Source organism: Mus musculus, chromosome 13, assembly GCF_000001635.26.
Source record: "Mus musculus strain C57BL/6J chromosome 13, GRCm38.p6 C57BL/6J".
NCBI lineage: Eukaryota > Metazoa > Chordata > Mammalia > Rodentia > Muridae > Mus > Mus musculus.
The window spans coordinates 52823574-52952769 of NC_000079.6; the positions used below are offsets into that span (position 1 = coordinate 52823574).

At 48.1% G+C, this 129196-nt stretch overlaps 1 protein-coding gene and 1 long non-coding RNA gene across 10 annotated transcripts; one reads left to right on the plus strand and one right to left on the minus strand.

Moving 5' to 3' along the window:
- Positions 1-5504: 5504 nt before the first annotated feature.
- On the plus strand, positions 5505-21742 carry Gm33315. 5 transcript variants are annotated; one of them, XR_003950686.1, is made up of 5 exons: positions 5505-5646; positions 6128-7427; positions 9059-9288; positions 13998-14853; positions 18989-19641. It is a non-coding gene; the product is annotated as a predicted gene, 33315 (long non-coding RNA). The 5 variants fall into 5 exon arrangements; XR_003950687.1 differs by having other exon boundaries at positions 7357-7427; XR_003950688.1 differs by lacking the exon at positions 5505-5646 and adding an exon at positions 21219-21742 and having other exon boundaries at positions 5699-7427; positions 18989-19174.
- Auh (AU RNA binding protein/enoyl-coenzyme A hydratase) lies at positions 11534-106131 on the minus strand. Of its 5 annotated transcripts, XM_030247133.1 has the most exons (11): positions 105882-106098; positions 95626-95693; positions 95428-95515; positions 89335-89488; positions 75077-75163; positions 65530-65622; positions 63668-63724; positions 17304-17491; positions 15985-16035; positions 14513-14560; positions 11534-11978 (listed from the first exon to the last, which is right to left on the minus strand). In XM_030247133.1, exons 5-11 carry the CDS (start codon positions 75135-75137, stop codon positions 11901-11903), a joined length of 576 nt encoding a protein of 191 aa, XP_030102993.1. In that variant the 5' UTR covers positions 75138-75163; positions 89335-89488; positions 95428-95515; positions 95626-95693; positions 105882-106098; the 3' UTR covers positions 11534-11900. The 5 variants fall into 5 exon arrangements, 4 of the variants coding, with proteins under 4 accessions (XP_030102993.1, NP_057918.2, XP_017170862.1 ...); NM_016709.2 differs by lacking the exon at positions 89335-89488 and having other exon boundaries at positions 11537-11978; positions 105882-106104; XR_003950422.1 differs by lacking the exons at positions 11534-11978; positions 14513-14560; positions 15985-16035; ... (1 more) ...; positions 63668-63724; positions 65530-65622 and adding an exon at positions 70685-73559 and having other exon boundaries at positions 105882-106131.
- Positions 106132-129196: the final 23065 nt, after the last annotated feature.

The window sequence follows — 129196 nt, forward strand, 5'->3', positions numbered from 1 at the left end:
TTTTTTTCTAAAAGGGACCCTTGGATGCTATCGCATCTGCACAGGGAACTTTGCCCAAAGTCTGGTGAGTTCATATTCAGGACTGGTCCTATCATGACCAAGCATGGGATGTCAACTCAATAGCCCAGAGGAACTTTTTCCAGAAAGGCAGAGTGTAACACACACACACACACACACACACACACACACACACACACACATACACACACAGACTTTATAAAATATTTTTCAGTATGTGCAAAAAGCTGGAGAAAGTGTGAGACTGAGGTCTGACCAAACAAGGAATAATAACACAGAGACTCCAGGGAAGAGGAAGAAGCAAAGAAGGTCCTCAGATCAAAACTACAACTGGGTGTGGGCCGCTCCCTCAGAGCTCTCCTAAGCAGCACCCTGGCAGCAGAGGAAAGGGGAAGCCCGACGCCTTCAGGAGAAGCAATCAAATCCAAAGACAGAAGAAAGATCAACGGAAAGCAAAGACCTCGGGAGGCCTGGAGGTTCCCTGAGCACACCAACATGAAGGAGGGGAGTCCTAGGAGCGGGTGAGGAAGACGCTTGAGAAGATAGTGGCCAAGTGGATCCCAAGTTCAACACCACTCACACACCCAAGAAGTTTGGAAAACAGGCTCCAATCGGAGAGCCACACTGAATACGTTATCCAGCCGACACACTCGTAGCTCAGATGGGAAAAGCCAGACAAGGCAGACCTAGTTGATGTACACAGGCCTGTGTTCCTAGCTACCTGAGGGGTAGCTAAGGCAGGAGCATTGTGCCTGGACCACAGAGTGAGGTTGAGGCCATCATGGGCAAGTTACTGAGATTTCATTACCAAGTAAAAGAGGGCTGAAGACATAGCTCAAAGGTCAGGTATTGCCTGTATGTGTGAGGGTTTGGGTTACATCCTGTGTGTGTGTGTGTGTGTGTGTGTGTATGTGTGTGTGTGTGTATGAGAGAGAGAGAGAGAGACAGAGACAGAGACAGAGACAGAGACAGAGAGAGAGGAGACAGAGAGACAGAGAGAGAAACGTATACAAGAGAAAGAGACAGAAACAGACAGAGACAGAGACAGGGTAGAGGGAGACAAAGAGACAGAGACAAATCATCTATCAAGCACAATGACAACTCTGGGAAGCACACATACCACACAGACACCAGAAGAAAAGTTCACCTTGATACAAACACATGAGTGTAGCACATAGTAGGACACCATCAGAAAATCAGCCCCAACCCTGTTAAGAGGAGAGCAGCAAAGCAGTGCAGGCTCGGCCCCACGAGAGGCCAGAACACTGAAATCCACTGGTGAAGAGTGTGCCCATGCAACCCAGAGGACGAAAGCGCCCAGGACAGACACCGGGGGAGGGGCCATTCCATGCTGAGGCTGGGAGCCTCCTGAGGGCCGATTCCTGGGCAGAAATCTGCATTGACAAGACAGAGAGATGGCAGCTTGCACACAGCCCACTGGATCCTGCAGACGCAGGCTGTCCTCCCGTCAGAGGGGCTGGCTGTAAAGACACCTTGGGGGATGAGGACTTACACATATCCCAGCTCAAGGGATGAGTCGTGTGGTGTTTTTATTAGTAATTTTATTTGGCTTCACTTTCATTTTCACTTCGTTTTAAATCTTCACATCTGTATTTTGAATTGCCCAATTAGGTTTTATGACTAGTACTTGCGTTATCTCTCTTACCTTTAACCTATATTCTTGCTTTCTCATTCCTCATTTCCTCCTCTCCTCCTTTTCCAGGCCTTATTATGTTTTACTTCCTTAAAAGAATTCATCTATTCATTCATTTGATGTGTGCATGTGCTTGTTTGTATGTATGTCTGTGTGTGTGTGTGAGCATGTGTGTGCATGTGCCTGTGAGCACACATGCATGTGTGCATGTGTGCACATGTGTACATGAGTGTGTGTGCATATGTGTTTTGGTGTGTGTGAGCATGTGAGCATGTGTGTGCATGTATGCACATGTATGTATTCATGCATGTGTATGTTTGTGTTTGTGTGTATGTGTGTATGTGTGTGCATGTGTATATGTGTTTGTGTGTGTGAGTTTGTGTGTGCATGTGCCTGAGTGTGGGGTGTTGTGTGTGTGCATGTGTGCCTGAGCATATGTACATGTATCCTATTCATGCAGTGTCCTAGGAGGTCAGAAGAGGGCATCAGATCCCCCGGGACTCGAGTTACAGGTGTTTGCCAGCTGTTATGTGGATGCGGAGACCAGACTCAGATGTTCCTCAAGAGCACTAACCACTTTTCATCCCTGCCCTTCTTCTTACTTAACTATACCTATCTTTAGCTTTACTAATCCTTCAGCTCCATTTAACCTATGAGGACCCGAATTCCTTTGCTTCCTCATGCCCATGGGCATGCCATTCAAGTTCCCATTTGGCCCATTCTGCACTTTCATACCGGGATTACTGTCCAATCGTGTTCCTGTTACAGCTGACTATGCGGATGATGAACCCACGTGGAGACTACCTACTAAGAAGACCCATGCAAGAGTGGCCAACAAAAAGCATGGAGAAAAGAAAATGTAAGGGCTAGGATGTGTTCATCTCAACAGATGCACAGAGCATAACCCAGAGATCAAAAAGGAAAAAGCAAATCGGACCCAGGACACTTTCAAAGTCCGGCCATAGCTCCTTGTTAACTGAAATCACAGTCCAGGAAGTAACTGAGACACCAGAAAAAGAATTCAAAATCCTAGGAGGAGCCATGCTAACTGTACAAATACTGTATCTCATACCACCCTGTTACTTTTCAGAAGACAACTGTGGCATTCTGTGCACAGATTCTCTCTCTCTCTCTGTGTCTCTCTGTGTGTCTCTCTGTCTCTCTGTCTCTCTGTCTGTGTGTGTGTGTGTGTGTGTGTGTGTGTGTGTGTGTGTGATGCTCCCAACAAAACTCCTGGGCTCTCCACATCCAGCAAGTTGCTGGCAATGCTCCAGCAAGCTTTATACAAACCATTGCTAGAGCTAAACACATCCTACATGACCTCCCCCAGTAGAAAGACCCTTGGATGTAGCCTGTCTCCCCTAACTTTTGACCTGTGCCTTTTCCATTGCTGCTGGGCAACATGTTCTTCTGCAATGAATTACTACCATGAGTGTGAGCACACACTGCAGCTATGGAGGGTGACAGAGCTACAGGGAGTCTTGGAGATCTTCAACATTGGGTAGCCTTTGCTTTTATTCATTTCAAAGCATGTTTGTTATACTTTTTAAGAATCATGTTTACCCTATATTTGTGGATTTCCAAATTCCCTCTTCTTAAACTTTTCAAATTTCACCTCATTAAAGTTGGCAAGCATACTTTGAATGAACTCCAGTCCTTTCTAGGGATTCTTGTCTTCTGGCTGGATGTAGGCTCTGTCCTGGAGAACACACAGGCTGAGTGCCCTGCTCTGCTGTTACTGGGTGGGATGCTCAGAAGGCATCTACTGAGTTGAGTTGGTTTGGGGTCTTGTTTCATCTTTTCCTTTCCTTATGTAGCTGCCCAGTGCTGATAGCTTTTGAAAGTGAGGTGTTGAAGCCTGTAGCTCTTGTTGTTGGATTTACTACTCCACCATCAATAGTTGCCTAGGACTGGCTCCAGCAGCTGGGGGCCTTTTCATGAATTTTAGAGCTTTTCTTTTAGATGCGACACTCAGTTCGTTCTGCCTATGAAGTGGGAGCTTAATCACAGATAGTCCAAGCCCCTCTTGTTACTGTGGGACTCACTCCTGCCACTTGCTATTGTGTATCTGTCACAGCAGCATTTGCTATTATGTATCTAACTGTCACCACAGTTGCTGCCATTTTCTCCTCCCCACCCTCCTCTCCTCCCATTCTCTTCTTCCTCTTTCTCGATACTTTCTTCTCTCCCTCTCTTCTCCTCATTATTCCTTTCCCTCCTAACTTCTCTTCCCCATTTCTGTACATTTCTGTGTATAGCTTTCACTTCCCTTGGCATTTCTTTTACTATATATACACTTGATTTGTTAATGAGCTTTCTGGAAATTACCATCACTGTTTCAGCTTATAAATTCTATGTTTGAATTGATGTCAACTTAATTTCAACCATCTATAGAGGTTTGCTTGTAGGCAGCTTTGTAGCCCTCGCTTCCCTCTGCGTGTCACCGTTACAGGATTAAGTCCTCGTGTATTACGAGGCCATCGGCACAGCCGTGTAACGACTGCTTCATGACATCTTTTAATTCTGATCGGAGGAAGAGAAGTTCCAGATGAAAACATGCTTGACCTGCCTTGTATTCACTTTGCACCGTAACCAGTGCTCGTTTGTTTCGTGCTAATGTGAATCCGTCTCTAGCGTCTTCATTTCACCTGAAGAACTCACTTGATTCTTTACCAATAAAGCAATCCACTACTGACAAATGCCCAGCTATGGTTTCTCTTAGAATACCTTAACTTTTCCTTGATTTTTGACTTTTAGAAACTAGTGTAAGTGCTGAAGAGATGGCTCAGCAGTTAAGAGCACTGGCTGCTCGTCCAAAGGACCTGGGCTTCCCATGGTGACTCACAGCCCTCTGTAACTCCAGTTCCAGGAGATCCAATGCCCTCTTAGGCTGAGGTAGGACAGAGACTTGTCTCTTTTTCTTAGCACCTCAATTCTTATGCCTGGAGAACTTCAAACACAATCTAAAGTTCTAAACCTGCTCAGTTTTTGTTTTGTTTTGTTTTGTTTTGTTTTGTTTTTTCAGGAAACTCAAGAGACACATTTGTCTGTATACAGGATGCTCACACACACAGGCATACCAAAACCACAGGTCACAGGGGCATGATGTGAGCACAAAGAGTCTGTCCTCACAACATCACAGCTGTTCTTGGGAGCAGTGGCGTCACTGGTAGGCCTGATAAACTCCCTGCCCCCATCATTTCTCAAGAGCAGATTAACAGGTCATTTCCACATCAGACATTTCCACAAAGACTAGATAAAAAGCGAATTAGTTTCATGCACTGAGCATGCCAAACAGTCACTGTGGGGTGCTAAGAATAAATAAATAAGCTGGACTGGAGATGAGGCTTAGCCTTATCTTGTTTATATATACACCGCCCTGGATTTGAGCCCCAGTACTTCCTTAACCAATATGGTGGTGAAGCCTTGTAATCCCAGCCCTGGGCAGATGAAGGCAGAAGGGTCAGAAGTTCAGGTTACTCTGAAGCATAGTAAGTTCGAATCCAGCACAGGCTACCTGTGATCCTATCCCCCAAACTATATCGTAACTGTTCGCCATCTGAATTTCCTCCCATCCAGTTAAATGCCACCGTCCTTGCCTGTCTTTTGAAAGATGTCGCGTAAATCTTGCAGTTACGTTTTAATGCATTCAAACGATGGCCCTCTTAATAAGCAAGTTCTAGGCTTCATAAAAAGCCTTTTTAGTAGACAACTTAAAAAGAAATATTACTCAACGAGGGAGAGGCTGCCCAGCATTGGACTTATCTGGCTTGCCCAAACACTTGGCTTTCCGAACACTGCACAACTGATTCATTCAACCCGTTCTGAAGCCGAAAGTGACATGACTCATTATTTTTGAAAAGGTCAACAGGGCGCAGCTGCCAACTTTCAACTGTGTCTAGAACCTTCTTGTCGAACACCATCACCCAGAGGCCTTCAGTCCTCAGCTGTGGCCGGATGACACAGGGATCCTGGTTTGTGTGTGTGTTGGGGGGGGGGGGGCAGGGAGGGGGGGAGGGAGGTGCAGGTGTCTGCTCTGAAGCACCTCGCATTGCTGTGTGCTGAGCCCTGAAGGGTTCCACGTGCTCTAGACTTTAACGTTCAGAGGCTGGAGCCCTTGAAGGCAGCTTGATAGCAAGATTCAAGAGTGGGCAGAGCCCTGGGCAGGAGAGTTACGTGCTCTTAGCCCAGCCCAGCTCCTGCTCAGGTGGCCCACCAGACACAGGAAACAGCAGCACAGCGCTTGAAAGCCACTGGCTGATGAGAAAATACAGTTGTCTCTAAGGCAAGCCATATGTCCAGGCCCCCAACACTGTCTCTGTAAACATGCCCTTCAGGTATGTGTGTGCACAGGAACATGCATGCGTGTTCAGGTGTGTCTATGCACGTGGAGGCCAGAGGACTGGCTTGACCATAATGTTCCACAGACACTATCCATGTTGTTTTATGACACAGGGTTGCTCACTGACCTGGAGCTCACCATAAAGGCCAGGCTAGCTGACCGAGAGTCCTAAGGATCCTCTACTACTGACTTGTCAGCACTTGGATTGAAGCGTGCCACCACATGGAGGGTTTTTGTTTTTGTTTTTGTTTTTGTTTTGTTTTGCTTTGTTTTGTTTTTGTTTTGTTTTGTTTTGTTTTGTTTTGTTTTGTTTTGTTTTGTTTTGGTTTTGGTTTTGGTTTTGGTTTTGGTTTGGTTTTATTGTGGCCTCTAGGACCTGAACTCACATCGTCTTCATCCACTGGGCTACCCAGCCCACAATGGTGCCAATTCTCACGCTCAAACTCCTCCCAGTCTGGATTACCCCAAGGAGCACAGACCCATCCTGGGCCATACTTGTTTTCAATTCTAAGGCCCAACTGTCCCCTATTTCCGCCTCCGGACTCTCCCACCTCACTCCCCAACCCCCCACTGCCCCCACTACCTGAAGCCAGCATCTGCCACAAAGGCAGAGCCTCACATCTCAGTCCTCGTCCATGCTGAGGCAGCAGGCTGGTGCCCTCCACAAAAGCTGGCCCCCATTGCTGCCTAATACAGTGCTCACCCAGCAGCCCTGCCTGGGACCACCCACTTCCTGTTTAAGGGACTGTGCGGAGGGGTGTCTCAAGCTGCTTCTTCTGCGACCTTCAATTCTCACCTCCTGTGACTGGGCAGCTGCCATGCAGAGACTTATTCCCACCCCGCAGCATCTAAGGGCCCCAATCCATCCTGCAGGGCCCTGGGTTTTTTGAGACATCATTCTCCATGTAGCTCTGTCTATCCTGAATCTTATTCTGTAGACCAGGCTGGCCTCGAACTCAGAGATCTGCCTGCCTCTGCCTCCCAAGTGCTGGAATTAAAGGAGTGTGCCACCATCACTACTAGACCACTAGGCCAGGGCCTCTGTTCTTAGACATGGCCCCAAACTCTCTATGGTTGTGGGGCCTCCCTCCTTGCCCAGCTGTCCCCCTCTGAAACATGAAACATGAACAGTACCATCAACACCACTGTGAGGCAGAACCAATGATAAAGACAGGTGCAATGTGCCTGGACCTCTATAAACAGCAGCAAGTACTGACTCCGCTGACAAACAATGATGCTTGGCCTATGGCTTTGCTCTTGGTATCGGTGGAGCCAAAGTTTGCTCTAGAGTTCTTGGGTGCCCTCAGAAAACCAGTGACTCCATGATCATCCCCATGACTAGGGCATTAAGAACCGGATACAAGATTGGACATGGAGATGCACACCTTTCATCCCAGCATTTGAGAAGCGGAGGTGAGTTGATCTCTGTAATTTCAAAGCTAGCCAGAGCTACACAATAAAATCCTGTCCCAGGTTGGGTGGAGGGGGGAGGGGGGCTGGTCACGGCATCCAGCATGACCGGGGTGGAGAGATGAGGCATGTCAGCCATGATGAAAAGAGCCCAGATGGTGGTGAACACAGATGGGGTCCCTTCTTGAGCAGTGTGGTTCTCGGGCTTGACACTTGTCCCAGTGATGGATCGGTGAGGTGTAAGGCCAGGTTACTCTGGGCTTCACAGCAGAGGCCAACTAACCCTTGGTGTCCACACATCTCTCGGAGTACTCTGCTGTCTGTGAGCACCAAGGTCCTACACACAGACACCTAACTCAGCTTCCACTCCTGACCCAGTTTCTTTAACTAGAACTGGATAACATACTTTTCCTGAGGGATTTGTTTAACACTAGAGTGAGAAGAACATGGGCAGTATACGGGGCCGGGAGTATCAGCTCTGACGCCTGCCTGCCTGTCACCATCCGATAAGCACACCTCCTTTATCTCCCCAAGTCATGAGATCAGGGCAAAGGACATGCTTCCCTGTGTAGACAGCACACCCAGCAAAGCTTTGGTGCGGTTATGTCATCTGGCTGCCGGCAAGCACAAAAGTGCTGAGTCGCCAGTTCTGGGATCAATCCCTGACTTGTTGGGACAATGTGCTGGTCTCCCCTGGGTACCATAGGAGGCTAGAGTGAGCCCTTGACTGAATGTCACGGAGAGTCACACAGGGCCTGAAAATCACCAGGTAGGTTCCTAATTCAGTCCTCTGAACGACAATGTGCCACCCTAGCCTATCAACATACCCTTAAACACGTAAACATACTCTACAGGCATGTCAACATACCCTTATGGCACCACATCAACACTTGTATTTTGTGGTGCCGGGAGTTGATCCCAGGGCTGCACGTGTGCTCAGGCCTGCCTCCACCACTTGGCCACACTGTCAGCCCAATGCCATTTTTTTATGTTAGGGTTTTACAAAGAACAACCATGCTGGCTCCTATGAGCAGTTGTCCCCAGAGATCTGTCACTTGCCAAGGAAGGGCCACCTTCCTATCCACCTTCTCAAAATGTGAACAAGCGAGAGACAGGGTGGTGCATCCATAGTGTCTGTGTGCACTCTCTTTGGATTCCTCAATCTTCCCTACCAGGCCCTGGCTTTCCTGTTGCCCTGAACATTTAGAAAACGGTCACCAACCGCCAACTGTCTGAGGCTCAAGTGCTGTCCTCCGGCAGGGAGGGGAGGCGGGCTTTGAACGTTCCAGAAGGGAGAGCTGGGACAAGACGGAGCTGGGTGTCTGTAGGAATTTTAGGGCTTGAAACACAGATATTTTGAGTACAGGATTTACGTGACTCTCCTTGTTCCCTAATCGCAATCTGCACCCTGCTTCATTAGTATAAAATAGCTCTTATTTGTTTAGATTATCAACTAGCAACTTTCACGCATTTTCATTTTGTGACACGTGTACCATGGTTATTTTTAACATAGTATGAAAAAAAAATAATCTCAACTGGCTTTTCGATAAAGCCCAATAACCAGACATACTCGTCAGTTAATATTTAACTAGGTCAGGTAGACAAATAATGGACTTATTATTTTAAAATGTCAGCCTGTCAGGATCTTTGGACTCCAAATGAGAGTCAGTGGAGGTCATGCCATCCAAGTGGACATGAAGGTCAAGCAAAGGAGAGGGCCACAGCCAGCACAAACAAGCTATCTGAAAGGGTGTGTTTCCTCCAAGCCCTGGATCCAAGAACCGACACCCCCACCGCTGAAAAGCATCCTTCCCATTGCTGCTGGGGAAATGACCCTGCCGGACAAGCTGTATTTGATAAAGGGGTAAGTCTTGGTTGGTGGAGAAAACAGATCTTTCAGTGTAGAAAACAAAAATCTGAGATGATCCTTGAAATCAAAGAGATAACCACAAAAAAATCTATAACTTTTTTTTTTTTGGTATTTATTTTGTGCTGGAGATTTGGCTCAGGGGTGACAAGCATTTGCTGCTCTTGTGGAGTTCAATTCCCAGCACCCACATTGGGTCGGTCACAACTGCCTGTAAACCAGGCTCCAGGGAGCGCCAATGTCTCTACAGGCACTGACACCTGTACATAACCCTCACTCATCCACATATGCACAATCACACACACACACACACACACACACACACACACACACACACACAAAATGGGACTGACATGAAAATCCACGCCTTTAGCCCCATCACTAGGGAGGCAGAGGCAGGCAAATTCTGTAAAATTCGGGGCCAGTCTGATCTACACAGGGAACTTTAAGACAGCCAGAGCTACATTGTGAAACCCTGTCTAAATCATGTACTATTTATGTGTCTGCATGCATGGATGAGCATGTGTGCAGGTGCCCACAGTGGCCAGTAGGGGGCACCGAACCCACTGGAGCTGGAATCAGAGGCAGCTGTGAGCCACCTCATTCGAGGTGCTGGACACCAGGCTTGGGTCCTCTGCAGGAACTTTTAACTGGGAGGCAGAGCAAGGCTGGCCTTTAAAGCATGATTCTCCTGCCTGTGCTTCTCAAGTGCTAGAAGTATGAGTGTTCCAGCAGTCACTAGGGGCCTCTGTGGTCTGTAGGTTTCCTCCATCAGAACCAGCAGGTCTCCTGCTGAGATGAAGTGAAATGCTTTGTTTGCTTTTGCCTCTTGGAGGGTAACTGCCTTCTTTAGCCCACACATACAGACCTAGCCACCAGTTTCGGCTACTTCAAGTGCTAGGGCTGTAGTTGGATTGGTGGTATTCTTGCCTGGCATACATGAAGCCCTGGGACTCAGCCCCAATGCTACAGAAAACCAGGTATGGTGCATGCTTGCAATTCCAGCACCTAGAGGTGGGGACAGGAATATCACAAGTTTAAGGCCATCCTTGACTACACAGCCAACTTGGAAGCCAGCCTGGGCCACACGAGGCTGTTTCAAAACAGAAAAATACAACAAAAAGAACAGATGTGACCATGACTGTACACAGATACTCCATGCTGGGTGGCAAGGTCTATGAGTCCAAGCCAGCCCTCCACAATGGCTGGCCTCGGGGGTGGCAGCAAAAGAAAACCCAGGGAAGGCAAACCCACCAAGGACCAGCACCTGATCCTGCTGCCTCCCTGTCTTAAGTTGCTATAGGACTTTGCTCTCCGCTTCACAACTTGTTAGGAAACCAAGTGGTGACCAATCATCAACTGCTGACCTGGTCCCCAAATCCTCATCCTCTTCCATTACCAGTACCATTTCCAGCTCAGTTAGAATAACTGTGAGATGTTCAGCGTGTCGTGGACAGACAGGACATGACCCTGGGAAGTCTAAAGGACAGTCACCCCCCTGGCCAAGGTTTCAGGCTGAAGATCAAGGGTGTGGCAGTCTGACATCAGATGGTGGGGGTGGGGGGGGGTCAGCTGGTTAGCTGGGCTAGCAGATAGACGGATAGACATTCTGATCTGCAGCTCAGTGGCAGAGGTGGTGGCTGGTGCCATTGTTCTCTCTTGAGAAATTTAAGAATCACATCGGTGCACTCCCAAACAGCAGAGCAGGCTCAGGGTGAGGATGTGAGGGCAGGGCAGCAGGGAGGGGCATGCAGGATGCATGTGTGTGGTAGGAGGGAAGGGAATGCAGGATGCATGTGTGTGGCGGGACAGGAAGCCCACTGCAGTCTTCAGCAAGCATCAAGCTCTGTGAAAGCACAGCCAGGCCCAGCCCGGGACACCTCTGCCGAAGACACTGTGGCTTGAAGCCAAGCAGAACCACTGATGGGCTGACCCTTCACCCCTGTTCTGGGACCGTGTCACATGGTTCCTCGGCAGGGTCAGCAAAGAGACTTTACTCTGAAATCTGTTCTGAAATGTTGGGCAAGGGGCAAGACGCGGATTCTCAAATCACTCTCCATTGGCTTTATTGAAACTAGAGGGGTTTCCCTCAGACTGTCCACCCAGGTCCTCTGGTGGCGATGGGCATTTGTATGCTCGTAGCACATGTGTGTGTGTGTGTTTGTGCATGCACATGTGTGTGTTCCTATGTACACACATGTGTATGCTCGCATGTACATAATTACTCAGCAACTACATTTGGTATAACTTCACATTTTTGGGATACAGAAATAGTTTTATTTTCTTAATGCAGCATGGTAGACATACAATCAATTATTTCCTAGAGTGTGCAATATAAATTATTCACATTAAAAAATTAACGACAAAGCCTGATATGCGGGAAATATTAAAAACATATACCTAATTTTTACGTGTTTTGACCACGGACATTGCTAGCTTTATAAATCTGAATAAATATGACATGGCGCACAGTGGCTTGAGTACAGATGGGCCTGCTCCGGGTGTAGTGAGAACCCACTCTCCACTTTGGTCACTGCAATTTCCCATGGCAGCACGGGGTGGCTCTGAACCACTTCCAGCACTATGGGAGGCTGCGGCGGGCTCTCCTCCTATTCTCCCTTGTAGCGAGGAGGTCTTTTCTCCTTAAAAGCAAGAAGACCTTCCAGTCTGTCCTTTGTTGAGATGGTCTAAGAGACAAAACATGACACACACAAAAATATAAACCACAACAGTGGATCAAGCATTAACTACAAGAGCCACCAGCAGCTGCTGGGAAGGCCGAGAGTCCTTTGAACAAGTCTCCTAACAATGGGGCCAAACTATTTTTAACCCCCCCAAATTTTTTCCATTTCTACTATGCTTTAAACATGAGATATCTGATTTCCAGAAGCTAAACAAATGAAAAGCTCAGGAAGTGGAGACCCCCGTGCTCTCCCATGTCCAATGGCCTGGATCAGAGCACACAGCGGCTACCTTGTGAGGAGTCGGTGGTCTCACGCACTTGTACGCTCTGTGGGTTTTGAAAGAAGTGCAACATCACCTGTCACCACAGTGTACAGAAGGGCTCAGCTGCCCCAGGCATCCTTAGTTCGCTACGTACTCATCCCCAACCTGCCAAACACCTCTTCCAGAATGTCACTGGGCGTCGGGAGTCACTCAGTAGCCAGTACTTTCAGACTGAAACCTTCCCTGGAGCACTGTGAATTCAAGGTTCCTTTGTGCCATTTTGTTACTTGACAGCTCCCCCCTTCTTCTCGCTGTGCAATATTCTACCACACAGATGTACCAGGTGGTGTATCACCTATACAAGGACCTCTTTTTATTTATTCTTGAGACAGAGTCTCACTATGTAGTTGAAGCTATCTTCAAAGTCTTGTTACCACAGGCTAGCCTTGCCCTTTCTTGAATTTTAGTCTTGTGTCTCTAGACCTGACTCTGAAGCGCACGTTGACTGTTTCTAGATTAGCAATTGTGAACAAAGTTTAGCAGCAGGTTTTCACCTTGTCTCAGTAAACATCAAGGGGCACAGTTGCTGGGTGACGTGGTCAGTGGACACTCGGCCTTATCTCAAACTGACATCTATCTTGGGGTCACTGAACCACTAACCCTAGTAGCCACAGTGAGAGTCAGTGCCCACTGTTCTGACTTCTGGTCACTTAACACATACTTCATAGATTTCAGCTTCCAAATGACAGGCGTTTGCAGCACAGTCTCAGGGTACAGTTTGTCACCTGCTCGCCTACTGCGGTGAGGAGGCTACTCGGGGCTCTTGTCCGTTTCTACAGTGGGTTTTCACTACCTTACTGTGGTGTCTTGGATGTGAGGCCTTTACTGGGTCTACACTGTGGGAAGGCTGGCTCCCAGCTCACCCCTTTCCATCCTTCCAGCCGAGTTCTACTGAGCAGAAGTGAATTTTAACGGAGTCAGACCCTCCGCTCTTCTCTCTCGTCTTCTCTCTTCGGTGGCTTTACATCACCATAACCAAGGCCAAGCCTCCGACTATACTGTACAGTGGCGGCTTTCCCGGCCACTGGGACGGAACCACGTTTGGTGCAAAGGGTAAGGCCGTGTGCATCATATATGTGGATGCCCGGATGTTCCATGTTGCTCTCGCTCCTGTCTGCTCTCCACTGAGTGGTTGGTGTCCTTTTGTTAAAGTATCTTGACTGGTGCGGGCCGTGTGAGTCTCGGAACTCAGCCCCAGATGGACTTACGAGCTCTGTCACCAGCATCACAAAGCCTTGAACCTGGGCACTCTTGGTTTCCCAGCTTCATCTTCTGGCCACACCCAGCTATCTATTCTGCATCTTGTCCTTGGACTTGGAATCAACCTTTTACTCACTAAATAATGAGCTGAGATGCTTGCTGTTATAGAATGTCCAGCATTATTAAATGGTCAGACTTTTTTGTGTTTGCTTTGAGACAAGGTCTCACTTTACTGTGTGGCCCTGGTTGACCTGGCATTCACGCCTGTTTCTGCTCTGCCCCTGCCTCTGGACTGCTGAGATTAAAGGTGTGCACCACCACGCCCCACAGGACTGACTTCTGAATGGTGCTGGGTCCCCCTCCCCCAAACACGGACTTCCTACTGTACAGATCATGATGTCGGCCACCAGCGTTTACTAGTTCTGTGCTCTAGAGCTTGGGTAGACGTTGTTAAAGGTCTTGACTACGAAGAACACGCCCATGCATTTCTCTTGTTACAGGCGTGCGGGATCAGTGTGATCTTTGCTGAGACCTTGGACGAGGATTTCCCATTGTCGATTTTTTTGGAACTGTCTCAGACGGTTATGTCAGTAGCTTCACTGCTACCTTTTCACCGTGTGTCAGAAGCTCCACTTCTTGGTCTTGCCTTGGCGCATGAGCTCAGCTCCTGACCTGAAGCTGACGGGGACACTGAGGAGTCACCGCAGCCCCGACCCTGCCCGGTGAGCACCGTGTCAGCGCGGGGTCTGCTCAGCTCGCACTCTGGGGGAGAGCTTTGATCGAGAACATACACCTTGACAAAGACTTTCGCTTCTGGGGATGTGTGTCTATCGATATAACCATACACTTTGCTTTTCCTGTGGAGAGAGAAGGCTCAGAAGCCCAGGGACGGCCACTGAGCCGTAAATATCGCCGCTGTAAAATCTCAGCAGCAACTCCTGCCAACCCAGATGGCCCTGCCCCTGAGGATGGCAGTGCTGTACCTACTCTCTGGATCTGTCACCATGTTACATACCTGAGCATAGCAGGCTTCTTCTATGGCTAACCCTGTTACTAAGTCGACCTGAGGAGAAAACATAATTCATTTCAGCAGAATAAGGTAGATTCAATGCACACTCAAATTCAATAGCCCCATCCTAAACCGAGTCCTCCCACACAGCCCCCTTGCTCAGGAGGATGCGCAGCCTGAGACCCGTAAGCCCTCGGATTCACATCCTGATGCACCATCTGGGAACTGTGCAACCGGGGAAAGTTACTCGACCTCTCTGTGCTTCAGAGGCATGTCTGACAGGGGGCTAGCCTCACTTCAGAGGCATGTCTGACAGGGGGCTAGCCTCAGTATTCACCAAATGAGGGGTAAGTAAGTGTGGTCTGAAGATTTGCCTAGCACTGGGTAAGGCCTATCTGAGGTGTCTCTGCAAATATTGTTAAGATTATTAAGGCACTGAGGTAAGGCAATCGCTCGTAATTTTATGACACAGCATTCAGTGCGTGCAAGCCCACTCTCCGGACACTGCCTCGCAGCCAAGGAAGCTTGGGGGCCCTGTGTGCAGAGGAGGAGGAGTTTTTCAGACAACCACAATAACTGAATGCCAAAGCTGCAGGGAGAGATGGCTCACACAGCTAAGAGTACCTGCTCTGGAAGCATGAGGACCCGAGTTCGAATCCCCACACTCATGTAAGAAGCCGGGCGTGCGTGGGCCTACATGCCTGCCACTCTAGCACTGGAGGGTGAGGGTGCAGACAGGAGGGTCAATGGAGCTTGCTGGCTGCCAACTTAGCCAAAAAAACCCAAACAACAACAACACCCCAAAACAAACAAACAAAGAAACAAACAAACCACCACCACCACCAGCAACAGCGACAAGCTCCATGTTCAAGAAAAGACCCTCCCTTAAAGTAGTAACAGAACCTGAGAGAGGACACCTGACACTCTTCTTTGGTCTCAGTGTGCAAACAAATGCTTGTGCAAGCGAATTGCGCGCGCGCGCACACACACACACACACACACACACACACACCTCCCTCTCTCTGTCCCTCACCCCCACAGGGTATGAGACTCTGCACTCTCCGCTGCTCTCCTAGTCTAGGACCCTTCTCTTTTGAATTCATGTTACCAGTGTGACACCCAAACTCTTCAAGACTAGCCTGTGCTCACTGGCTCTCCCTGCACACATACTCTGCGATTCCAGGTAAAAAGCAATACTCAGCGTGGAGCCAAGCGGCACTTCATGAATTACTGATACAAGTGTGGTCTCGCTGAGGAGTCTGTTTCCCCAGGGCCTGGCTGATGACCTCACTAAAGCAATGTCAAAAGGAACAAGGCTCCATAGGCTGTAGGGGTCCCCTGAATTTTGCAACAATGGCCCTAGGAGGAACCCCAGCAACATCCATCACCATGGTAACAGCTGTACTCAGAGACTCGGAAATCACACTCACACGGAAGACTGGCTCTGCGGAGCAGCCACCTTCCCCATCAGCACTCACCTCCATCCCTTGGTTAATTGCTAGTTTGGCCACTCTCATTGCAACAGGCCCCTGAAATTCAAAGTAAAGAAGAAAGCTCTAATTACTACTTAATGCAAATTATGAGGAACTCCTCAGTGTAATTCACATATTCCCAGTGCTGGACCCATGGATCGGCTAACAGCAGCTGAGATGCTAAACTCATCATCTGAGCTTCAACTGCGGAGTGGCTGTCACTGATCAAACTGGGTCTCGAAGGCAGCAGGAGGTGGGCGTCCTCTGTGCCCAGCCTGCCTCAGTTACTGTCCTCACAAGCGAAACAAGGGGAGTACAGAGGTCGGCCTGGCTCACCACCGCACTAACCAGCGGCAATGCCAGAAGGTCAGGCTGGAGAGGAGCTGGAGCTGTCAAGGGGGCTCCAAGCCACACTTCTTTATTTGGGACCTCTCCTGTGTCAGCATGGACAGCTGACTGCAGTGACAGGAGGACACACGGACGTATGCCCTCAGGTACGTCTGGGTTATGGAAGGGAGAACCAGACACCCTCTCTGAGAAGAGCAGCAGCAACCTTCAGTACTGTGGAAGCTCAGCTGCCCTAGAGGCGGCCATCCTCTCCAGCCAGAGCGGAGTTCTTTGATCTTGATTTACATCGGTCTACAGGAGTTGAGCATCCACTTGCTGTATTTAGAAGTGAATGGCCTTTTATATTAAAATACAACATTGTGAGGCTCTGGAGAAGGCTTAGTGGGTAATAGGCTTACTGGGAGCTCACATCTCCAACACACATGAATAGCAGGTTAGCGTGGCAGCACTTAGGGAGGCAAAAGCAAGCAGACTGCGCTGAGTGGACAGGTTAAGTTGAACTATAAAGCTCAGGGCCCAAGGAAGAGATTCCTCTCCGATATATGAGGTGGAGGAAAATGGAGGAAGACACCAATGGCAAACCTTGGCCTCCGCGGGCGTGTGCACACAGTCTCCCAACTTGCTAGGATGCAGTGTCGTTCCACATGCCTGGATGTGAGACAGTGCTCCCCTCCCACCCCCCCAATTGCTCTCTCTCCATAGAGATGTCTTAGGTTAGAGTACTGAGTTGGTATACAAGCAAAGACAATTTACTAGGAAGTTACACTCTGTGTGTGTGTGTGTGTGTGTGTGTGTGTGTGTGTGTGTGTGTGTGTAGCACAAGTGATGTGTCTGTTGGTAATACAACACAACCCTCAGATTACTTTCAAATCTTAATTTTAACCGTTTTACTTGAGAGGCGGGACAGGGCCACCTCAGTGCATGAGGTGGGTGCTATGCTTGATCTCGAGTGACACACACAGGTGCTCTCACAGTACCTGAGGTAGAAACTCTCTCGCCAGGTCCAGCGCCTTCCTGTAGGCTGCATCCCCTTCCTGGTTCTGTTCTAACACATGGCTGATCAAGCCCACAGCTTTGGCTTCTTGACCGTCAAGAACTCGGGCAGAGAAGATGAGTTCCTTAGCCAGGGACATCCCGATGGCACGTGGTAATCTCTGTGTCCCTCCTGAAGGGGGAGAGGAGAAAGACAGCACGCAATGATTTGAAGTCAGTCCTAAAATTAAAACAGGGCCCGATGATAATATGCGCTTCAGGAAAGGCTGCGGTATCTGGAGTTACCACCTCAACAACACAGATAGCACTTCAGAACGTCATGTCATAGAGTGGTGTGGCCACCTGGACACCTGGTACGTTCTTCAGGCAAGGCAGGTCTGGCAAAGACAGGCCCTGCTCCCCAGCCCTGGCAACAGACAGTGCCATGCCAGCAACCAGCAGCCGACAATCAGGGCCACCAGGGAGCCACCTACCAGGAACAGTTCCCTGGAGCTTCTATTCCAGCCTGGGAAGAAGTTAGCAAGTTCTGACAAGTTCAATTCATAAACTCGTGAGAAACCTTGATGGTGTGTGCATTGTAAGCGCATTCTAATTCAGTGGAAATGAAAGCAACTAAGGCAAAAACCCTTCAATGTTCCTGAAGGAAGGTCTGCCCACTGCCGAAGACACTCGCTTGCTCACTAACACTCATTCACACTCTTACATGCCCTCATTCACTCACACACACTCCTACCCTCACTCACTCACTCTCACACTTATCCACTCCCATTCACATTCTCACTCACATGCACCACTCATTCTCACATTCACTCGCACACTCACTCATACTCTCACACTCATCCATTCTCATACTCATACTCTCACACTCTTACACTCTCATACTCTCACATTCACTCACTCTCACAGTCACCTACTCTCACACTCACTCATATTCAAACATTCACTCTCACTCTCATACTCACCCACTCTTATACATTCTTATACTCTCACTCACACACTCACATTCACTCACACACTCACTCACTCTCTCACTCTCATACTCACCTATTCTCACACTAACTCATATTCACACATTCACTCACTCACACTCACTCATGCTCACACTCACTCCCACTTTCATTCACTCACACTAACTCACTCACACGCTCTCACACACACTTTCATTCACTCATACTCACTCACACTCTCACTCATACACTCACACACACTCTCACACTCACCCACTCACACACTCTCACTTTCACTTACACACTCACACTCACTCACTCTCACACTCACTCTCCTCCTCATTCAGATGTGTTCTCCTCTCTCCCGGGGAAGCTGGCTCTGCAGTCAGCACTTCACACCTGGTCTTAGCTCTGTCCTCTAGGGCTCCAAGAGCTGAGCCAAGGAAAGACAAGACAACCGCCCAGTTGGGGGTAAGCACAGGTCAGGGGCTAACACATCAACCCATAGACCAACTCACTGCAGCATCTTCTGGGGGAAAGGCTAGGAAGACGGGCCAGGTCCCTTAAAGCTCAAGTTGCGGGTGGCTGTGAGCTGCCCAAATGCATGCTGGGAACCAAACTTAGGTCCTCCTCTAGAGCAGTAAGGGCTCTTAGCCACTGAGCCATCTCTCCGGCCCCAACTGAGAACATTTTAATCCTTAAAAATCATTCCTAATTTGCAGATTTTAACCTACTGGACACTTGACAACACTGCGAGTTTCCTACTGAGGCTGGAGCCATGGATGTTGGGAGCCAGTGGGCCCTGGTGAGGTCCTGACCCACGCTCACGCAGCACTTCCGCTCTGAGGTGCCTGAGAGAATGTGGGACAGTCACTCCTCTGTGCGGAGCCGAGGCTTATGTCTCCAGGGTGAGCCAAGGGAGGGGGGGTCCCTCACTCAGCGTTCCATGTGATCCCCGCAATCTTCAACCTTCCCACTGCCTGCTTCACTAAATGCGGCCTCTTCAGCAAGGCATATACATGGTTTACCATCCTGGCTTAACTGCTCTCTGAAGCCCATTCACACCACTCACACACTCACAATCCAAACATTTGGGGGACCAGTTTTCTCAAGGATGCATAAAGATGACAAAGAACTTCTACAAGCTTGTAAGCAGATTCCCAATGTGTTTCTCATTGCTGTCAGTCACACTATGTATCCTCTGGTCTCTAGGGCAGCTCGGGGGCCCAAAATGGCTGCTGAAACCTTGCCATAAAGTCTGCAGAAAGAAAGGGACGGGGCAAATAGAAGCCCTCGACTTGGGGAAGATGGGAATGAAACAATGGCCAGTCACCTCTGCTTGTGACTACTCACTGGCAGAGCTGGCTCACGGACAGCTGGGGGGTGGGGGGTGGGGGTGGGGGCATGAGGAATGAAACTGGGCCTCTGTTTCCGGTAGGGTGGAAGTGGGTAGACAATCAGCAGTCACAAGCTTGATGGGCAAGACAGATTTGGTCACATCACCGACACTTCACATTTACACGTTATTTGAGTGGGATGGAAGTACACTGGAAATGTCAGACCTGACTGATGATCTCCATTATTTAATGGAAGGCAAAAAAAAACCAAAAAAAAAAAAAAAAAAAAACTAAACCAAAAAACCCTAGATAGCCGCCTTCCGAGGGTCCACTACATAAAACAGAGGCTCAGGCGGAGCAAGCTTTTGCCAGGGGAGAAATACAATTTTTTAGCCCAGTAAGTTGCCACCCGCGTAACCTTGGCTGCCTTAGACAGGTCAAGAGCCCGGGGTCAGTGGTGAGCTGACAGTGGAGACTTCAGCTCTTCTCCCACACCGCAGCTCTCAAGGCTAAGTGCAGACAGCAGACAGACGCAACTTCCCTTAAGAAAGCTTTGACAGTTCACAATCAATTATAGCGTAATATACAAACAACTGAACATAATTTGGAGCCATCTGGTATGAAATGTAAACTGTAAAAGCGTCAAAGCTCGGCCTGGCTGGTTTGTCCTTCATCTCTCCCTCCTCTTGACTTCATAGAGAAAGAATCTATACTAACAAAAGGGGACACTTGGCACATGGACTTCAAGTTGAAAGCTACACGGGGCATAGCAAGGAATTTTACCAACAAAATTAACAGTGGCTTTTGACTCCGGAACTCCTTATAAATCCTCTCTCATAACAGAGCCCCACACTGCAGCAGATGCCCTTTCATGCAACAGACACACAGAGCTGTGTCAGAGGCTTCAGACAAAGCCTTCTCAGTAGACCAGGCCCCATGCTCACACACCTGACTTTCTCTATGTGTCACAATCACATAAAAATAACTGTCATATGTAGCCTTCGATCTGTGACCAGCTGAGTATCTGAATGATCTCTACCATCCATGCTTTGAGCATGTTGTAAGGCAATGGGTGCAGAGAGTCCAATGCCAGAACATATGAGGAGAAAAATCAACTGGCTGATGGACAGACGGACGGACAGATGGATGGACAGACAGATGGCAGAACATCCTGAACTACCCAGTGCCTGGCTCCTGCCGACACCTCACTTAGAAAAACTAGAATGTTTAAGGACTGGACCAAAAAACACAGCTTACACATCAGTTATTTTCACAAGGTCAGCTAGGCAACTGGCAGCAAATGAGGCGATGTAAGGCAGCTTTAACATTTCAGAATTCGTTACTACAAGCCTTTCTAATAGTGCCTATACACTGTTAGTGGAAGATACACTGGAGTTTCACATATTACAGACAAAACAACGCTTCTTAAATGTTTCTATGTACTTTTCTGTCTTTAACAAAAAGTATTTGCTGAGATATCGTTCTCAGGGTCTTAGCTTCTCGTTCTGTGATTTCTGGGGCTCTAACCCAGGACCTTGTTAATTGTGGTGAGAGCCCGGCCTCAGAGCTACACCCTAAGCCATAATCGGCCTCATGTCTTTTAATGTTCTAAAAGCACAATGCTGCCAGCCAGATGGATGGTCCTCATTCTGAAAGCTATGAGAAGACAGCCAAAGCGCACTCTGACCATTTCCAGCCACTACCCAGCAGCACAGAGTGCTCTGCACCACGAGCAGTCTGCAGGCTGAACTCCAGGAGGGTCCTCGGGACATCCAGAGAACAAATGGCTACCTCACGATAGCTGCTTCTTACCCAAGCCAAGTGGAGTCTGCAAGTCTCATGTAAGCGGAGACCTTGCAGGCAGCAGGCCTCTATCATCGACATATCATCCACGTGGCTTGAAGCTCTCGGGGGCAGCAGCCAGGAAGAGGGAGCCACTGAAGCCTGTATGGCACCAGCTAGCTCCCTCAAGCTGCCAGCATAAGGCGCCATGCCACTACATGCCTGTGACCATGTCTACTCTCCCATGTGGTGCTCCCCCACTTCAATTCCTATTTACATGAACTTGTTATAGATTATCTCAAGTATCAAGAGGCTGGGTCTCTTTCTGTGATGAATACCAAGTCTACCAAATAGAACAGGTGTTTTGTTATGTTTTGTTAACATGACACAGAGGAACCCGGCTTTAAGGAGCCCTGCCTGAGGTTCTCGGACACAGCGGCTTTGCTGGAAGCACAACTTTCACACTGACCATAGCTGACTGCTGGCATGAGCTGTCACAGGGCCAGGCCACTCTGAGAGCTCTGCTTATCACTGTGTTCTGTGTTTTCCTTACATTTAAAAAGGTGTGTGTGTGTGTGTGTGTGTGCCTCTGTGTATGTGCCTGTGTGTGTGTGTGTGTGTGTGTGTGTGTGCGCCTCTGTGTGTGTGTGCCTTTGTATGTATGTGTGTGTAAATGGACATACAGAGACCAGAGGATCCCCCCTTGTAGCTGGGTGCCACCATCTGGGTGCTGAAAACTGAACTTGGGTGTCTACAAGGTAGTACTCATAACTGCTGAACCATCTCTCCAGCTCCCCCACCCCTTACATCTTAAATGTTGAAAACCAATTATGCAATAATATTTCCAAACTCTTTACTAAGCTCTTTACCGAGAAGAGGTTTCTTCATTCCTATGGCCAGATGATAGGGCTGTGGTAGTCAGCTATGGTGCACTGCATAGGACTCTACCAAAGAAAACAACATCTCTCGTCTCCCAGGTTCTGTAGGTCAGGAACCCAGGAAGCTGTGCCTGTTGTCTGGCTCCAAGCCTCTCGGGGTCGCAGGCCTTTGCTGCAGGCTCCCTCTGCCTCCAGCCAACATTCTGGGTCCTGCCCTGATGTGCAAGGTGTGAGGGTTGCCTCCTGGCATAGTGTGACTCAGGAGAGGTAAGATACAAGGGAGAGAGAGGTCCCAGTCTAACAACCTCTCCAGGGGATGTCAGCCCACCGAGTAAGCCTCTGGGGCTGATCATCCCATCCAACAGGGCAGACCATGCAACACCAACAGGAGTCCCTTCCTCCATTTCTTTCTAGAAAACCTTCAGAGCTTTCAAAAGCCAACAATGATCCTCGTCCTTCCCAGGCTGAGGAGGAAGGGGAAACAACGTGCTAACGAGTCCTCTTTAAAACACAAGGAAATGGGGAGAGAGTAAGGTGAGGGCACAGTTTCTGGACCTGCCCATGACAATGAGGAGTAAATGACGTGTCATGCACACATGATGCAGTGCATACATGTTACATGGTGCACACATGTTACATGGTACGCACACATGATGTGGTGTACATACATGACATGGAGCGCACACATGACATGGTGAGCACACATGATGCGGTGCACATGCATGATGCAGTGTACACATGTTACATGGTGTACACATGTTACATGGTACAATGATGTGGTGCATATACATGACACGGAGCACACACATGAAGTGATGTGCACAGCACACATGCAAGCATGCATGACCAAGTGCACACACATGACACAGTATGCATACATGACATGACGCAGTGCACACATGAAGAGCTATTACTACATTTGCACTGGAGGTGGGTGGGGGAGCTTCCCTCAGTGAGGCCTAAGGGCTTAAGACACGGCCAGGCATCCTTAGGAGCAGACACATACTCTGCCTCAAACCTAACCACTACATACTTTCTTCTCACAAATGCCAGGCGTTACCATCCAGCCAGCAAAATATTATTGAAAAAAGGAACATGGAAAAAAATTAATGTTTCCAAAATACCACCAAACAATGACTCAGAGATGAAGACATGAAGAGTTTAATTTTTCCTAACAAAAGTAGGTCATACAGCGAAAACCGCAGGATTCTGGAATAGCAGAATTATCAAGAACACAAACTAGCATCTGATGAGAGCTGCCTACACACCACACAGCTACGTCCGTGACAATCCCAGAAGGCCGAGCTGTCACTGTGCTCACGTGTCACACTGAAAACCTAGGCTCGAAGAACTGCAGTGACCAAACCGTGTGTGCACACACGCGTATGCGTGTTCACGAGTGGATGGTGGGAGATCGGGGTCTCTTGCTTTACCTCACCATCAGGGGCCAGGGCCTCACAACTCCCCATCTAGTTCTCCTTGGATGGACAGAGGCTCAGCGAGCATAACGAAGGGAAAGTCTGAAACTGACTGCGGCAGCCCTGGAATGTCACGGACAGTGGCAGAAAGCTTTGAGTGAAGAGCTGAGCTCAGATCAGCCAGCAAGCGCTGCTGGAGGGGAGAGGGGCGTCATCTGCGCCTCTTGGGGGGCAGCCTGCTCCTCACACACTGCATGGAAACATACCCTCCCTACTATGCATTGCTTTAAGGCCTGGCCATTGTCACACTGTCACTGTGAACTCTCTGAGGTCATGTGCTTGGGAACAGTCCACGTGGAGTTGCCGGCCGAAAAACAGAGAGCAAAACGAGCAAATGTCCACAAGCACCAAGCTCCAGGGGTCACCGGGATGGACCGACCAGTCAGGGCTACTGGTCACCAGGGAAACCACTAGGCTCTCTGTGGATGCCTGCACAGGAAAGTCTTCCTACAGAGGCAGTCCGCAACTGCTTTGCATTAAGAAAGCTGGGTGAGCATTCTCTGGGGCATAGTCTGGCAAGATGAGGCAACTCGAACTTACTGGAAACATTATTTTTGTAAACCATATCCAACTACTGGTCAGGTTTTCAAAACTCTGAGTCATATCTCAAGAAAAACAGAAAAGCAAGGCAAACAACATTCTACAGTTTAATCAAACACAGGAACAAAATGGACCACCGAGCACCTTAATCCTCACCTAAACCACCACATGGGAAAACCCATGCCTAACACGAGTGCCAGCTCCCTGTGCCTACCCCAGGCCGCACCGCCAAAAGGGAAGCCCCCACCCTCCCCATCCACAGTTCCCTTTCCGAAGCTCGGCTCCCCAGATGAGCGCAGCATCGTGGGAAACTCAGAGGTAGTTCATGGGTTGGCAAGGCTGCAGTTTGGGCTCATGCTTTTGCGCTTTGATATTTTGAACTCCTTTGGAGCACACCTGGAGGTTAGCCTAAGGCTGGCGCGTTTCCATTCTGCCCACATCTCACGACCAGCCCCTTAGCTAGGCTGCTGAGTGTATGGGTGGCAGGCCGGAAGACAGGGCAGTACCATCCCTGCCACAGTGCCAGCCCATCCTCTGAGTTCTACACCGCTGGGGGTTGGGGGCTGTGCTTACCCAGGAGCACACCAAGGGGACTGTGCATCTCCCCTGTGACCCAGGCACTCCACTCATTATGGCGCCCACAGGAATACAGGAGCAGATGAGAGAGATGCCTTCACAGATGTGCTTCCTGTAGCAACAGTCACAACAGCCACGCCATGGCCTCAGCACTGGTGCCATCAGCAGAGAAACAGATAAAGAGGGCCTGTGATAGGCATACACTGGGGTGCTATTTGGCCATAAAGAGGAGCGAAATCATGGCATCTGCCACAAGGTGGATGGAGCTAGAGATGTCACCCTAAGGGAAATAAGCTCGACTCAGAAAGACAAACACTGCATGCTGGCCTGCTCACGTGCTCCTCTCATGTGGAAGGGGGGACATGCAGAAGGGACTACCCTACAAGAGGAAGTGGACTACCAGGAAAGAAAGGGGGACAAAAGAGGGAAACAACCAAAGTACACCATACACACACATCCCACACATACACATATACCACACCACACACACACACACTCATACACACACATACCATGCATACACATATACAATATATACACACACATACACATATACCACACACTGAAATACACCACATACACACCAGACACATACCACACACATGCACACACATACACACTCATACACATATATACCACACATACATACTTATATACCACATACATACATACGCACATATACACATACTTATACCACACACATATACACCACATATACATATACCACACACCACACATACACCCCACACATATACCCACACACACCACACATACACATACACTGCACACACACCACATATACACATATACCACACATAATACACACACAACATACACACACTTATACCACACACACAACACACACACACACACAGGCACATACACAGAATATCAACAGAACCCTAATCACGTAGAGTGAATACATGCCACCTGAAAACAGGAACCCGCTCCTCAGTCACTAATCTCCTGTGGGTGATTATGGTGACACAGATCACAGGCCCAGTCACGTGCTCAGTGGTCACGTGAGAGGTGTGCATGAGCTGAGAGGGGCAAAGCCTGGATCCTGGCAGCTCCTCCCTCCACACTGCACCCACCTCAGGCTGTGGAGACTGTCACTACCCTCCCTGACCAGGCTGCTCTTGCTCCTGCTTACAGCCACAGCAATGATGCTCCCGCCATGTGTGAAAGCACTCGTGTGCAGACCCAGCCAGGGTTGGGCTCTACCCGCAGGTGTTCTTCTTTCTGGCCCTGTGTCAGCACCAGCCTGCGGGAGGATGCCGGGCACAGGAACCGGGCCTCCCCACCCAGCTGTCCTACACAGTCTGGCTGACCAGACACGTGAGTGGGCCCAGACAATGGCACTTGCTCATAATAACTGGAACCAGTAACGCATGCTTGTGCGCTATCAAAACCAAACTGTGTAAAGCTTAAGAAGACAAAGGGGGAAACCAGCAAACAAGAGAAAAGCATTGCCAATGGAAACATTCAGACAAGGAACCGATTCCTCACAGTCAGAAATCCTGAAACAGAAACTAGCAGGTTAAAATGGAAAGAGGGCAAAGCCTCAAACAGACGTTAAAATGCCAATCTGGCTAGGGAAGAGAGGTGAGAGGTACATAGACGCCGAACGGCCTAGTCATGTGGCAGACCAGCATCTACCTAAGGTCGGGGAAGGAGGCTAGCAGGATCTCCACAACCCCTTGGAACTCCTACCCTTCAGAGTTCAGGCTAGTCCAGTCTTGGGGACGTGCTATGTGACACACTGTGACACAGTACGCAAAGCTTTCTCCCGTGACATTATTTGAACTGCAAAGAAAGGAAAACAAAGTCCATGTGTACCTACACAGGGTGGGGTACACGGATGCTGCAATGGAGGAGAAAGCAAGGGTGATGTTCCTGCAGCTGTGAAAATAATTGTGCGGGAGACTCACACAGACCACTGTCACAGACCAGATTCTGCCACACTGCTCAGGTGGAGGGACAAAACTCTGAAGTGTTCCCTAAATTGTGTCTACCATTTCACAGGCAGTGCATCAAAGTTCCAGATGCCCCACGCCAACAGCAGTGCCCAGCCCTGACTGCAGATGGCAGCACCTAAGTCTGCCCAGCCATCGCTCTGACCATGGCATCTGCATGCGAGTCTATACGCCCGTGACTGCAGAGACTCAGTACCTCCTCATGCCCTTATCTGCCGCCCTCCACTTAGGGAGATGTGCTCCAATCTCCTGGCTCTTTCTTCAACCAGTTGTATTTCCCTCCTAGTGAGTTTCAAGGGTCCTTTGCATATTGCAGGCACAAGGTCCGCCATCAGTCAGGCCCCTGTAGTGTACACATCCACCCCACCCTTGACCCAACTCCACCCTAACAGTATCTTCTGACAGCAGAGGTTTTTCCACTTAGATGGATCTGGCTGCTGCCCTGCGGGTCAGGGGAACGGTTCCAGGACCCCTGGTTTAGCTGCAGGTAAATTCTAATGTCCCTCATGTAAACAATACAGTATATCGGATGGATGCCAATTCTCCTGCACGTGCACAAGCTGTTGGGGGTGATTAGACAAATGCGACACTATGCAGGAGGTGCCGTACTGTAAGGTACGTGGAAGAATGACAAGGAGACAGACAATCCACAGGAGCTCAGAACGTAGTCTCTGATGTTTGTGGCCCCAACTCTGGGACGCAGAAGGCCACACATCTCTATGTTCTTCTCAAATGCATGACGCTTCTGGCGCCTGATAATTCCGAAATCTTACTTGTTGCCTCGGGAGCAGAAAGCTTGCGTTCCCCTGACCCTTGTTGTGAGTTTTTCACTTCGGGTTTCTACACTTGGATCTTTGATCCACACTTGTTATTTCTGACCCTGGAGACACAGAGGCTGAAGTTTACTCTTTGCATGGGGACAATGAGCAGACAAGGGCTTTTTCCCAACGGGCTGTCTCTGACCCAAGCCTTACTATAAAAGGTTTACATTCTAAAACGCCTATAGTAATTAGAAACGTGAGCACAAGAGTTGAGCCACGCTGTGAACAGCAGACAGGGCTAGGAAGAGGAGCCTGGTGCAGGTCAGCAAGTGGTCACTGAAACAGCTGGCAGGGGCCTCGTGCCTGGATGGGGTTCACACAAGCACATCCTTATCAGTGTGGTGACCCTTCTGCTCGTGGCCCTCGTGGTGACAAAGCTGGCTTGCCTACGGGATAGGAACAGCAGGTAAATGGTACAGAAGAAAATGAGGCAAAGGGCACACTGTTTCTGAACACTGACCCAGACAGGGCTCGGCAGGAGGCACAGCGTGGCCGGGACATGGGAAGCAGTCCTAAGGGAGTCTACGGAATCATCCTATCAGCTGGGCTGATTCTGTCGGCTGCCTGCACACAGCCGTAGGAGTTTTTTTGAAAATGTAAGGGTTCCTTAAAATTTATAGTCTTTATCATCCCTGTCCTTCAGGAATTAAGGAGGGAGGAGAAGTCTTTAAGCCAGTGGTTCTCAACCTTCCTAATGCTACAACCCTTTAATACAGTTCCTCTTGTGGTGACCCCCAACCATAAAATTATTTTCATTGCTACTTCACAACTGCAATTTTGCTATGGTTATGAATCATAACATAAATATATGATACGTAGACAGTCTTAGGTGACCCTGTGACCCTATGGTTGTTCAACTCCCAAAGGGGTTGCAGTCCACATTCTAGATCAAATGCAGAAAATCGGAAAACTGCCCTGGGTTTGCCTTCTGGGGGAGAGTCTACAGATGGATGCATCCAGACTGTGGCTCCCCAGCTCACAAGCCCCACCCACCCACCTTAGTCCTTGATGCCACTGGAGGGCTGGGCTGCAGGTTCTCCCGATTTCTCTGACGTTTTGTTTTAACTGTGTAGTCACATTGGACCGGTCTGCCAAGGGACCCGTTAGTTACATCACTCAGCGGGCCCACTGTGCACTTCACAGTCCGGGTTCTGACCTTCTGCTCACCTGAGAGGCTAGAACTTGTTGGTCACTTCTGCACACAGATGTTTCCCAGATACTCAGAGAGGTCCAAGGAATCTCCCTGCCTCTGTGTCCCCAGGGCTGGGATCACAAATACACACCACCACACCCTGCTTTTTAAGATGGGTTCCGGGAATCTGAACTTGGGTGCTCAGACTTACACGGCACTCACTGTACAGACTGAGCCACCTCCCCGGCTACCACCCACCCCCTATTTGGTAGTGTCTGACTGTGGCGCTGACCACCACTAGAGCTAGAAAACAACCTGGTAATGTGTGCACCTTCCCTAAAGTTCCACCTTTTCCAGCCTGAAGTGTCTAATGGAGAACAGCAGGAATCTGAGAAGCCGCTGTTTTCTTCTCTCCGAAGAAACAGCCGCCATGTTTGGGGCTTATTAAATAGACTTTCCCAGGCTTCCAGTGTGCAGCGGCTCTGGCTAGTTCTATGGCAGCGTGACACAAGCTAGAGTCTCTGAAAGGCGGGAACCTCAACTGAGAAAATGTCTCCATAAGATCCAGCATAAGGCATTTTCTTAATTAGTGATTGACGGGGGAGGGCCCAGCCCATTGTGAGTGGTGCCATCCCTGGGCTGGTGGCCCTGCATTCTATAAGAAAGCAAGCTGAGGCAAATCATGGGAGCAAGCCAGTAAGCAGCACCTCTCCATGGCCTCTGCGACAGTTCCTGCCTTCAGGTTCCTGCCCTGCTTGGGTTCCTGTCCTGACTTCCTTTGATGACGAGCAGTGATCAACAGAGATGTGGAAATGAAAGCTGAATAGACGCTTTTCTCCACAGGTTTCTTTGGGTGTGGTGTTTCATCACAGCAATAGTAACCCTGACCAAGACAGTGGTGGATCAGGCTGTCCTCCACTACATCTGTTCCTCCTGTTGTAATGGGAGACAACGTAGTGCTGCCTATGCTATTCTCAAACTCCTGGGCTCAAAGATCGCTTCACCCATACCTTCTGAATTAATCAGGGTTCCCAGCGCATGCCGCTATGCCCTTTTGGTGATAGTCACCATCTTAGGACAGCAGATGGACAGTGAGCTACCTCTAAGCCCCTATCAGACTGACGTGACTTTCGTGATCCCAGCATCCAGGTGCCAGGTACCCTAGCACTAGCTCTCTGCACTAGGGACCTTGCATACCTCAGGGCTGCTGTGAGGCCATAAAGGACCAGCTAGAGAGAAGTCACTCCAGAGCTGATGGGCAACTTCCTCACATGAGGTCAGCCTGTGAGGGTCACCAAGATGCCTGAAGCTCCTCCCCTCTCCTTCCCTGTGCCCTGGGGGCAGCAGCAGTAACCTGACCCCCTCCTTCCCCTGTAAGTGCCTGGTCCCTTAACATCTGGAGTGTGCTGGCAAAGTTGGTTGTTAGGCTCTTACAAGCTGGCCTCAGTGATCTGACCTCTGCCTCCTCTCCCCTGCCCTGCTACTGGAGAGGCTGCCTGGGGCGCACACCCTGTGCCTTAACTCAGGAAGGAGATTGGCCTGCAGGAGCTGCACAACTTACTGAGGAGGAGCAGGGCTGGGGGCAGGGGGGGGCACTGGAGAGTGGTAAATACAAGTCAATCATGTACCCATTACAAAAGCCAGAAGGTGCGGCTTCTCAAAGAGCCAGTAAAAGAAAGAAGGGAAGGGGTCAAGTGTGGATGGAGTACACGCCGGGACAGAGGGCCTCTCTACTTTGTCCTGACTCCTGAGCATGCTCCCTGGTACCCTGATAATCCACTCAGGACAGGGACAAATTCTTCCATGGGTGAAGCGATGGGTGGTCCCCATTGCCCCCTGAGTACTGTGACTCTACATAACTGTCCCCCCATGTCCACAGGTTCTGCACCCACACTCAAGCAGCCACAGACTGAATGCACACAGACGTTTGTCCTTGTCCCTCCTCCCTGCCTAACAGACATCTGCACCATACGTAGGTGAGGTGACTTACAGTACAGCGAGTGTGTGCAGGTCCCGTGCAAAAATGCTCTTCACTAAGGGACGCGAGCTCCTCAGACTGTGGTCTCCACAAGGGAAGGGTGGTTTGGAAGCAACCTCTAACAAGTGCTGGGGGGCAGCACAGCTAACGTGTGCTAAGCAGGTGGGCCACATCTCTGTTGCAGTTCCTTCAGCAACCTCTATGGTTAAGTGGTTCTCTGGGTCTAGTTTAGCTACCAAAGTTGTTGAGAAAACCTATACATCTACCCATCAATCTCTTCCCTCCTTTGAGTCATTTTTAACAAGGTTCACAGATGACTGAGGACCAGCAGCAGAAGTAACTGCCTTGAGAAAGAGGCTAGGCTGAAGGATGTGTGCCAGGGCTTATGTGTGCCAGGCGCTTACACATGCATGCTCAAAACCCACATGTACCCATTACCCACACCTAGCCTAGGGCCACACAGCAGGCGTGGCAAACTGAGGGCTCACATGTCACCACACTACCTCTCATGCCTCTCTAAGGATGACACGGCTGTAAAGCTGTCCTACAGGGTCCGAATCCATGGGGCAGGGAGCACAATGGGGCCAACTGCATAGCTGTCCACCCCTGGACACAGAAAGCACAAGTCCCCCTGAAGAGCATACCACTGAGAATACTGGGTGTGGGTACTGAGCATGTGCTAAGTCAGACCAGAGTGCCGCAAGCAGACCGGGGTGAAGATGGGACCTTTCCAGACTGAGGCAACTCACCAATCTCTGTCTGCCCTTGTCACTTCTGCATGGCAGTCACACAGTACCCCCATGCTCTCTCTCTCTCTCTCTCTGTCTCTCTCTAACACACACACACCACACAGACCACACACACCCACACACACACAGAGGTGTGTTAGATGATTAGAACAGGCAACTTTCTATTTCTGTTGTAGCCTCCACCATATTGTTGTCTAGGGATGTGGGGGGGGGGGAGTTGTTTTGTTTTATTTGGTTTAATCTTTTCTTTTAAATTAGTGTAGGGTTTTGGGGCTGCAGCTCAGAGGTAGAACACTTGCCAAGAATGATCAAAGCCCTGAGTCCATCCTGGCACTGCAGATAGACAGACAATCAGACAGATAGACAGACAACCAGACAGATCAAATATAATTTTCTTCAAAGTATAATGGGACCTGTTACTTTTTAGAAAACAGTTCATCACTAGCCAGGCAATGGTGGTGCACACCTTTGATCCCAGCAATAAGGAGGCAGAAGCTGGCTGACAGTGCCCTCCTGTCCTTACAGCGCATGCCTGTGCAGCAAGCACCCGAATGACTGAGCCACCATTCCGGTCCCTCGGGTAATTCTCTCAGGAAATGTGTGCCTGATACACAGATCTACCTCAGAAGTTCCATTACCCAGGGGGAACTGACAAAACTACCTGGCAGTTCACAGACTCATGTTTAACAGGATGCACTGGGGGCTGCGGAGATGGCTCAGTGGTTGAGAGCGAGAGCTGATCTTGTAGAGGGCCTGGGTATGGCACCCACCACACATCAGGCAGCTCCTAGCCACCTGCAGCTGTGGCTCCAGTGGGAGCAAAGAGGCACTTCCTGTACTCAGGGCCAGACTGACCAGCATGAAGTGTGGTCTTGGTCCCCTGAAATAATATCCTAAGCCTGTATCTCTTCTTGAGGGGTTTGTGTTGTGGGAAATATTAAAAAAGAAACCGCCTATTCTTCGCACTCCAGGTGCTCTCTGCCCACCAGCTCTCCAGAGGGGCCGGACAGGCAGGCTTCCTGAGTTCCTGCCTCTGGCAACTCTCTTGCCAGCCCCCACAGTGACTGTCCTCAGGGTCAGCTGTCACATCACCCATCCACCCCGTAGAAACAGAACTCTAGAAGCTTATAATTAACCCAACGGATATATGTATCAATAAATTCTCAATTTACAAGATGCCAATACAATAATTTCAGAACCAACTGATAACAATAAAAGCTGCCCACCTAGATTAGACAAATATCCCAATTATTCTATCCTTTAATATCATAACTACCCGTGGCTAATTAATGCCACACTGGTTTAGGTTCCTCCTATTCCTCTGCTTCCATCTTGGCCTCCTCTCTCTGAGATGCTGTCTCTGTAACTCTTAGCTCCGCCTCCCTTTTCCCTGTCCAGTCACAGGCCTCCTGCTGCCCTAACGTGATTGGACAGGGAAAATCCTGTCACAGGTTTGCTTGTTTTAGACTTAAAAACTTAAAAAACAATTTGTGTGTATGTCTCTGTGGCTGAGCTTTTATGCACACCACATGTGTGCTCTGCTACCTCTTCTGGCTCCATGGGCATCTGTACACACACACACACACACACACACACACACACTTTTTTTTTTTTACAATGGATCTTATAAGAAGGGATGCAGAGTTGGAATTCTCCATGATGTACATGAGGTGTCATAATAACTAGAGATCTGGAGTTAGACACTCTGATTTCAGATACTCAGCTTGTCCTAAGTCCATGGCTTCTGCTACAGAAACCAGGTCTGTGCGAAGCCCCTGCTCCTCGTTCTGTTCCATGTACAGACACATTCCTCAGGGTGCCTACAGAACCAGGAAGCTTGTTACTGAAGACCTCACAGGAGGGCTGGAGATGGCGGTGGTTAGGAATGTGTGCCACTCCTGCACAGGACCCAGGTTCGATTCCCCTCACACACATTCTGCAGCTCACAACCGCCTGCAACTCCAGCTCCAAGGGAATCCAACCCTGTCTAGTCTCCGTGGGCACCAGCACACATGTGGTGCACATAAATACTCACACGGCCACACAGACATATACGCAAATTGATTTTTAAAATCTAAAACAAACAAACCCCTCAGGAAGAGATACAAGCTTAGGTTTTTATTTCAGGGGACCAAGACCACACTTTGTGCTAGTCAGTCCAGGCCCCAAGTACACAAGAGTGCCTCTCTGCTCTCACTTGTATTGGGGGAACTGGTTTCAGTGACTTCATGACCCTCCGGATCGCGGGTCCTGAGGACTACAGCCAGGAGCCTCATGAGCTGAGGCGAAGGTTTCTCCCTCACACGCGTCTCCTTGCGAACAAACTCTCCAAACCTTCCAGATCGGCTCACTAAGGCTGCCTACGCATGTCACCATGTGGTGAGTGGTCTGTCCACTGACCTCAGTACAGTGCTCAGAACCGCCCTCTCCTCAGCCGCAAACCCACCAATCACATCTTAATGGCAGGGAATTAGGCATGACTCAAGCAGACAAACTAGAAATGTGTTAGAAGAAATTAACATAAGAAGCTAAGAAAGAGGGAAGATGATTGCATTTCTACCTAATTAAAATGGTAATAGAGACAGTGTCCTTTCTGGCATAAAGACTCCTCCATTAACAAATCAGCATAAAGAATGTTGTGAATGTACTGTCTTGAGCACCGAGGCACTGGAGGCAGCACACGTGGGGCGCTCAATCTCATGGTTGGGGGTTCACCGCAACATGAGGAACTTTATTAGGGTCACGGCATTAAGGGAAGGCTGAGAACCACTGGGCTTGAGATTAGACAGTAATAAGAGATACAGTTGAGAAGGAGACAGGAGCTATCTGTATGAACAGAGGGCATTCCTGGCAGGGCAGGGTGTCACCTGGAATGGGCACAGACCCAGGATGGGATCACACTGATGCAGTGCCAGGCTGGCCTCATGCTTTCTTTGACAAGCCGTGTGAATCCCTGGATGGATCTGACTGGGCAATTACCTGGGCACACAAGTCCCATGGAGAGGGCAAGAACACAGAGTAAGCTACAAGATGCAAGATCAGCCCGGTGGCGGGCATCCTGAGTGTGAATGGAGGGGGTGGTGGCAGAAATGAAAGGGAACTCTGAACAGCAAAGGTCCAGTGTCCCTCCAGTTAACACAGCGTCAGGAACCGCCCTGTCGGCGGCCCTTACACACCTGCATCCACTCTCAGGGCAGACTACATGTTGGCATTTTATCCTTGGACCAGTAAACAAAGTATGGCTGAAGGCAGTTTCCAAAGAGAAGATCTGAGTTCCCAACTGCTGCTCTGATTACAACTTTAAAACTTCAGTGCCTGCGATGGAGCTGTGTGTCGGGGACCAGTGACTGACGTTGGGTGCTTCACCCAGGGGTTCACCCTCAGCAGCTCGGCTGGTTTTGCCTGTGAGAAGTCTGCCTCACCAAACAAGGAACTCTGCTGGCGACAGGGCTGTTGGCACTCACAGAACAAGCCGATCAAGATAAAGACAAACACAGTAATGGACGCACACGTCTGAAGCGGATGAGAAGCTGCTCTGAGGACATTCCTACGTCTGTCCTGACGCACAATCTCTCCAGGTAAGCAGGCCTGTGTACTCTGTGCATGTGCACGCTCTTAAAGCACAGAATACTCAGGTGCCCCTTTGAGCTTAATAGAGCCATAAAAATGACATTTCTATTTCAGTCAAATGTTAACTTGGCACACATAGTGGAATTTATCATTTAGAAACGACCTTCATTATTAAAAGCCAAATATAATATAAATTAGCTTTGGAAAGCGTCCTTTTCTTTCTCAAGTTGGAAAACCAGTCGCTTGCTGGGGAAGTGAAGCCCACTGGTGCGGCTGTCGGAGGACCAGCATTAAGTGCTGATGTCTTATCTTCCATTTTATAGGAACTGAATTTAATCAAGTTTAAACAATATTGTATAAACATCTTATTTAGGTTTCGTCTTATAAACAACAAAGACTGATCATTTGTAGTACGTGCGGGTGTTTGAAATTGCTTTTGGTGGCTCTATTAAATCAGTCAGTGAGGCTTAGACTGTAAACCAAATGTGCATCTGCTCAGACTGCACCAATCACATGCAGAGTGTGTTCAGTGCCTAAAACGATGCTTCATAGAGTCTGTCCTAAAATAGCACATCGAGAGAACAACAACCGCGGTGACGCTAAGATAGGCAGATGCTACCTGCCTGTCACTGCTCTGACCTAGTGAGGTGCACAAGTGTGTTCCAGATCCCTGACAGACACCAGTGAGCCCGCCCCATCCCACCCCCACCCAGGGCTGGCTGTGGGATGCTGCTGGGATGCTAGTCTGGTAGCGGTGCTCCCTGCCGGGTGTGAATTCATCTCTGAGCTGAAGGTACTGTTCCCCTCAGGTTCACACTGCATCCAGTTTTGGGGGACGACCGTTCCCATGCTGAGAAAGCTTGCACTGTGCTGAGCACCCCAGCCTACGCCAGGGGGCATTTCCCAGTGCTGCTGCTGCATGAAGAGCGAGCCAGGATCTGGACATGGGCAGCCTCTGTCACAGAGGCCCAGCGTGGAGGCAGACAAGGACCCAGCACCACAGAGAGGAGGGGGAGGCCCCACCCCAGCCTCACAGTGCTACACTGGGAGCTGCAGTGGGCTCTCCCACACCTTATACCCTTCCCGGGAGAAGCCTGTCAGGCTGAAGAAAGTCCTTGCTTCTAAGAAAAACATTTTTTTTTTAAATCATGAATGAATACTGATTCCTGTTTACTTATTTTTCCTACCAACACTGGGATCTTAACACTGTTTGTCCCGTCTGGCTAACATGTTGAGTTTTAGGAGTAGTGACTGCCACATTAGTGGATTTGACTTCTAAACATTTCAGAATTCCATGTTTTCACAGAATTATGATCTCTATATGACCTTCTCTGCTTTTGGTGGGATGGCAATGAAGCTCCTGGAAGGTATTTCTGAGAATGCACTATACCCCGAGAATCTCCTCACCAGTGACGGTGAGGTGGTACTTGCGCCCTGCAAGGTGGCTCCCCCCCCCCCCACACGGGTCGCCTTCAGGCCTAGAGATGCGCGGTGGTGGCGTCGTCACCTTTTCCACTTTAACAGACTCGGCTTCGGGTTATTAATTTTCCACAGTTTGTGTCACTTCTCACCCTCCCAAAGGCAGAGGTCATCTGGAGCCTTTCTTGCCGGCTCTGACGCTAGACCCGACGACTTCTTCCCTAGCTAAGGCTTTAGAGCCCTGCCTCCCCTTTAAGTGCCTCCCCTTTAAGCACAGTTTCAGCTGTACCCAGAACAGTTTGCTATGTTTTCATTTCATTAAGTTCAAAGTAATGTTTTACTGTCTCGTGTAAATTCTTCTCTGGCTCATAGGTGACTAACAAGTGCTTTCATTTCCAGGAATCTAGGGCTGTGTCATACCGTTTTCTGTCACTGATGTTGCTGGAGTCAAGAGTAGATATTCTGGCACGATTTCAATTCTAAAACTTAGGGTTTTTACTCAGGGCGCATCACTTGATTCTGATGAGCATTTCAAGTGTCTTGCAAGCCTGTCTGAGTTCCGGTGCCACGTGGGGTGTTATGACGACAGCAGCCAGACCCTAACAGGGCAGCCAGGCAGGTTTGCAAACACTGTCTTATATATATTATATATATTATATAACCAGCAACTTTAAAAAGTGTGTGCTCCTTCTTAGAATTGGGAACAAAACACTCATGGAAGGAGTTACAGAGACAAAGTTTGGAGCTGAGACGAAAGGATGGACCATCTAGAGACTGCCATATCCAGGGATCCATCCCATAATCAGCTCCCAAACGCTGACACCATTGCAAACACTAGCAAGATTTTGCTGAAAGGACCCAGATATAGCTGTCTCTTGTGAGACTATGCCGGGGCCTAGCAAACACAGAAGTGGATGCTCACAGTTAGCTATTGGATGGATCACAGGGCCCCCAATGAAGGAGCTAGAGAAAGTACCTAAGGAGCTGAAGGGGTCTGCAACCCTATAGGTGGAACAACAATATGAACTAACCAGAACCCCCCGGAGCTCATGTCTCTAGCTGCATATGTAGCAGAAGATGGCCATCAGTGGAAAGAGAGGCCCATTGGTCGTGCAAACTTTATATGCCTTAGTACAGGGGAACGCCAGGGCCAAGAAGTGGGAGTGGGTGGGTGGGGGAGTGGGTGGGGGAGCGTGTGGTGGACTTTTGGGATAGCATTGGAAATGTAAATGAAATAAATACCTAATAAAAAAAAAGAAAAAAAGAGAAAAAAAAAGTATGTTCTCTGCTTCTTAGCCTTCCAAACAGTCTCACTATGTATTCCAGGCTGGCTTCAAACTCACAGCAACTCTCCTGCCTCAGCCACCCCTCCACCTTCTTCTCTGTTTTCACTTTTTATATTCTGAAGTTTTGTTATGCCTGGCTGAGTACGTGCTTGTGTTTTCCTGACAGATACACTCTGTTGTTAGGAAATGTGGTCCTTCATCCCCAGGAGCGACCTCATCCTGAGCTCCGGTGTCTGCTTTGACACTCCAGCTTCCCTCTGTGACAGCGGCCCGGCACACACTCGCCCATCCTTAGCCCTGCCTTACTCAGGAAAGAGTCTCTATAAACAACACACAAGTGAGCTGTTTTGTCAGCCTTCTTCCTTTTGACTGCATTGTGTAAAAAACACTTATCTAGTGGGACTCAGCGTGGCTTAAGCCTTCCCGTTTTTAATCTTCATCTCTCCGTCACACTTTCCTTTCTGGTCTGTCTTTACTGCCTGCTTATTCGCTAATGGCTTTTCTTCTCTTTTTTTTTTCTTTTTAGGAGTCAATCTGCAGTATCTTTCTCAGTGGGTTCTGTGGAAAAAATAAAGTTGAAAGAAAATGATATAAATCTGAACTTTTAAGTCTCCCAGTGACACCACCCACAGTACACTGGGTACAGTGCAAGTCTTTTAAAGTAAATCATTAGTTCGCACCTATGCTGGAAAACTCTGCTCAGAACTCCCTTCTTCCACTGTCGGCTACGACTCCAGTCCACCGCCCAGTCACGGCTTCTGCAAGGTTTTCTCCTCCATGATGTTTGCTTGAGATGCTTTTGAGTCTAACAAATTTTTTTATTGGTTAAACGGTGTGCTGGCTTCCTTTCTGTTGCTGTGATAAAACAATTGACCCAAAGCCACGTAGCAAAGGAAAGAACTTATTTGGCTCACACTTCCAGATCACAGCCTACCACTGAGGGACATAACAGGCAGGAGCTTATAGCAGAAACCAGAGAGGAACAAATGTCGCTTGCTGGCCTTCCCAAATGGCCATGCTCAGCTAGCTCCCCAAACCTCCTGCCCAGGCAATGCTGATGCCCACTCTAGGCTGTTCCCTCTTCCATCAGTTAACTATCAAGACGATCCTTCACAGACATGCCCACAGGCTGGTCTGATCTGGGTGATTTCTCAATTTAGAACTTCATCCCAGGGGATTCTAGGCTGTGTCAAGTTGACTGTCAAAGCTAACTGGGACAATGTAAGACTTCTGTTATGTGCTCAGTTATGCTATAGACTCTTAGAGCAAATTGGACGGTGTACCACGTGCAATTCTTTGTTGAGTATGTGGAGTCTCCTAATTTTAAGCTTTGATGGAACAGATCTAGAGAACCCTTGCCCTGACTCTCTGATTCTCCACTCCTGTCAGTATGTTGTACACCGGCTTCTTCAGCCATTACTTGGGCAACACCAATTGATGCCGGTGGATGCAGGTTATTCTAACAGTTCCCCGACTGCTCGTTACTTGGACTTGTACACTTTAACATATGGCAAACAGCCTAAGATGCGGTAGCAAATGCAAGGTCACCCTAGTTTAAATTTGTGGAGCTTTTCTGTGTGGCTACTACCTGTTACGCACCTAATGCACTCCGGCTTGCTGCAGACTTCTAGTTCTCTACCTAAGCACTCCAGCCTGCTACACACAGCCAATATGCAGAAAAACACAGGGATTTCCCACCTGCTACATGTAGACAGTATGCAGAAAGGTGCAGGGATTTCCCACCTAATGCACTCTGCCCTGCTGCATACTTCTGATCACCCACCTTCACTGTTCTCCAGCCTGCAGGATACTTGCATTCACCCACCCAAGACACGCCGCCCTGCTTCATTCATCCTTGCAGTCACCTACCTAGTAACACCCTCCAGCCTGCAGCATTCTTCCACTCCAGTCACCCACCTAATGCACTCCGGCCAGCTGCATAATGGCAGGATGCAGAAAGATGCAGGAATTTTACATCTTCCTATTGATCACACGCCTGTAATATCTGGAGTCTAGCATCTGAAAATAGCTGCTTTATAGATTTGCCCAATTTCCTAAGCACTTAAGGTATAAAGGCAAAGCTGGTCTGTTTCAATGTGGTTAGGCGTAAGGAACAATGTGCTCCTGAACAAGACGAGACTGAAGTTCTAAAATGCCCTGAATCGAGGCAGCATTTCTCTCTGTTGAGTGAAAAATGACTAGATCTGTCAGTAGTAGCTCATGGGACTCGGAAAGGAACGCTCAGCTGAGGTAGTAACTGGAGAAGACACTCCACGTCTACCACCCACTCCATTCACACTGCTCAGTCAGTGCTGAGTCCTCTAAATACAATCTTCAGGAACAGCATCGAGAGACATCCGTACTTAGCAACTCCAATGGGCAGTTTGAATAACCATCTGCCAATCAGAGATTTACATTAGTTGTACCTGAGATAATTTAGCCATGTATGCTTTTCTAATATAGTACTTTAATGTAGCCTTATAGTCTTAATTATGAAGTGGCACCTGGGGGTGGGAAAAGCATTTAAAGAGGGGCAGAGCTCTGGTGTGGAGGCAGTGACTGCCTCTCCCTCCACAACCGCTCATCCTACAGCGTGATCTCCACGGATGAGAACATGACCCCAGCATGTGTGACATATGTGCTGCCTACACACCGACCTACACTAGCCTCATCACTACCCAGAGGTGCCCCTTCCCAAGAGACATATCTGTAAAGGACAAACAACTCGATGGTGAATGGGGAAGGGGGCATAAAACCTGATGCATCTGTAAACTCTGAGGACATGCAAAGGAGACGACACCTCTGGGAGAAGCAAGACTGTTTAACACTCCTCAAAGTCTTCCAGTTGTAACGGCCGTGTACTAGAAGCAGCTACTTCAACGCCTTTGTTTTAAGTAAACCCACAAATGTTTTACTGTGATAACTTGTAAGTACATCCAAGGGTGTGATGCCTCATACAACATTTGAGGACGGGTCTGAGTGACTACACACTGTGACGTAGCCTGGTGAGGGGCTATGATTATATATATGTTTTAGATGCTTAACATCTTCTACAAACCTGAGAAGACATTTTTTCATGAACTTCCCTCACAAAAGATGGGTTAACTTAGACATGTTGAATGCCAACAGGATCCATCCAAGGTAGGAAAACCTGACATGTCAAGAGAAAGACAGTGACTCAAACAGAACGCAGCGCGTCCTCCAGGCAAAGGAACACTCTCCACGTTAGCTCAACTCCTACTCAAACAAGCATGGCTCGCTTCTGTGCAAGCCTTCAGGGGGACTCTATTCTGAATGAACTTCACAAAGTAATGCTCTAAGAGTCATACTCTCCTTCTCATCTGGACAGGCCCACCTTAAATACAACAAGAGCCAGAGGAAGCTGGGCTTGTTTTAATGAGATCTCACCACGTAAGAATTCAGTGTAAGTCCCGCTTGAAGAGTTTGACTGCCTGCTTATAAAACACGGCTCATATCCAGGAACCAGCCGCAGCCTCTCGTGCTAAGGCGCTGGGAAGCAACATTAGACCTCACAAAACAAACCTCCAAACCCAAGCTACAGAGAGCCTGGTGGCGAGTGCCTGGCTGGAAGGACACACCTGCCTCGGGAAGAGCAGCCCCTGGGACAGCCCCAGGCTATATCACACCTGCCGGGAGTCCATGCTGGATAAAATTAAAACTTGGTGTTAGACTCTGAAAGGATGTTTTGTGGCTTCATGTGTTTTGAGACAGGGTCTGTGTATATGACCAAGCCGGCCAAAATCCCAGCAGAACAGGGGAGGGGCTCATGGTGTCCCACCCCTAGCTGAGGAGCTGCTGGGAGAAGTCCATTTTCTTCAGGGGAAGCTGCCCGTGCTCCAGTAAATGACACTCCCACACCCATGCACATCTAAGCAGCCCTGAGTGCGCTTAGGAGGTTTTTTGTTTGTTTTTACTCTAAAAGAGTACATGGTATTGGGAGAGGAAAATGTTGGCAGACAGGGGAAGCATTAGGAGGGAGGGAATGGGGGGGCAGACTTGATGGACACATACATACTATATCTACATATATATATATATATATATATATATACACACACACATTCCCGAACATCTCAAACAACAATAAAATGAATACAATTTACAACAAAGCAGAGGCTGGCTAGGTAGCTGAGGCTGGCCTAGCACTCCCTGTGTGTGCCGGCTGAGTTCCAAGATTACAGATGTATATATATATCACCCTGGCTTTGGGAAGCACACGCTTCTCAAACCAATTCTATTCTTTCAAAGGTCCTTGAGCAATGACAATTGACTTTGGTTAGCACGAGGAAAAGAGGACTCGTGGAAGGTCCTCAGGACCGAGGAGGGAGCTTCTGAAGTGACAGAGGTCATGGGAGGCCCAGAGTACCCCGTAGACCTCTGCCACCACGGTGCCTACCACTGGAAGGTCTGAGGGCCAAGAGGGAGGTGTGTCATGTGTGAAGACTCAGGGGGGCTCTGGTCCCAACCCACTAGACACAGGCCTGTGTTCTAGGGAAACTGCTCTCAGGAGACAGGACAGATGCGGGACTCCAAACAGCAGCTAGGGAGCCCCGGGAGTCACCGGCCAACAGCAGTGAAATACTTCCCAGCGTAAGCACACAGATAAATTCACATTATGTGGGTTCCCTTAAGATTTAAAACAGACATCCCATTGGGAAAAAATAATAAAGGAATCCTTGGAGTCTTTGCTCAAGTAATACTGAGGTAAAGATGAGTTAGATAGAGTTCTACTCGACAGACTGGCACAACCTGAATGCTGCTAAATGAGGGACCTGCCTATCAGACGCCATAGTGACTCACCCACACAAACACCTGCGCACAGTCCAAATAAACTTGCAAACTGGGATTCATCACTTAACAAAAATGGATGTGTCTCGGTGCTTCTGAAAATACCTACATTTTGCAAGGACTACATATCTATGAAAAAGCCCACTTGGAAGCTGGGTGAAGAAGAAAACAGATGCCTCACTATCAGACTGCCTTATTAAAACTACTAATGCAACGTTAGAATTTGTGTGCCTAGAAAGAGTTAACCGTTCACAGCCTCCAGACCTTATCAGGAACAGGCTTCCGAAGGCCTCTCCGAAATAAACCCCAGTGCCCCCTCCAGATGCTTGGCTGCGCAGGGCCTGGAGCTCACATGCACAGAGCTGTGTGGGGCTGGGTGAAAGGACTTAGTGTGGAAGGGAGGTGAGAGCTGAATCTGGGTGCGAGCAGCTTTCCTCCTCACTCATTCGTGAGATGCTTTGCAGCGCAGGGAACGGGAAAGTGTGGGCCTCCAAATGGTGAGTGAATGTGGGGCATGCTTGCTGCAGACAATTAATGCACGCAGCTGGTGCTAACCATCACTGAGCCTCAATCACAGCCTGACAGCTCCAGCAACATCTCACTCGGAGTAATTATAGCAAATGGCGTGCAGGCTTAATGTTCTGCCTTTTTTTATTCTCGAACGTAATCAACAAGATATTAAGATTGCTTCTGCTTAGCTTTTCTTTAATATTCACACCGACAAAAATAAACAGTCATCAGGCACTTAGTGGAAAGTATAGAAGAGCATTTAATAGGACTTTGCTTATGATAATGACTTCAGTAAACATATATGGTTGGTGAGTAACAGCATTCTATCAGCTTTTCCATAAAGTAATGCACGCTCCCCAATATGCATTGATTTTCTATAATTCCCAAGCTTTCCTATGTGTGTTACATCAGCGTTTGCATGTATTGGGTGTCAAATGTTTTTTGTGTGCTAAATTAGGAAACACAGAAGCTGCTTCCAAGGCAGCTATATTATTGTAAAGCCCAGAGCTGCCCCAGATTCCTTGTGTATAGGGCAACAGCTAAAACAGACATTTGCACACACAACACACAGCCCAGGTTTAGCAAGTTCATGATTCGCATGCTTAAACTTTTGTAGTAAAATATAGAGGCTAACTCTTACACCCTGTTTAAAGTTCCATTCTACAGCAACTGCAAGTTCAAACTCATTCCACCTGTGTCTTCTCAAGTGGAGCTAGGCTGCTCCCACACTGCTCCAGGGCCCCAGGAGGCCATGGGGAAGGACATTTCAAAGCTGGGAGGGTTCTGGGCCAGCCACATTCCTTCCTGGGCCTCCTGATGGGAGCGGAAATGGGAACAGAGCCCCAACACTCTATACCACATGGACTTGAGACCACGGGCTCCTTCCAGCACTCCCACTGTAAGTGTCTGTCCACACACCCACTGTAAGTATTGTCCACACGCCCACTGTAACAGTGTAGTCCACACACCCACTATAACAGTGTTGCCCACATACCCACTATAACAGTGTATTCCACACACCCACTATAACAATGTACTCCACTCCCCACTGTAACAGTGTTGTCCACACACCCACTATAACAGTGTAGTCCACACACCCACTGTAACAGTGTAGTCCACACACCCACTGTAACAGTGTAGCCCTCCGTGCTGAGTGAGGTCTGTGTTTCTAGCCCATGTATGAAAGGTTGTTATACATTTGGTACTCAGTAGACACACATTTGTCTCCCAGACCTTGTCTCAAAAGACCAAGAGGAAATCCACTAAGAATTAGTCAGCACAGAACATTCTAGCAGGTGTGCCCATCTCTTTGACAACCACAGTCTACAAAGTTCTTTCTCCAGAGTCAGTAAATCAGATTACAAGAGGGAAGGTAACCACACACAGTCCCTCATAGTGTCTTAAGTACAACTTCGTGCTGGGCGGCATCTGCAGCTGTCCTGGACCCCAGGTTGGACACTGCTACAAGAGAAAGCAAAGTCCGGGAGACAGGTGATCACGTTAGTGTCCATGGACTGACTCAACCGTCCAGGGCAGAGCAGCGAGCACACAAGCATCAGTCCCCTCCACTCTGCCGCTAGGGAACAAGGAGACAATTCTGGCTGACTGATGTGAAGTGGTTACTCAGAAGATTTTTTGGACAGCCTCAGGAAACCCCAGAAATGCTGAAGGATCAATCTTTTCACAAACCGAAAGGCTCCTCAAGCAGGACTGCACCGTAACGAGCCTCACACCAGTGAGAAGGGCCTTGCCACAGGCACTCCTTCCAGACAGGGGTAAGGCCACAAACCCTGTGGGCAGACTCAAACTTACACAGCCAGCCCAGAGATTCAAAGAAGAGGCCTGGTGCCAGCAAGACCCTCCCGGCATTCCTGTAACATGGGCTCTCCAGGGGCTTCAGGAGAAAAGTATGCTGTCCCCTAGCACTAGGTTCTGGAGGTGTGGCTGTTTAATTAGCACAGTAACAGCAGCTGAAGCGGCCTGGAAGAGCCACAGCTTGCAAGTGAATGGCAAGCCTAGAGTTCTACAGTTTTAACTGGGGCTAGAAATGATACCTCAAAGTCACACACGAAGAGGGCTGTCACAGAATGTTTTTATGGAACCAAAATTAATGTACATGTGTGCACATTCATGAGGCAAATCAGCAAAATAATAATAATAATAATAATAATGATAATAATAACAATAATAATAAGCACTCCAAATGACAAGCACTGGGTGGGGGCAGCTCTGATTCAGAGCAATCACCGACTTATAAAAATTCAACGGCCAGCTTTTTAAAACCATCTTTGACACCTTTGACTAATGCTTTTTACCCACTTGAAATTTAGGCAAGCACAAATACACAAACAGCTCTTGAATATTCATCTTGAAAAAAAAAAAAAAAAAAAAAACAAGTCATATGTGTCTGTGTGTGTGGCACAGAACCCAGAAGCTGCAATGAGATCCCCTAATGGAGCTGCCCCGTGTAGATGCTGGAAACCAAACTGGGTCCTCTTGGGAGAGCAGCAAATGCTCTTAACTGCTGGGCTGTAGGAGCGTGAGGGCCTGAGTTCAGATCCCCGGCACCCACGGGGAAGCTGCTGTGATGGGTGCAGCTGTAACCAACAACAGGGGATGCTGAGACAGCCAGCCCTGTGGAGCAGCTGACCGGCCAGCTAGCTAGCATGGCCAATCGGTGTGCTCCAGGTTCAAGAGACTGTCACAAATACAAGGGGGAGAGCAACTGAGGAAATGCCTGATAGCTACACATGGCTCACACACACACACACACACACACACACACACCACAGAAGGGGGGAGGCGGGGAGGGAGGGAAGGAGAGAGAGAGAGACCGGCCCACACTCACTACCTGCTCTGATGAGCTCCACCCACCAAGGCTGGTTTGGAAATAATGTGGGCCATGTGGGCTATCCTACAAAAGCCACACCTCCTGATGCCTGCTTGGGAGTAACGGTGTATCTGACAAGTAAGGCCAGAGAGGACAGCTAAAACATGCTGACCTACTGCAACTTGTACCTGGCAGGACTTAGTGGCCAGAACACTCAGTTTGTTCTCACATAAGCCTCCACTATCCTCACAGGGCCATGTAAAACATATCTGGCTACACACACACACACGCATGCACGCACGCATGCATGATGGGGCAGACTCCAAGGGTCAAGTCACATTCCCAAAGCCTCAGGACGAGCACATGAAGTCAGGAGCTCTGCTCCAGGCCCCTAACTGCCACCATCAGGCCAGGTCAATGGTTCTGCAGTAGCTCAGCTTCCCCATCTTTCTGAAACACTGAGCTGGTATACCACTGGTCTCAAAGCAGTATTCACTACAGATTACACAGACAGTTAACTTAGGAGAGCCAGGCGGTTTGGGCACACTTCGTGGGCACTTGCTTCGGGCTGCTGCTAAACGTAACAGCAAATGGCTCTGTACATATTGAAAGCCAGCCAGGGGGAAGTGTAACCCAGTGAGCACCCAGCTCCCTCAGCTTGTTCAGTTGCTGGGGGAGTGAGTCTCATACCCAGGAGAAGCTGGACCCAAAAGTCTCCATAAAATGCCAGCCACTCTACCAGACCATATCCCCGGCCTGGCCACATTCCATCCCATCATACCTCCCTGCTCAACAGGAGCCCCCACATCTGTCTCAAGATGCCCTCTGCCACAGGATGCTAGTGACCTTGTACAGCCCTGGGAAAGGGGAGTGGCCCTGCTGATGCCACCCCACGCTTCCGGACAGCACACTCTACAGCAAGTGCCACAGCGTGGTGAGTCCTGACGACCAGCAGCAGCAGGGTTACTAGGCTGGGAAAGGGACACAATTTACCCTCTAAGATGGCACAACAACAGCATCCTGAAACAGTCATACAGGCTACAGCCAGAGCTCATGTCAAAAGGCAACTTCCCTTCTATACTGCAGAAATTAATGCTAGCTCATTTGTTATTTCTATTTTTTAAATTAAATGAGGCTTGGTAGGTTTAAACATGAATTCTTAAAAAGTTTTTCTTTCTTTGAAACAAGGTTCCACTGTGTAGCCCTGACTGGTCTCAAACTTACTACAATCCTCCTGTCTCAACCTCCTGTGTACTGAGATGATCTGTGTGGTATGTGTGTGTCTATATGTGTTTGTGTGTCTGTATGCAGGTCTGTGTGTCTGTCTGTCTGTGTATCTGTATCTGTATGTGTGTATCTGTGTGTTCTGTGTGTGTGTGTGTGTGTGCATACACACACATGCACTCTCTAAGGGTAGAGGTGGAAACTGGCTATTTTCTCGATGGTTCTCCACATTACTTTTTTAAATAACCAGGGGTCTCTCACTAAACCTGGAGCGCATTAGATTTGGCCTGCTGGCAAATGAACCCCAAGAGTCCTTTTTGTCCCCCACAGTGGTGGGATTTCAGGTGTGAGCTTTCACAGTCAACTACATGAGGTGTGGGGATGAAAAGCCGGGGTCTTCATCTTACACAGCAAGCACTTAGACTTGGCATCTCTCTACCAAGCTGCCTAAGGCAGACAATGTTTGCTGTATCTTATGGCCTCTTGTAATTTCAGAAATGAGTGCCGTTGAATGAAGGTCGAGGTCTGCAACATTAAGTTATCAGTGTGATCAACAATTGGACCTTAAGAGAGAGAAACTCAAGGCAGATTGCTGGTCCACTTAACCCTGCCAGTGAGACATCTGGGGAGAAACACCAGGTGAAACAATAACAGTGACACGAGAAGGACAAATGTGGAGAACTCACTCACAGTCGCAGAAATATAACCAGTCAGGGTGCACACTGAGGGCTTCAAGGCAGGGCTTGAAGCTCGGCTGGTCAAAATGCTTGTCATGCAGGCCTGACAAGAGGCCAGTCCCAGAGTAGAAGGTGAGTGTCAACTCCACACAGTTGTCTTCTGACCTCCACAGGCATGCCACAGCGCATGCGCACTCACCCCACCCCACCCACACACACACATAAAAACACAACAAGAAACAAAAAATAAAAGTGCCTCTCACACAACAGCTTCTGAAGACATGAGGTAAGAAACAAGCCAGACACACACAGGGACTCAAGAGTATCTACTCCATGGCTTTCTGCTCAGGTAAGGAAGGTAAGGGCAGGGTAAAGCCACCTCCTAAATGAAATGCACTACACTGCACAGGCAAACTCCAGCCCACCATGGGACGTGCAGCACTGCAGCTCAGAAGTAGGACCCAGTAGCTAGGCAGCCGCACTTGGTGGCCCTGAGCCTGTAAGCTAGCACCTCCGGAGGCTGGTGCAGGCAGCCAACCTGGGCCTCAAGGCAAGACTCCACCTCAAAGACACACACCCCCACGAACATTGAGTCAGTCACTGTACTTGTCACAGGGATGTCACAGGGGAGCACACTGCGTGGGGGAACCAAGGCGCTGGAGACAGTGACTACACAAGACCAGACACTTCAGAAGACGGTGTCGTTGAGAATCTTTGTAAGAGACGAGGAATTCACATCAGCACCACAGCAAGTGGGCACCTCAACACACCCCCTCCTAACTGGACAGATCACGAAGACAAAAACTGAACAGAAGAGATGAGAACTGGACCTAGGGGCTGTCAATGACTGCTAGCCTCTTTTTAAGGTCCCTAAAAGACAGTCTCAATGAAGAGCCAAGGCATTAAAGCATTACTCATACAAAGCAAAAGCCACAGCCAGGAGCTGCAGGTAACGCCTGAGAGGACACTGTTGGAATAGAGTATAATGCTTCTGGAGAGTAGAAACTGCCCAAAGTAACTTGAGGTGTGTGTGTGTGTGTGTGTGTGTGTGTGTGTGTGTGTAATACACAAATACACATATATATTTTACTACAAAGGACTGCAAATTGAATTTTTATATGTAATATAATAATGATAGTGCTACATAAATTTGGGTGGCAAGTATGCAGTTAGCACAAATGCACACTTTTTATCACTGACAATGACTGTTCAGGCAAAAGGGCACGTGAGTTGTGAGAGAAGACGTAAGGCTGTTTTCTTGGTTCCAGCTCTGTCAGCTTTTTCTCCTTGTATGTGTAGGGGGAGAGGGTAGTTAATGCATAAAAATGTAATTGATGGAGATGTAAAAGCCAGCATGAAGTGCCACAGCTTCCAAGTACAGCTTCTAACTGGAGAGAGGGCCACTGGGATGGAAGGGTTAGGGTGGGCACAAGTGTATGTGTGAGTGGCTGCCTTAACCTAGCTGAACAGTGTTTTGATCTGTGCGTCCCTCGTAATAACGTGATTTCAAAAAGAAAAATGAACAAGAGCAAATTAAACACGTGAACTCTGAGTTTAAGAAAAGGAATGAAAATACCCAGGGAGGAAGAAGGCGGCCCGAATGGAGCTGGGAGCAGGGCCGAGGGCCTGTGAAGAGAGCACAAACGCCATGCAGCTCTGCAAACGCAGGACTCGGGGAACTCTGAAGGGACCCCAGGGGCTAAGGATACCATGACGCTGCAAACATCAGTGCTAAGACATCTGAAAACCTGGGCAACGTGCACCCACTGTGAGGAGGAATCTCAAAGTGCCAAAGTGAAAAACCCAAGCGAGACTTAATACAGAACTGCGAGGAATCAAGAGTTCCAGAACTTCACGGACTAGCTACAGACCGGACGATCATTCTTCCTGTCTTAGTCAAGGTTTCTATTCCTGCACAAACATCATGACCAAGAAGCAAGTTGGGGAGGAAAGGGTTTATTCAGCTTACACTTCCACACTGCTGTTCATCACCAAAGGAAGTCAGGACTGGAACTCAAGCAGGTCAGGAAGCAGGAGCTGATGCAGAGGCCATGGAGGGATGTTCTTTACTGGCTTGCTTCCCCTGGCTTGCTCAGCCTGCTCTCTTATAGAACCAAGACTACCAGCCCAGAGATGGTCCCACCCATAAGGGGCCTTTCCCCCTTGATCACTAATTGAGAAAATGCTTTACAGTTGGATCTCATGGAGGCATTTCCTCAACTGAAGCTCCTTTCTCTGTGATAACTCCAGCTGTGTCAAGTTGACACAAAACTAGCCAGTATACTTCCAAATGCTTTTTTTTTTTTTTTTTTTTTTTGTGGTTTTTCAAGACAGGGTTTCTCTGTGTAGCCCTGGCTGTCCTGGAACTCACTCTGTAGACCAGGCTGGCCTCGAACTCAGAAATCCGCCTACCTCTGCTTCCCAAGTGCTGGGATTAAAGGCGTGCGCCACCACGCCCAGCTCAAATGCTTTTTAAGATGGTGTCAAAATAACATGAAAAAAAAAACCTATTCATTTAATTCATCTATAAAAACAGGTCCTGCTATAAGCGCAGAAAACCTGGAGTCTGAGTGTTCCAGCTCTAGAAGAGTAACATGGGGTCATCATACACGGTTCACCCCAGGAAAGCCAAGCCGTCCATCACACCTAACAACGCACTTCAAGTATCGAATTACTTAGCGTTAATGTCATGACATGTCCTTATCATAGTTGAGAGGAGTGTCACGGGCTAAAAACCACAAGAAGGGTTTTATGGTAAAAACACTTCTCTGTATCTGAGTTACACATAGACGAGAAATGCTTGTGTGTTAGCCGAGCGGTGCCTGCAGCTTACAACTCTGGAAAGCTACCCACAAATCATTACTTACTGACCTAAGAGTTCTCTAGTGCCTGAACCGAAATGAAGTGACATCAGGCAACACAGGGGTTTTTAAGAAACCCTTTACTAAGAAAGGGAACAGAGAGAAATGGTGTGTTTTTAACAACAAAAAGGTGATGATAGGAAAATACAAAGATAAATGAGAGTTTAAAAATCCAGTCTCCCCAGATTGTTTTGTATTTGCTATCACGTGTCAGTCACGTCTACATATTTTCCATTTTAAAGGCTTCTCAAGCCAGAGTTTATCAGAATCACTTCCTTTGTAGCTGGGGGTAAGGTGCTGAGTCTACCTGAGCTCAGAGTCTCCCGGCTGAGGAGGCACAGCGGAGGGAGCAGGTGCAGGAGGCAGCGGTGGGGACAGAAGAGGGGTATGACATGATGGTGACAGATAGATGGACGGACAGACAGACACAGGACCTACACAGGTCCTGTGCACACAGCTGTCATGTCTAGTGACCCACAGACCCTGAAATATATTTAAGGCCACTTTCTTGTGAAAAGAAAAAATAAAATAAACACAGGGGAAGTGAGGCAGGGGAGTGTAAACGGTCATTCTAGTTCCAAAGAGGGATCTTACAAGTGGCAAAAATTTCTTTGACAAAGGCCACTTGACAGACGGTGCTCACTTCTGAGAGACATGGACAGCTAGCAGCTCGTCCACGTCAGAGGAAAGATGGTCCCTGACCACAGCTAGGAACTCCTGCAGTCACCAGCCTAGCTCAACTGCACCTTTGAGGACAGGGAAGCCTGAGAGCGCTTTGGCAAAACAGTGTATACAGTAAATAGTAAATGTGCTCCATCCTTTACAGGAGAATGTAGCCTAGTGACTCTGGCATGTGACAGGTACTCAGTTTAATCCCCAGCACTCAACAGGAATGAATTTGTAGAAATTGACTACCATGTGGAAATGAAAAGGACTAGGATTCAGCAAAACAACTGGCCAAAAAAAAGTAGAAAAACCGATGTGGGTGTTTTCAAGATTCACCACGTGGCCCTGGCACCAAGCCAGACAAATACGCTCATGAAACAGAATGCCAGTCTGATCTAATTTTATGGAGATGTAGCTACCTTAGAGACCCGAAGCCAGAAGAGAGAGTCTTTTCAATGCATAATGTGAGGACAGGTAGGGATGTGCCTTATACCACAGATAAAAACCAGAAAACTCAACACGCTAAACGAAGCAGGAAGCCAGCCTGGTCTCTGTCAGCTGCAGACAGGAGCTCAAGCACAGCCCACCGAGGAGCAGACATGATGGGCTTCCCCAGTATCACCACATGCAGATCTTTGATTGATGTGAAGAATGGGGGAACTGCTGGGCTGTGGTGGCGCACGCCTGTAGGTCCATCACTCGGGAGCAGAGGCAGGCGGATCTGAGTTTCAGGCTAGTCCGCTCTACAGAGTGAATTCCAGGGCAGTCAAGGCTATACAGGGAAACCCTGTCTCGAAAAAGGGAAGCCACCCACTATAGAACTCACGCTGCTGGAACCAGTAACAACTCACTAAAGCCAAGCACACACTCACGGCATGAACCATTTCAGTCAGAAGCATCCGCCTCCGCTAACTGAAAGCAGGGAGCCATTCGGAGTCTTGTATGCAACCACTCACGGCGGCTCTGCTCACCCCAGCCAAAGGTAAAAGGAAAAAAGATGTCTGTTCAGACAGAAAGACTGTGGACGTGAACAGAATGCATCACCGGTTAGCAACAAAAAAGGAAATCAATACTGAAATTCACAGTATAGATGAACTCAAAAATAACTGTGCAAGTGAATGGAGCCAAATAGAGAAGATCACATACGTACGATGTCACAGGATGATCTAGGCTGTGCACGTGACTCACTGATAGAGTGCTCGCCCGGCACCCAAGGCTGAGCTCAGCCCCTAGCGCCACCGGAGAGAGAAGATAAAAGCATCACTTTACAGATCGGGAGCAGCCCGGGGCTGCATGAGAACATTGGGGTGCACAGGGCATGTTCCTCCACCGTGGCTATGCCTTCATGGCTGTGTCTATATCAACACTTACCAAGCTGTGTGTTAAAATATGTGCTGTTTATTGCACCTTAATTTTAACCTGTTAAAGCTAAAGAAAAACTGTAGCAAGCAACAACTAGGCAGCAACAGTGCACCGAACAGGCAGCTTGGATCTTCCTTCTTGTCCTCCTGCGGGCTGGATCAGCGTCAGCTACACAGGCTAGTGGTCAGACAGAAAAGCATAGGACAGCTGAGCTGCCAAGTGTGTTGATTCTATAAAGGAATGTGTTCCCAATCCCCCTATTCCAAATCGGGGCACTATCAATTCCCAGATGCAGTGCTCATGGACACACCAAAACATGCCTCGGGGCTAAGGCAGAACTGGTGTAGTTTCTTTTACTGTCTTTGATAAACATGTTTTACCTGACTGTTGGAACAAGTTTGATTTTCAAACATCTGCTTTCTACCATACTTCACACGATCATTTATTAACCTTATCCATACACACTGGGCTGTATAAATATGTAAATCAGGTTACTGTGAGAATGGCCGGACCAGAGGAATGTATCGGGTTGCCGATAGAATGAATGATGCACTTTTTGAATGTTTATTATTACTGTATGTGTGATATGTAAACGCAGACACGCACAGGCACCATGGTGAGTTCATGGGGGTCAGAAGATAACTTGGTGGGGCTGATTCTCTTTCCACCTTTCTCCGGGGCTCTGGGATTGAACACAGGTAGCCAGGCCTTTGAAGCAAGTGCTTTAAACATAACAAGTTCCTACATGTTGAAAACAAGGAGTAGGGAATGGCCATGAGGGTGGGCACTGACAGCACCACCTTCTCCGGAGTGCAGGTCACTCGATGGAGACTCCCATGAGCCCCCGGAGCCAAGCCCCTCAGTCTCCAATGCTGGGAACGAGTGTGTGACCTCTGCGGATTTCAGAACTCCATGTGGTTTTATATCTGTGTTCTATTTTGAGCTCATGTTTTTGCCTAGATTTTCAAGATTAAATCAAAGTTCTTTATTTTTTTTTTTGCACATAGCCGTCAACTTCACCAAATCTAATCTATGCCCGAGAAGGCTCCCCAGCAGCTCTCTCAACTACGTCGAGATGTGGCTGTGTCCATCATGGATGGATCGTTATTATAGATACTGAGACTGAGATCTAAACTGTTCGTTTTTCTGATCTGAGAATCACCTCGTTTTACCTTCTTTTTGAGGGGATGGGGGTAGGTGCTGAGACCTAGCCTGGACATCATAGCAATTCTCCTGCCTCAGAATCCAGAGTGCTGAGACAAGGGACTTGACCGCTGGGTCTGGCCAAGCCACCCTCTTTGCACATGGCGTTCCTCTATAGCAAATCACAATGTCTCCCTTGGTGTCTGGAGTAGTTTCTGATGAGAACTAGCCATTTTAACCTCTGCTTCTTTATAAGTATGTATGTCCCGGGTGCCTCCTGCTTCCAACAAAGTTTTACTTGCACTCCAAACAGTGTGCAAGCAGTCCTGTGGTGTAGCTGGCTGGACCTGCGGGCTCTCCACCTGGTTGGCCTGCTTTATCCTTGTTCCTAGCTCTGTCCACTCTCACTCCATTTCTGTTTTTCAGTTATAAGGGCTCACTTTTTTCTTCCCTCCTTCTAGGACTTTCGGAAGCCTAGACATTAACCCTTTCAGTAACATTGTGATTCCTTTTCTTAATTCTGAGTAACTTCCTGCAGACCTGTCCACTGTTTGTACCTCAGACTCTTCCGTCTCCTTCAGCTGCATTTGGCAACTCTGTCTACACAGTGGGTTACCTGTAGGTTTCTCAGCCCTCCCATTTCTGCTTGTTGGTACAGGATGAACCACCCTAGCAATCGAAATGCTCTACAGCCCTACTCTTTGGTGAGCAAACATCAGACTTGGAGATCTGGGGACATCTCGGATTTCAGTTTTTCCGAGTAATCCATATACAAACACTCCACAATCGGAAAACTGGATCTGAAACACTTCCAACTCCCACCATTTTGGATAAGAGATAATCATCTGATATGCTTCATCTTTCATTTATTTTCTGAAACTCTTTTACATTTCAGTGTGTTTTAACTGTGTTCAAAATGTAAAAGACCCAGACCTAAGGTATCAAGTGGCAGGAGCCTTAGCAGCTGAAGGCCCACAGTGGTCAATCCTAAGTCCTGCCTGCTCTCTCCTATGACAAGGTTAGACAAACATGGCCTCCTCCTCCAAGAGACCAGAGTAGTTCCCACTTATCCCAGCCCTGGGGATGGAGGGTGTGGCTTTCTGGGCTCAGGACTTCTCTTTAGAGCAGGTTGTTAGTGGGGAAAACAACGAGTCCCATAGTTTTAGCCCCAGCCCAGACCATGCCCCTCTTCTCCGCATTTATTTAAGAGATCATCTAGATATTCAGTAACCGTTTTTAACCAAATATCCAAATAATATCCAAGACAGGACTCTTGACTGCAGTTCCACGTCTCAGGAGAAGGCAGTTGCTCTTTCCAAAACCCCACGTATCTCTCCTGATTATGTTCCCAGCCAACCTGCTAGGAGATTTTTCTAGACTCGTCTTTAAACACACCCCGGATCTGAATGCAGCCCTGTCCAGGCCATGCCACAGCCAACCATGCCACAGGCGCTGGCTTCCTGCTTCTAGACTCGGCTAACTGCTGTGTGTCTTCAGTGCACTGATGAGAAACCTATTAAACTGCTGACCTGCCTTCCCCGGGGTCTCCTTCTCACTGGGATAAAGACCGAAGTCACTGTGCTGTGAGCAATCCCTGCACAATGTATCCTCCCTCTAGTGCATCCTGCTGTGGCTGCAAGCACTCTCCCACCTCCACCCTTGGGCCTGGGTGCTGTCTGCGGCTACACAGTCTTCCCTGGTCTTTTAAGCCTTAAGCCTATGGGACCTTGTTTAGTGAGGGACTCTGGCCTCCTGGTTGCAAAGCCCCATCCCCCTCAGACCCTGTCCCTTATTTTTTCTACAGTATTTTCTACTTTGAGGGACAGGCCCCTGCTCTGCTCCTGGGCTGCGAAAGAAGTTCTGTGGCGACTCTGTAGCTTGTTCCTTCACAGCTATAGCCACCTCCTACAAGATCACAGGCAGGACCTGAGAGCTATGTTAGTGAGTTGAATAAATATGCCCCTGACTCAGAACAGGAGTAGGATGAGGCGGAGGGAGACCAGAGAGCAGCAGGCCTTGCCAACTGGAACCGACTGACTTTCCTCAGGAAGCCTCGTGCGTGCGGCCTACACTGTTTGTGCTACACTCAGAACTGACTGCCAGTCCTAGATTCCTTTGTCTCTGGTTGGTTGCAAGTTTGGTAGTTAGACGTGTGGGCGCATGTGGACTCTCTCCTACCTGATCTCAGAAGGGGCACTCCAAGGCAAGAAGAGAGTCCTACAGAGGTGCTTCCTCCACAGCAGCCCTGAGCGCAGCAAGGAGGTCAGGGGACAGCTCCCCCCAACACACACACACACACACACACACACACACACACACACACACACACACTCCCAGCCCCAGGACAGACTGAACTGAGGAAGTGACCCTGGAGGGCATTTCAGGATTCGTACAGAAAGCTCTCTGCTAGAATACTCAGAGAAGCACCTCCATGCATCCATCCCACTAGCACAGACCTGCAAGGCTGTCTGCCCACTCTGCGTTGCTAAGCCTCTCAGGTCTCACTCTGCTGCGACAGGGCTCTCCTTCCTGGATGACCTTACCCGCTGGCTTGGGCACAGGCGGACCTCTTGCTATTTCTGAGAACCCAGCTCACCCTCCCAGGGTAGCGGTGACTCAGGGCTGAGGCTCGGATTCTGATGTAAATTCTAAGAGAGCTGCAACAAAGGATATAAACGGAGCTTCCCAACTCTGGGCTGTGTTAGCGACAAAACACACTGACAGGATTTAAATGTCAGTCATTACCTCAGAGACATGCCTTAGCACGGAGCTCCTGGAGAATGTGCCAAGTACACGTACCCAGAGGCCACAGCGCTCATCCTGAACAGTGGAAAGAACAGAACTGGGGGGGAGCAGGCGGTGGGGGGGGGGGGTGGCTCCTTTTCTCACTCTGAGTTCTACCATATAGCCTCACCTGTCAGTCTGCAAAGAGGATGCCAAGTTAGTTGCCACTTTAACCAGATTAACAACCCAAGCTAGCCAAACACTGTCACAGGATGGATGGAGCATTAAATGCGACACATCTCCTTTCAGGGCCTGCAGCCAGACTTTTCAACCCCAGCTGAAGCATGCAGGAATGCTAACTGAAGCCAGTGTGTGAACAGCCCGCTGTGGCAGCTCACCCTGCGGCCCCAGCACTGGGAAGGCAGGGAGTCTGAGGCTAGCACAGGCTACACAGTAAGCTCTGGGCCAGCGAAATACTAGAGACCTTTTGTAGGTCTCTGGCACTGGTGATAAGGCTATTAATAAGACATGGAGCCTTTAAAAGCTGGCAAGGGAGCAGGCCTCAGTGGCGTCATGGGGAGGAGGGGAGAGAACAAAGGGGGGGGCTGAAGTGATGGAAATGTTAAGGAGGCTTTATTCAATCACACCACATGTATACAGACGTCAAAGCACCCACATGATAACTTAGTCACACATGTATGCAGACGTCAAAGCACCCACATTACAGGACATAAATATGTGCAGATTTGAGGTAAAGTGGCAATTTCACCACAGACAAGGCAAGTTTTGCATCAACTTCACAGAAGCGCCAGGCAGTGAGGGCACACACATTATTCACAGCACTCAGGACACAGAGGCAGGCGGATCTCTGAGTTGGAGGCCAGTCTGGTCTACAGGGCAAGTTTCAGGACAGCCAGGTCTACACAGAGAAACCCTGTCTCAAGAAAAAAAAAAGCAAGCAAACAAAACAAACAAACAAAAACAAGATAAAGTCATTTGGGAAGAGAGAACCTCAATGGAGAAAATGCCCACAGCAGATTAGCCTGTGGACAGTTTCTTGACTGACTCATTTTCTTCATTGCCATGAGAGGACCCAGTCCAGGGTGAATGGGGCAGGTGGTCCTTAGAGCTACAGGGAAGCAAGCCATGCAAGCCATGAGAGCAAGCCAGGTAAGCAGCATCCTTCTGAGGTCTGTGCTCCAGTTCCTGCCTCCTGGCTTCCCTACAACAGACTTAAAAACTTCAAGGTGGGACCCCTTCCTCCCAGGTTGCTTTTGGACACAGTTTTTATCACAGCAATACAAACCCTGACTAAGACCCTGTTAAAGGACAAAAAAAAAAAAAAATGTACCGTCGTCAATAATCAGACATCCAGATGCCTTAGGAATTCGCCCGGCATCTCCGTGCAGATGTTCTAACCAAAGCTGCCCAATCTCAACTTCCTCAAGGGTAAACATGATGCACACTCAACTAGAGATCCTATACGGTGACTGTCGGGCACTGCCAAGGTCATCAAGAAAGGAAAGACCCTGCTCCTCCAAACACAACTGTGCAAGTGAGAATTCTGGACCAGATCCTGGACCAGAAAGGGCATTTGTTAGGAAGATGGCAGCACAAGAACATCTGGGAGTGTTGTTCATGCTGTAGGAAAGTGTCAGTAGTCAGCCGTGCAGGTATCCTGTCACCTGCAGGCTGGAAGGAAGGAGAGAGAGCCTGATCTCTCAGGGGAACAGAGACAGGCAGCTCACCCCCTTTCCAACGTCAGGAAGGGCTCGGGTGGGTACCTGACAGTGTACCTGGACTGCATCAGAGTCAACCAGACAGTAGTCAGGTAGAGGGTCAACTTATATTAGCATACATCCACATTCCTTTGTACCGTCCATTGAACTATGTACTTACAATGGTAATTTTAACACTAAACGATATTCTAATAAACTACACTTGAGAACTCTAAAATAAATTACATGATAGGAGTGGGTCATTAGGAATATTGTGGTCTCTCAAAAACATTTTACAGTTGAGCTTTTTATTCATTTATCAAATGTGTCAGAAGTAATCGCACTGCTATTCAGGTTCAGCCTCAAACTCAAAGAGAACCAAATGGTAGTGTGACAGGCCATGTCCCAAATGCTGCTGAGGTCACACTGAAGGACAAGCCTGAAGAAACCGCAGCGAGGGCGGAAACTAAGTCTCTTGGCTCCACCCAAGGTACCGAAATCCACACGGGGAAGCTCTGTGTCACCTGGACAAACCTCCAAGTGCTGGTTAATACGGAAGCGTGGGTCTGCGGGAACGGAGGGGGGATGGCGTCTCCCCACTACGAGACACAGCCTCCAAAGCGTTGACAAGGGAAATGGGGCATTGACCCCTCCCACAGACCCCCCGCCCCCCACAGATGGACTGTCCCTTCACTCTCTTTTAGCTCTTGTCTGGAAAATGAGAAAAGCAGACAAGGTTGATATTCTAGCCAGGTCCTCCTGGGAGACCATCCCTGGTGGACAGGGGATGTAGAGACCAGGGAAACCTTTTAGCCACTGGGAACTAAGAAAAAAGTAAAAGTAGGTAGGTTTAATAGTTAACAGAACAGCTTCATAAAGCAGGCATCTCAGAACTTCTCTCAAGAATAGCAAATAAATAAATAAATCACCAATATGTAGAAACAGAATTAAAAACAAACAAAACAAAAAATACCCTATCTTATCTAGTAGTGCACATGTGCATCCTGGGGGGTCCAGAGAACAACTCCCCAAGGCTGTTTCCTCTATCCACTGAGGGATCCAAGGATCAAATTCAGGAGCCAGTCTTGCACTGCAAGGGCCTTTATCGGCTGAACCATCTCTCAGGCCACAGAATGTTCTAGAGTCAGTCTTCTCAGATGATGCTGGCCATGAAAGGGAAGGAGAGAGGACAGGTGGCAGCAGGTAGAACGGCTCAGGGCAATCTCCTACAAGCTTTTAGACTCACCCTTTTAATTAAGACAAAAATCTCCCTTAAAATAAATCGTTCAGCAACTTAAACTAGAAAGCGCCTTATTTTAAGAATCAAAATAGTAATGTGCCCTTGCCACATGCAGAATCTTGGTGAGTCAGGAAGAAACAAACCCCTTTCAAAGTGAAACCGCACCCTACTAGCACACCGAGGGGTGAGTCACAAACTGAAGGCTTCGCAGGTTGAGGAGCCGCTAAAATCCAGTGCTCAGACTCCATTACAAAGTAACACAACAGACCCCCATCACTCACAGGCACAGGAGGAAAACACCAGTGCACTCCAATTTTTATTATGAATGTATGTAGTAAAAGTTAGGAAACAAATTCTATTCGTAAGAAAACATAGCCTGAATTCAATCAAATCTTCAGTGGTCTACTGTGACAGGCCCCCAAAGAACCTAGTGCATGAGAGAAAACTGTGATTTCTCAGCCTTCGGCTTGCACTGCCTCCCTGTCTCGGAACAGTCAGTCTGTCCACAGTTACCCACACAGCTGCTCTCACACAAACACTCCAGCTCCTACTGAGCTCACAGAGCGCTTCATGTACAAGACACAGTGGATACCCAGATCAGCGCTGCCCACCACCAGGGCCGACTACAGCTACTAATCCGGCAGATGCGTCCCTTCCACTGCTGCTGCCGGTCTCCTAAGGTGGCTGTGATAAATCACCACAGACAGTGCTAAACAACAGAAAGGGGTTCTCTCACAGTTCTGAGACAGAACTATCAAATGTGCGCCAAGCTCACTGGGCATGGCGGCTCCCATCTGTGGGGGGGGGGGGGTGGGGGCGGGGGGGGGGGCTGAGGCCGGCCTGTGAGAAATACAGAGAATGACAGGCAAGACCTAAGTCAAGACACACAACAAGACCCATGACAAGGAAAGGGAAGAGAGTGGGGTGGGGAGAAGGAGGGAGAAGGGGAAGGGAAAGAGAGTGGGGAAATGTCTGACTCTGTAGTAAGACACTGCTGCTCAGTGTGTATGTGTGGAGGGGGCGGGGTGGGGATGTCCATCCCCTGCCTTGGCCCTCAGATACTGGGGCCTGCTTATGGGTCCATTAACTCCCTGTCTTCCATCTGAGTCATTGGGCTTAGAGCTCACTCTGATTCTCTGCGATGACTTCCTCTTAAGACCCGTTATTCCCACCTGTGAGGACCCCTTTCCCAAATAAGGTTGCATTTACAGGTTCCAGGAAGACACACTGGAGAGGGGGAGGGGATGGGACCCAGCAGTCAGACACTGGCCTTCTAGGATTAGTTACATCCTAGTTAAAGAGAGGATCCTTAAAAGAGGCTCAGGACTGGGGTACAGCTAGGCCGCAGATCTCGAGCAAGCATGCTTAAGGCCCTGCGTTTGTCCCCAACACTGTGAAAAGTCAAGTCCAAGACATAACAAATCACACTTCCGTAATTCGGTTTTATCCCATGAGTTATCTACAGGTAGACCCTCTCTCTCAGGACTCCTTCTCCTGGTATCCTCCTTGCTCCCTGTACAGATGAGCTCGGCAAAGCCGGCACGTGTAAGCAGGAAGGCACTGGGCGCAGCAATTAGCTTTCAGGGTAAGCACTCTCCCCTCCGATACACTGCGCTGTCATCTTCCTATCCCCAGGCCTTACAGATGCACTCTCCAGGGAGGGTTAAAGAGCAGTGGACCAGACTGAATGTTCCACTCCTGGGCTCATAAGCTGTCCTTATTTGTGAAAATTACCAAGGAAGGGTACTGTTTGAAGGATTTATCTTTCTTGTAAACTTAAAAAAAGATTCTTGTAAGCTTCAGGGAATCCACTCCAATCTGCCTCTCACGGGTCAAATGGAATCGAGGTAAGTATTGTCAATTAACAGTCTGTTTCTCTCCCCACCTGCCTACTCCTGACGGTGGGGTCTATTTTTCCCTTTCCCTGGTCCTGGGACACTCCACCCCACCCCTACTCCAACTACCAAGACCATGGGCCTGAGAATGTCAAATATACACCCAAAAGACCAAGAGAAAGTTTTCCTCCCTAAACCTTATCTTGTGCCCCTAACGTCCAGGTGTTCTCTCAGAATCTGCATCCAGGAGAGCTTACACAGTTACTGACAGGTTGCTCTGACCCAGTCTCACAGACTGCTTCAATACACTCCTACCCACAGATGGTCCCAGAGCCTGGACTGCGGTAAGACAGCGGCTTCTGTGCATACCCCGTAACAGAGGTGCCCCCGTGTCAGCAGGAAGGAGTCAGACATTTCCACTGCCCCTCATACATTTATAATCAACAAAAGGGGCTCTGCCAGTGCCTGGCAAATACAGAAGTGGATGCTCACAGCTATCCATTGGACTGAGCACAGGGTCCCCAATGAAGGAACTAGAGAAAGGACCCAAGGAGATGAAGAGGCTAGCAGCCCCATAGGAGGAACAACAATATGAACTAACCAGCACCTCCCCCTTCCCCAGAGCTCCCAGGGACTAAACCACCAACCAAAAAGTACACATGGTGGAACTTGTGGCTCTAGCTGCGTATATAGCAGAGGACGGCCTAGTCCGTCATCAATGGGAGGAGAGGCCTTTGGTCCTGTGAAGGCTCTGTGCCCCAGTATAGGGAAATGCCAGGGCCAGGAAGCGGGAGTGGGTGGGTTGGTAAGCAGGAGGAACAGGGATGGGATACAGGGAGAGGGTTTTCACAGGGGAAAACCAGGAAACGGGATAACATTTGAAATGTAAATAAAGAAAATATCTAATAAAAAAAATTGGGAAAAAAATCTACAAAAGGCTGGGATGTTTGGTTTCAGACTTGGGGACTAGGGACTGAGGCACATACTTTCTTTACCTATCAAAGCAGACATGGCTTCCAGCTCCTCCTAGCATCCCTCAGTCCCTACCTGGCATACCCTGGCCCCAACCCTAAACTTTCTATAGCCCGGGGGCTGGGCTGCCCTTCCCTGAGGGGCTCCTCCCTACATAATCCAGACATTTTGTGCTCCCTCCCTCCCTCCCTCTTCTCTCTCTGCTTTCTCTGCTCCAGCACCCTTTCTCTCCCTTTCTTCCCCCTCCCCGCTCCTCAATACTTGGGGCCAGTGAACTTGCCCGGAGCACAGCCCTCCAATAAACCTGCCTTTAATATAATCTAATTTGGCTTGAATTGGCTCAGATCACCAGCAGAGAAATAACTTATCAGGTATTATATAGTATACTGTACCCATCCTTAAATGATACCTTTCTCAAAGGTATCCTTTGACATTGCAAAATGGGAATGTCTACAAATTCCATGAATCACAACAGCAGAACATTCAGATTTTGGAGGAGCAGATAAAGTATTTTATTATCGATGTTGACAAAGTGAATTCTTAAATGACTTTTAAAAAGGGAAAGGCCCAGCCCGGCCCACACCCCACCCCATATGTGAACACACACAGACAGACAGCTGCTGTCCTACTGTGCAGAGAGGAGAGACAGCCTAGAGCCCAAGCCACTAGGGTAATTTAAACCCAGAATATCCCCCCAAGACACCCCAGCAAGGCACTACAAGGAAGTGGGAGACAGAGGGGCCACCTAGAGACAGAATTGGTCAGTGGGGTACTGAAAGGGACCCCCGGTCTCGTCTCTGTCTCTCCCTCTCTACCGCCCCCTTTCTCTCACCATGAGATGAGTTTGCTCCACAAGCCTCCCAGAAGGACAGCATGCTTGGCTCAAACAGGGACCCAGACAGTGGAACAAGAGAAGTGAACTGAACCCAAGCCAACCTTCCCTCCCACAGACGGCTGCCTCTGGTGTCTTGTCACGGTGGCCAAAGCTGGACAGCAGAAGAAGCAACATCTCCTCCTAGACTCAGGGTCTGGCTATGTACCTGACACTCTGGGATGAGGGAACATATGCTCAAATGCACAGGGCACAGTTTCAAACTGGCTGTGATTCTGTAAGGAGACCGTGCAAGCGGTGACACCAACACAGGCCACCTGACGACGATGCTTGCAGGCCAAACAGATGCTGAGCAGGGGCTCTGCTGGCTGCCTCTTTAACCCAAAGGCTACCTTCCCCATGGGCGGGGTTCTGACCTGCACCCATATGGGGACCAAATCTAAGCTACCGAGAGACGAAGAGTGAGCAATTCATACCTCCGCCAGGAATAATTGCCAACTTTGTTTCAACCAGGCCCATTTTTGCAGAGGAAGCTAAAAAGAAATAAAGAGAATTAAGTGACAGGCATGTCATCACTTTGTAATATGAGAACTTGAGGAAGCAAGGTAAGATTCTCTGAAAACTTTGTTACGGATTAAATTGATACCACAACTTTTCAGCAATTACTTTAAAAAAAGTTTTGTTATTAAAACATAATGATTCAAAATGACCCTCTACCCCCCCCCCCACTCCCCTGCTCCACCCCCAGGAGAACACAGGACATTTTTTGCACAAAACTGCCTGGCAGTGAGCTAGGTCCCAGTGGTCAAAGTATCAAAGTGGTGGTTCCACCTTTGGATCTGGTGTTGCCAGAGCAGGAGGGCCCAAATCCCATTAATGATATCAAGGGAGAAACTTCGCCTGACAAGTACAGATCCCTTAGCTGCCCAATGGTCCCCAGACCAAATGACTCTATCTGCAGTCAGATAAGGCCAAGTGTCCAGTTACTTTCTGACAAAAGGCCCCGCAGCTTAAGTGTCCCTTGGGCTGTTTCCCTATAGCCTTGCCTCCTGTCTGCGGCCTTTCTGAATGGGCTGCACGAGGCTCGGTTTCTCAGCTGCAAACTCATCCTCCAGCACCAGGAAAAACAAGTGAAGATCATCGCAGCAACCCGGGAACCCACAATAACACGGGGAAGAGGGAAAGCACCCCAAGACATGGCCACATGAAGCCACTAACAAACAGGCAAGCTAAAGGCCTTCAACTCCTGCCATGCAGCCATAGCAGCAGCCACAGAGTAAAACAGGGCTCTGTGATGATACCCCCTGCTGTCCACCCCTCCTGCTTCTCCAGTGCTGAGCCAGAGGGCGGGGTCCTGTGTGCTGAGACTCTGGGAGACAGTGCTCATAATAAAACCCAGGGCAGGGTGCAGGCGCTTGCTAGGAGCAGGGCAGACCTGTGTGCTGTGGTGCCCAGCTCCTTCACTCGCTCCTCTCCAATCCTGCTCCCTCAGACACTCAGAGGGCTTCCATGCAGGATGGCGAGTGAACCACCTAAAGGGCCACTGGCCTCTGGTCAGCACCCAGCTCTTCACAACCCCCTCAACACGGTGCTTGCTGGCACTCCAAAGGGTGGAACTTCCAAAGAGTGAAGTTGTCACTATGGAAACAAAGTCCCTACATGCTGGACCAGATGTGTTTACTGACTGACCCCATGGGTGAGATGCACACAACCACAGGCACGCGCTCTACTTTAAATGGTAGATAGAGAACGAGTCTAGAATGGGCAGCCCTGGGGTCCCAGATCAGATGTGTCCTGCAACTGAGGCTGAACAAGGGATGACAAAGGAGCTCCAAACGCTCAGCTCTAAAGACAGCTTTCCCACCTGGAATGACAAACACTGGGCTCCATGGGAAATTTTCCAGTGTTCTACTCAAGAGGAAGCGGATCAAAAATGTCTGGACCTGAGGAGTGCGCACCCCTCACCGCCGCTGCCATCTCTGTGTGTTCTAGAGGCCAACCCAGAACCTGCCGCCCCAGACCTCAGGCTTCTTCATTAGCATATTCCCTGTACGAAACAGCAGATCCCTTTTTCTGACTCTCACGGAGCCCGTTCTGTACTCCGATCATGACTGCTCCTCCCTCGCCGCTCTTCATCCCCCCTACCCCACTCCTCATCCCAAAATCTCCTTCTCATGTCTTTTTTGTTCTTTTTGTCTAGATTAAACACAAGAGGAAACTGAATGTCTTTCCATGTATTTCAATAAACATGTGAATCTCTAAATGCAAATAACATCACTTTATAATGCCTTAACCCAAGCTCCTTCTTCCAAATATGTTAACAGGATTAAATTCTCACCTGCTACTCGAATGTCACACGCTAGAGCCAGCTCCAGACCCCCTCCGAGGGCAAGGCCGTCTATGGCTGCGATGGTGGGCACCGGGAGGTTTGCTGAAACAGACAAAGTTTATCTCCTTTACTCAAAGCAATTCCTCTCTGCCCAGTTCATTTCGGCATGCATTTTTATTTGTTTTTTGTTTGTTTGTTTGTTTGCTTACTTGTTTTTCAAGACAGGGTTTCTCTGTGCAGCCCTGGCTGTCCTGGAACTCACTCTGTAGACCAGGCTGGCCTCCAACTCAGAAATCCACCTGCCTCTGCCTCCCGAATGCTGGGATTAAAGGAGTGTGCCACCACACCCAGCTTATTCAGCACACATTTTTAAATTGGTCCCATGAAGACTTTCTGCCTCTTTCATCTTCCATAAGACACAAGCCTTCCCAGCATCCCTCAAAAGCTTTCTGTGTGAATTGTAGACAGTCTTTGACTGGGGAACACCTCTGAACCTCTCATATTCCTGAACTACTTTCAGGATTATTTTATTGAATTCTATAGCCTCATATCCTGAGGACCTAAAGTCTTTTACAAGGTGCTTAGCTCATGCAAATCTAAGACTGGACAATCTATGCAGCAGTTTGGAACTCCTGGTCCTCTGGTGCTTAGAATGCAACTCAAGACAAGACATCTGCTCAAAGAAACACACAATGCCACCAGCCATAAAGGGCAGAGACCAGGACCCCAGTACCAAAGAAAGCTGGTGTACAAACGCTTTGACTACATCTTCGCTAGCTCTGGGATTCTGACCAGAAGTAGATGTGGGGAGGGGTGGTAGTCACAGAGCCTACAAGAGAGTGTTTCTGGAAGTTTCGACAGTAGCAGGTATCCATATGGCATTTTCAAAGGTCACTGTAGTGCCCTTGGCTCCCCCCCCCCCCAATCCCCTGCCCACTTCCCTTTCTTCTTCCTACCGCCTGATTTCTAACCCCATCCCTTGAAGCCCACACCACAGCCCTTTCCCCAGTATACTGACTTGTATGGGTATTCTAATCTAACACATATATCCACAATCTTACCCAGGATTGAAGCCTGAGAGCTCCAATAACAACCTGCCTGGCATAACGACTGGGGCATGGATGCTGCTGTAGTAAACAGCCACTCTCTGACTGGATGAAGCCGACCCCACAAGAGAATGCATGCCAGGTACTGCTCACTGGGCCTAAGACATATGGTCATAGTCCATAGGGGAGAGGCCCCTGCTGCTGCCCTGCTAAACGGCCTTAATAAAGAAGTGGCCCCTACACTCTGGTCGCTATATCCAAAGACCAGTACACCTCTCGGCCTTCCTCGGTGGAACTTCATTCTGCAGTAGGTGAAGATTAACAGAGAGACCCGCAGCTGGTCAATGTGTAGAGAATGAGACTCATAATAAGGCATCTATGTCGCAGCCCCAAAGCTCAGGAGTCACAGTGGAAAAAGTGGCAGAAAAACTGTAAGCCAGAGGTCACGGATGTCTGCGGCTAAACCCTGGCTGGACATGACAGGGACACTGCACACATGAGCACGGGTGGGGGAGGAGCAGTCCTTCAGGGATATGGGCTCTGAAAGCCTGTTGCAGTAGGTGGTCCTAGCTGTGCGCTTAAGTGGGGAGCACACATGAAGCTGAGAGGGAAAGAGGGGGATGGGGAGGAGTTGGAACATATTATATGCTGGCTGGAGAGATGGCTGACAGGTAAGAGCACACGCTGCTCCTCCTGGGAACCTGAGTTCAAGTCACAGCACCCTCATACCCTAGCAGGCGCTCTAGGTAACCTCAGGATTGCCCGCTGTAATCCACCCTTGCCCTTCCTTTTTCTGGTTTGCAGGTGAAATTCGCCAAATACCCTTGTACTATTAACCTTTCCTTGTTGGAGAAGTGACTGTCTGCTATTCCTCAGTGTGCTGGATGGCATTTTAATCCCTTGGGTCCTTTGAGACCCAAGCTCCCCTCGCTCAGTGGCCTGTGTGACAGCCCCTCCTCCCAAGCCTTCCAGACAATCAGCAGAGCAACTGTGGGAACTCGGTAACTTTCAGGAGCTTCGTAGACTTTACAAGAGGCCAAGAAATGAGCCTGTGCTGTTATGTATGAAATAGCCAGCCTCACTTCTACGCCCTGGCTTGCAGAAAACACTCTCTTTCATAAAATTTCTAGGAAGGGGTCATCTTTTTTTTTTTTTTATGACAAACTGACAATGAAATCTGTCCTATTAATATTTGTAAACTGTTCACTAGTGAATACTTTTAAAAATGTTTAGTGTGTGTGTGTATAGGGGGAGGGGGTGTATGGTCACAAGAGTGTAGTTGCCTGCAGAGGCCAGAGGTGTCTAAGCTCCCTGTAGCAGGAGTTATGGGTGATATGGTGCTGGCACTGATCTGAGGCTAAGGCAGACATCTGCACAGCCAGACCGTCACACACAAAACCAGACAAGTGAAATGTGTTGTCAGTTAGTGAGTATAACCCCCAACCACCAATGAAAGAAATGGGTAAGAAACAGGCTGACTGGATTAGCAAGGTACAATGACTGACCAGGAGTCTGGCTTGGGGGCAGGAGCAGAGACATTGACCTCAGACACAGAATCTGGTACAAACAGTAGTAACCTTTTCCAGTGATGATCAAACATTGTGGCATCATCAAAAAGTATTTTTTAAAAATCTGACGTTTAAGTTTTGAGGAATTAATGTTTCCAAAGGGAATACAACAAGTTTAACATTGTAACTTCTGAGAAACATAGAGCACAGTATGGCAACCAAACAGGGCAAGGGGAGAGTAACTGTGCCCACACTGTGCCTGGGACTTCCAAACAGTAACAGAAACCAGCATGGCAGAAAGCTGGCTATAGTGTTTCCTACTGAAAAAATTATTTAATTAGAACAGCTTAATCTAGTCAATATTTTACAATACTATAAATTCTAAAGCCATATGCCCTTGGAAAGGCAGACTATCGGTACAGAGGCCTGAGAGAACAGCCAGAGGGCAGCTGCAAATGCCTACAAAGGTCTTGAGGCAGGAAATGAAATGCCAGGGCCACGGCTACAGCGAGAAACCGTGACTCAGTGTGTTACGCAACAGTGGGATCAGATACTATTTTGAGTTTCATTCCAGGAAGTGAGCCAGGTATGACAAGGAAGATAATAATCCTTTTGAAATGCTCCTAAAAATATAATTAAAGCAATAATTAAAGAGTGGAGCTATTTTGAGAAGAAAAGGCACGGTGGGTGATGGACCTCAGAGCCCATAGCACACCCAGGCCCGGCGAGGCTGGAGTCAGCACTGTACTGGACGTGTTGTGCCTACTCTCTGCTCCTCAGGCAGAGGCTAATTGTAAGCCTCGAGAAAGGCCGACAATCTGATTGTGAGGAGGAGGCTGGTGCTGGTTATGTGACTTTCACCCTAGGTTCTGCTTAGAGGCCTGCATCCTGTGTCAGCCAGATGACTCGGTGGGTAAAGGTGCTTGCAGCCAGCGCTGAGTATCTAAGCTTCACTCTTGGGACCCACGTGGTGGAAGCAGAGAATTAACACCGTGACCCTCACACAAATGAAAAATAAACTGTAATTTTAAACAATTAAAAAAAAATCTAGTACTGTGCTACAAAACAGCAAAGTCATTAATTTAACAGAAAGGTCCATATATGTTATGATGAAAAATCTGAATATAAAAATCAAGAATAGAAATGAAATCGTTATTAACAAAATCACAATAAATCCCTAGTTATCTCTAGGTCCAGTTAGAATTGCACTTTTGACTAAGATGCTTTCTCCCTTTTCTCTAACTTCTGAAGAAACCACAAGAACAGAACACAGTGGTCCCTGAGCAAAGCTGGCAGGCTGGGTAGGCTCTGCTGGAGGCTGGCCCAGGACTGCCACACAGGGTGCTGCTGGATGCCAGCAGGCATGCCACAGAGAAACACCACCACCCTCAAGGGAGAGATGCCAGATCCAAGACTGAAAGTCTCAACCACCTTAGTCAAACCCCTATGACAACTAAATGCTAACACCAGGTTAAAATTCAAATAAAGTGAGGCAGCTTGGAAGGCTCTGGTGCTCCTCATGGAGGGGAATACTGTTAACAGCCACCTCCTGAGGGCCAGTTCTACCTCTACACACCTGCACACAGGACCCAACCCACACACCTGTACACAGGACCCATTCCCATACACCTGTACACAGGACCCATCCCACACAGCTGTACACAGGACCCATCCCACACAGCTGTACACAGGACCCATCCCACACAGCTGTACACAGGACCCATCCCACACAGCTGTACACAGGACCCATCCCACACAGCTGTACACAGGACCCATCCCACACAGCTGTACACAGGACCCATCCCACACAGCTGTACACAGGACCCATCCCACACACCTGTACACAGGACCCATCCCCACACACCTGTACACAGGACCCATCCCACACACCTGTACACAGGACCCATCCCACACACCTGTACACAGGACCCATCCTAGTTTCCAGGCTGTACTGGGACATAAAATAAGAGATTGCATTGATGTTTACCCTCGGAAGATGGAGGGGAAACTACCTGCTGACAAAATAAGCCAGAGGACATTCAGAGAGGGCTAATGCCACTGCAGGGTAGAATGTAAAGACCAGGCAGGCACAGGGGGGGGTGGGGGGGGTGTCCTGGCCACAGTGTGGGACAAGCCAGAAAAGTACTTTGTAATTATTTTCAGAGAGTTAACGCAGACAGCTGGAGAGACGTCTCGGCAGTTACGAGCACATACAGCTCTTGCACGGAGCCTCACACTGGGCAGCTCACAACTGCCTGGAAAGCCAGCTCTAGGGGACCCGGCACCCTCTTCTGGACTCAGAAGGGTATCTACACTGACACACTCACACTCACACTCACACTCACACACACACACACACACACAGCACTGCAGCCAAGCCCCAAGGAAAACCTTAACGAGGCAGCAGGGGCAAAGCGACGAGCCCCATGTGTACACAAGTGCCTTGTGTAAGAGTCAAAGGCAGTATAACAGAGCAATGACCACACAGGGAAAGATGGCAGCTGCCGAGAAACTGCCAGCGCCTACAAAAAACACAGCATCCGGGGTTCCTTATGAAATCAGAAGTATAGAAAGACCAATGAGAATGGAAGGGACTTTCCTTTTTTTTTTTTTTTTTTTTTTTTTTTTGGTGTTGATGAACTCTAGAATGGTACTCTGGAATGGCAGAAGTTGGCAGTTTAAACTCAGGCTTTAAAAGCAGAGTGGCCAGTGGTGGTGGCGCACACCTTTAATCCCAGCACTTGGGAGGCAGAGGCAGGTGGATCTCTGAGTTCGAGGCCAGCCTGGACTACAGAGTGAGTTCCAGGAGAGCCTAGGGCTACACAGAGAAACCCTGTCTCTAAAGAAAGGAAGCAAGCAAGCAAGCAAGCAAGCAGAGTGCTCCTGACCAAGTGTCACGCTGTGCACAGCAGACTCACAGGACAGACAGCAGTGAGAGGAGAGCTTCAGAAAGAAGCTAGCTATATAACTCCTAAAAGCTCGCCCGCCCTTCCCACGACTCTTCCTCGGCACTCAGACACAGGCAGAAGACACAGTGAGCATACAGCACACAGTCTGCAAACTCAGAACTATTCTTGGGCCGGGCGGGTTGACGGATGCCTTTAATCCCAACACTTGGGAGGCAGAGGCAGGCAGATTTCTGAGTTCGAGGCCAGCCTGGTCTACAGAGTGAGTTCCAGGACAGCCAGGGCTACACAGAGAAACCCTGCCTCAAAAAAAAAAAAAAACAAAAAAAACCCAAAAAAACCAAAAGAAAACAAAACTATTCTTCACTGAGTAGCTCTCAGCACAATGTGGTGAAAGCAAAAGCCAAATTATCAGGAGGCAACAAGTTCGCACGGAAACACAGGAGCACTTGGCTTCTGCCTGCATGGCAACATCGCTGTGGCACTAACCGGCCGAGGTTTTGAATAAAGAGGGACAAAAGTCAGACACCTACATGGTGGGGTAGATCTGAACGGCAACAAGAATGGCAGCTACTCTGCTGCACCAGTACAGGAGACGGAGCTCCTGTAGGCTGCACCAGTGAGAGAGACAGCAGCCGTGTTCTTAACACCGTATGGTGATAGGATGAACCTAACGGCTAAGTGTATAAATAATAGCACTTAAAACTCAGTCACGTTCCTCCTTCCTTCTGATGTCATACCAGAGATGCTGACCCTCGTAACAGAGACCAAGATGTAGGACAGTGCTACGCTCTACAGAGGTATCTGTGAGAGGAGTCTTTCCAAGTAACCTCTCTGATCGTTCATCCACAAAATGCAAAGCCACACAATGGGTTTACTTACACTGACTTACTCAGGGTGTCCGCGCATGCGCATGCACGTGAGGAGGGTGTCTATGTGGAGGTCAGAGGACAACCTGCCAGAGTCGATTCTCTTGTTCCACCATGTGGATGTGGGCTACTGAACTCCAAACCTCTGCCTACAGAGCCATCCTGTCAGGGAGGGCTATCATTTTATAATGCTCCTCAGGCTTCAATGTCTGGGTGGGATCTGGGGGATACAACCTCCCACCGAGACTGAGACAAGCTGCAAGTGACTACTAAGGAGCCTAAGCCCAGTCAGTAAAGCAGTAATTCTCAACCTGTGGGCCATGACCCTTACACAGGGGTCACCAAAGGTCACAAAACTCAGATACTTATCATTCATAACAACAGCAAAATTACAGTTACAAAGTAGCAACAAAAATAATTTTATGGTTGAAGTCACCACGACATGAGGAACTGTGTTAAAGGGTCGCTGCATCAGAAAGACTAAACACCACTACCCAAGAGTGTGAGGGACTTTTTTTTATTTAAATTCTTTTTTTCACACAATACATTTTGATTATGTTTTCCTGCCCATCAATTCCTAGATCTTGCCCACCTCCCTATCCACCCAATTTCATTCTCTCTCTCTCTCTCTCTCTCTCTAACCCATTCCCTCCCTCCTTCAGCACCCCCCCCAAAAGACCCAGTAAGTCAAAAGATGCAAAACAAAACAAAAAGTTCACATAAAAATGATAGACAGACAGATAGACCAACTCACCGACTGACCAACCATTAAGTTCATTTTGTGTTGGCCAGCTGTTCCTGGGCATGGGGCCTGCCCTGGTGTGTGTCCGGTGTGCCCAGTGACACTCTGCTATAGGAAACTGATTTCTTCTTTCCCATCAGGTATCGACAGTGAACAGCTTCTTAGTTAGGGGGTGGGCTTTGCATCTACTTCCTGGAGAGTCCTCCCGAGGGCTTCCAGGCTGCAGCTCAGCTGTCAAGCCTCTGCGTGTTCACAGACACATCCTCCGGTGGTCTTCATTTAATGTTGACAGAACTTATTCATCTTTTCTTTCCCATTCCCCAACATGTCCTGTGGGCCAGACAGACATGGCCACAGGTACGGCCTAGGCAAGCAGCCCAGTGCTTTAGTTGTGTCTCGTTAAATAAAGCCTGCACCGTGGCTGCAGCAAGGCTTCTTGTCCTCTTTCTGTTGGTGACTCTGGCTCTGGCTGTGTGTCCCTCACACAGATTCATGAGAAGCACCTCTTGAAACTGAACCCTAAAGGGAATACACACTCCCCTATCTTACAAGGCTGTTTCACCTCTGCATGGTTCCTGTGCTCCTAGATACACTATTACTTCCAGGGCCAAAAGTATCTTTTTGTGATGGCTTCGGCCTATGGTTGCCATTTGGAACACAAGTCTCAAGCCCTGCCATCTTACCACAATGTTCTGCTAGTTAACCAAGCTGATCTCTTGGTGTTTTGCTTTGTTCTTTTCCGTCTTTGTTTTTGTCCCCTCCTTTTCCAGGGGGTAGACTCCAGAAAGATGCAGAGGGAGGCTGCCACAGGCCTCTCCCGACTTGCTTCTGGGCTCAGGAGACAGCTTCAAAGGTTCACCATGAAGAGATAGGCACTGGCTGTGGCTGGAGGCGCCTCCTCCCACTCCCGTTCGCTCGGCCTTTCCATGAAGACGTGCTGACACCTCTCAGAGGCTTTCTTCACTACACTATGTAAACATAGGACTTTATTTTAATTGCCTTTATATTAGTTTTCCCAATGGAAACCACCCTTAAATTCCACACTTGTGAGGTGTGGCTTGGCTTAGACTGTCACTCTTCTTGTATGTCACTCGCTTCCAGTTCTTGTATAACTGCTTTCCTAAAACGTCCCGGGGTTCTTAGCCACTGCGAATGCCTGGCTATCTATCTATCATCTATCTATCTATCTATCTATCTATCTATCTATCTATCTATCTATCATCTATCTACCTATCTATCTACCTACCTATCTATCTATCAATCTATCTATCTATCTATCTATCATTAGTGGGGGTTTCTCTTGCCGACATGAACTTAAGGTTGAGAATGTCCCTCAAGTGTTTGACAAGTCTCATGAAATTGGACATACAGTCTCGGGTAACTCTCCCAGCTTCTCCTGTGATTCACGACCCCTCCCAGTTCCTTTTCAGCCTGGAAGTCCGTGATTCTTGAGGCTCTGTGTATCCTGTTTCTAGCTTACCTGTACTGTGAACCAAGAACAATGTCTCTGTGTATCAATTTTGTGAAAATTTAACCAACTTTAGATTCTGGCTCAGCACATTTTTACAAAGACTCTGTAAGAATAATGCATACTTTCTGGTTTAGGCATGAGTCTGTTAAATCAAACCCCAAAGCCAGGCTGTTTGGATCCCTAAAGTTAAAAATTACTTATCACCTTTTGTCCTTTTGGATTCACAGCAAAGTAAGGGACACACGACTTGCTAACACTGTCAGACTTGTCAGTGTGGATCATCTTACTGCCCATGGAGACACCAGTGGTAGGAGCAGTAACTGACAGTGCTCGTTTTCTTACAATGCTGACTGGCGCCATGCTGGCACACTGCCCGTCCTCCTTCGGTTATTAGGTTTTAATTTTCTGAAGGAGAGGTTTGGTGGGCTGGCCTCAACTTCACTCTGTAACCTGGGCTGCCCCACCTGCAATCCTCCTGCCTCATCCAGCCTCTGTGTGTCGACATACAGGTCTAACTCTTGATTAATAATCTACTTGTCAAGAATTTTAAAAGAGAGGAGAGAAAAGAGGAAGAGTGTGTGTGTGTGTGTATACACATGTGTGCAGGTGTTCATGTGTGCACACGTGTGTGGAGGCCAGAGATTAATGGCAAGGTATCTTCCTCAATTGCTCTCCCCCTTACTCTCTGAGTAAGTCTGTGACTGAGCCTGGAGCTGCCGATTAGTCTGGGCTGGCCGCTCCCAGCTCCCTGGGGCTGCAATCACAAGTGTGTGCGCACCACCACTGCAGCCAGCTTCTCACACATGTTCCGGGGATCAAACTCAAGTCCACATCCTTGCATGCCACTTCACCAACCGAGCCATCCTACCTGACATATTTCACGTGTCTTTCCAAGTGAAATACTTTTAAGTGCTCAAGCAACCACAGTTCATGATGAATTAGCTATGAATTTGACCACCTCGTGGGGAGAGACAACCGTGACGTAAAGCCCACCCTCAGCATAGCTGTGCTTACCAATGTCATTGATCACCGATCGGATCTTGGAGACAAAGGGACCAACTTCACTGGAATGCATCTTGGCTCGTTCCTTAAGGTCAGCACCTACAAGACATCGTATTCAGATGAGATTGTAACAAAAGGGCAACTGGAGAGCAAAAAAGTATGTGTTTCCATGTGAAGGCCCATGGAATTTATACGCTGCATTGGTGACCGTGGGAGAGATCACGTGGTCCACAGCAGCATCCTGCAGCTTTCGCTCCCCAGCACCCCTTCATGTCATACCCACTGACCACTGTTGCTCTATAAGAATTCAAGTCAAGAAGCCTTTCACAGACTCATCTATTCACTAAAAAGTTACAAACACAACAACACTGTCACAGACAGATTCAGACTAGTGCCATCGCCTGCATCCTGCGGGAGCCATGGCGATCTTCCTGCCTCTGCTCTGGGCTTGAGGGTGTAACGGCCAAAGCAATGAAAAAGGCCAACTACAACAAAGTCACCACGGTGACTGCAAATCCAACCTGAGAAGCGCTGGTTTAAAGGCAAGGGATGAGGTCGCAATTATGACTTTATCACACAACACTAGGTTTAGAGCAGAGAAAAACATATTTGAGTTCCTTAAAGGGTCATTTCGCTCTGAGTTCAAGACAGGGTTTCACCAAAAGCTGTCCCATTGAAACAACAAACTAAGCACAGGGGCACAGAGGTGGCTGTCCCTCTCTCCTTATTCACTGTAGAATATGACTATGTACAGTGCCCAGGGGATGCTAAGCGCGCACGCACACACGCACACACACACACACACACACACCTTCCCTAGGGAGGAGAATTAGAATCAGCCCAGCACAGGCCTCTTAATCCAGTGGCTCTCGGGCACATGCCACCGAGATCTCAGGCAGACCGTCCGTCCGTCGAAAGCACAGACAACAGTACACAGTACAGCCAAAGGACACTGAGAAACCGGAAACAGTTAAACAGCACCAACAGATGGCAACAGAGCTAGGACGTGCTCTTCCTAAAGGGACTTAAATAAAACAATCAGGAGTATAAATGCAAATGAATCTGCTGAAGGAAAAATATAGTTACGGAATGATACTCAGCTTGGCAACCAGTTACAAAGCAAAAGGAAGCACATAGGATGACATCCAACTGAAGAACTCTGGGCAGCAAAGACAGCTGTCAGCAGAGCAAAGAGACAGCCTGTAGAATGGAAGAAAGCATGTGCCAGTTGGCCACACCTGCCCCACAGCCTAGAGCACACAAGAGGCCCAACCCAACAGCAAGAGAACAGCTGGCTGCCACAGGATGGGGACGGAGAGTTCTTGTTGTCTTTCTGATGTGTGTATGGGGGCAGAAGCAGAGGAACGATGAGTGTGTACCATGTGAGAGATGCACCCGAGCATGCACGTGCAGAGGTCAGAGACTGACCATGGATGTACAGTGTGGGCGGTGCACCTGCGCATGCACGCGCGGAGGTCAGAGACTGACCATGGATGTACAGTGTGGGCAGTGCACCTGCGCATGCACGAGCGGAGGTCAGAAACTGACCATGGGTGCCTTCCCTGGTGTATCCTGTCTTCTGTTGTGTGATAGTGTCTCTCACCTAACCTGGAACTCACTGATGGGATAGACTGGGTGGCAGTGAGCTCTGGGCATCCTCCTGCCTCCACAATTGCAACGCATCTCCACACTCATCCAAGTGTAAGCCTTTATGCTTGTGCAGCATGCAAGTCACCCACTGAGTCACCTCAGGCTGCTGCTGTTGCTGTTGCTGTTGGGGGAGGGGAGGGTAAAGGACAATATACAAGTAGCCAACAACATGAGATCACCAACATCACCTCAGAAAAGACAATGAATGCCAGACTGTAGACTAAATGCACTCTAAAGCAGGGGGATCGGGAGTTCAAGGCTAGGCTGGGTAGCATGGCAAGACCCTGCCTCACAACAAATGAGCAAGGGGGTTGTAGAGAAGGGGGAGCCCTTGAACTTTATCAGTGAAGATGTACACTAACACACCCATGTGGAAACGTACGGAAGGGGCTCGTGAGAAACATCACACGGTACAACAATCCCACTAGCCGCCCCTCCTAATGCAGAGCTTTGGTCGCACCGTTACCTACACCCAAACACAGTCTGAAAAAAGCAAAGGCCAGGGAGACAGCTCAGTCAGTACAGTGCTTGCTGCGAGCTTGAAAACGCGAGTTTGAGCGCAGGACCCATGTTTTTGTTTTTGTAAGTGGTGTGTGTGTGGTTATGAGCCCACTGCAGCAGGCAGACAGGCAGCTCCCTGGGGCTCACAGGCCAGTTGAGTCTACTAGTGTCAGTTCCGGCGAGGGAGAGACCCTGTCTCAAAAAGTAAGGTGGACACTGGCTAAGGAATGACACTGAAGGTTGTCCCCTTTGGGCTATCACCAATCATGCTCAGGTAAGACAGAGAACTTACCTAGATGCAATTTGGAGAAGAGATCAATTAATAGGTATACTGGAACCTCTAAATGTTCTAGCAAAGAGATGAGACACAAATCTCCCAAATTTAAACCAAAAGTCAGGCTGGAGAGACAACTCAATGGTTAAGAGCACTTACTACTCTCCTGAGGACCCGGACTTGGGTCCCAATACTTAAACGCTGGCTCACAACCACTGGCTCGTAACTCTAGGTCCATGAAATCCAATGTTATCTCCCACCTCTGTGGGCACCAGGCATGCTTGCAGTACACATACATACGTGCAGGTTGAAACAAAACACTCATAAAATAAAATTAGACATTTTAAAAAGACCAGAAATGATTAACATTAGTGGGAAAGCCATACTGAACGCCAAGACGGGCGGGAAGCCGGACTTCTGCATCAGTCAGCCCAAGCTCTCGGTGCAAAGGCTAAGTAACTTGAGACACCGAAAAGCAAAATGCTTTACTGAACATCCAGAGAAAGTCGTAGTGGTCTGGACCAAAGATCAAAGCAAACACAGCATTCCCTCTGGCCAAGCACAAACCAGAGCTGGCCCCTTACAATCTTCATTTCTGGGAAGACTGCGGAAGCTGCAAAACAAAGACTTGCAACAAGCAAAACTCCAGCAACTGAAGAATCATAAACCAGCAAAAAGAGCCAAGGAACACCTCATGTCTGAGCTGGGTCACCCACCCTTCCTTTAACAACCATATGAACTAACTTACCCGGCTTAATACCTGGGTAACATCTTCCTTCCTCATTACATTGTAATTCTTTATGGAAAAATTTATTATGAAGATTTGTCAGGCATCCAAAGATGTTTCAGGACCAACCCTGAGCACATGCTGCCCAACGTGAGCACTGCAATGGTTGAGGCAGCCCTGACTGGAGCACACACCCATCCTCACGGTACAGTCGCAGACGAAGCTCCAACCCCACATAACCCCTGTGCCTGCTTTATACCTTAAACTGCATTCTTGTTTGTAGCGTTAACTAATTTATCTCAGATTGATAAAACTATACACATTTATCAAGCATGAGACGATGTTCTGAAACACACCATTACTACAGGATGGGTTATGAACTCAAGTTCATTACTAAGAATACCACCTAAGAGCAGTGCCTTAGGGGTGAGAGGATTAACACCTACTTCCTCTTGTAGGGTTTTCCAGGGATACACACTATAAGGCTTCATCCCCAGGACAGTGCCACAGGAACCTCTCAGGAAGTCTTCAAGTCATTGAAAGGAAATCCTTGAAGGACCCTCCTCTCCTTCCTGAGAAGTAACTTTAAGCTCTGCCCACGTGTTCCTGCTGCCTGCCACCCACCCAACCCAACTGGGCCAACCAGTCATGTGTTGAAAACTTCCAAAACTCTGGGCCAGAACAATTCTTTCTCGTCACAAATTGATTATCTCAGGATAATCAATAACAATATTACAGTGACAGAGGCTGGCTAAGGCAACGGCCACCGTTCTACCTCAAGACACTGTGGGTTCTTTGCCAGACTACTTTAGTGGAGTGGCTGGCATGCAAAGCAAACTACTTGGGTGGTTTTAATTTCCTGGTATATAAAAAAAAGATACGGTCAACTCTGCAGCAGGTCATTAAGCAAGCAAGCGAGCAAGGGCATCGAGTCTCAATACAGAGAGTGGAAGGAGCCCTGCGTGAGTGCTTTGTTGACATGCTGTGGCCTTGGACCCACCCACTGGACGAGGCTCATGTGCAATGGCAACAACTGACCAGTGCAGCAAAGCCTAACACTTACAGCCTCTCCCTGAATACGCACAGCCTGAGACTGCTCACCTGCAGACTCTCATCTACACTAGCTAATCCCACCCTGCGACCCTGTCCCCTCCTGTGGCCCCACCTGACATTAAATTATGACTGCTCAAGCCCACCTGAACCCTCAGCATGGAGGACTCCTCCCACCTTCCACCTTGCTGAGCACCTATGGCTGCAACCTCATCAAAACAGCAACCGCTCATGGTCAGGGTTTCTTTTTTTAGAGAAAGCGTCTTGGAGTGTAGCACTGGCTGGCCAGGAACTCGCTCTGTGTAGACCAGGCTAGCCTGCAGTTTGTGACGATGCCCTTAACGGTCTCCATTCTTAAAGACACCCTGAAGTTCTCCTCATTCACTGAGGCCTGCCTGAAGGGTTCTCTTGACAGCATTCACCCACAGCAGTCTTCCCAAACGGGCGTCTCTTCAGGCCTTGCTACTGCCTTCATAACTAAGTCCTGAAGCTTGTGTGGCCATGCCAGCAACGTCGCCAGCAGCGTCACCAACGGCAAACTTCACCTTCAATTTCCGAGTGTGCACACACAATCTAACTTTACATTGCTTTCAAGGTGGCACCTTAAAAAATAGGTAAGGGCAAAGAATGGCTAAAGTAAAGGGTAAAAAGCACACACGTTCTCACACTCTGTGACACAATGAAACTCGCTTGCTGGGCAAGAGTGACAAGCCAAGTTCCACCCTAGGCCCCACGTGGAAGCAGAGAACTGACTTCTAGGAGTTGTTCTTTGACCTCCACACACACCATGGCACATACGTATCAGTTCTCTCCCCCCACCCCCCACACACACACTTTCAGAAGTCCACACAACTTGAACTTGCTGATTCACATAGTAAGGAAAGGCCCAAAATACATCAGGGAACTACGTCAGGAGAAAGGTGACAAAGATCCATCGCATCAACTTTTAACCACGCTCTCTCAGTCACTGATCCATCTATTTCCTGTACCAAGAAGCAGAGGGAAAAAGGGCGGAAAGCAATGAGATGACAGAGGCCTGCTGCGATGTGGTGCCCGCTGTCCCTGCAGGAAGTGCGAGGGTAATGCAGGGCCCCTCGGCTAAGAGCCTGCCCTCAGGCTCACTCACAGACTGGAGAGAAAGATCCTGGAAAAGTCCCCCTGCAGAGCTGCCACCAGCCTGGGTTCCCCCACAGAGCACGGTCACACCATAGCAGCTTAAAACCACATGATCAGGCTTCGTGCTTGGAAACCTTCACTCATAACCGCTCACATTTTTTTTTCCAGTGAACATGTACTAAAGTGTTATTAAATTCACTGTAGCTTTAAATAAGATGAGTTGTTCCCGACTGAATTTCATTACCAGCACTATTAGTACAGCTGACCACATCATACATAAACAACAGACCTAACCACTAGTCAGGACTGAGTGTAAAATTATGTTTTAAATGTATCTCGTTCTGGGCCGTCTCCCATCTTCCCATGATTCCCGTCTTCCGCAGTCTCACTAGCTCATGTATCCTTGTATGGAAACCATTTCTCACTAGGATGGTGCAGGGTTTGCTTTCAATTTGACTCATGCTGAGAAAAACATTCCACAGTGAGCAGGAAGGAGCTTTGTGACAGCAGGGTCACTCAACTGACTGCTGGGGGGGGGGGGGGTGATAATCACACAGCAATCAAGAAAGAGCTGACAGCCGGCATCCACTTCACTCAACAGCCTGCAAGTGGTGCTGAGAAAAAAAAAAAAAAAACCAACAACAACAACAACCTAGAAATCACTGATAAGGATCCCGATGAAGTGTCTGTCCGGTGCCATCCCTCTATAGGCCCCTCTGCAAGGGAAGTCAAGGCCTTTCCTTTTCCCTGCAGTGAAGGACAGATTGGGACTGAGCATCCTCTGTGCAAGAGAGGAAACGCAGAAAGGAACGCCTCAACCCTGTACCCTACTGAGAGACCCAGGAAGTTCTGGAAAGAACACAGTTGAAATAGCTCCTCCTGGAGGGAGGGGAGGCTCTTGAGACTAAGGGAGAAAACCACATTTGTGGGGCTCAGAAACTTCGCAGAGTCCCCAGGCCCCTTCGCAACATTGCACGAGCTTCAGACCCAAGGCACAGGCTTCCTTCTGAGTTTTTGAGACAGTGTGGCGTTTAGCCCAGGCTGGCCTCTGATATGCTGGGTCCTATCTCCACCTCCCAAGCCCTGGGCTTATAGGAACACACCACAAGTGTGAAAGCAAAGCTCTGTGCCTGACAACCAAGCACTCCATCCACCAAGCCTGCCATGCCCGGCCCTCACACTGGGCCCTGAAGCCCTTAGTTTCCAGTAGGAACTTGCAAGCCGTCTTCTTCCCACGGCATCCCCCCTCTCCCTCCCACCCCCATTTCCTTACTTTTGTTCTTTACTAGCTCCTGTCCACAAATGTGAACCTGACGCCCCAAACCCCAGACCCCTCTGGGTAGGCTCTGGTTAGTTAGTCCAGCTCAGTTCAAGGCTCCAGCCTACAATAGGGCAAAAATATTCCATCATCAAAGCCATACGCAAGCGGGAGGCCTAGGACCACGGAAGCATCTGATGACTGCGAAGGCTTTTCAGACGGGCTCAGAAGACACTGGCTTCTGGCGATGGGATCACCTGTGAGCCTTCTGCTGCTGCAGGATACTGCAAGCTCCTCGCCATCCAGAGGAGAATCAAACCATGATAACCTGCTTCTACTCGAGTGCTTCTCCACTCTGGGCACGTGACCTTATGCAACACAGTCTGTGCTCATGGCTGCCGCTCCTCCACGGCCTCACCCGGAGCCTGCCCAGGAGCTGCCATGAGCGAGGGCCACCACTCTTAAAGGCTAAAGTCATTTTCAGACAAGAGGTGGTCGCTGAAATTAAATGTTGGTATCCGATCGCCAAGAACCCTGAGGGACTTTAACCCTTTAGCCATCTTGGAAACAGCGGGGGGTGGGGAGACGACACTAGTGAGCCACAGAAAACCCAGGGCCAGTGGCCACAGGAGGAGACAGCAAATGCTACCCTTTTTTTTTTTTTTCCCTTGCAGCTGGGCTCCAACCCAGGGCCTTGCACTTGCTAGCCACTGAGCTAAACAAATCCTGATCCCCCAGGATCAGCAAGTGTTACAAGTGCTAAGGATGATGGCCTCTGAGCAGAGAGGCCCGGGTCTGCTCCCCAAAGGGCCTGCTTTACTATGATGTCTCACTCATATGCATTTTTATAGGCAACTTTTTGCTACATAAACTATCATAATGCTCACAAAAGGGGTGGGGTGGGAACGTGACCTTAATCAGTGGGGGCCTATAGACCAGGCTAGTTATCACAGGAAATTTCTAGACACTCTGAATGGAGAGCGAATGGGTAGGTGATGCTAAGGAGGAGAGAGGCTCTCTGGAAGAGCAGAGCTTGGTGGCTTACCAGGCCCCCAGCATTGCTTGTAGTGGAAAAGCTGCCTGAATCTCCTCCAGGACAAACACCCCTTGGATGCTAATTAAGCATAAAATTTCCAATTAAAAAACCTGGCTAGCACAGGGCAGCTGTGGTGCAGGATTCCACCAGGACTCACTCCAGTTTTCCTCAGGCTTTTTCTCAACTTCTGCTCCTGCCCGGCACCAGACCCCTGCTGTCCTCATAGGGTAAAGGACTCCACCCACATGCACGCTGACCAGGGCTCCTCCAGAGAGTCCCACTTACCCCATTTTCATGGCGGTCACCTTCACGGTTCTGGGAACTCACATGGAACGGTTTCCCGAGTATACTACCGCCTGACGTAAGCAAGGGTACAGTGGTGAGGGCACGGGCTTTCCTAAGGTGTCGCCTCTGCAGTTCTAACTTCTGAAACCATGTCGACATTTATATAGTCAAGATAAGATACAATGAAGGGAACCTAAATCTGGGATGCAACAAAAGCACACTGGAGGGAAAATATCCTACACACCTTTCAAAACAGTGCCTTTAGGGACCTGTATATCTCAATAGTATGGCCTCTCAGTGCTACATCCGCCATGTTACAAACAAGCTACTAATAAACTGTGAGTGAGAAAGATGTGCGGCTGGGTGGGCAGCTGCTATGCAAGCACGAGGGTCTGAGTTGGGAGCACACTTCCATAATGGGGAGCACCAGGAGAATCCCTGAAGCTCAGCAGCCGACCACCTTAGCCGAATGAATACGCTCCAGCTTCAGTGAGAGAGCAGCCTCAAACAGAAAGATGGACTGGTTTTTATTATTGTCAACTATGGTAGGTACACGTGAGGTAAATGTGTGCTTCCAAGAACTACAGGCTGCCGTGAGTGCTGGGAACCAAACTCGGGTCCTCTGCAACCTGCAGTAAGTGTTCTTAACTTCTGAGCCAGCTCTCCAGCATCGGTGGACTTTTACAGAAGTAAAATGGATAGTTAGGTGAATGGGGACCACCTCTGAGGACCAAAGTGGAAACTTAAGGGTTCTTTGGAAAGTCGGTTGGATGGTGTTTAGCTGGGGCAGACACGTGAAGGAACCTTCCGTCAAAGTGGTCACAGGTGAAAGGCTAAGGCAGCCTGGTGAAGGAGGAATGTTTCGCTGAAGCAGACACAGGAGAGGGGATGCTCTGCTGAAGCAAGCTCGTGAAAGGACACGTGATAAGGATTCTTTGCTAATGACATGCGTGTATTGGTCCACCTTACACTGTGTAGTTGAGCTGCATTTGTCGGGACTCCATAGAGAGAAACGCACAAAAAAACTTCCGGTGGTGTGCTGTAGTTTGTTGCAGCTTCCGAGGACTCGGGCTGATAGGATGAGCTTGCCGAGGCAAGGCACGTGGTAAACATGCGATGTTGGGAGGGTATAAATAGGACTCCACGGAACGATGGAGACAGAGCTTGGCTTGCTGGTCCAGCTAGCTGCGTGATGTTTGTGGCTCTCATATCTTCGCTTCCCTGAGAGAGGCTGAGAACTTCTCTTGGTTTCCCCCCCACCCGCAAGGTCCCTCCTGCTGACTCGAGCCAAGGCTGAGACCTGGCTATCTCTGCTAGGTCGTGTCACTGCTGTTGCTAACCTGACTTCCGAACTCGATTGCTGGTGTATCCGTGAGGTGTTTGCAAGTGGACCATGCTGCCACTGCCTGCTAACCTGTGAACTGAACTGCCGATTTCCAGATTTCCAGACAACACAGACTGGAGTTGCTTTCTAAACAGGTCCACTTCCCCCACCCCCATCCTTTCTTTTCCACTACCACTTGTTGGAGGCGGGCTATAGGGAGGTTAAAGTGTTTTTAAAAGCCATCATTAAAAATAAGATTTGAAAAAAATTAAAGTTACAGAGGCTGGAAGATCTGAGGCAAGTTGGCTCCAAGCAATAGGTGTACTGAGTCTGGGAAGAGAATGAGCTTTGTCTGCCAGAGAATAAGGGCTGTCTGTCAGAGGTGACAGAAGAGGGCAAAGGCAGGGCACAGGGCAGAAGAGGTTGTGGCCAGGGCAGATGAAACCTAACGTGCTTGGTGTCAGCTGCCCTGCTGTTGCTAGGAAAGCAACTACAGACGTGTCTGTCATTATCTCTAGATGAGTGTCTTAGGGTTTGACTGCTGTGAACAGACACCATGACCAAGGCAACTCATAAAAACAACACTTAATTGTGCCTGGCTTACAGGTTCAGCCCATTATCATCAAGGTGGGAGCACGGCAGCATCCAGGCAGACACAGGGATGGAAGAGCGGAGAGTTCTACATCTTCATCTGATCTGAAGGCTGCTGGCAGAAGATTGGCTTCTAGGCAGCTAGGATGAGGGTCTTGAAGCCCACGTCCACAGTGACACATCTATTCTAACAAGGCCACACCTCCTAATAATGTTATTCCTTGGACCAAGCATATTCAAACCATCACAGTGGGTCACACCCAGTCTCTCTAGGCAGGCCTGTGATTCTGGAGGCACCAGGGTAGGCTAAGTGCCCATGTCTCTCCAAGTGGCTTGAGGCCACTACTTGCATGACTGATTTCTGGCTCCCAGCATCATTTGTTGTTGTCAAAGACCCCTTCCTCCACCTAACAGGGGACACTATATCGTCCACAGGCCCAATTAACAGAGCAGGAAAATCTCCATCCACACCATGAGATCTGTGGCTTCCATCTGGCAAGCCTCCTGTGCATATCAGTGCAGCAGGTCGCTAGCCCGGCAGGTCTGGGCCCTCAGCTAGCCTTCCAGACAGCGGTGATGCTGGGCAGGCGCAGTGCTCTGAGATCAATCACTTGGGTTGTGTGCGGAAAGTGCTGAGTGGCCAGGCCAAAGGCAAGATGAGCCAGCAGCGTCATTACTAATGGGTATCTCCGATGTGCTAAGAAAAGGGTATGTACAAAATCTAGGACAGTATTCCGGCTGGTCTGCTGAGGCGGAAACAGAGTTAGAAGTTAATGACAGCCAATCAATTACTTCCTTGGAACCGATGGGAATCCTAGCAGGATCGACGGAAGAGAGCGCAGGCGCATAACCGTGAAAAGGTCACTCTGGAGAAGAAGATCAAATGTAAGATCTGAGCTTCTTTCTGCCTAAGAGAAACAGAAGACTGAGTCCCAAGCACACTGAGACAGAAAGGGAAAGACAACTCGGCGAAAGGAAGAGCTAGCTTTTGAAAGGACGAGTGAAACGATTATTTTGTATTTTAAGAGAGACAGAGAAAAAAAAGACAAAAGTTATAAAGAATTTTAAAAAGCTGGGCATGTGACACACATCTGTGATCTCAGCGCTTGGGAAGCTGAGGCAGGAGGATGAAAAGTTAAAGGCTGGTGAAGACCCCATGTGGGAAACCAACAGAGAGAGGACAAAGGCTGAGCTCAGAGCTGAGGCTGCAGGTGGGTGCTAGAGAAGAGGGCACATGACGGTCCTGAGACATAGACCAGCCAGCACTGCACACTCAAAGCAAACACAACACAAAACTGTCCGAATGCGGACACTCCTAACTGCTGACTCCACACACACGAAAAGCAGAGGGGGTGGAGGTGGGGGAGGGAGCAGCTTGATGCTAATAAACTTGATTTCCCTTTTAAAAATAAAAAAAAAAAAAATCACAAATTAACAAAATTGTCCCAAAAGAAACAGATAAATGCCCTGCCGCTGCATCTGCTAACGACATTACACTCATAGTTAAAACCTTCCCACTAAGGAAGCCCAGAGGCCAGCTGGCTTCCACAGTAAGTTTACCAAGCCGCTAAGAATTAATAAAAATTCTATACACATTTCCAGGAAGCCAGAAGTCAAGAGTTCTTATGAGCCCAGCATGACCCAAACACTCAAGAGAGCAACTGTCCTGGTGGAGCTAACTGGAGATTGCCTCATTTTAGCAAATCAGAGACTGACAGGCTGCTCATATGCAGAAAGAATGCACTGTGACCAAGAGATTTGGTCCGGGAATAGTTCTTTAATATCTGACAATCTGTAACCTAGCACGTTAACCGGCAGAAAGGATATACACATAACTGTTGTAACAAGTTTGCAAATTCAACTCATGCTGATGAGGGTTTTGTGGTTTTGCTTTTATTTTAATCTCTAGGAAATGGAGGTCTAGAGAACTCTCTTTAACATTGTCAGCTGAGAGCCGGCTGGTGCTGGTGCGGTGACTTCTGTGGAGGTGAGAAAGGACCAGGACAGGTCTTGCCACTGTTGACTCGATTTGCTGCATGCATGAAGTGAGCATGATGCTGGAAACAGGAAGGCAAAGATGCTGGGAAACACAGCTCCCTCGCAGATACTGCGACTATCTGAAGTACATGATCTGAGGTGCTTCCTAAAATGTGAGGGCATCAAGGAAACCAGCTGTATGGACTGCCTTGTGCTAGGAATAAAAATCAGAAATCCACAAGAACCACTGGATGCTTGAAAATAAATCCAGCTAAATAACTGCTGTGTTTTTGGAGTTTTAACCGCTCCCCGGGGCTCATGTCTTGGTGGTGATGGGTCCCCGAGTGGTAGTACTTGGGGATGCTGGACATTTGTGAGAAGAGCCTAGGAGGTACAGAGCACTGGGGGTGCAGGAGTGCTAAAAAGCAAACAATTCTCATGGAGCAGGTAAGTTTCAGGGAGAGTAGCTGGCATGCACTGGCAAGCTTGGTGGCTTTTACCAGCTCTCTGGTTTCCTGTCACTGCTGTGTGCTTGGGCCACTACGATATCACTAGCAGGTGATGCAAGCAGGAGCCTTCATCAGAGATCACACCTGATGGTGTAGCCAGGTCCCAGACTTTCAGCTTTCAAAACTAAATAAAGGGTACAAACTCAGGTGTTTTGTTATAGCAACAGAATAAACTAATACAGTGTTCCCAATCTAACACAGTAACTGAGACAGTATAGTGCTGTATTAACCAATGTTCATTAATGGAGCAAAGAGAATGACTCAATACATAGCATCTAATGATTTTAGTAAAGTCCCTCAATAACTCGATGGGAGGAAAGTCATTTCAACAAATGGCTGCTAGAAAAATTCAATATGCATATGCAACAAATAAGTCAAATAAAGAGAAATAACAGCCTATGGCATAGTGAAAGCTGTGCCTGGCTTAGACTCCAGGTTTCTGGTACTGAGTCCCAAGCTTTGAACTCTGGAGTACCTTTTGTTATTCAAAGCAGCCCTTCCCAAACAAGCTAGAGGTTATGTGGGTCACGTGACTCTCCTGGGTCAGGGCGCGGCTTCAGCACTGGACTGGTCACTAGGGAGTAAAGCTAGGATTAGAAGGTAAGAACTTTCAGCCCCACCCTACTCCACTGGGTGGGCAGGGATGATGGTCGGAGAATGGGTGCTCAATCCCCAATGGGCAAGGACTTAACCCCCAACACTACACAGGAAGACCTCCATGGGCTCCTCTAAGCACCAGGACTCTCTGATAAGAACCCCTGGCCATTCTCAGGACAGTGACAGGCCCAAAGAAGTCAGGGGAGGCTCTGCACCCTCAGTCACACTCCCACCTGCCCTGCCCTAAGCAACCTCACTTTTCCATGGTAAGTGACTTTCTAGCTTCTAAATCCTACAGCAGATGCAGGGGGCAACTTGGCTTTGTTTCCTGTAGCCATGATAAAATGCCTCGAGGAAGAAAGGTTGGTGTGATTCATTTGAGGGCACACTCTGTAAGGCAGGGAAGTCCTGGGGGAAGCTTCGGACAGCTGGAAGCAGAGAATGATGGCTGGCGCTGACCGCTCCTTTAGGGTGGGCCTTCACACCTCAATTTAACCAAACAAGATTGCCCCTCACAGGCCTGCCCTTCCGTGGGCTCTACACCCTATCTATCACGTGGACTGTCAGCACGGCTGTCTCAGAGGGACCCACACCAGTTCTCTAGCTCGCTGGCCAGGCCAGTATCCAAAAACTCAATTGAACTCTGTCAGGGGGAGCTCCTGAAGTCACACAGGCTGTCTAGCAGAGACTGTCCTCCCCTCAAAAATCAATTGGCGCACACCTTTAATCCCAGCACTTGGGAGGCAGAGGCAGGCGGATTTCTGAGTTTGAGGCCAGCCTGGTCTACAGAGTGAGTTCCAGGACAGTCAGGACTACACAGAGAAACCCTGTCTCAAAAAAAAAAAAAAAAAAAAAACACAAACAAACAAAAAAGTCAATCATAAGACAAATCCTAAGAACAATTCATACTTCTGACCAACCATGATATAAATGTGGGGTTTCCCTCAAAGCCCTGCCCAAACTCACTCACTAAAAACAACTCAAGGAACTCAGGCAATGTGCAGTTCTACCACTGTGGAGGCAAGCCTCAGAAACGTGCCAGCAGAGGCCACAGAGGGGGAGGGGGGACGGACACACACAGATCCATCACTACCCTGACAGCATGTCTGGGCCCCAAGGGAAGAAATCTCTTGAGGGCCCTTTAATAGTTTAATGGTTAAACTCAGCCTCTGGCCCCTATCCACTTGCTATGAGATGCAGACTAGGGTACCAGTCAGGCCCTCTAATCCATTCAGAGACCTATGGAGGTCACCTCTCAGGCAAACGTGAGGCACGGCGTCCATGTGCTCATGAGCGCCACACTGGGAACCGAAGCAGAGACTGTGTGTGTTTTATTGTCCCCTAACAATTCAACCCTACGTCACTAGATACACACAACTTAACTGCGGATCCACCCTAGGCCCAGATCTGAGGAGAGCACCGGGAGTCAGGAGTCACTTCTGGCTTCTGTGAGCTGTGACTCTGGAGCGGCCACCAAAAAGGTGCAAATTGGAAACAAAGCTGGATGTCAGCCTTCAGCTGAAAAGAAACTGCAACAAAAAAAGAACAGTTACGTGGCTGAGTGGCAGAGCATGCCAGAGAAGAGCAGAGCACTGTTTCAAACAGAGACAGGGACCTCTACTCAGTAAGGGGACACTCAATAAAAATATGGAAGCCAAGGATGGTGACACACACCTACAATCCAAGCACTCTGAGAAGCTGAGGCAAGGGAATCACAAGTTCAAGGTTAGCCTGAGCTACACAGAGAAACCATGCCTGAGAGGGTGAATGAGAACAGGCAAAGAAAGCGGGACAGGAGGAGACCATGAATGAAAGGGGGAAGAGGTGGCAGTGGGGGGTGGGGGGCTGGAACAGGGCAGGACATAAATGGAGACAATATATCTACATAGACACTGTGACAAACGGGCACAGGACAAGACGTTTAGACTCATTAGAGAAATGCAGACTAGAGTCATAATGCCATGAGCGGCAGGATGCATCACAGCACCAGGGCACACTCCTCTCTCTGTGCTCTCTCGCTCTCGCTCTCTCTCACGCACTCACTCTCTCTCTCACCCCCACACCCCCACATTCTCTCATGCACACATAAACACACATACTCTCATACACACACACACACACTCTCATACACATGTAAACACACACACTCTCTATGCATACATAAACACACATACACTCTCATGCACACATAAACACACTCACACTCTCTATGCACACATAGACACACACACAAACACACATTCTCTCTCTTGGCCTCTTAGTTTGGAGGTCTTGCGGCATCTAACTAAGAACTTGTGTGTGGCTGGCTCGGTTGTAGAAGACCTAGTAACTCCACTCCTGAGCACTCACCCACCCAAGAGAATAAAAACACACGCCCACAAAGACTTGTCTGTGAACGTCTCAGAAACCACCATAGTTTCAGGGTGAACCTTCCCTCTAAGATGTCCCAAGTCATCCCAGCCCTGATGCACTTAGCCACCATAGTCCTGACCAAGGGGCCACCAAACATAGAACTGGAGCCTCCACACCTCTGAACCCAGATGAATTAGCCTTTCCTCGGTCAGAGTCCATCACCTCAGTTGTTTCCTTACAGTGACTGAACGGTGCTGATGCAAGTGTGGTCCGCACAAAACCAAACTATCACGTGCTCAGCAGAAAACCAGCAGCTCCACAGGAAAATGGAACCACGGAAATTCACGGCCAAACAGCAAAGCATTATGGTAGATCAAACAGGCCAGACACAAAAGACCTACAATCTATCCTGCAAGGTTCCAAACACCTTTGTCTGAGGAGACAAAGTAGCCTTTTTTTTTTTTTTTTTTTTTTTTTTTTTGGTTTTAAGGGTTCTTCACTGTAAGAAAAAAAAAAGATTTATACAAATGGACAGTCTGTATACCAAGGCTTAAACATCTGTTAAAACATCAATTATGCACTTAAAAGTGGTAAATGTCATTCCAAGTAGTTCATATCCTCAATGAAATAGTTAGCAGTGTTTTATGTAAACCAATGCATGCAACACAAAAGAGCAAAATAGCCCTGTGCCCCTTCACTCCTACAGAACTGACTTGTATAACACATCAGAGCGAAACCCCGAGGCTCTGAAGCAATCTCTTAAATAGATTTCTTCATTAGTCAGAGGCTCCCACACTCAATTCCCGTCATGACATCTGAACACACACCATTTAACAACGCGTGCTGACGGTTTTAGTGAGGAGGCCTTAGTCATAACACAATTTACTAGAATTCAAAAGCAGAAGCGAAACGACCTTTACTTTTTGGGGGAAAAAACCCACACTGGCATAATTCAGTGAAACACTCAATTTAGACTCTGCGCAGAGCAACGGCTGCTAAGAACTGGGTGTCATTTGTCCAGAAACTGCAATGAGGCAAAAGCGAGGCTTGGTTAAGTTTTCATTTTAGAACGTTACGGTAAAAACACCACCACGTATTTACTGCGTGGTGTTAGAACAGAGACGCAAAGATAACAGCTGACCACAGGGACCAGCTGCTGGCAGCTTCTACACGCCGAGCAGCCTGACCTAAAGGGCTTTTCCATCATTCCATCGAAGGTGACATTACTAAAACTAAACAGATCCTAAGCATCGGGAAATAACAGATTTTAGAGGACGAATACATATGTAAAGAGGTGAACCTTAAATCAAATACACAATTCCTATCAAGCATAGGGGACAAAGCTATGTAGGGCTGATAACGCCCCCCACACATACACACACACACACACACACACACACACACACACACACACGCACGCACACAATGTCCCCTGCAATATTCCAAAGGGGCCAACCGTGAGTCCAGAAGCTTTAACCTACAAGGAACCACGCACTATGCATCCTGGTCTGCAAAGCCACTGAGGCAATAAGCACACAGTTGGGGGGTGGGGGTGGGGAAAGGGAGGTTGCTCCTTTGAGATCTTAGGATAAAAGTCAAGGTTAAAAAACAAAACAAAACAAAAGCCTGAGGGTTTGACATTACAACACTGGGGTACATGGGGTACGGCCCCTGCTGAACATGGGAAAGGGCCTGGGCTGCATCTGCAGCACAGGAGCACTTCGCCGCACAGGCCTCTACATAACGGACTCTGTAAGTCCGTGTTTTGGTCTTAGCCTTTTCCTTCAGTGGTTTTAGACTAACCCAGGAGCTGAGTCACCACCATAGCTATCACTTCAGAAAGTACACTTAGGCACCCTATGCACTATCCAGTTAGCTTCTGCAAAGGAGATCACCATTTCAGAAGTTTCAGGATAAACTGTATGCCCAACCCAAGGTCTGACTTGTAAACAGTCCACAGGGCTGGAGTGATGCTAGGAGGGACATCAACGTGCACCCCCTCTCTGCTGCTAGCACCCCACGTCTCAGCGCCGCCTTCACCCTAAGTGCCCACTTAACATTCTAATTGACGCGTCAATCCTCTTGCACGTCTGTGTGCTTGGTAGAGTGATACAATAGTATTTAGTAATTAGACGTGATAAAGTGTCTTTATTAGAGGAATGTAGGGTGAGGAAAGCCTTCTCTTTGTACACTTTTTCCAATATTTTGATCCAGAATCTATTGTTTACATTTTGATTTAAAATGTAAGTAAAATAGAGTTTCAATTCTACCGTGAGATTTAAATGGGAAGTCAGGCCTCCCGGTCTAAGCTCCAATGCTATGTAGGAATGAATCCTTTTCCTGACCCAGGTAGTAACTGCCTGTTTTCATGATATTTTAGGAGAAAAGGAAGGGAAAATAAACAGATGACTACAGCTAGAAACACTGTCGGTAAACAGGAGCATGGTCTGAGATGCTCAGAGTCATCCAAGCCAACAGCCCCTAAGAACACACTATGAACGAATGCACTGTCCAGCTGGGGCAAATACACACGCTGAGTCCCATTGCGATTTGTGTTCTGAGACCACAAAACAGGATTTTTCAAAGACAGCTTCCCCTGCTCCAGAGACCTGAGGCAAGCCCACCCCAGAGGCTTCAAGTTATCAGAAATGAACAAGCTATCAGTAGAACACGGATGTACAAAGACAACCTTTGGGGAACATGGAGGGAAGACAGTGCCTCTGGGGCACAGAGAACCCCCCAAGGATTTGCAGATGGGAGCCGAGCTGTGAGGCTCTGCCGCCTCCAGTACTCCAGAACACAAAGTGTTGCATAACTAACAACCACAGCCTGGCCGAAATTAAGACTTTACATTACAGGCTGTGATTAGCTTACGTACCCTCTTAATTGAGTTTCCTTTATGACACAGAACTGTATTTCACACAAACACTAGCAGAGCTTCTGGCCTATCTCAAATACATTTATGAAAAAGATGCCCTTTGGAGAAAGGCTGTGGATTAGGACAATAAACAAACTGCCCCCCAAACTGTCTATAGTACAAACACTGAGTACTTGACAGAATACAAAAGGAAAAACAAAGCAAAAACCGCTTATGAATTAAAATGTGAACAAATACCCTGGCTATGCAAAAGTGTTCACGCACACAGAGCAGATACTAGACTAACTTGTGCTAACCAGGCTGACTTGAGTGTAACAACTAGCACATGGCACTAGGCTTGCATAGCCTGTAACAGAAACAGCAGACTGTACCAAAACACTCAAGTCTCATCCCAACAGCATCACACACAGAGATGCAGGACAAAGGACAAGGTTGGCTAGTCAGGAGGCCAGCCAGGACTGGCAGACAGTACCGATGGATGGCCCGCTCACCTGAAGTGCTCTGCCTCAGGAACATCGAAATCTCTGATAAAACAGCTCCCCACCCCCACCCCCACCCCCACCCCCACCGTTCTCAGAGGCAGTCCCTGATAGCCCTCCATCCCAGACTGTCTGTAGCTGGTCCTGAAAGTCACAAAGGATCCTAACATTTTGGGTGTGAGTTCTTAGAAACCAGGGAGCTACAGCGTTCTGAGCACTGTAAGCCTCCTGCATTCACAATTTCAAAACCTCGATTCAAGTGAGCAAGAAAACAGAAATACCTGTGGCAATTCACGTATACACTGCCTAAATGCCATGCAGCCATGGTTTTCACAGCCATTAACATTGTTACCAGGCAATGCAAGTGATCCAGAGACCACCTAAAGTACCTGGGAAGATGAGAGAATTGGATGCAAACACTATGCAGCTGTGTAAGACAACGGTCAGCACCCACACAGACTGGAGTTCTGGGGAAGGGGGGAATCACAGGGAAAGATCCTAGAACCAAGGGCCAAACCCAGGGTTGTGCTTTGTTAAACCATCCCTTCAACCTGCCTGGGCAGACAGAGAACAGAAGTCTGTACTGGGAATACCACCCCCCACATGCCAGGGCAGTAGCCACCTTCTTCAATTACACACCCAGTAAAATGTTACCTTTTTAGGTATGCTACATTTTACGGAAGCAGTAAAACCTTACCAGAGCCAAAATGTAACTCATCTGCACTGAATGTGCCTAAATCCCATAAACTTCTACTGGGGTTTGGGGTGAAGCCAGGCTTGTAAGGATGGGGAACATGAGGGGCAGGAGCCATGGTCACTATGCCTCCAAAAGAACTGTCAACACCCGTGGTCTCAGGCTGGCCCAGGCAGAGCAGACCCTTGTTAGTAAAGAGACACCTGTGCCATCATGAAAACACTAGAGGGGGTTCCCTTGAATGATTAGGGGAATCCGTTTCATTACCCGCGTATCAGTAGTGATCGATCGCCTAGGTTGTTTACCGGGGGAAACAGATTCCTTCCCCTCCGTGGCTCAGGAGTCCTAACAAGTCAATCCCAAGAGAACAATCTTTAATGCTGGGAAAACATGCCACTAGTGTGAAAACCACTGCGGCCCACGGGCACACTCACTGCACACTTATGGGCACACTCACAGGGTGTGAGAGGCACTCACACACCATCCTTCAGAGCTCAGGCCTGCACCTAAGAGTCCATGATGAGGCAGATGGTGCTAAGCAATCAAAGGCACAGGGAACACAGTGGCCTGAGACCTGGTTTCTCCCCCCGCTAGAGTTTCACCAGGTCCTGTTCATTTACCTCAAATAATTATCTTAACGGTCCCAAGCATTTTGTTTTCTGAAACAATCCACACGCTGTAAGTGTCTTTCCAATGCTAACAGATTAAGAATATTCCTTTCTTATGAAACTGTGAAGAGGAAACAAAGAGGGATGGAACCACAGAAGATCTGAAGGGAGAATGGGGCACTGCAAAGGAAGCATGGGACCAGCTCACAGGGTGACAGGAAGAAAGCTCTCCTGCAGCTCTTCCAAAGGACCTGAGTTCAGCTTCCATCAAATGCCTGTGGCTCCATCCCCAAGCGATACAGTCATCCCTGCTCACCTCACCGGCACAGGTACCCACGCGTACGGCACGCAGACACACACATACACACACACACATACACACACACACACACACACACACACACACACACACGTGAAGAAAGTAAATCTTAAGACAACAGGAGATTATTTTACCTACCAGCACAGAATATCCCAGGGACTTCACTTCTGATGATAATGGTCCGAACTTTCTTATCTGACTTTAATGCATCCACCGCTTTTGATAACTAAACCAAGATAGGGGGGAGAGGGAAGAAAAAAGGGGAAAAATCATTTTTAAAATCATACCAACAATATGTGTTAATATTAGAAGCAAACAGCGTAGTCTTCCACTCACCATCTTGAGGAGATTTTTACTGAGTGCATTTTTCCCATAAGCTCTGTTAATCCCGAGCACCACAATGCCTGGTTAGGGAGGGAGAAGAAGGACACAGGCTTGGGTTAGTGGGGCGCTCAGAAGGCAGACTGCAGAGTGGGGATGAATGACGGACATGGCACCTAGCTGATCTGCCCTCCTAGCCAAGGCAAAGACGGGACTTTATTTTCAGTTATAGCTTCCTTTTCAAAGCTAGTACTTCTATTTCTTTAATATGGTAGCTAAGGACTTATCAGGTTAAACTGGTGCTTAATATTCTCGCTGCACTTTAAGGGGAGAATGCCAGCGTCATGGGTCCTTCAGTTCAAAGGCCTCTGCAATGTTTTCCAGGTTTGAATCTCTGAGAAGACCAGGGAGCCCGCAGGAGAGCCGGGCAGATCCGCCTTCATTCACCATTGTCCTTCTGGTGACAGCCACTCTCCCACCTGCCCCTGGCTCCTGGCTCAGCTCAGCAGGGCCTGGGTGCATGCAGGCCTCTGTCCTGCTTTCTGGCGCTGTTGCAGCTGCAGGTAGCTCCTTGCTCCTTGCTGATGAACCAGTCTTAGTACTTCTATGCCAGGCTTCCTCCTGACCTCTGCCCATCAACACTTCTAGTCAGATCTACAGGCAATGAGGACTCGGCCCAAATAAAATGAAATTCATTTTCTTTCCCCTGAGACCCGGGCTCTCCCTGCTCACTCCCTGTCTTGTTGAACACTCATCTAAACCAAGCTGGCCACCCCAGCTGCAGCAGGTCCGAGCACAGGATTCACCACTTATGTAAAATCCCTTATTTGCAAAATACCCAAATTCAGTGGCCTTAACTCTTAGCTCTGCGGGTCTATCCACCTGCACTCGACCTTCCCCCTAAGCACACACGTCCACTGGGAGTCAGAAATGCCCTCTCCAGCACTGGGTGTGGGCCTTATCTGTTCCTGACTTAAATCAAAGCAAGATGCACACGTCCAGAGTCCAGATGCCCCTCGGGGTGGAGACAAGCTTGCAGGGCCTGAGGCTGTGACCGTTTGAAGGCCTTCTGCAGTGACTGAGGGCTGTGGTCCAACAGGGCCTACAGCCTTGGGTATGCTAGCTCACTGATCCCATAGCAACCTGACAGGTAGCCAGCATTCGGCCCCAGGTAGGCTGCAGAGGTTAAGGATTTGCCGTTATCGTGTAGGTGGCTCTCTGACTCCACACCTAAGTGGCTGCACTACATCCAAGCTTCGGTTTCCATGTCAAGAAAAGTTAGCAGCTCGGGCCAGATGTGCTGAGCCCACACGACAGTGCTCAGTGGCACCTGAAATACCCACCAATCACCTGGTGATTCTGGTCAGGTTGGCATGGCCTGGGGCAAAGGAAGATGGTCAAGGAAAGGTTCCTCCAGGCACTGCTGAGAGGAGCCAGAAGGAAGAGCAGGTAGGAAAGAGGAAACCATTGGAAAGAGGCTCGACTGGATTAAGATATGCCCAGAACTACTGAAGGACACCTCTAGGGGTGGCTGTGACCACCCCTGCCTGTTTATGAATTACTGACGGGAATGAAGGCACCCCCGATAGAGTCTTAGTGTGATGGCATTATGAGAAAGTAGCAAAGACGGGGGGGGGGGGGGGGCCTGGCTGGAGGAAATGGGTCACTGAGTGTGGGGTTATATCTTCCCTGGCCCCTTCCTATCTTCCTTCCCTCAGCTCACAGTCCTCCAGGAGGAGAAACAGCTTCCTCCACGGTACATTCCTACCAGTAAGGTGTTCTGCCGAAATGCATGGTGGGCTCAAACCACCAAGGAATGAACCTTCTGAAGCCACTAGCCCAAAAACAACTCCTTCCTTATTTACATTATCTCTGTACAATACAGATATTTTGACATACATGAAAAATGAATAATAGAGAGACTGAATTCGGGGCAGAGGACACACAGAAGGAAGCACAAAGCAGCCACGGAGAGTGCATGATGGGAGGGGTGAGAAGAGCAAGCGGTCAACCAAGTAAAGAAGTCAGCACAGGTCAAAAAACGGCTGCAGGCCAAGATCAAAGTTCTCTTTAGCCTAAGAACAAGGAGTAGCAGCTAACAGAAACTGGTTCTACACAATGCACATACTCATGTGATCCCGGGGCAGGGCTGCCCATCTGGAGGCTGACACCAGTACAAACCAAGGGAACTGAAAAGATTCAAGACTTATTCGAGATGTGGGAATGCAAACCTGATTGAGGGCTGGTTACCCTGGAAGGCAGGGCTAGCAGTATCTACTGGGTTTCTGGCTTTAGCAACTAGCAGTGTAAGAGACACTTCTGGTGGGACAAAGACCTTAAAATGTACCTTCACACAGTTTTCCAAAAACTCTGACAGTGTGTTAGTGTGAATAGCCTTGGCTCATGAGAAGTGGCACCATGAGTGGGTGTGGCCTTGTTGGAGTGGGTGTGACCTTGTTGGAGGAAGTGTGTGTCACTGTGGAGGTGGGTTTTGAGGGCCTATGCTCAAGCTCTGCCCAGTGCAAAAGATGTAAAACTCTCCAGCACCTTGCCTGCCTGCAGGATGCCATGCTTCCGGACATGTTGATAATAGACTGAACCTCTAAAAGTATAAGCCAGCCCCAAATAAATGTTTGCCTTTTAAGAGTTGCCTTGGTCATGGTGTCTCTTCACTGCAATAGAAGCCCTAAGACAGACAGAATCATTTAACAAATATCAAGATCTAAAAGTACAAAGACCAACTAGGTTTATACGTACCTTACACACAAGCCAAAGGCAACGCCCACCAATCAAGGCGATGAGCCACATTGACAGAAGCAACACTAGCAAGTGCTCGAAATCCTATGACCATCTCTACTACTGAAGAGAAGATCCTGACAGGCACAGGGCCCTCTGATTAGAAAGCAACAGACACAACCTGTAAGACTTTAGCTCAATGTGACAAAGGACACCGGGGCAAACCCGAGCTGACATCAAACTCCAGGAAGACAGTCTTCAAGCAAAGATGAACAACAAGATAAGGCCCCACTGCTACTCAGCACGGTGCTGAGAGCCTCGGGAAGGCATCGTGGCAGGAGAGAGACAAAGAGCACGGTGACTTCAAGATGGGAAAGAGAGAAGTAAGATTATGTCCACTGACAGGGGACAGGGTCCCCTGTGAAGGAAATCCCAGAGAGCCCATGAAAAACCTACAGAGCTAATTAATGAATTCAGCAACATTTTCATTTGATACATTAACAGTGAATCATCTAAAGATAATTTTAGAAAATAACTCCACTGGTAACAACATCAAACCACAGAACTCCATCCTCTCTGCTTCCAGCATTAGAAATTATCACCCATTCCTAAGGTGTGAACACTAAAGAAACTGGGCATGTGTGCACATGGGTACCTGTTGTCTTGGATGCCACAAAAAAAGGGTATCAGATGCCCTGGAACTGGAGGTTGTGAGCCGCTGTGTGGATGCTGAGGACAGAACCTGGGTCCTCACTGCAGCAATAAAGGCTCTTCACCTCTGAGCCACCTCTCCAGCCCTGTAGCTGCTTTTCTAACAGGCATCTTAGAACTTAACAATTCCTTAAAAGAGAAACAATTAAAGCCAAAACAACAAACACACAAAAAGCACCACTACCATAAAAAACATTCTTTGTTGGTTTGGTTTTGTTTGATTTTGGAGACAGGGTTTCTCTGTGTAGCCTTGGCTGTCCTGGAACTCACTCTGTAGACCAGGCTGGCCTTCAACTCTCTGAGATCCACCTGCCACTGCCTTCTAAGTGCTAGGACTAAAGGCATTATGCCAACACCACCCAGCCAAAAAGACAGAATAAACATACCATAAAAAATAGCCCATTAGGAAGGGAGCAGAAAGGAGACACTCCTAAAAGCTTTTAGGGGAAGACATCACATTTCTGAAACAGCTAAAAAGGAGAGGCCAGAAGAATAACTAAATGACTGACTTTTAGCAAGATTTGGGCAATTCACACTGGCAGACACTTCTTACAATTCTGAAAACCGAAAAGTAGACCTGAACAAATTAAACTTGTCCTTACACAGTAAGCCAAAGCTCGTACACAGTTCCCTCACATCCACTCAACACACCCTGATTCTGAACACAGCGCTGCTAAACCCACCTGAAAAGTAGCAAGGCAGCAAAAACCAAGAAAAGACCAAAACCAGAACAAGGGCTGAGGAGGAAGGAGCCAAGCCATGACAGTGAAACAGCAGTTAGGCTCTAGGCGTGCGAGGCACAGACAAAAACCACTCTGGTCATCAAAGCAGTATCAACGTGCAACCTTCAACGGGACAGCAAAAGACAAGACCTGGGGGGGTTCCTCCAGAATGCAGCAGCCTTAAGTAGGTGGGGCAGAGGGAGCCAAAGTGCTAGGATAGCTAGGTGCCACCTCATGGGAAAAGCAAAGGACACACACGAACACCGAGAGGGTGGAGCTGAAGGAGCCCTGAACACGGCAACAGAATGTACAAACATGCTAGACAATAATGCAACCTCATGAGCAGCCGCTCTGTGGTTCCTGAAGCCTGCCTTTCTACACGGCCCTACTCACTCAAGTCTGATGCTGCTGGTGTCCACGTTTTGCCCTATATAGGTGGCGGACTCTTTCTTCAGTTTCTAGAATGAGTTTTTCCCGTGGTGGATTTTGTCAGATGCTTTTTCTGAGTGTGTTGGGATAACTGTGGTTTTTCTTGCTTAGTCTGCCCCTGTGGTGAATTACTTTAAATGCATTTCAATAAAGACCCACACCTGCATCCCCAGAGTAACTCCCACATGGTTGTGGTAAGTAGTTCTTTTATGTATCGTTTGATTTAATTTGTTTCTGTTTTATCTGAGGCCAAAATGATACAGACTTACACCTAAATACAGAAGACCAAGGGTTGAGGGTGAAGAAACCGGTTAACAAGACAACAGAAGGCACAAACGTGATACAAAATAACCAATGATCTCAGAAGTAACTTCAGGCTTGAAGGACCTAGAGATCCAGGTTGGAGATATGGCTCAGCAGGTGGAACACTTGACCTATGTGAACTTAGCCTCCCTGAGTTTATGAACTTTGGTCCAGCACCAATAACAGACAGATGGATGGATGGATGAATTGATAGATGGACAGGTAGATAGATACGATGATCAGAGTAGATGATAAGCAAGACTTGGTGTCTAGCTCTAAAGACACATTTGTTTAAGATAAATCATGCTGGCAGGGAGCTGGAGCTGAATTCAGAGCAAGACACGGCCTCCCAAAAGAAAGCCTTCCATAGTGCAGGGATCCCACTCCTCTAAGACATCATCATCTCCAATGCCCTTGCACCCGAAGAAGAACCAACGGAGCTATGTAGAGAAGAGACAAACCCATGCCTCACAGCACTGCAGCCAGAAACTCACTTCTACCAGCAGACGGGCCCAGCTGCAGCTCACTGACTGCAGAAGCTCCACCCAGTCACAGCGGAGCTTTCTCAAGCTCAAGGGAACATCAGTAGGACAGACACACTGGGGGTGAAAAGACCTTAATACACGTAGTAGTGCACTCCTGTAGCCTGGGCACTCTGGAGGCTGAAACAAGACCTTAATTCCAGGCCAGCAAAACTATCTTAAAAGAACAAGGAGAGCAAACTAAATGCAAAGGAACAGAGAGGCAAAAGGCACCAGAATCCACAACACTGGGAACCAAAAATCAGCCCAGAAAGTTCAACGAAACAAAAACATGTGCGTGCATGTATGCGTGCGCATTAGTTAGTGAGTGAGTGTGTGTATGTGGTGCGAGTTTTGGTTTCTTTAAAAACCCAGTTCTATTGTTTTGGTTTAATCCCAGGTGGGGGATATGTGCTGCTTCAGTCTGTCCACAGCTGCCAACTATGATTGTCTTGTACTCTAAAAGGGCCATGATTTTTGCCTGCTGCAGGCAGTCTAACTCTGAGGATTCTGGAAAGAGAATAAATACCAGAGTCCCAAGAGGGGCGCCAGTGCTCCAAAGAAGGTGGGTGCTGCTACCCCTGCATTTGCTATTGCTGGGCTGCTGGATATCCTGACAATGAAAACTGGACTTGCCTCAAGGAACCCAACGCCTTTAATCAGCAAGAAGTAGTAGATTTTGTTAGCTGAAAGAGATCTATGCCCCCTTCCCCTCTAAGCTTTCTTTCCCACCTAGTGTTGGGGGTTGGGAGGGATTATGGTGGACTAAAAGTTGGAAGGAAGGAAGATGTAGAAGAACCCAACAAAATAATAAAACAAATACACCAACATATGTGTGTCTGTCTGTGGAACCAAGGCTGATGTCTCTCATCTAAACCAAGAGTCAGCCAGCTTTGGCTAGCTCAGCTCTAAGATTCCCTCTCTCCGCCTCTTAACGCGATGAGATTACAAAACCTACAGCCACTAATGCCAGCGGGCATTTGGATAGCTTCTGACGGTCCGGACCCAGGCTTCACATGCACACAGTAAGCACTTCACACCCTAAGCTATATCTCCCAGTCCCCCAAAATGGTGTTTTGTTTTATTTTGTTTTGCTATAAGATGAATAATTTGAAAAGCCTCTATCAAAGAGCACTTCTCAAGTCTCTATGAAAATCAGAAACAGAAGCACCATGTCCTACCCAAGTCTACAGGGTTAGCACTGAACTGGACAAAGATTACAGGAACGGAAAACTAAACACCAGTACTTCTCGTAAATATAGATGCAAATAAAATATAAGCATATCAACTCCAACAATACATAAAAACTATCCCAACCGGTTGGAATTTACTTCCAGAGATAGAGGTGGGGGTCATTACTGAAAGGCATTTAAAATAATTCATCACACTAACAAACTAAAAGCAAGAAAAGCCAAGATCATCCCAGAAAAAGTATTTAGCAAAATTCAACAAGATAAAAAAATGAGCTAAAAATTCACTCTATAAATTCCTCACTCAACTGATAAAGGGCAAAACAAACGTAGGTACCACTAGCATCAGACTGAGTGGGCAAAGTCTGACAAAGCTTTCCTCCACAGATCAAGAGCAGCCAGACGAGGCTCCAGCCGTGTAACTTAGCAAGAAAAAAGGAATGAAGACCTTCAGAAAGAAGCAAAGCCACTCAATGTGCAAATGACATGCCATATATGGGAAGTATACAAAGCAAAGAGGCTATCCAAGCACACAATACAATGCCTACAGACAAAACTCCTGTGGATTCCTACACACCTGTAAGGAGTAGCTGGAAAATGAAATTAGCAAAATAATTCCCTTCCTGACAAGAGAAGAAGCAGAAATGTCAGTCAGTGCACACAAACTTATGGAAACAAAATGATTCTGGTGTGTCTTGGGAGGGGGAATATGAAGTGTCCCATTGAAGACTAAAGGATTTGAGTTTGATTTTTTTTTTTTTTTTTTTTTTAATGTTCCAAACTGAAGCTGTAGAGATGGTTCGGTGGTCAAGAGCACCTGCCGTTCTCAGGACCTGAGTTCGGTTCCCAGCACCGACATCAGCGGCTTGAACCCAGACACTATAACTTTATTATTAGGTAGTTCACATATTCATAAAATTGCATGGAAATATATCTTTTTAGTACATAGAGAAAGGTGTGCTAGCAGATGCCGGCCATGTCTACCAGCCTCATTTGAATGAAGCTGGCATAAGTAAAGGCCATGAAAGGTTTCAGTGAAATCTCTCGACGGATCTTTGCATCGTGAAGGATGAAGGCCATGCTTTAAGAGCCACTGCTCTGGTCACTTGCTTCTTTGTTCTGTCTGCCAGAAACTACCCGCAACAGTTTCACAAAGACATCTTTAAAATGGGTTACATTACAGCCCAAGTTCCTCGGGGTAGGGAGATACCAGTCTGGGAAGTGCGTGCAGAAACCCAAACAGAAAGGACTGCAGAGGAACAAGCTTAGGTGAAGCTGCGGGGTGTGTGGCAGGGGTGGAGAAGACCTGCAAGCAAAGGACTCCCAGCTCACCAAGGTGAAGAGTCACATGGGAACAGGGTGGCTGCAGCCAGGAGACCAGGGGGAAGGGCTAAGAGAGGCCTCTGCAAGCCCAAAACGTGGCTCTCTGCAAGGATCTGGGCTGCAAATCACAAACACAGCCCTGACAATAGCTGCAAGCTTTGAGCCTACCCCAGTCACCAGCCTAAACCTCACCAAGGAAGCCTGGTGCTTCTTTGCCCCCAGAGGGTTCTCACCGTCCTGAAAGGCTGAGAGCGTCACATTGTGGACTCATCGCTCTGACAGAAGCACCAGGAGACTATTGATAGTGTAATGTCAAAATCCACTCCCACTCAGGCCACGATACCCACAGCAGCCCCTTCCCTCTCACAGACCATCACGCGCCCTGCTGAGAACAGATTTCTCACCAGAAGTGAGTTTACATCAAAGGAGATACTGATGGACGCGCGCGCGCACACACACACACACACACACACACACACAGACGATCCTGCTGAGAAACTACACCTATCCGTCCTCAAACATCTGTAAAAGACCACAACTCCTGCTTCATAAGGCCTGATTCCACTCTTCAGATCTCCCTCAATGTTGTCTGTCTCTGGAGCCAAGGCTTGAACTCTCCTGAGTCCCTGCCATGCTGTTTGCTGTCTGTCTGTCTGTCTGTCTGTCTGTCCATGGCAAGCCACTAGTAACTAAACCAGTGACAATCTGATTCAGTGTCCCTGTACCACCCACCTTTCAGAGACTCCATCTGCAGTACCCTGGCTCCCGCATCTTCCTCTGCACTACTTATAAGTTGGCTCAGACATAAAAAGAAAGCAAAGCCTGCACCGTCACTTCTGCCAATCCTCAAAAGGATGCTGGGTCAGTCGTTAGGCCAGGATGTCCTAATTACTGATATCTGCCTTCAAGATAAACATTACAGTTTATCGAAATATTAAATAATCTTCCAAGGGCTGTATCTTCCCCTGCAGTCCAATCGCATCCCAACTTAAAGACTTCCAGGAAGTTCTGTGTGAATGTGCGTACAAACACACACGAACACCCACTAAAGCATATACATACAGCTAACAACGCTCCCAACCCCTTCATAAGTAACACACCCCCGGAGCATATAACATAACTGAAACGCCAGCAAAACTAAGCTTACCCAAAAAGACTGGCATCCAAGGCTTTAATGATTCCAGGCCTCTAAGGCCCCAGCTTAGCTTCCTACAACTCTGTCACACCATACTTGTCTTCTGTCATTTCCCAAATAAATATCTCCATCATTTTGACCATTCCGCTGTCTCAGAAGGCTTGAACGTGCAAGAAACAAAATGACTCCGCATACTTCTGAGCGCCCTGCAGAGGCTGCTCAACCCTCAATACACAGTATCCTTCCCATCTCCACAACCACCTCATGGAGTGCCTATCATTCTGCTTGATATATTCGATGGGTGGAGCACAGGGAACTTTGCGTCAGAACTGTCAGTCTCGTGTTGCCTACAGAATGCCTTGGAGTAGACACTGTGGTTCAGCCCTGTGATCCCAGCACTCTTAAATCTGGGGATCTTAACTTCCAGGGCAGCCTAGGTTATAACAGTGAGAGATAAACCCTGCAGGCATTTCGGGGTTCTCAACAAGCCTTGAAGCAAGCGTCATCTGACCTTCAATACACAGGAGAGCTTCTAAAAAGACAGCCATACTGACTTATTTTCCACTTCTTAACAGATTCCAGCATCCAATAAATGGATGTCAAAATGCATTCAGTGGTCCTCTCTTCCTTCTTGGGCAATACGTTCTTCCACCTTCTCAATCACTATAGTTAAGCCGACACTGCAACTAAAGGAAACTCAATATTCCTCTGCATCTTACCTTTTCATAGCTTTCCACCCTTTGCCATGCACTAATATATCTGTCTCCTCCCACTGTAATCAGCCCAAGGGCAAGATGAATAGCCTCATTATTTACCCCCCACGGAGCTCAGCAAGGCAAAAAATTTAAAAAGCGTTCAAAATTCTTTAAGTGAAGTGCAACAGCCCCCCAAAACTAACTCTCCGAGATAATATGTGCAAAAGAATGCTTCTAATTTAAGCTTCTCTCGAGTAATAAAAAGGCATCCCCGCTGCAGCTCCTACAACTCTCGCACTGACGCCTGGGGTAGCAGGGAGCTATTACACAGCAAGAAGCAACCCTGGCCCTGTACTACACGCTCCGCATTGACCTTGGCTGGAGAGACCCCAGGCGCGAGCATCATCACTGAGCAGGCTGAACCCGGAAGGCCACCGTACCCTCGGGGACGCAGTGACAGCCGGGGCAGACCTCCGCGGCCTCGCCCGCGCTTGCCTGCAGCTCACCTCGGTTCTCCTCCTCCAGGTGCCGCACGCGCAACTCATCCTCCGTCTTCACCTCCGAGCTGTAGCCCCTCCTCGGGGCGGTACCCCTAGCCCAGGCCGCGGGGCCGAGCCGCGCGCAGCACGCGGCCACCAGGCGGACGCCAACCGTTCTCAAGGCGCCCAGAGCGCCTGGAGCCGCCGCCGCCATGTTGTATGTTTACAGCGGGCGCCCGCGGCCAGGCTCCGCCCCCCGCTTGGAGCCGCGCACGCACACGACAGGCGTCGGTCGCTTTGGCCCCGCCCCTCGTTGTCTGGCCCCTCCCAGGCACTCTTTACCTCGGCCGCCCGGGTAGCATTAATGTTTTGCCAGCTCAGAGAAGGAGAGGCATCTTTAAAGTGTGGAAACGCTTAAATGAAGAGGACAAGAGGGTCTTGCCTCCATGCACTTGGTCCATAGTAGGCTTGTGACTGACCATCCCGGAAGGAAGGAAGATACTCGAAAGACAGACCCTTGTTCCCCTCCTCTGTGTATCATCAGATTGTTAAAATCCACAAGGTCTTTAACAGTGGGGACTCCCACCTGGCGGTGGTGGCACACACCTTTAGTCCCAGCACTTGGGAGGCAGAGGCCAGCCTGGTCTGACAGAGACAGAGAAACCCTGTCTCAAAAAGAAAAAAAAAAAAAAAAAAACAGTGGGGACTCCCTCCTCTCTTCCCTGAATCCCAGGTGAAGATGGGGAAGTTTAGGACCAGTCAGAGGAGGAACTTATCTTTAGACAGAAGCCTCACACAAGTTGAAGTAGAGAACCAAAATCATGCATAGCCAGGCCCAAGTTAATGTGTGGTCCCTTTCATCTTTGACCCAGCACTATCTGTGAGAAATTTAAGCTTTTCCTTCTCCACTGGGGGGGGGGGCGGGGGGGGGGTTGGGAGTGGAGGTTTTCCAGTTCCCTGAGGAGCGAGCCTTCCTAGTCTGAATCTAAAGGAAGAGATAGAATGTCTCCTTAGAGTATTCCCTGTCCTTCCAGACAAGCAAATTACACTCTGGCCATATAAATTCCGGTATAAGGACTAGAGAGATGGCTCAGTGGTAAAGAGCACTTGCTGCTCTTCCGGAGGACCCCCAAGTTCAATTCCCCACACCTGCATGGCAGCACAAAGTTGTCTGTAAATCAAGTTCCAGAGGATCTGGCACCCTCACGCAAACAAGCAGGCAGACCACTAAAGCCCAGAAAAAGAAATCACTATTTTAAAAAGAAAGAAAAAGAGATTCTGTATAATTACCTTCAACGTCCGAAGCACATGTCCCTTCGGTGTTCTGCCTGCTGGCTTTGGTCCAAACGGAAGAGAGCCAGTGGAATCCTGAGTGTCTGCTCGCTGGGGAGGTTGTTGCTCTTGAAAGTTACATTGTGTCTTTTTTTCTAATCGCAATGTTCCTTTCGCTAAGCGTTGAGATTGTTACTGTTACTGTTTCTCCAACTTAGTTTTGAAATTTCTAGGCAGAAAGGAGGTGTCGGGGTAAAAGGGAGGCCAACTAGTGGGAGAGATAGGGGTGGGGGGAGAAGGGAGGAGAAAGGAGCAAGAGGAAGAGGGAGTAGGGAGAGAGAGCACTTGATTAAGGATGAAAGCCAGCCAGCATGGTGGCTTCTAATTGGTGGGTTTAGAGCAAGCCCCTGGAGTCCGGCTATGGTGAGAGGGTCATCCCTGCATCCCTGCCTCCCTGCTTCCCTGCCTCCCTGCCTCCCTGCATCCCTGCCTCCCTGCATCCCTGCCTCCCTGCATCCCTGCATCCCTGCCTCTCTGCATCCCTGCCTCCCTGCCTCCCTGGCAGTCAACATAGGGTGTGACAATCAGTGAGGACAGTGCTTCAGGCTCTCCCAGTGAAGGCAAGACAGACATCCAAATTGAGCAAATTAAGAACCAGGGAGGCAGAGAACTGAAAACCAACTGCATCAGGGTGACTGGGGCCCACCTCAGCGGTAAGAGAGGTGAGTTCATGTCCAAGACAGATGCAGAGACAACATCAAATTATAAGACTTCATTGCACTGGGAAGGCTTTGGGTTTTCCCCAGTTTGTTTATTTGGCCAATTGGCTTTTTATATGAGGCCACCCAACACTGCCCAGGTTAGCCACCAACTAGAGATCCGAGGCCTCCCATATTTCTGACCAACCAACTCTGCACCAGCTCCCACCACCCTTTCCTCGGGGTCATTCTTTTCTCAGAGTACCTCACAGAAGTGATGTAAGCCTTTTATGTCCACGGCGGGCTCATTACAAAGAAAATCTCAAAGGGCACAAATGAACAGCCAGGCGAAGTGGCACACCACTTCAGGGTGTGGAGGTCCTCGGGCCTTCACACACATTGTGCACACTTAGACATTCACATACACATGCATGTGTGCACACTTGGACAGTCACACACACATATGCATGTGTGCACACTTAGACATTCATACATGCACACACAAATGAAAAAAATCTATTGTGAATTTGCATCCTTTCAAAGGCTGGCAGCAGCATCTCCTGCTCAGCCCAGGATCATGACAACCCAAGGGACACTGGGCAGAGTCCCACTTCGCTAAGCTGGCATATTTAGCACCTGGGAAGTATTAAGCACATTTTGATGCAGGATATTTTTAGCTTCTGATGTGTCTATTGAGGTGGGATTTGCCGAGAAGCAAGGAGCACCTGGATCCGTTGATAACAATATGGCCATCCCCCCAACTTACCCCAACAAATAAGGGTGAGAATTGCCACAAAGCTCTCTATTTCTCTCACGTTCTGAGCCTGAGAGTATACCCTCCTGCTTCTCCTAAGAGGTATAGAATTCCCTTCTCTGTTGCTAGAGAACCAGAAATCTATAGTTTGGTTCCTATCCTGTTATACCTCTGGAATTCATTCTTTCTTGTCCTTTAAGCCCTTGTCCAGTAGGTAGAATTGTGTACATGTCCTCTAGCTCTTCTGTCCTCCTGTGGTGCGAAGGGGGACAGGACAGGGTATCCAGTCTTCTCTGGCTGCCACAAATCAGGTGGCTTAAACAACAGATTTGATTTCCTCATAGACGTGGAGGTGGGAATACAAAGTCACAGTGCTGGCAAGGTCAGTTTCTTCTGAGGCTTATCTTCCGGGCTGGCAGATGGTCACCTTCTCATTTTGTCCCCACATGACTTCTCCACTGTATTCGCCTGTCCCTGGTGTTTCTTCCTCTGCCGAGAAGGCTGTAGTCCAGGTGTAGAGCTGGCCTGGCAGGAATGAGGATGTTCTAAACAGACATTTGTGTCTCTCCATTTGACCTTGAGATTATTGAAACAATGGGCCCCAAAGACATGGGGATTTCTCCCCAGGGGCCCCCAGGGGTCCCCAGGGAGAAGGAAAAGGTGCCAGAGAGAGAAGACACCTAATCCTGGAAAGAGATTTCACCCAGTCCTACAACTCATTTGACTACTTTCCTTGCTGCTTCTGGAGCCCAGATACTGTGGGCAGGACCACACCTTTACTGGAACTACTTAGATGTGCACATCCATCTAGATTGTTTTTAGTGGCTTCCCTTTCTCTCAGATTAGACCCCACTTACCAGGCATGGTATACCTTCAATCCCAACACTCAGTAAACTCAGTAGGCCATCCTGAGCTATACAGTGAGTTTAAATCCAGCCTGGGCTACATAAGAACCCATTTCCAATAGCTAAGCCACTGCTTTTAGGAGGTCCATAATAGAGCAGCAGATGACAGTTCGGTCAGTCTCTCTCTGTGGTTTATGACAATCCAGAAATCACCCCCACCTCCACCCCCAGCCGCAGCAGATAGAATGTACTGCAGGGCTTTGAAGTACCGTTCTTTTGCTACTTTGCTACTCCTGTGTCAGGTCCATAACTATCTCACTGAATAAAGCATTTGCCCATGAACATCGCAGCAAGAAAAATCATGGTGCACTTCTGTTGAGCCTACCAGAGCTGCATCAAAGTCAGGATGAAGCCCCATGATTCCATCATCCCCCTGCAGGGGAGGGGCAGGCTCCCTGAGGTCAGGTCATCGTCCCTTACAAGCTGATGTTTCCTCTCTCCGAGAAAGGTCTTGTTATTTTTATTTGTACTCACCATATCCCCATGCCTGCCTGTTGTTAAAAGCACTCATGCCGCCAGGAGTAGTGACCCATGACTTTAAGCTCAGTACTCTGGAGGCAGAGGTAGGCAGATTTCTATGAGGTTGCATCCAGATTGGTTGTGCTAAGGGAGTTACAGGTTAGCTGGAGATACTTGGTGAGACCCTTTGTCATTAAAAAAAAAATGCTCAAGTTAAACAGAGTTTTGTATTGAGAAGAGACCCCATTCGATGGTTTTATTTTTCATCTGCTATCCAGAAATCATGGGGGAGGGTAGGAAAAGCTCCCTGTGGCTTACTGTGTACTTTTAAAACATTACTTGGTGGTGTGGACCCACATCTCAAGGTTAGAAAGGGGCACAAAGGCTGGGGATGTCTTAGCTCAATTAGAAAGGTGTTCACAGAGCACTGCAAAAGCAAACCCTGGGCTTGTGGTAGTACACGCCTGTCTTCCCAGCACTTGGGAGGGAGAGGCAGGATGCTCCAGAGTTCAAGGTCATCCCCAACTACACAGTGAGTTCAGGGCCAGCCTGTGCTACTTGAGACCATGTGTCAAATAAAAGCACATGAGACAACTGTATAAACTGATGACCTGACCATTCCGTGGTTTGGTTAAAGGGAAGGTTTCCACTGTAGATGAGAGACAGACAGACAGACAGACAGACAGGCAGACAGACAGACAGAGACACACAGAGACTGACAGAGACAGAGACAAAGAGACAGAGAGAGACCGAGAGACCGAGAACATTGCAGGCATCTTGAAGAGTCCAGAGCAGAAAGAGAAAGTAGTAGACTGAACATGGCCAGCAGAGTTGACCTGGCCACGAGAGGAGCAGGAGCAGGAGTAGGGGGGTGGAAGGAATAGAAAGAGGGAGAATATCCCCCAGAGAGCAGGGAGCAGGGGAAGAGGGAGACTCGGGACAGGAAGAGGAAGGCCGAGAGAGCATATCTGAAATGGCAAGGTTATAGGGAGACCGAGGAGCTGGGAAGGGGAACCTCAGGAACTGAAGGGAGCTTATGGTATGGGGGAGGTGAGAAGGGTACTGCGCTAGCTAGCAAAGACTCTGCAATGTGCAACAGGGACTTGTGATACCCAGCATGCACTTTGGTATGCTAGTAGGGCGCCACAGCCTTTTGTGTCTTCTGTCTCTTTGAATTTGGAGAAATGGAATTTCCTTTGGACCTGACAATAGCACACATAAATATCCACTCCAAATGCAATATAGAACAATAGACCTTAACAGACTTGAAGATCAAATATAGGAGAATACTGTTTGATTCCAGATTCCACAGGGCAACCAACCTTCAATACCCTAGGGCAAAGGAGATGTCTCGGCAGGTAAAACACTTGCTTTTCAAGCTTGGTGATCCCCATTTGTACCCCTGGGACCCATGTCAACACAAAAAGTGGGCATCATTGTCACATACCTACAATCCCAGCAAGCCTACTCTGAGGTAGGAGGTAGATGGAAGAACAATCCTGAAGCCCAGTTCAGGGCTAGCCTGGAACTCAAAGACATCCACCTGCCTCTGCCTCCCAAGAGAACCCATTAAAGGTGTGTGTCACCACACCCAGTTAATAATTTAAGGTCTGGTTAGGTGTTACAATGGTATGTTATAGATAAATCATATTTGCCCTGGGTAGTGTTGTCTCACTTTGGCAGAGACTTATCTTCTTTGTGTGCACAGTGGGCATTTCTGAAATCTCTTTTTCAAGACAGGGTTTCTCTCTGCAGTTCTGGCTGTCCTGAAACTCACTCTGTAGACCAAGCTGGCCTTGAACTCAGAAATCCACCTGCCTCTGCCTCCCAAGTGCTGGGATTAAAGGTGTGTGCCACCACTGTCCATCTCTGAAATCTCTTATGAATTCTTTTCACCTTAACTATGTATCTGGGCTGAGTCTTCCATGTATCCCAGAGGAACAGAACCCAGAGTTCCCTGGGATTTGGGCAGACCCCCCATACTTCACCAAGACTTCTATTCTATACCTCTCTTTTCCGAGATTCCACCCCACTCCTGTATATTCCAGACTCAATAGTCATGAAACCTTTGTCCTCTGACCCCTGGACTAGTGTGGCTGTAGCTTTCTGAGTGTTGACCTCTGTATAGGGTGCAAACCACCGCTGGCCTGAACTCAGAGAAGAGACTCACTCGTGGTATGCACTTCTTCCAAGTGTGAGGTCCTCTCCACTCTCTTCTGTTCTGATTTCTTCCCAGTGCCTTTGGGTTCTTGTTTCTTCTGTCCTGTCCAGAGGCTGTAGGTTTGGTTTGTTAAGAACTTCTCTGCTGAAGTCCCACACAAGAGACAAACACAGCCAGTACTGGTAAGAGAGAATGCACCCTATGCTGGGTGCCGAGGGCTGCAAGATTGTTTAACTAGCCACCTAGAAACTCAAGTTAGGGACATAGATGAGTTTTCCTGGTTCCTCCAGGCATTTCAGATCCTGTCCTGTTTTTATACCAACTTGATACAAGTTAGAGTCATCAGAGAAGAGGGAGTCTCAATTGAGAAAGTGCCTCCAGAAGATGGACTGCAGGCAAGACTAAGGGCATTTTCTTAATTAGTGATTGATGAAGGAGAGTCCTGTCCATTGTGGGTATGGCCATCCCTAGGATGGTGGTCCTGGGTTCTATAAGAAAGTAGGCTGGGCAAGCTGGGGTGAGCAAGGCAGTAAGCAGCACCCCTCCATGGCCTCTGCATCAGCTCCTGCCTCCAGGTTCCACTTCGACTTGAGTTCTTGTCCCGACTTCCTTTGATGATGAACAGGGATGTGGAAGCATAAGCAAAATAACCGTTTATGGGTTATGTTCTTGCATCACAGCAATAGAAACCCTAAGAGAGATACCTATGGATCTTTAAAACTCTATCTGTATAGTGGTGAATAGTTAAAAAGCTGCTCAGTGCTCCCAGCCGGTCACGAGAGTGCTCGCGCTCTGTACCCTCCCAAGAGCTCTGGATTCACACATGAAAGACACATGCATGTCAGCTTCATTTTTTAATATGCCTAACCAGCTCAATGGCTGGACACTTCTAAATCTCCCCATGGATAACGCTCACTCCCCTCTGGTATTCCTGAATTAACATTTTCTAAATCTATCACCTCCCCCCACCCCCATCTCCCCCCCCCCCCCCCCCCGCAGCCATTTGGTTCCCCAGACCCAAGCAGGAGAGTGGCCCCTAGGGCCACTTCCCTGGATTCTTACATGTTGACAGGCCTTTAATTCTGATCTCTCTGTTCCCTGTCATGGTGGTTCTCTGTTCTTCTACCCCCTCGGTCCCTTGCCCGCGCAATCTAAGAGTCCTAGCTCTGTCTGTCTCCTTGCCCAGCCAATGGCTGTACAGTAATTCTTTATTACCAATCAAAGCCATCTGGAGGCAGGGACCTTTCAATGTCTGGAAGCATATCTTTTGGGAGCCGAATTAAGACAAAGCATTAGAACTAATTCTCAACATATTTTGTTGTTTCATACATTTTTTTAAAGCGACGAAAACAAAATTAAAGATACACTGCAAACACTAAGGTCACTGTTGCAAAGTCAGTTTTAAAATCAGACTCCGAGTAGCTGTAGATGACCTTGAATTTCTGATCATGCTGTCTCTACCTCCCAAGGGCTGCAGGATCGAAGGCATGTACCACCATGCTAAATGTAGCTGCTATTATTATTTTAATGATCTAATAACTTTAGCACAAACAAATAATTTCCCATGCAATATATATTGGGGTAAGAAAATATAACAGGGCTTCTTTTTATATTTTTCCTCTACCTATAGATTTTATGTGTATATACATAACTACCCACACCTGCACACACACACACACACACACACACACACACACACACACACCTATGTGTTCTGGTTTCCATTTTCTTTTTATGATAAAACACTCTGACCAAAAGCAGCTTAGGAAAAGAAAGGTTTATTTCATCTAATACTCTCAAGTCAAAGTCTATCACTGAGGGAAGTCAACACAGGAACCTGAAGCAGAAACTATGGTAATACTGCTTGGTGGTTAGCTCTGTGCATTGCTCACAGGCTCCTTATACAACCCAGCAAATGGTGTTGCTCACAGTGAGCTGGGACCTCCTACACCAATTAACAATCAAGATAGTCTCCCATGGACAGAGGGGAGTGATGCTAGCCTTTAACCCAGCAGGAAGGAGTCAAAGGAAGATGGAGCTCTGTGAGTTCAAGGCTACACAAAGAAAACCAGTCTCAAGGGAAAATGAAAGTCCCCCACCAGAATGCCCATGGGCCAATCTGGTCTGAACACATCCTTAGCTGAAGCCCTCCCATTAGATGACTGTTGACTAGGTAAAGTTGGCCCTTAGAGCTAACTAGGACAATGTGGGTTTATAGTGTTTTTACAACTATATGTTTACAATCTTCTTCAACTGGTGGGATATGGGTTTTGTCCTTTTGCAATTGTTTTTTTTTTTTTTTCTGTTGTTGTTGTGAGAGACCAGGACTTGCTATGTGTTCTAGGCTGACTTAGAACGCAAGAGTCTTCTTCCTCAGCATCCAAAGACCGAGGTTACAGGTGGGCATCACCACCCCTGGTTTATGTGATTTTAGGGAATTGGAGAGTATCGGCTCAGAGATTTAATTTTAAAACTAGGAACATCTTATAGCCTTCCTTCCTCACAAAGAAGTCTTTTTTGAAGATCTAGAGGAAAATTTTATTAGAGTTTAAAAGGAAAAGCTGCAAGGACAAGCAAGGTGTGAACCTTGGCAGCTGCCAAGGGATAAGAATAAAAAAAGCTATGCCATTTAGAAAGGACATGGCCATTAGACACATAGCAGACAGGCAGGCGGACACGAGGCAGGGAAAGGAGCTTGAGAGAAAAACTAAGCTCGAACTGACAAGGAGGCCCACAGTGACAAGGAAAGCATGCTTAGACAAGAATAGTAAGGAGAAGTTGCAGTCTCCCAACTCCCGTAGACATACAAAGCCGAACCGCTTTAGCCCAGGGAGCGACTGTGCCTGAGGCAGGGATTCTAAGAAGAAAAAGTTCATCATCTCCTTAAAGGACAAATTTCTCTGCCAGTCTCTTCAGCATGGCCTAAGGTGAGACCACCTCCCTACAGCAGACCCTTTACAGAGTGAGTGACCACACCAACTGGAATGTCAGGACTCTACCGGGTGCAGAATCTGTTCTCCTGACCATGAGTTTTTCTTAAGGGGTCTTTGCTTCTACTCTAACACCCAACCCACTCTGGAAAAACAGCCCTGAAATCCTTTAGGAACCGAGACGGGAATCAGAGCCGCTAAACACCCTTGGTCTTTGGCTTCTGGGAAGGATGGGGTTGTCAATCAAAATGAAGTCTCTTCCACGCAGACCAGGATACCTTCAACTCATTAATTAAGCAGCCTACACTGTAGCGTACAATCATTCCTATCTTGAACTAAGGCCAGTATGACATGCTTACTCTCCGCCACAGCAATGACTGCAAATCCCTTTATGGGATCACTAGATCCTGCACAGGGTTTTGTCTATAACCCATAGTGTATTTTAAGCAACAGAATTTATCAATAATTCAGGAAACAAGTCAGGACCTCCTTTCAAACAGCATCATTACTGCCATTTGGCTGCAGAAGTGCTCTGCATATGCCAACCCCCTGAAGTCACTGGATGATCTATCTGTAAATTAGGAAGCTGATTAAATTAGGCTGAAGAAGAGCATCTAGTCTTTAGCTCCCACCCAGCTGCAGCAGTGAGCATCAGGAACGCCTGTCTTTCCTGTACATTCGTCCTATGTCACGCGTCTGAGTGGCTGCTACTTGGAAGCTGATGCAGGGTGACTGTCATCCTGGACAACTGACTTTGGGGTGTTCTTAAGTGAAAGCAGTATGCTGTTGACATTCAAAGAAAGGAGACAGCGAGGATGGAGCTCAGTTGGTTGAGTGTTTACCTAGCGTGTGCACACACACACACACACACACACACACACACACACACTCCCTGCTTTGGACTTCTTATGCAGAATAAGCCAGGCATAATGGAGCACTTGCCTGTCAGCCCAGCACTCAGGAGGGAGATTCCGAAAGAACAGGCATAAGGTTACCTTCTGCTAGAACGTGAGTTCCTGGAACTTCCCGAGTCCCTGTCTTAAAATAAATAAATCAATTAAGATTGAGTTTAATAAATTAAAATAGAGACACGCAGCATCAAAACTTTTGCTCAATGTGAGCTTCTAGTTGGCTGAGACCCAAAGTGATTCATTTTGTCAGATGAGGAAAGTTAGGAAGTGGGCACCTGGGCACTGTGTGTGTGTGTGTGTGTGTGTGTGTGTGTGTGTGTGTATGTGAGTGTGTGTGTCTGTGTGTGTGTGTGTGAATGTGTGTGTCTGTGTGTGTGAGTGTGTATGTGTCTGTGAGTGTGTGTGTGTCTGTTTGTCTGTGTGTGTCTGTGTATGTGTCTGTGTGTGTGTCTCTGTGTGTCTGTGTGTGTGTGTGTGTGTGTGTGTGTGTGTGTGTGTGCACCTGCACACACTCGAATGCACTTTGCAACATCCTCTATCTGGTCTTCCTCCCTCCCAGTTATAAGGCCACTGGATTGGATCACAAGGCTCCACCCGATGGCTTTATCTGACCTTAAGTTACCTTGAATGATTCCTCCTGTAAACACATGGTGAGATTGTTTCCATTCTCATAACACATTGTAATAGGGAATAGATTTCAACACATGAAGCCCTGGGGAAATGCAAACCCACATCCAAACATAGAACTCAAGCATCCAATGGATAATTTTAAAAACCTTGCATATGCCCCCATCAGGTGTCTCTACCATAACTTACAAGACCATCTGAAGTTCTGTTTAGAAGACGCTTTGGCCTTTGATTGCTTGCATACAACAAGCCACTGCACCTCCATTTTACCAAGCAGCACTTCCAGTTCTGTGCATGTCCCAACATGGACAGACACTGAGAACATTTGTGCCATGTGTTTGAGATTGTTCAGTGAACAGAAATGGTTGGCCTAACCCTCCTTAGACTCCAAGAATCAAAAGTGTCTGTTTGGGCAAAAAGTGAATCACGCTGGTCGAGAAGCTGTTTCAAATAACCAGAACTCTTTGGGTAAAAAGGGCATAAAACTCCTGTTCTCGATTAGTCTCCAAATTATTGAGCAAAAACGTCAGCCCATAGCCACGTTTTATCATCGGTAGGCAGAAAAATAAGGCACAAAGCAGGTCACAATAATAGCATTTTCTTTATCTTGGCTGCTGGGCCTTTAATAACAGGGAGCAGCTCCTGCTTCTAGATCACTGAGGGAGCAGCCCTGTGCTGTTCCTGCATGGAGAGGCCTGAGCAGAGTGGCCCCTGCACAGGTAGGCTGTGAGAAGCAGATAGCAGCCCTGTCTGCCAAGGTCAGGTGGCTATGAGGGGGGAGGGGGCTCCATCTGTGTCAACAGACACACCCATGGGGCAACTCAAAGAGATTCCAAAACTAGATAGAAAGGAGATATACACATTGGTACGCAGCTGGACACAGCTGTGGGTCAGAGCCACGGGAATCAGGGACATACAAGGATGAAGATGTGCTAAGCAAGCTCTGTACTTTGGCTACACGTACACCTGTTATCTGCTGCCAAACTCTGCAGGTCACCACTGTGACTGACAACTAACAGCTGACTGCCAAAGCTGAAGTTACAAAAACACCCCCACAGATCAGTCAGGCTGCCTCCCTTTTATAGGGAGCTACCAGGTCAGCCGGTGTCACAGTGCATGCTGTCAGGGAAGGATGGGGCCCGAGAGGACACTGTGTTACAGCCATTATTTGTGTTCCGCTGCGGTCCTCTGGTAAACCAGTCCTCCTGCCACTTTGAGGACAGGTTACAGCAAGATGTGAGTGCGACTTTCGTGGCAATACTTACATTCGTTTAAGAGAAATGGGGTCTGAGGATGTGGCTAATTGGTGGGGTGCTTGCCTACCATCCTGTGAGGCTCTGGGTTTGATCTCCAATGCTTTGTAAACCACACACGGAGGAACCCACACGTAATCCCTGCGCTGGAGAAGCAGAGACAGGATAGTCAAGAGTTCAGAGTCATCCTCAACTACATAGTAAGTTGAGGGTCAGCCTGGGCTACGAGAGACCTCCTTGGTGTGGGGTAGGGGAAATGAGACGTGAGATGACTCACAGGTGAAAAGCTCACACTGATCTTCCAGAAGACCCCAGTTGCTTCCCAGAAGCACCCAAAGCTGTAACTCCAGTTCAGTGGGCCCGACCCCTCTTCTGGCCTCCACAGGCATTGCGTTCACATGCACATACCACACACAGACATACACTTATATACATGATTTTTAAAACTTTAAAGTCATTTAAAAAGCAACAATGACAAAAGGCTGGGCATCACTATGTCTTTATTCCCAACACTGAAGACAAAGGCAGTCCAATTTCTGTAAGTTTGAGGCCAGCCTGGTCTACATAGTGAGGTCCAGGACAACCAGAGCTACATAGTGAGACCCTATCTCGAAAAAAACCAAAACAAGTGACAAGAGTTGCCAGTGAGGTTGTGAGGCTATCAGGACCCTTATCCTCTGCGGTGGGGATAGAAAGTGGTGCAATCACTACAGATAGCAAAGTAAAGCTTCCTCAGAAAATTAAGAATAGAACCACATCACCATCTGGATACATAACACTTCTGAATATATACTTGAAGGACTTGTTGACAGAAGTCAACAAGCCACAGAGACTTATGGTGGTTCAAATAAGGATGGCTCCCATAGGCTCATACATTTGAATGCTTAGAAAGTGGCAGTAGGAGATATGGCTCTGTTGGAGCAGGTGTGGCCTTGTTGGGGTAGGTATGGTCTTGCTGGGGTAGGTGTGGCCTTGTTGGGGTAGGTGTGGTCTTGCTGGGGTAGGTGTGGCTTTGTTGGAGGAAATGCGTCACTGGGAGTAGGCTTTGGGATTTCAAAAGCTCAAGCCAGTACCAGTGTTCTCTCTCTTTCTCCCTCTCTTTCTGCTTCCTGTGCATCCAGATGTCGAACCCTCAGCTCAGTCTCCAGCAGCATGTCTGCCTGCATGCCGCCATGCTTCCTGCCATGATGGTAATGGACTGAACTGTAAGCCAACCCCCGTTAAACGCTTTCCTCTATAAGAGTTACCATAGTCATGGCATCTCTTCACCAAAATAGAACACTGAACATTTGAACATTCCTGATTATAGCTGCATGATTCACAATAGCCAGGAAATAGGACCAGCCTCAGATGCAACAGCAGATGAATGGATAAGGAGATTATGGGATATATACACAACGGAGTTTTATTTCGCTGTAAAGAAGAAATTATGTCATTCACAGGAAAATGACTGGAATTAAAGATCGTTGTGTTAAGTGAACCGAGTCAGACTCAGAAAGACAAATACCACACATTCTCTCCTATATGTGGAAACCAAGAAGGAAGCACAATTCTATGCTCTTTTGGGCACTCCATCTCTCTTCAGTAAGCCATTCATCTCTTCTCAGTAGCCCATTGTCCCTAGGACATAGCAGAGTCAGATGCAGCCTTTTGTGGCAGACTAGCAGGGGGGAGGAAGGGACTGAGATCAGCCTGTGGTGATTAGGGTTAATTGTTGACTTGACAGAATGTAGAGTAGCCTGGGAGACAGGCCTCTGGTGTGACTGTGGGCAGCTGTCTTGATTGCATCATGAGAGGACATATTAAGATAGGAAGGCCTGCCCACTATGGTGGTATCATTCCTTGGCTGGGATATTGGTAGAGTTAGCAGTAGCAGGCATTCATCACTCTCTGCTTTGAGATTTCAGGTGCAACATGACCAAATAGGTCAAGCTTGTCCCATCTTGGCTTCCTGCCAGAACAAACTCTTTCTCCCTTAAGTCCCTTCTGTCAGATGATTTTATCATAGCGGCAGGAAAATCAACTAAAGACAAAACCGTTTGACTCACAGATGGTACCACCCAGAGTGGGCAGCAGGCCTTCCAACCTCAATGCAACTCAATGCAAGTAACCCTCGAGTGTTAGCCAGATCTGCAGATACAGAGCTCTCAGTCATAGTCAGAAACAATGTTTTCCCAGCTATCTGGTCAACCCTTAGCCCAGTCAGGCTGACACAGAAAACTAGCCAGGACACTGACCAAGTGATAACATCTGAAAAGGAAGAAGACACTTACAGAGGCAGAGACAGACAGACACTGGGACTTTCTGCTGTTACCAATAAATGGGAGGCAGGCTACCCATTACATACTCACTCGTGAAATGTGGTGGTGATATGTGCCTTTAACTGAGATTAGCCAAAAGTAAGGTAGTGGGGCAGGTGTGAGAGCCTCATGTGAAACATGCGTTTCAGAAGACATCTAACATACATAAGCTTTAATATGGAAAACTACACACAGACCATAGACCATTGGTCACTGTAGGAAGAGTGAATGGAGACAGGAAGACTGGTGTTTCTCTGTGCTTCTGCATTGCGCTTCTTCCACAGTCTATGATCTTAAAAATATTGTGAAAACCTCTTTGTCTGTTCAAGTCAAGTTGGAGTCGAATGCCACCCACAGTGGGTGTCAGCCATCTGAAATCACCTACTGTTAGAAAACACAGGGAGCCCCAGCACCTGAAAACGCCATGAAGGAGGTGTGCTAGGTTTGTACACCATCTGCCAGAGATGCACTCTACACAGTCAGATAAGGCGCTGATAAGGCTGAGCTGTTTACTGCCAATTCCTAACTCGAAATCCTCTTTTCTAGCACTTCAGAACGTGACTATATTTGGAGGCAGAGTCTTTAAAGAAGGGATTCAGTTAAAATGAGGTCATAAGGTGGGCTCCAATCCAACATTACTGGCATCATTACAAGAAGAGATGGGGAAAGAGGAAGAGGAGGAGGAGGAGGTGGAAGAGGAGGAGGAATAGAGGGAGGGGGGAGAGGAGAGGAGAAGAAGTCATGTGAGGGTACAAGGAGAAGATGCCCTGCTCACAATTCAACTTGAACTTGAACTTTCCCCCCTCCAAGCTGTAAGAAAATAAATGTCTGTTGTTTAAGCTGCCCAGACTGAGGGTTTGCCTTAGACAGAAAGCAAAGCCAGATAACCACATCTTGCTTGTCTCAGGCATGTCTCCATTCTTTTTAAAATGGTGAGTGAGTGAGTGTGTGTGTGTGTGTGTGTGTGTGTGTGTGTGTGTGTGTGTGTGTATGGGCTACAGTGAATGTATGAAGGTCAGAGGAGAGCCTGGAATTCCAGTCCTCCCTTCTACCCTTGTTTGAAGCATGATCTCTTGTTAGCCACTGTGGATACCAGGCTGGCTGGCCCAGAGAGCTCCTGGGATTCTCCCATTTTTATTTCCCAACTCATCATAGGAATGCTGGAAGCATAGACACTCATGCTACAAGCACGGATTTTACTTGTGTTCTGGGAACTCAAACTCAGCCTCTCACTTGCCAGCTGGACCCACAGAGGCATGGCTTAGTTTTAGCATAGCTACACTATAATAGGATGTTTCAAAGCAAACACTACTGCTGCTGGCGTCTTTAACCATTTGTTCGGCACTTCAACTTTTATTTACTTACTTTTATTTTATGTGTATGAATATTTGCCTACCTGTATTTATGTGTGCTATGTCTGTGCAGAGAGTCCTCAGAAGCCAGGAGAGCACACTGGCTCTTCTAAAACTAGAACTAGTTTACAACATCCTTGTAGGTGCTGGGAACCAAATTCCAAGTTCTCTGCAAGAGCAGATATTGTTCTTATGCAGCCAGCCATCTCTCCATCCCTTAAAATTAACATTTTAGCTCTTAAAATGAGGTCACCGGGATGGGCTCTTATCCAGTATTACTGGTGTTCATACAGTTCCCATAATTCTTTGCTTTTTACCCTCAGGATTATGGAGTGCGATGGAGTGCATCAGAGATTCCAAATAAAGAAACTAAGGCACAGATGGAATAAGTAAATGGACCACCATCTCATGACATGTGGTCAACTAAGCATACCTCTAGCCTGTGTGAGCATCTTTAACCATGGAGAGTAGGAGGGGTGGGAGGAAGGGAGAAGGGAACGGAGAAAGGGGGCAGAAGAGAGCTGTTAGGTCCAACAGCCACAGGCTCAGTGGCTTGTGAGTGACTTGCCTTGCTTTAATGTCCTAAGAAGTGTTCTGTGATTGCAAGTGTAGGGGCTGTGGAAGCTGATTTCAACTCGGCCTGCTGGGCCTCTGGCTGATCCATCTCAGGAGTTTGTCAACTGGAAAGAATACCACAAAACTTCACAAAGCAGATGCGCTCTGAATTTCACTGTGTCCGTCTCTCTCCCCCAACTCAGATCTTAGTCTTGATTTAGTAGAAATAGAATTTTAGTGAGATGTGTTTAGGTAAGTCATGTGCTTGAATGGCAGACTGTTTACAGCAAATAAATAAATAAAATGAATTTAAAATAATGTAAGCAAACCAGCAGTGGTTGGCTCGGCGCCATCCCTTCTCAGGGACGTGAAGAATGGCTAAGGCCTGTGCGTGGAGAACAGATTGCTGCCTGTGAGGTCTATTAGAAATTAACAGCCAAGCAGATGCTCCGAACGATTCTGTTACCATTGAAGACTGAACATTCAGGGGCCACTTTCGTTCTAGAAGAATGTGGAAAAACAAATGAACATATTTTCCTTCACGTCATAATAAGGATGATAAGTGAAGGACCTAGAACTGGGGCGGCAGTTCAGTTAGTGGGGGGCGGGGGGGGCTCCCCTGCTGTGCACGAAGCTCTGGGGGACATCCCTGCATCGAGGCAAATGCAGCACCTGCCTGTAATCCTAGCGCTCAGGAAGCAGAGACCAGAGGATCAGCAGTTTAAGGTCAAGGGCTGGAGAGCTACCTCAGCAGTTGACTTCTTGCTGAAGATCCAAGTTGGGTTCCTAGCACTGACAACAGATGGCTTAGAAATCACCTGTCACTGCAGCTCTAGGGGACCCAATGACCTTCTCTTGTTCCCGAGGGCACTTGCATAAGTATGTACAACACAGGTACACACATGCAATTAAAGCAAACATTGTTTAAAGTAAGACTTAAAAAAAAATTCAAGGGTATCCTTACATAACTGGTGAAGTGGAGGCCTCACAGGGCTTCACAAAACCCTGTCCCATCAAAACCAACAAAACTACACTGCTTTAATATCTTTTATTACATCAGCAGGTAGATGAAGACAACAAAGTCAGATGGTTATAGAGGCTTATGTTTTCATACTAATTATGTTACCCAAAAACCTGTTTGCAGTGTCCTTTTGGACTAAAGACTAAAAGAAGCCTGTCCCCAGTTTGTTTTTGATTTGCCAATAAAGTTACCAGCAGCCAATGGCTGGGCAGTGAGACAGAGGTGGTACTTTTATTTTTTAATTTTTTTCCAATTTTTTATTAGATATTTTCTTCATTTACATTTCAAATGCTATCCCGAAAGTTCCCTATACCCTTCCCCCACCCTGCTCCCCTACCCATCCACTCCCACTTCTTGGCCCTGTCGTTGCCCCAGCATATAAAGTTTGCAAGACCAAGGGGCCTCTCTTTCCAGTGATGGCTGACTAGGCCATCTTCGGCTACATATGCAGCTAGAGACACGAGCTCTGGGGGTACTAGTTAGTTCATATTGTTGTTCCACCTATAGGATTGCAGTTCCCTTTAGCTTCTTGGGTACTTTCTCTAGCTCCTCCATTGGGGGCCCTGTGTTCCATCCAATAGACTGTGAGCATCCGAGGTGGGACTTTTAGGATTCCTGGGAAGGGAGCGAGGAAAGAGGAAGAGGGGATTCTGAGGGAGTAGGAGATGAACCACACCAGAAAGGTTCAGGAGGGAGAGATGTAGGTACAAGGGAAAGCAGCCCCAGGAGGGCTGCCCAGCAGACTCTAGGGCAGCAAAGATAAAATATGTAGATTTAGAAAGTGTTAATTCAGAAATATCGGAGTGGAGTGTGTGTTAGTCACAGAGAGCTAGGGAGTAGCCCAGCCATTGTGCTATTTAAGGCATATTAAAGTAGAAGGCAGCATGAGTGTGTGTGTGTGTGTGTGTGTGTGTGTGTGTGTGTGTGTGTGTGTGTGTTTCATTCATGTCTTTCATCCATGGATCCAAAACATTTGGGTGAGTGGTGATGCATACCCACCTGGGAACAAACGATTTACCGCTTCAGATGGTGGATTTAGAGTCTTACAAATGTGGTGAAGGCTGCTGGAAGCCCAGGGAAAGAACTGCAAAGCGGAACAGTGCTGAGTCAGCATTCCTGTGAGCCGGCTCTATGCTCAGAGGTCAGCTGCAGTCCTGTGTTTAACTCAGAGATGCTCCCCAGAATGAATAGAGTAGGTGAATGCTTTCCCCAAGGTGACTTGACCAACCTCCAAAGGAAGTTTAACTCCTAAGGGGGTTTTCTGTCCTTTGGCCTTCAATTCCAAGGGGGCTATCTAGTACTCCACATAAACATTCTTGATAGCCACACCCCAGTCTGAAGTAGTTTCCCAGTGCATAGCTGATGTGGTGGTTTGAGTGAAAAATGGACCCCATGGGGTCATAATTTGGTCCCAAGTTAGTGGAAGTATTTGGGAAGGATTAGGAGGTGTGGCCTTGTTGGAGGAGGTGTGTCACTGGGGATGGGCTCTGAGATTTAAAACCCCACACCAGGCCCAGTGTCTCTGCCTGCTTCCTGTGGATCCATATAGAAAGCTCTCAAGCTACTGCTTCAGTACCATGAGTGTCTGTTTCCTACCATGATGATCATGGGCTAACCCCCTGAAACTGCAAGCAAGCTCCCAATTAAATTTTTTCTTCTATAAGTTGCTTTGATCATGCCTTGGTCTCTTTTCAGCAATAGGACAATATAAGGCAGCTGACTTCAGTATTGACGGAAGAAAAATCCAGGAAGGTCTGTGCACCTATAGATAACAGGCAAGACTCGGGTACCCTTTGAAGTCCAAATTGCCTTACTTACAAAGTGTAGTTAGTACAGGAGTCAAAAAAATTCAAAGCTCTAAAAGTCCAGTGCAGCTCTGTTGAGAGACGGGAGGTGGAAGAACCAGAGATGCACACGGCACTCATCTTTGAAATTCTGAAACATCTAAGCACTTAAAACAGAGATGCTAAAACATGCCTTTACAGAGCGTGAAGCAGGGGGCCAGGCAGCAGAGTACTTGGCCTAGCATGCATGATATTTTGAGTTCAATATGCAGTACTATGTAACGCCTGGAAGAACACGCCTGAAATCTCAGTATCTGGGAGGTGCAAGTTGGAGGAATGGCAGTTCAAACTCAGCACAGTGGGGAAATAGAGGCAGAATGATCTCAGGTTGAGCGCCAAGGCCTGCCCCTAGCTCCCTTCCTCTGCCTCCCAGAAGCCAGGCACCTTCCAGCCCCAGGACTCCTAGAAGTACTGTTGTCATGGGATAGATGTGTGTCTTTCACATGTTCAATGTGCCTGACACCAATAAGAGACACTAACATTGGGATTAGAACCATGTTGAATGCAGATCTCATGACACTGGAATTGAATATTTAGTATTTGATATCTTTTTCTAACCCACCTAGTTCCCAGGTCATTGAGACAGAAGCCTAATGATTTATTCAAACAAGTTTAACAAGAAATAACTGGGCAGATACCTTTAAACTAATATTCTAAGTTAATCTGGCTACCTCTGGACCACATACCCCAAGGTATTTGCCAATATTTGTGCTGTCTGGGCTGGATCTGCTCCATCAGGCCGTGTTCTTTCTCTCCCTCCTCCCCTTCTCTGGTTCCTTCTCCTCTACCCCTTTTCCCTCCCAACTGCTTCCACCTCTGACCCCAAGCCCAGGAACCTCAACTCTGCCTCTTCTCTTCTTCCCAGTTATTGACTGTCCAGCATTTTTATTAGCCAATCAACTCTAAATCAGGGAGAAAGGTTTACACAACAAAGGCTAGTATACATGAGAATGCACTCATAGGGAGAGCATCTGGTCTTGGAGTTTAGAACTTAGCATTTGTATGTCGTACGATTTTCCCTGTCCAATTACATTCATGCAGAGGAGGTCTGTGATTAGACAGGGAAAAGGGAGGCAGAACTAGGAGTTACAGAGAGAGGGAGCCAACCAGAGGGTAGGAGGAGAAGGAAAACAGCCGTGGACATGTACCTGCGTGGCATTTACCAGCCACAAGTAGCTATGATTTCACAAGGTTAGAAATATTGGGATAAAATTTTTTATCATTATCAGTTGGCTCAAAAATTATTATGTTGACATCTTGTAAATTGTGATATTATTGACACACAAATCTGACTGGTTAATTAAGCTGTAAGAGTCTTGATTTTGAGCTGGGCGTGGTGGCACATACCTTTAATCCCAGCACTTAGGAGGCAGAGGCAGGCGGATTTCTGAGTTCGAGGCCAGCCTGGTCTACAGAGTGAGTTCCAGGACAGCCAGGACTATACAGAGATACCCTGTCTTGAAAAACCAAAAAAAAAAAAAAAAAAAAGTCTTGATTTTACCTGGTTACTGGGTGTTGTGAGATGCAACCTCAAGGTTGGCAGTCCTATGTAGTTACTAGAATGTGAAATGGTGGAATACATGGGTTTATGGCTGAAGAAGAACTAGTGGCGCCCGAGACAAATGAATCAGTTGCAGGAGGGGCTAGGTAGAGAGAGTTGGTGGTGGTGTCGGGATTGTGGGATCGTGGCCCTACCCTGAGGAGAGTTGGCAGGTCCACTTTTAATATTTACAACTACATTTGTATGCATAGCACCAGACCAGCCCTCAACACAGAACAGCAGTCATTCTTGCCTTATAAATGTATCACTATGCTCTCTTCTCATACTCAAAAAGGTGGCCGATTTCCATCAAATCTTTGGCAATGTCTGGGATGGATGAGAGTCATACTGAGACAGATTGACAGGAGAGGAGCCCCAGGGGGTAAATTCCGTACAAGAGAGCTGTGGTAATGCGCTGTTTCTCTGAGCCGAACTGCCACCATCTTCACAGAAAAAAAAACGCAATCCATGCTGGGTGAAAACTTCACAGTGTGGCTGCCTTAGGGTCACCCGTGCCCCTGCCAGTGACCCTTCACCCATGCTGTGTAAGTAGGCCAAATAAACCCTTTGGTTCCCCCACAGTAGGCTGCCCACTATTACTGATAAGTATGGCAGTGTACTAGTAACTTTTCATTTGTATTTGATTTTTAAATTATTATTAATATTGCATGTGTGGATGGCATGTGTGTAGACACTGAGCACACATGTGCAGGTCAGAGGACAACTTCGTGAAGCCAGTTCCCTCCTTCCGTGTTTGTTTGTTCAGAGAATTAAACTCAGGCAGGAACCTTTACTAGCAGAGACATCTTGCTGGTCTTGCTTTATTTTTTGATCGAGTCTCATGTGGTCCAGGCTAGCCTTAAACTGGCTATATATCCAATGATGATGTTGAATGTGTGGTCTTCCTGCCCCCACTTGCCAAGTGCTGACACCACAGGAATGGGCTTAGCTATCCCTGACACTATAATTCTTCATGGGGAAGAGCTGAGCCATCAGTGGTGGAGGAGGGCTGCTTCCCACCTTGGTTCCCATATCTAGGATCAGCAGAAAGTTGGAGCCAATGAGGCCACTGTGGGTATGGCTCTTACAGTTGCATCCTGCTCCTTAGCTATTGACTTTGTGTCCTGGCCAACCGATAACAGAAGAGAACGCAGAGAACACAAGACAGAGGGCTACATGCTAGCTGGCTGTTTGCTTTTGGATCACTTGTTTGTTTTTTACTGTGTGTGTGTGTGTGTGTGTGTGTGTGTGTGTATGTGTGTGTGTTACATGCACGTGTGCCTGAGTACATGTATATATGTGGCACAGCTCATGTATGGAGGACAGCTTTTGGAAGCTGGGTTTCTCCTTCCGCCGCGTAGGTTCTGTGCTTTTGGCAGCAAACACTTCTCCCTACAGTTCCAGCTCACCAGCTCTACTCTGCCTTTTAGTGAAGATTCCTTTCTGGGATCTCCTACTGCCTAAAAACATCAAATAAATGTTTGCATTTGTTTTCATGTTCACTACTTAAATAAATAAGAGCAGTTCAGGTTGCAGGCCATCTGACTCCATCCACCCCTGCCTGGGTAAGAACTGCCCTTTTGTCCTTCGTGTCCATACAGTATTTGCTACCTACCTGCCCCAGTTACGTAGTAGCTGCTTCAGCCATCAGACTCAACGTTATTGTAGAGAGTGCTCCTATGTAAGAAACCTCTGTTTTACTAAGAACTACCATAAACACCTAAGTATAAATGTCTCCAATTCCGTGGATCCACCTTCTCCTCATCCCCCTTCTCTTCCTGCCTCTCTTCCTTTTCTTGTTTAGTTTAGTTTAGTTTAGTTTTGTTTTGTTTTGTTTTGTTTTGTTTTGTTTTGTTTTGTTGTTTTGTTTTGAGACAGGGTTTCTCTGTGTAGCCCTGGTTGTCCTGGAACTCACTTTGTAGACCAGGCTGCCCTCAAACTCAGAGATCCTCCTGCCTCTGCCTCCTGAGTGCTGAGATTAAAGGTGTGTGCCACCATGCCCAGCTCCATGCTTCTTTTAAATGCAAGGGAAAACATTCTTTTAATAAAATGAGAAAACTGAAATGTTGTGTCTTAGTCCTACTAAGAGTTATGTTAAGAAGAAATCTGTGTTCATATATATTCTTGTATCTCAAACTGTATCTCGGGTTTGGTACTATCCCAGCTTTGTGGATGAGGGGCACTGCTGTGCTCCCCCAAGCACAAACACTTGTTCTGCATGGAGAACAACTCTGTTCTGCCTGGGCAGAGCTGCTGTTGTTGTTGTTGTTAAGAAGTTTCCAGATCTGCTATCCCAGGCTCCTCAACCTCCTATCCCCTCCTTCTCCAATCATGGCTCCGAAGAAGGATTGCAGAGATATGCCTGGAGCTTCCATCTCTGTGTTCCACAGAACTGCATTTATATATATCTCAAGTTCCCATGAAAACTCAACAATATGATCTGCTGTTGCTCTTTGTCAGGCTTCATTATGAAGGTATTACTGCATGTTTAGGGCAGAGCTCTGTTGGATGGGAAGAGTTTAGATGTGGCTTTAAAAAGTCCCCGAAGGCTTCAGGTGTTGAAATGTATTTACTCCCCAACGTGAGAAGCTGAAAGGGTGGAAACAATCCCTCTGTGGTGTTGACAGGATGGGCCTTGAGAGGTGATGAGGCTCAGATAAAGTCATCAGGTGGAGCCTCGTGATTGGATTTATGGCTTTATAAGAGGGAGGAAGATCCGAGCAAGCACACACACACTTGCACATTGCACATGGGCACACT

Excerpts from the sequence above, each read along its gene's own strand:
- Auh (NM_016709.2), bottom strand. The coding sequence starts at position 106,068 with ATGGCGGCGGCGGCTCCAGGCGCTCTGGGCGCCTTGAGAACGGTTGGC. Across the intron at positions 17,492-63,667 it reads GGCAATTATTCCTGGCGGAG|GAGGGACACAGAGATTACCA; the intron begins GTATGAATTGCT and ends CTCCCCCTTCAG. Across the intron at positions 14,561-15,984 it reads CAATTAACCAAGGGATGGAG|GTCGACTTAGTAACAGGGTT; the intron begins GTGAGTGCTGAT and ends TTTTCTCCTCAG.